The following is a 121,896-nucleotide window of genomic DNA, read 5'->3' as shown; positions in this document are numbered from 1 at the left end:
AGAGGACTTGAGTTTGGTTCTTGGCACCCACATGACAGTTCACAATCATCTGTAACTCTAGTTTCAGGGAACCTGATACTCCTTCAGGCACCAGGCATGCACAGTACAGCACATATACATGAGGCAACCACTCATATACACTAAAAATAAATACATTTTAAAAATTCATTATCAGGGCTGGAGAGAACGGCTTGGCGATTAAGAGCACTGACTGCTCTTCCCAAGGTCCTGAATTTAATTCCCAGCAACCACATGGTGGCTTACAACCATCTGTAATGGAATCTGATGCCCTCTTCTGGTGTCTCCAAAGACAGCTACAGTGTATTCATATACATTAAATAAAGTAAAGTACAATTCATTCTCAACAGTGAAAGTGTGAGGCTCAGAACTAGTTTATAGCTGTGAAGACTATCTGTATGCAAACTGCCACTAAATTCGAATTTGGGGAGGAGGGTCTGTTTGCAATATTAGAGTGCTATCATCTGGATGCATTACAGAAATCTTCAGAAATATTATTTAGAAAAGATAGAGTTGGCCTTTCAGTAAACTGTTTTAAGTAAAGAGTCTAGATTGTGTCTGCATACTGCTGAGACCTAGATATATCACTTGGGTAAGCAATCTGGTTTCCTGCAGATGGAAAGGTTGATGAAATCATTAGAAACCTCTTTCATACTGAGAACCTGCACCGGGAACCAACGCAGTCAGGCCGAAGCGCCCAGTTCTTTCAAACTTCAGTCTCAGGTAAAGTTTCTATTGTGACAAAACATCATGACCAAAAGCAAGATGGGGAGAAAAGGATTTATTTCAGCTTACATTTCCACAGTCCACCATGCAGGGGAGTCAGGGCAAGAACTGAAGCAGAGGCCTTGGAGGATGGCAGCTTGCAAGCTCACTTGAGTTCCTGACTGTTCAGACTGTCCATTCTGCTGTTTGGTTTTACCTGGTTTTTCAATAGTAAGAATGCTGCCCAAAGTATTCCCTGGGTGCATATGCACTCTGTGCACAAAAGGTTTCTTCTTGTTGATCAGAGATTGGTTTATTTTGCTAAACTCAGTATCTGTGGCAGATGCCATTAACTTCCAATACACTAGGTTCTATGATGACATCTGGGTATAACAGACTTGTTTACCTACAAACACATCTGTGAAATGGTCCAAACAAAAAGTCAAGAAATGTTTAAATGAAGAGGGCCTGATGCAAATACCCTCCGGTCATGTTTTGAGAATATAGAGCTGGCTCAGTTTTAAAAGTTATCATATCTAGTGAAGAGACTCTGCCTCACCCTAAGCTCACAATGGTGGTGACTGAAAGCAGCATTATAGCTTCAACTGACACACAGAATACCCACTGGACTAGATTATGTTTTTCTGGCTGTGTGATGGTTTATCTTAACTTGACTGGATTTAAAATTACCTAGCAGACTGTTGAGATACACCTCTGGGCAAGTCTTTGAGGGAGTTTACTGAAAGGTTTAACTGAAAAGGGTTAAATGAACCATGAATGTAGATGGCACCATCCCATGGGCAGAGGCCAGGGCTGAATAAAAGGGGAAAGAAGAAAAGAAACAGAAGTCTGGCTATACACTAGCAGGACAATGATTTTTGTCATTAAATTCTAGTCCAATAACTTACCATATATTGCCCATTTTTACCAAGAAAGTAATCAGAGGGGTTTATCACCTTCCCACGGATCTTTTTACTTTCTGATTAACAACAGCTGCAAAATTCATTTAAATTTTACATATAAGAAAACTTGGGGCTGGAAAGATGGCTCAGTGAAATTCCCAGCATCCACATGGTGGCTCAAAACTGTTTTAACTCTAGTTCCATATGATCCGATGGCCTTTCCTGGCCTCCATGGGCACCAGGCACACATGTGATGCACAGACCCTTAGGCAAAACAGGCAAGCACATAAAATAAAAATAAATCTTTAAAAAAAAAAAAAAACCTTCTTAATCAGACACTAAATTAGCACCTTTCTATAAGGACTTATTTCAAAATATACAAGCTAAATGCGGTTCTGAGTATTTACACAGTACATAAAGACAAATGTACAGACTGAACCACTATACAACTATATTTTGCATATAAAGTGGTAATTTTGATTATTTTTTTTTTCTGAGATAAGATTTCTGTGGTAGCCCTGGCTGTCCTAGAATTTAGAGATCTACCTGCCTTTGCCTCCTGATTAAAGGTGTGCCCATCTTCAAAGTGGTAATTTCATATAGCTAAATGTTAAGTCACCAAGAGATTAAAACTTCCTACAAGTCTAGATGATGTAAAATTAAGACCAATGCTTTAAATCTACAGGATACTATGGAAATTTCTAGATTTGCTCACTTGGCCAGCATCTATATACAATTACATTAATGGTTTTAGCAGCCAATTGGCAGAAATGAGAAAGCAAGCAGCTCAGTAACTCATCTAGGTGGTTTTGATCTGAAGCAAGGGCATCTGAGTTCATTATAAAAGAGAGACATGCCAGGCAGTGGTGGCACACGCCTTTGATCCCAGCACTTGGGAGGCAGAGGCAGGCGGATTTCTGAGTTCGAGGCCAGCCTGGTCTACAGAGTGAGTTCCAGGACAGCAGGGTTACACAGAGAAAAAAGAGACACACACACATGCAATGCTGTGGACTCAAACACTTGGCTGCAATCTCCAAGCCATGTATATCTATATACATTGTAATGATAACTGGCCATAATCATGTGACAATTTTAGACACTCAAATATAAGCCTCATAATTTTTATAGTGTACATCATATATGGCAATAAGACTGCGTGACTTTTGCCTAAGCTGCAACGATAAAAATAAATTAGAATTTACTGGGTAGAGTTGATGTGACTGCAAGTGTGCCTGTTTTTAATGCTAATTTAGAACCTTACAATCACAATGTCTCCTAGACTCAAAATTCCACTTTAAGCACTCAGGAGATATAGGACAAACCTACAAGTAGTTTAACACCGAGATAACATGTTTCTTATAACATGTTATGAGAGTCCAGCCAAAAAAGCATAGGAAGAAAGTTAACATAACATGCAACATAAACCACGATGTTGAAGAAAACAAATAACCTCATAATGCCCATCTCTTCTTCCTTTGTGAAATAATTTCCTTTGTACTTACCTCCCTCTCAATAGAAAGAGTTAATGGACAATAAAAATGTAGTATTATATCAAACTAGTAAATGTAACGTCCCACTGACTACATGAAAGTTCTGGCTTCAATGGTAGCAGACAAACACATGAGCACACAAAGGCAAAGCATGGAAACTACACCAAGCAGCTTCTCCTTAGAAGAGCACTCACTGCACATCACACAGGCAGGCAGGAGCTGTGTTAAACACTGCACTCTCACCCAGATTCTGACCCGCTTTATGACTGCGTGAAGTTGGAATTAAGAGAGTAGTATCTTTTTTGTCTAAAGTAACACTCCGATACTTGGCATTTCAAACATTTTAATAGTTTTATTTGGCAAAGAGAAGCCTAAGAATTTTTTAAAAAAAACATTTCCAGAGGGAACACCTTTTACCATAAAATAAACTGTGTGGTCTGGGAGGGCAAATCTCCAATGTATATATTTTGACTCTGCCAATCTCAGAATTAGTACAAAAAAGATAATTCATTGAAATTCTTTAAAAATGTAAAAACCAGTCCAGGCAACATAGCTATACAATCTTGCTGTAAAAGTACTTATATCAAATTCTGCCCAAAATATTTTTCACAATATTCTAAATTTGGTTTCTCAAGTCACTCTTCACTGGCGGCTGGCTTTCCCATTTTCTGTTGTCTCCATCCTGAAAAATTTAGAAGAAGGAAAGTGAGACGGTGATAAAATATTTAGTAGCAATTTAGTAGTAGTTTTATCTACTTTTACCCATTGGAACTAAAATCTAACCTATTCACAACAGGAGAACGTGGGCACTTTAAGAAAGGGATTGCAGTTCGGGGTCCTCCAGTCAGTCCAACCTCCTCACTGTGCACACGAGAGAAAGGTGAGCCTGTAAACATCAGGGCGCTTCCCTAAGGTCCCCTCCCTATCCCTCACCCTTCTCCAAGCGAAGAAAAGGGAAGTCTCCTCCATTTAGTCAAAGATTTCTACAAAAGGAATGCCTTTAACAATGTACTATAGGAATATATCTTCTTAAAATAACCGATTAAAATAATCATGTCTGAAATTTATTCTAATACTTTAACATTACATAGATTCAGTGTGTGGTTTTTATCCCCCTGAAAATATAATGCACACAGCTTCATAATTACAATCAATAAACTGGGCCTTTGTGAGCCAAAGGGTCTAACAGGTTAATATCTTTCTCCTTAGAGGCAATGTAAGTATTAAATCATAAGAGTAGAACAAAACTGCTGACCAAAAGCAAGCAGTTTCATTACAGGACTACACAATCAACAAAGCAGTTTCCACAGGAAATTACACAAACCCATTTTCCTCCTTAAGGTGTTGATACAGCTCTGCTCTGTTATTGACAGAGTTCAAACGCCCAGCAAACTCCTGGTGCTTTCTGGAATTGGCAGTGTTTATTCTGTTACTCCACAAGGATAATAAGGACACTGGCCCTAGTGTTAGAGCAGAAAGAAGAGAAAAAAAGCAGAAAAATTACTACTTCAAGTTTTAGAAATGTAATAAATTTAACCCTCACTTCTGTTGTTCATTTTATACTCTTCAGGCACTGTACCATGCCAAGAAAGTTGAACAGATTTCCACCAGATCCACAGGGCACACTTAGGAAAAACAGCCTTAAAGGCAGTGTAGGTAGACATCAGGTACACAACTGGCTTTGGGGGGACAGAAGGTGGGAAGTCTTTTCCAAAGTAGATGAAATGGGTTAAAGAATGCTGTTGATCAGAAAACACACAAAGAGTTAGCTTGTAAAACAGAATGAAAGACATGAAGGTGAAAGGGTCACCTAAGGGAAGAGGGAAGCAAGAATTGGGGATGGGTATGATTCAAATGCACGTATGAAATTGCAAAGAGTAAAAAAATAAATAAAATTTTTGAAGTATAACTAAATTTCTCATTCTAATCCACAGTGGTATATTCAGCATGTGAGATATGTAATTATCTCAGTAAACAACAATTTAAACCCTATTATTTCTAACTCTAGCAAAGACCTGAGAGGCAGGCACCAAACTACCTCAAGGTGAACCCTGCTTCCCCAAATGCAAGGACATTAGTGGCTTGAAGAATGAGTTATGTCCCAGTGCACTGACTAAGGAGTGACTAGCCTGCATGCTCAGAGGATGACCTGCCAATAACACTGGGCTGCCCTGTTCTTGATGGCTAGGAGACACAGGCATCAGATAGTCTGATGATTTTCCATATACCCTAAGAGGACTGAACCCAGGATATCTTCACAGACACTAAGGCCCAGAATGACATCAGGAACTCGAGTCTAAGTCTCATCATTTAGACCTAGAATTACACAAAGAAATTTAATTTTCTTAGCCTATAAATAACATTAAAGGTTTCATGGTGAAAATATGGTTTTAAACAGTATCTTCACTTAAGCTTGGTCATACGTTACTACTAAATGAGTAGATATGATTACATTCTTCCCTGGGTACCAAGAGTTGGGTGGAGAGAAGAACAAGTATTCCTCTCTTTTTTCACACATAGGATCTAAATGTTATGTGTATGCACATGCACATGTGAAAGTGGGAGAGAGGTTTTCATGTGTATGCACATGTGAGAGTGGGAGGGGTATGAAGGGACTGTTGAAGGAGAGCAGGGCAGAAGAGCATCTCATGTGGAGGGGAACTATGAGCAACAAACCATGATGTACTGAATAAATATATCACAAGAAAACCAATTATTTTGTTCATTAATCGAAATGAATAATGATAAAGGGGCTTAGGGGACAGTCTGTCCTCCATAAGCCAGCACTTGGCAGTTCCAGGAACATAAGCAGATTTAAGCTTCTAATTTACAAATTCTTAAAGTATAGATTTTATATAAAGTATTTTATTTTTCAAAGCTTTTATTGATAGAAGTATACTGCTACTTTTTTTTTTTTAAATGTTAAAAACATCTTCACTTCTAAGGATGTAAACAGCATCTCCGGGCATCCAGGCATCAGTAGCTCTTTCTCACAGATACAATGTGAAGTAACACTGCCCAGAAACAAGTGCTTAGCTAAACTGCCCAGGCCACTCCCAAGGTTGTCCTCACCTTTAGACTTTTCCATGTGTGGTGTCTCATCCGTTTCAACAAGGGGCTTTTTGTTTGGAGGTTCTGGAGAATCAGGTGAGTCCTTTATGACCTCTGCTTCAGCCAACTCTTCTTTCCCTCGTTCTAAAATCCCTTTCAGTCTGGAAGAGGGACAAATAATGAAGCAGAGTTTAGTTTACAAGTCTATAAGTGGCCCAGTAACTACAGTACTGTGTGTATCAGTTTTTATAAAACATACTTGACCTCACAAAAGAATCTAAAAATCATATAAATTAGTTGAATGAGTTCTTCACAATTTTATTTCCCTTTATAGTAGTAACAGTTCAGGAATTAGTCCAATGTAAAAGTTAAAACCAAACCAAGGAAACTTAAGTTAGTAGTTAAAAGGTTAGAAACAATGTAATTATGAACAAGACATTTCACAAGACCCACATTTTAAAAATGAAGGAAAAAAATCTATGACAAATTACAAATAAGATTAGTCCTTACTGTTGAGTGTGGTGCGGTCTGTGTGACAAGGTATGCTCTCAGGTGTTCTTACTCATCACTCTCAAGCTGTTTCTTGAGACAGTCTCAGTGTGTAGCTCTGGCTAGCCTGAAACTCTCTATGTAGACTAGGCTGACCTAGAACTCAGATCAACCAAAGTGCTTCTACCTAAGCGCTAAGATGAAAAGCCCTACTCTAAGCTTTTATTAGGCTTCCTTAGTAAGAGGAATACTTCTCATATATGCACAAGGCCATACACTGGAGGTCAGTGGGAGCTGAAGTAAAGTGTACTACTGTTTAAACTGCTGAGAAGTAAAGTGCTCTACCTGTCTAGATATGATGAGGACTTCAAGAACTACTGTCAACACATTCCTACAGACCTACAGTGAAGATGGTAGACATGGAAACGTATGTGTGAGCAGAGATCTTCCATGAATTAGTAACTGTGAAGGCAGAGGCTATTTGCCACTACAATAAATGTAGCTGTCTTGACTAATCTGTGGCAAGGACATAGGAGTTGATATATTAAGGTACTTGTTAAATAAGGGGACAGGCAATTCATGTACAGTGGCATGTGTGTGAAGGTCAGAGGACACCATGCAGGAGTCAGTTCTCTCCTAGACCATGTTGGTCCCAGGAATCCAACTCAGATAGTCAAGTGTGGCTTCAAGGGGAAACAGTGTGCTGATTAGGAGATGTCAAAATTAGGATTGCATGCTAGTCCGTTCCAAAGGGCAACCTGAACCTAATTCATGTAAGATAGCGTTTTCCACACTGTGCTGTGATCACTGAAGTATGACCTATCTCTAAAATAAGGCAGGGTGTTCTTTCAGGATAAGATCTTGTGATGAATGCCTGGCCAGTGACTCACTAAACATAAAATTATGTTTGTGAATTTTACAATATTCAAAGTATATACTGGTATCAAACATCATAATGATAACCAGAAGCTAGTTAGCAAAAAATTAACACAATTTTGTCATAACAATAAAAGTTCATACCTTTTTAAGGCACAGAAAGATGGGGTGACTAAGAGTACAATTAGCGTGGACAAGCACATACTGAATGAAGTGAATGTGTGACAGGCCAAGGTGGGTGCTAGGGGACAAGTCACCTGTCTGCATCCGGCCGGGGCTTTTCCGTGCCGTGCTCCTTCCCTGCTTGTTCCGACTTGTCTTCCCTGTCCTCCCTCTTCCTCCCTCGCTTCTTCCGCTCTTCTTCTTCTGGGGGTTTGCTCCTACACGCCATTAGACACTCCAATACTCTCTGATGCTTCTCAGAGTTGCTGATATGGGCTCTGACAAGAGTCTCTAGTTCATTCCACATGATCCGGTACTGTTCATCTCTGGAGTAAACATCAAAAGCACACTCAGAAATGGTCCTGGTTATAATAAATATTAGGCACTTGCTATGGTAAAGGAAACAGAAATGGAGATGTATTTTTTTTCTTTTTACTCCATAGTTAATAGTGGAACTCCAAGCTACACTGTAGCAATGCCTATGTCTCCAACATATGGTACATACACCTCCTCAGATAATTTACGCACAGAGGAATTATCTTACAGAGTAATGCCTGTTAAGTAGACAGGATGTGTGAAGGTGTAAAGAAAGCAGCACTCACTACCTTTTAGGTCCCTTTCCTCTGGTACCGACTGTCGAGACAGGAAGAGGGTCATTCTTCCTTTCCATATCAACTAAGTTGTAGATAGTCTTCTGACAGTTCAACACATCCTCTTCTGTCAAAGACTCTTTCACAATGACACCAGCTAATGGAACTACCTGTTAGGTTAAAAACAAAAGAGAGAGAGAGAGAGAAAGAAAAAGAAAAAAGAAAAGGAAGAACTTGGTTTAAAGCTGATATTAAAGATGGCCACATAGAGGGGAACACCATAACTGCTGCTTCTGTTCTTAGTCACTAATTCTTCAGCCACAACAACCTCATGCTTCCTATCTTGCTTGAGAAATGGCACCAATTACAAATTTAAAAATTTACTTTCTAAAAATGTATTTGCAAGTACATACTAATGCAGAAAATAAAAAGAGACTCACCGCTTGCATGTTGAAAATGGTGGTTTGTGAGATAATCATGGGCCAGTAACGGGTGTGCTTTTCTAACTGATCCTTTGCACGCTCCAACGGGATCTCTAGACTTGCATCGATTTTATATCTGGGGTCTAGAAAAGGAGTTAACCTGTTTTCCCTCATAAATTCACCAAAATCCTAATGATAACCAGATAAGACACAATTAGAAACTAGTCTAGTGTTCCATCACAGTCCGTTTCCCTCATGTCCTCTGTCCTGTGACTGCCAGCAAAGCCCTTTCTCTAACAGTGACCCACCTCACTGCTTGCCCCACCCCCCTTTGAAGCTGAAAGCTACCAACATTTACACAGTGGAAATGAAGCATGTCCCCACTTCACTCCTATGATGTAACTGCTTTCTTTCAGATGTGTGTGAGTTTATCACATGGCAAGGCCAGTTTGCTTATAAAAAGCTGCTTTGATAGAATATCAAAATGATGAGTGTTATTCTTTCAATAATGAAATTATAGGTAAGTTAGGGTTTTTGTTTGGTTGGCTTTCAGATGCCTTTAGGTTCTCAGTTTTCCATAATGAATACTTATTGGCTTTCAAGCCCTTATTAAAATAACTACCCAAAAAAGCCCAATAAAATAATTAAATTACATAATATTTGGAAGTTTATAGAGTAGTTATACATATAAATCCACATATAAGCTCCACAACCATCTCCAAAAAGTAGCCCTGAAATGTCAATATATGCAAGAGAAAGCACTAATTTAATCATATTCTCTCTACAACGTCAGTGTTTCAGGACCTAGACACTTCCCAGTCACTAAATCTGTCACGTGGCAGAGTATTCAGTGATGATGATTACCGAAACAACAATCAGCTTTTTTGAGAACGCTTTTCTGAGATCGCTTTTCTCCATAACCTTAACATGTAACAAGAACTCTTGCTAACTGACTCAAAACACAATCTACAGAATAGTAAGATCTATGGCAGGGCTAGAGAGATGGCTCAGTGGTTAAGAGCACTGGCTGCTCTTGCAGAGGACCCAGGTTAGATTCTTAGCACCCACATAATGGCTAACAACAGTAACTCCAGTTCCAGAGGTTCCAACACCCTCTGCTGGCCTCCAAGGGTCCCAGGTACATACATGCACAAGGCGCACAGACATACACAGAGGCAAAACACTCATACACATACAATAAGCATTTTTTAAAAAGTCTCACTGTAATCCGGTAGTCTGTAACTCTTCCTCCACAGCCCTCACTAATTGAAGGAGGATCTTCTAGAATGGATCGAGAACTGCTAAGGACATGCAGAAAGATCTCTCCTCCATGGCTGCTAAGCATGTGACTGATGACTTTGGAGCCTGACTTTCGTGGCTGCTCCAGCAACACAGACCGACCTGTCAGAAGCAAGATGGAGCTGTCAGTAAGAAAACTCAAACAGCTATATTTTAAACAGTACTAAGCTAGTGCATCTATACTTCTCTCCTAATACTTAGCTTCTCTCAGACTCTTTAAGGTTTACACAGGTATATGGCTATGTTCCCAAACAATTATAATGGTATGTTTGCTTTACGGAAATTCAAGATCACATAAAAATTCCCTCCTAGACACTCAAAAATCAAAATTAAACTACTGAGGAATCCTCAGGTTATTAATGCTACAAAGAATTTGAGGAAAAGGCACAGTCTCAATCCCTATCCACAATGCCTGCCGCCTTTTTGGCATAATTGTTTCTATTTCACATGCCGAATACTGTTGAATATTACATATTACGATAATCAAACTGAACATTATAATGAAAGTAACCTTGGAAAAAAGACAGACTTTTAATCAATAGTTCTAAAACTTAAGATTACCCTAAGCTTCCAAAAAAGTGTTAAGTCGAACCCTAAAGATCAAATTTCTAATAAACATTCTTAAAACTATGTTGGATAAAACTCACTTAGATATAAAGCCTGGAAGTCAGAAAGAAAGTAAATTTCTGCCCCCAGCAAAACTGTTACAGGCTATTTCCACTAACATGAATTTAAAGCAATCTTGGCAAATAGACTATCATGACTTGAATGACCCCACATAGCAATAACTGAAGGTAAGCCATTAAATGATGGTTACCATTGAGGAGGAAATTAGTAAGGCAGGAAGAAGGTCTACTATTTACATCCACAGGTGAAATCCGGTAAGCTCCAGTGCAATAGTGCAATTCTGAAATAGGAAAACACACTGCCTTAAAGAATATAATAAAATACCCTACACCTAAGAGAAAGAAAATCTGCTGTACTGAGTCCCTTAAGGCAATGAAAAACAAAAATTCAAAAAGAAACTTGAGATTTAACATCACACTTACAGACCGTTGTGTGCTCTAGCTCCCTGCTACCCCCCTGGCCCATCTCCTTACCAATGCTGTTGGTCCTGGGTGTGCACCACTTCAGGGTTACTGTCTCTTTAAATGGCCCTTCTCTGCTGCTGCCCCCAGAGTGGCTGTCACCTTTAGAGAGGTCATAGAAACACTAACTTTACTAAGGAGGTCACCAACTTCAAAGTGGTGGTTATTTAAGTTTTGAAAATAAGTTTAAACTCTGGAAGAGAGAAGAGCTCTATGAGAACACGCTTTTTACAAAGTCTCAGTGGAAAAGGCCAAATAGAAAATGGGATATAAACTACGGTTAGCATCATTAAGTAATTTCCCTTCATATTTTTCATTTTAGTTTTCATTTACTGGTTTAACTAATTTGGGTCACTGTCGTAATAGCCAGTAATAAAATTTTATAGACCTCTGATATAATGCTCTCTCCCTGCCCATGCAAATAAATGATAAAGTAACATAGCCAATTTTCAGAAGGTTTAAGAGTCTAAAATGCACAACTAAACCCAAGTGTGTTTCTTTAGAGGAAGCATAAAGGTTCTGGAAGTGAATACATAAGGAAGCAGAGCAGTCAGTACCCATGCCTTCATGAAACCTGCAGCGTGGCAGAGCAGATCTGTCAATCCAATAGCTTAGCAGGCAAATTTGAAATCACAAAGTTGACAAAGATACTTTGTTGAAAAAGATACTAAATATATATATATGGTATGAGAGCACAGAGGTCTGACCTATTCTAAGACACTGAAAAAAGCCTCCTTTAGATATAAAGATTGGCTTAAGTTCTCAGAGAATGGTGTAGGAATTAAAAGAAAAGAGGAGAAAGCATTCTGTGCAGAGAGAACAGCAAATGTCAAGATCTTTGCAGCAGGGAGCAGTGAGACAACAGAGGGAGGATCTGGGATGTTAGGTGAGAAAATAATAGGTTTTATTCAGGAAGCACCTAGTGGTAGCAGAGATGCAGAAACGGTTGTATCAGAAAAACACAAGATGAAATTAAGAAAATGAGATGATAAAGTTGATATAGAAAGTGTCAGAGAGGCATCTCAAGATGATCTTAAGGTTTCTGTCTAATAGAAATGCAAAAACAACTGGACTATCCGCCGAAAGTGCTAAGTCCCTGTCATAAAGCTTACCAACTGTTCGGGGAGTATTGAGTCTTAGATGAAGTACTGACATGAAGCAGCAGAATACATAGATATGGAGCTTAGGGGAGATGCTTGGGCTAAAGTACAAGCCTACTAATTGAGATCCTGCTCTGGTGTCCCTCCTCAGTACGGCTTGCCAAAAGTTCAGAGTTATAACCACATGCAGCCTTCACAGGCTCTGCTCCTATTGCCACAGGAGCACTTTACAAAAAGTTTTTATTTGTGCATAGGTGTAATGTAAAGGCATGGCATGGGTGTGGCTAATGCCTCCTGGGACCTCCCAGTCTCTGCTCCAAACTGTGGCTTTACAGGCTTGCAATGCAAGTGTTCCTACCCACTAAGCCATCTCCACAGACATAATTATCTCCATAGCCAAGAGAATGTTATACAACCTTCTAAGTTAAAACAAAAGTCTTAAAAGCTGACATCATCTCATAGGTTCTTAGAATCTCCACAAGTTACATTTTCTACATTCCCTTGCTAACGTCAGTAGATACATATATCATAGTCATTTTTCTCCTGCTAGTAATTCAGTCAGTGAATCTCAATATTCCATAGACACATAACCCCAGCTGGCTCACAATTACACTTCAGAATGACTGCACACCACATGCTCAACATCAGTCCTGTAACTCTGTCAGCACCAATCTACAAAGAAAAGCCTCAGGAATTTAAAGACTTCACACCTTAAAAGTGTCATTCAATATTAGGAGTGAATGAAATATTAAGGTTCATCCTGCTATAGTGTCTGCAGTTTTTAAACAAAAAAAAGTGAAATATAGAAACACAGGGCTGCTGTCCTGACAAAACCCTTGCTAAAGGCTCTTCCCTCCTACCCTAAAGACGAGGGTGCAGTGATGGAAATCACAGCCTGAAGGAGAAAGCAAACTCCACAGAGTACCAGTTCCACGGACACTGTCCCAGTTGCTCTTTGTTGGTGTGATAAAAACCATGACCAGAAGCAACTTGGGGAGGCCAGGGTTTACTTCATCGTAAGTCAGAGTCCTTCATCGTGGGAAGCCAAAGCAGATGCTCCAGTCAGGAACCTGAAGACAGGAACTGAAGAGGCCACGGGGGAATGCTGCTTACCAGCTTGCTTAGCCTGGCTTGCTCAGCTACCTTTCTCAGAGTAGACCCCAGATCCACCTGCCCAGGGATGGCAGTACTCACAGTGGGTATATCAATTAGCAATTAAGAAAATGCCCCACAAACAGCCACAAGCCAAACTGATGAAACCAATTCTCCAATTGAGATGGCCTTTTCCCAGGTGAATGTAATTTGTGTCAAGTTGACAAGACACTATGATGGTGACACTGCACAGGAGTTTGGACAAAGATGAGCTCAGTCTGTGTGCTTGGTGAGAATCCTGGGTAACGCCTCTTACCACTTCTCAGGAAATCTACATGTGCATCTTTGTGATGAAGTAGCTCCACGTCATAGTTGGCAGATGTGTTGGCATGCTGCTCTTCCTTTAAGCAAAGTTTAAGACATTTTAAATAACTTGGGTCTGCTTTCAAAATAATGAAATAAATTACTTTGCTTTTTGCTGAAAGTGAGGTCAAATATATTCTACAACATTAGCTAAATAAGAGGATGGCTTGCTCTCGTTTATTTAAAGATGCAATACTTTCCAACAGTGTAACAAACTCTATTGTAGAACTATTAATGGAACACAGGCAAGTAATAACTTTCTCATGTCAGAATTAACACAAATGACTCTTCTAGAATTTTTGAATTTTACTACTAATGTATTTTCTTGCCAATAGTTTTAATACCCAAATATACTATCATTGGAAGAATTTATGTAAGTTGAACTTAAAATAACTCTTAAAAATAGGCAATAGCATCTTTAAATACCTGCGATGAATTAATGAACACCACTTATTTAAAATAGCAAATACTAACTAATAAACAAGCTTAAGTAACTTGTTTTTGATATTATCTATTAACAGAAAGAACACAGACTACAGAGGCACACAGTATCAAGTCCAACAAGCAAGCCACCTGCTGCCTTCTTGGCAATTCTGTTTCAACTCAGACATAAGCTGGAGTTTATTACAAAGTTTTATTTGTTTACTGCCTCATCAAATGCCTGCTCCTAGAACTAGCAAAGAACCAGCCAACCATGTTGGGAGGATGAAAAATGAAAATCTAAGACTTCTCATGCAATTTAGTATCCATGAGATAATAGCAAAAGAACTGAAAACACAACTGGGTACTGTGATTCACAACTGTGAGTCTAGCTTTAGGGAAGCTGAGGCAGGAGGATCACACATTTCAAGCCAGCATGGACTATAAAGTGAAACCCTGTCTCAATAATAAGCAAAAAAGAAAAAGTTGAAACTGGACTCCAAGAAAGTCACCATGAATTTCTAGGCAAAAGTTGTTACAGGATGGGCCCAATTTAGTAAAACTCACTTGAAGCTTGATGTGGACCAGGAATTTTGCTTAGTCTCGACAACTTAATGACAGCATGAATAGAGTGACAGTCTCCTAAGAAGTGCCCACTGGTGTAACCATACCCATGGCTATCTATCTGAAGAGTTAAACCAACAGGAAGCCATGGGCTGTTTTTTACTAGTCAGACCTTTATCAACATCTTTACACTTGGGTGGGTAAGAACGAAAGTACAGGAAATAAAAAGATCCACTCAAATATACAACGTTAAATCTAATTATACAGCTCTCAGGAAAAGAATCACAGAGAAATAATTTAAAATATAGATCTTGATAAAAAATAAGAACATAGTTCTTAAGAATCTCATATGGTATGTTCTTATTAGAAACAGTAATAATATATTTTGGTCTGTGATCCTTTCTTTTTGATTTTCAGTATTTACTGACCTGTTCAAAGACACTGAATGTGGGCTAGCAAAACAAAATATGATATGGGGAGAAAAAGTAAAGGTTCAATTAAAGTGAATAAGGCATATCAAGCAAACAATTAAAAAGCACAGAAAGCTCTCAGAACTGCCTACCTTCATAGGAATGTTTGTGATAGTCGTTGAAGCCAAGTCAAAATGTTGCTGTACTAGAACATTCAACTTGGTAGCAAGATGCCGCCCAGCTCGGACACTGTGGACTTCACTGGTCAAAACTGGGGACAACTGTAAGAAAGTACCAAAAAAGATAATCCACAAAGCATTATTTCATGGTAGCCCTGTGCTGAGTATTTTCCTATAAAGTATCCAGCAGTGGCTTTTAAAGATGGGCCAGGAGGGTATAAAAGCAAGCAAGGATAATTATTTCATCAATGAAGTTTCATCTGTAACATATGTAATCCATTTACTATACTATAGTCAGGAACTATGTGAGCCATTACCACGTAGTCACAATACAGACAGTCATTGTCCTCTTAAAACCTAGATTAGAACCAATCACTAAAATTCTGCTTATCGATATGAAAATAGCCTTGAAGTCATATAGAGATAATGTAAGAAAAATAACTCACTTTATAAAGGACAAAACTGCAAATAAAAATTAAGAAGGAACATGGAAATCACAAACATCTGACTTCATTACCAGTATGAGAGGTAAGGGAGCAAAAAAAAAAATAAGTAAACGAACAAAATTTTATTAATTCCAGGGCAATAATAGTATATTTAATTGTTTTAGTTACTAAAAGGTAAAACCAACATATTGGATCATGAAAGAGGCATAAAGTAATCAAAAAAGCACCTAAAAATGATAGTCAACAACCTGAAAATATTAACAACCTGAAAATATAACTTAAATACAAAAATTCATATTCTAAAGTACCAGTGGTGTACTGGCTGGTTTTGTGTCAACTGGACACAGCTGGAGTTATCACAGAGAAAGGAGCTTCAGGTGAGGAAATGCCTCCATGAGATCCAACTGTAAGGCATTTTCTCAATTAGTGATCAAGGGGGAAGGGCCCATTGTGGATGGTGCCAACCCTAAGCTGGTAGTCTTGGGTTCTATAAGAGAGCAAGCCAGTAAGTAACGTCCCTCCATGGCTTCTGCCTCAGTTCCTGCTTCCTCCCTGTGTGAGTTCCAGTAGTGCCTTCCTTTGGTGATAAACAGCAATGTGGAAGTTTAAGCTGAATAAACCTTTTCCTCCCCAATTTGCTTCTTGGTCATGATGTTTGTGCAGGAATAAATAGAAACCCTGACTAAGTGGATAAGGTTAAATTTAAAAAAATAAAATAAAAATTAGCACACTACTATATGTTTACTGTAACTATATAAATGGATAGATTTGTATTTCTGAATATAAACTATCAATGAAGATGTGATATGAATATACCTACCAACCAACAAAATTATCTTTTCATTTAAAGTTTTTCTACTTTTTAAATTGGTTTCTTTGTCCTCTGAGATTAGAATACACTCCTTTTCTCAAAATGAGGAAAAATTAAAGTTACTGAAGTAACTAAAATTCACAATAAAGAATGGTAAGAATAAAAATTATATGGATTTGCAACACATTTTATTAAAATAAATGTCAGTAATGAAGGAAAAACATGAAACATGTAACATCTGTAATTACAACAGTCTATTCTGACTAGTCAGATGTTTGACATATAGGTTTGTTCTCAGACATTCACATAGTTTCTTGGCAGAAAAAAACAGCAATGTGATCAGTTTAATGCTATCATTCTCAGCATTGCTTAATTTGAACTCAACCATCTCTTCCTGCAGTACTTCCATACTTACTTCTTTTTTAGGACGGTCAGACACAAGGCTATCTTCACCAACTGGGTAGGTGTGAATCAAGACCAACTCACATTTTTGAATCTGCATGAGACTTAAAAAAAAACTTTCACTTAAAATGTTAGAATAGATATTATAAAGAATTCAGGCAAGCAAACTATTTTAACCTTATCATAATAAATAGTATTAGGTACACAATAAATAAAACTGTAATTAGATATCACTGTTATCACTCTAAGCTAAACAGTTACACAGTACATAATGAATAACTGCATTTGTTTAAAATAAATGCAAAACCTTTCTCTGTGTATTTAAGTTATAAAAACACTGACGGTGGGTGCCAGGTTACAGACATGCACCAGGGCTCTGCTTTTATGTGAGTCACTGAGGCAATCCCACTCCTGCTGCCACTGGGAGATGAGATGCTCAGAAGAAGTTACTGTGAAGAGTAAGAGACAGTACAAAGCAGAATGTATCCAATTATACGACAATCTTTGCATAATAAAAGTCTGTTCAAAGTTAAAAAATAACAATGTAGAGAAAGGTCTCACAATTTTCTATAATTATCACAAAGAAAATGAATACCTGTATATTGAATTTCTTAAATTTTTCTTAAGGACAAAGGTCAGGCAATACTAATTGCAAATGTACTAATGTACTAATGGTAAATGATTATTTCTAAGAATACTAGAGTAAAAAATGTCCCAGTTTCTCAAATATACATTTTTATGGGAGGGAGTGTACCAGTGCACATGTGGAGAGCAGAGGATGGTAACGTTGGAGTTCTCCTTCCACCACACAGTTTCTCAATTCATGTTATCAGATATGGAGCCATTTCACGAGCCCTTCCCTAACCTTGTATTCTGAAGAAAAGCTGACAGTAGTATATTCAATGAAAAGCCATATATTCTACATTGTATATCACACACATTCACTGTTAGCTACATTTGTGTTCTTTCTGACTCTGAATAGAGGTGCGACTGTTTCTTACTGAGCCATTCTCAAGTGAACTGTACAAGACATTCCCAAACACTTCAGGACCCTTCTATTAAGGACTAATAGAAATGTCCCTAATTCCACATAAGAAAATTAGTAACTGCTTGATCTAAACTGCAGTCCAGTATAACTGCAGTAAACACACTCTTACTGGCTGTGAGGCAACATTTGATCTATGGACTGGGCAGATGGGACAGAGCCCTTACTTATTAGGTACTAAAAGTTTCAGCTCTCTACTATGTGGCCTTGAATCTAAGTTCTTGACAGCTGGTTCCCGAATCTCTGGGAATGTCCTGGGTACTAGGTTCCTCTGTTTTAATAGCCTGACTTGGGATTCTTCAGCTCCTGGATGGAGAAGATATTACCAGAAAGATAATGCTTTGATTAGAAGCTTGGAACCTTTGAGCCTTACTCTGCCATCCTTTAGGAAGGAAAGAGGGGGGGCCGGAGAATAACCAGTCATGCCTGGGTGACATCTCCATGAAAGCCCCAGAAATAAAGGACTCAGGATCTTGACGTGAACACATCCACACACCGTGAAGGCACACATTCACCTCCAAGGGATAAAAACTCCTACACCTGGGACTTCCTCTGCTTTGGGCTATGTCACCTGCTTTACCTCTATCCTTTCAAACACTTTAGCATACTAGTTTACAACAAACTGTTAGACAGGATCGGGCTGTGGGAACAACTGATGGAGCAAGTCAGGCTGACACTGGTGTCGGAAAGGGTAAGGAAGGCATCCTGAAAACTGAGCTCCTAATCTCGAGGGGCTGCACTAACTCCAGAGAGCTGCTATCATAAATGAACTGCAAGTGACCCACATGTAGCCCACAGAGTGACAAAATTATTTGGTATAAAAGAACAAACAAACAAAACACTTTTGATCATCCCTAAATATTGCTATGAGTATTAAAAAAAAAAAAGTTCTTTTCAACTCCTATTAGCTGTTACATTTTGAACTAATAAATAATGAGTAATGACATCAACAATTTATATGTTTTTTAAGTTCCTAGAAGGGTATGATAATGACCTACTGAAACAAGTATGCATTATAAATTTAGGTATTTTTTTAGCATTCTGAACCCCTTTCCTGTGAAAAGAAAGTAATACTCTAAAATGCAAGGAAAATGATCAAACTTACAGTATTATGTTAATTTATTAAGTAAGAAAAATCAAGGAAATGCTACCAAACATACTAAAAAATTGTTGCAAAGAAGTATGAAATTATATCATGTGAAGTTAAAGAGTTATTTCATCTATGATTATACTCACTGATCTGAATTTGCAGCAAGCTTGTTATGCTCATGAATTGTTTCCTGGACACAGTCTTCAAGCATTCGGACATGACTATCACTATGTTTTTTAAAAAAAAAAAAAAGAATTTATAGGAACAAGTAGTAAGAAAACAGCTAAAGCCACTATTCACCTGTAGCATGCTGACACTGGCACATAAAATTACTTCAGCAGGGGCTGGAGGGAGTGCTCAGAGGTGAGGAGCAAGTACTGCTCTTGCAGAGGACCTCAGTTCGCAACACCTAAGCCCAAGAGCTCACAACTGCCTGTAGCTCTAGCAGCAGGGATCTGGAGTCATCTTCTAGCCTTTGCAGCACCTGGACTCATAGGCCCACTCACAGACACGTATGCACATATAATTTAGAAAATAAAAATAAATACTTAAAAAAAATTACTTCAGCAAAGACTGACCTGAACATATCTTATTTGTATTATCAAATTATTAGCTTAAAAAAAGTCAGTGGGAAAAAAAAAAGTCTTATCAATTTACATGAAAATTTAAGATGATTTTGTTGAGACAGTTTTGCTCTGTAGCCCCGGCTAACTTGGAGCTCACTACATAGGTTGGCTGGCCTCAAACTCAGGGCAATCTTCCTGCCCCACTTCCCAAGTGCTAAGACTACAGATATCCATAAGCATATATACATCTTATCAAGATGGATTTTTATTTAGAATAAGCCCAGTCTCAATATTAAAGACAAATGCTAGAAATAAAATAAATCAGAGAAGCCATTTACATATCCATACATATAGAGGCCATCCATACTTTGTAAAATAAAAACATAATAATTAAAATTCTCTCAAGGAAAGGATCACTGTGATTAGCAGCCCACCTTTTTGCATTTGTGATGCAGATTATCCGTCCTCTATTCCCAACTCGTTCTGCATTCTCCATGAGTAAAGTGCGAGCCTCATGCTGGTATTCGGTAATCTTGCAAAGGGTTTCCACTGCTGCAACAAGACCATGCAGGATGCTACAGCACTCTGGATCTGCCCGAGGGTTAGGAGGCCCCACTGTAGCTAGTGCTGCCATTAGCTAAGGAAAAGGAAAAACAACTATGTTGACAAAAAAAAATGACAAGTTAGCCAAAAACATCCTGAGGAAACTAAAAACCAATACTTCTTCAAATATGGACAAGGAACTGGATAACTGGTTCAGCGATTATGAGCTGAACCCAGGTTCAATTCCCAGCACCCACATGGCAGCTCACAACCTTCTGTAACTCCACTCCCAGGGGACCTAACACCCTCACCAGATATATATGCAGGCAAAGCACCAATGAACATAAAGTAAAAATAAATCATATATATGGATACAAACTCCCTGAACAAAATACTAGCAAGCCAAATCTAACAACACATACCATAACCATGGAGGATTTCTGTCAAGAATGAAAGTGAACTTAGTATCAGATTGAAGGAGAAGAGAGAAGGGCTTGTAGGAAGGAATATGAGGAGAGACAGCTAAAATTAAGGCATATTTGAAGGGTAATATGGAAATCTAATACAGTAGAAACTTTGTAAAATATATACATACATACATACATATGAAAGTAATCTAAGTGAAATCTCTAAATAATGGAGAAGACAGTCCCAAATGGCCACTTCTTGTAACCAAATGAAGTTTCCAGTGCCAGGATTGAGTTATTGGCCAAAGGGGCCTCACAGGAATCTCCAAACAACTCAGGCTGTTGCCAAGACTATAGGTTGCTCTCCACAACTGACAGTAAGGCCCCATTGCTGCAGACAACACCCATACAACTCACTGAATATGGGTATGTCAAGATGGTGCCTAGAGAGCCTTTGATCCTACATTCCAATATTTTTGGTATAGGAAGGTATTCTGCATGCTTTCAAAACACTAAAACCCTTTATCTACAGTAGTGTACTACCTGCAAGATAGGACAAGGTAATGGTGGTTCAAAGCTTGCAGGAATAACTAATCAATAACTGATCTGACTTAAGGCCCACTCCCTGAAATGGAACTCATACCCAACACTGCTTGTGTGACCACAAACTTGAGACTAGAAAGCCCAGAGACCCAGAGTAAAATCAAATAATAATGGTCTAAAAAAAATGTAGTGACAAAATGACTTATAATGATATTCTGTTATTCTCATGGATCACTGCCTTGTTCAGCCGTTACCAAAGAAGCTTACTCTGTAAGAAGATGGGAACAAATACAGAGGCCCACAGCCAAACGTTATGCAGAGAGTGAGAGACCTTGGAACACTCTGCGGTGGTTTGAAAAACAAAAATGGCTCCCAATGGCCCATAGGGAGTAGCACTACTAGGAGATGTAGCCTTGTTGGAAGAAGTGTGTCACTAGGGGTGGGTTTTGAGGTTTCAGAAGCTCAAGCCAGGCCTAGTAGCTGTCTCTTCCTGCTGCCTGCAGTCCCAGACGTAGAACTCTCAGCTACCTCTCCAGCACCATGTCTGCCTGCATGGCACCATCAGTCCCACCATGAGGATAAGTAAGCCTCTGAACTGTATGTCAGGGCCAGTTCAATGTTTTCCTTTATGAGAGTTGCCATGGCTACAGTGTCTCTTAACAGCAATGAAACCCTAAGACAAACATTCAGCACTAAATGTGCTGTCTCCATAAAAATCTTTCCCCTCAAAGCTCAGAAAACCCCTTGGAAGAAGAGGTGGAAGAGCTGAAAGGCCAGAGGGGAGATGTATAACACCAAGAAAAGGAAGCTCTCTTAGTCAACATGAGCAAAGCTCATATGAACTCACAGAGACTGGGGCGCATGCACAGGACCTGCAGAGGTCCAGGTCCTCTGTGCTTATTATATTCTGGCTTCCAATTTAGTGTCTTTATGGGATTCCTGAGTGTGTAAATGAATGGGTCTGATTCTTGTGCCTTTTCTTCAAGTCTTTTAAACTTTTGTTTTGTCTAAGTTTGATGTGATAAGTTTTATTTTATCTTGTATTTCATGTTATTACATTTTGAAAAGTGAATGAATGAATGAATACCTAGTCACTAGAGTAAAGGTTAAAGACTGACCTGTCATTTTTACCTGCTCGAAGAGGGATAGTCAGGTTTTTTCCAGTGGAGTGACACCAGGTGTACCAACCACTCTAAGACATACCTTAAGATAGGGAGTAACTAGTTGACCATATAATGAACTCCATAGTTTCTTTGGTTACATTTTGGTGGGGGTTTTGCTGCTGTTTGTTTTGGGTGGTGTATTACTTTATTTTCTTGGTTCTGGGAAGGGAAGGTTGTTGTGTTGGGTTCTGGGTTTTTGAGAAAGAACTAAAAAGTTGGGTGGGAAGGGAAGGGAAAGGGCTTGCAGGAGGGAAAGAATATAATCAATATATATTTAAATTTTAAGAATGTTTCAAATAATAAAAAATATAATAAAAAAGAAAATCAAGTTAATTTAGCATCAAAAAAAGTAAATGTAAGACATATTACCAATAAAAAAAACCCAAACCACACCATCACTTCATCTAAATCCAAGAAAAGGTTTGGACAACATACAAATGAAAAAAACAAATGAACTAGGAACAATTTCCTGGAAAACCCTTTGAGGGCATCATAATTAATGGTTAAAAACTAAAAGTGTTCACCCTAATTGTCTACACAAACCAAGATGTCCCTCGCACCATTGTACTCAACACAGTATAGAAGTTCTAGTCAGGACAACTAGAAAGAAAAGGAAATAACAGTGATCCAGACTGGAAGTTCTACAAGAAGTACAACGATCCCTATGCTGCAGGTGCCATGATTTTGCCTACAGAAAACCTTAAGGAATCCATTTAAAAAGCTACTAGGATTAATAAGCACAAGGCTACAGCTGTAGCTCGGTGGTAGAGCCTTTTGCCTAGCATGTATGAAGCCATGGGTTCAATCTCTAGTACTACCAATTAATTGATTAAGGTCACAGGATATAAGATCAATACACAAAATAAATTATATTTCTACACACTTAGAATGAAGGATCCCAAAAGAAAATTAAGGGGGGAAAACCAACTTAGAATAACTCTTAAAAGAAGAAAATACTTAGGAACACATTTAACAAAATAATGAAAAGGTTATACCTTAAAAACTATAGAACACTGATTAAAGAAATTAAAGAGATCTACCTACAGAGAACAACTTCCTATGCTAATGGAATGAAAGACTATGCTACTAAGATGCAACATCATTAAGATCGATCTACCGTTTCAGCGTGGCTCCTGCCAGTCTCAGTCCAGTGAACACATGAAGAAACTTTCGATGCTATTACTCATTAGAGAAATACAATTTTCAAAGGAAGTAATGTTTTATGTAGAGTCTAGAATCCGAAGTCAGATAATAAAAAGCAAGCATTGACAAGCACCTAGAGAACATACACCCTCATTCACTGCTACAGCTATGAGGCACATGGTACAGCTGTTACTGTCAAAGAGCTTGTCAGTTCTTCCAAGTGTTAAACACAGGTTACTAAATCACCAACCAATTCCACTCTTAAGTATGTATAAAAAACAAAAAACAAAACAAGGGGTCATAATTTTCACATGAAAAGTGTGTATGGGTATTCATAGCAGTATTACTCATAAAAGCCCCAAATGTCCAATGCCTGACAAACAACAAAATGAAGTACAAACTCATACAACAGTCTGTAATAAAAATCGAGCAGAGCTAGAGAGATGGCTTGTCCTCTTGCTACTTAATGATGCAAGCCTGACAACTTGAATTCAGTGCATAACTATGTAAAGATGGAAGGAGAGAAATGACTCCACAAAGCTGCCCTCTGATCCTCCACATGGATGCACATACACATCATGAACACATACACAATTAGAAAAAAAAAATATGACCACACAGTGGTGGCGGGTGCCTTTGATCCCAGTACTCAGGAAGCAGAGGCAGGGAGATCTCTGAGTTTGAGGCCAGCCTGGTCTTACAGAGTGGGTTCCAGAACAGCCAGGGCTATAATATATAGAGGAAACTGTCTTGGGGGTGAGAAGGAAGCAAACATAAACAACATTATGGATGGACCTTGAAAACGACGCAAATGCTAAGCCAAAGAAGCCACATATTATTACATATACATATTACAGGATTCCATTCACATAAAAAGACTAGAACAGAGAAATCTACACAGAAAGATTAGTGATTAATTGTCTGGAAGTAGTAATAACCAGTATGTATGGGGGTGGTTTTGAGGTGAGGGGATGTTCTAAAATTGACAGTGGTAATCACTATAGCTATGGATATATTAAAATTTTAGTAATGTATAGTTCAATAATTCTATACTTTCAACAGGCAAATTTCATGGTATATGAGTTATTTTCAGTATAGCTTTTTAAAAAAAAGCTGTGTCATGTGCTTGTGGTCTTAGCTACTGAAGAGGGTGAGGTAGAAAGACTGCTTGACTGAGTATTCAAGTATGATATTAACTATTAAACACTATAATATCATTGTTTTGGCTCCCTACTTTCTGACTCTACATATTCTGTATAATAAATAAGGACATTTAAAATTCTCATGTAATATTCTATTATAAAAGCTCAGAAATGTATCTGGAATTCTAGATATCTATGGATTCTAATATTATTGTAGAATTAACACCTCAAGACATTCAAAGGATTTATAAAACATTAATATAAGAAATAAGCATATTCTATGCTACCAATAATCTTATTTTATATTAAATGATTTTTAAAAAAGAAAAAAGAAAGAAAATATATTAACACTGCAGTCTTGGCAGCCTGTGACTTTAACTCCAGAACTTGAAAGGCAGATATTACAGGTGGACCTTGGTAAGTTCAAGGCCATCCTGGTCTACACACTCATTTCTAAACCAGCCAAGGACTACATAGTGAAACCTCATCTCAAAAAGAAAAAGAAAAGGAAAAATATAAAAGAAAAAAATAAATCAAACAAAAACAATTGACACATTTTCACTCAAATGAACAACAGATACAAGAGGTAGGAGGATCCTCCAGAAGTCATCTCCAACAGAAGCATCAACTCAAATAGCTTATGATTTAAATGGTTTAATTGGGGGTGGGGTGGTAGCTAAAGGACTGTTGAGCACTGTTTGTCAGATTGTATACATGTGTTGAGCATCACATGTACTGCATTTGCCACACATTATTTCTAGGTCATAGTAGAAACCTTCACAGGATGCAAGGGGACCCGGGAGATCAGTGACTAGATTTATCATAAAAATAGGAAAGGAGGGTGGTGGCGGCACACACCTTTAATCCCAGCACTTGGGAGGCAGAGGCAGGTGAATTTCTGGGTTCGAGGCTAGCCTGGTCTACAGAGTGAGTTCCAGGACAGCCAGGGCTACACAGAGAAACCTTGTCTAGAAAACCAAAAAGAAAAAAAAAAAAAAAAATAGGAAAGGAGGGCTATGAGATGGCTCAGTGAGGATACAAGCTTGCCGTCAAGCCTGACAATCTGAGTTTTAAAGCATTGATTTGCAGTTTCTCTTTACACTGTGATGTGGAATCAGGGTTTTGCTAATGTGAAGCTGTTTAGAATGACACTGGTTCAGCTCTCTTCAGCTGCTACAAACAGGTTTTAGCACCAATACCCAAAGAAATTAAAATTAGGCATTGTTTTAGCAAACAATTTGTACTTGTTATGGTTTAATTCAAATCGGCCTCCAGAGGCTCTCATGTCTGCACATGTGGTCCCCAGCTGGGGGAACTATCCTTGGCATTCAGAAGTCCACAAAGCAGATGTAAGGCAGGTCTGTGAGGGAGACAGCCTGGCCTGGCTTCTAGTCTCCCTCTTGGCCTCCTGATCTGCCAATCTCACATTCCCACAGAAAGGGCTCCAGAAAGGGCTGCAGCCACCATGCCTTCTCTGCCATGATGGGACTGCACTCATCTGAAACTGTGAACCAAAGAAATGCCTTCCTCCCTTAAATTGCTTCTGACAGGCATTATGCCACAGCAACAGGAAAAGTAATGAACATGATTATGAGAAACATACATAGAGGTATACATGTATGGGTAGAGATAGACATTTTGTAAAATTAGATGGACATTGTCTGTTTTTAAAAGTAACTAAAAGAAGAGAAAAATTATAGGAAAAGCTGAACACGCATTGGTTTATGAGAGGGGATAATATATTTCCTTGGGAAAGCAGAAGAAAAAAAAGATTTGGAGTCAGATATAGATTGACATTCTCTTCAGTCTTTTATTAGCTGTGTGACCCTGGCCAATCTCTTCTGGCCCTTTTCCTCATCTAACTGAAAATAAAAATAATAGAACTTGTTCCACATTAGTGACACTCTTGGTCAAGCTTTATTGAACAGACAAATAAGACCTAAACCCCTCAAGTGTGAGAAAAAAAATTAAAAACAAAACAAAACAAAACATGTATACAGTGTAGAGATGGGTGCCACAAGGGAAAGACCATCTCTGGTAGCTGTGGGTCTTGGGCCTTTTGCCTGCATGAGGGAGGAATTACATAGCAAAGGATGTCTAAAGTCCCTTCAGCCTAAATAGTTGCAACCAGCTGACTTCATTCATTATTCATGTGGATTTCTGACAACTGACTGTGTCAAGAATAACCAAAGCACAATGTACTAAATACACTTCAAAAAAACAAACAAAATGCATTAAACATCGGTGACATACTAGAGTTGTCCTCACAGTGGAGTTTCTTCCTGATGTACTCACAACTTCAGAGTATTGAAGGGCTCCTCCCAACACTAGACAGTCATGGAACTTGCTTCATTTGGTATGCTGGGTTTGCTTTTTGCAACAGGGTCTGCTATAGTCCAGGCTACCCTCAAACTATGACACTTGTAGTCAAGATTATCGTGACAAGCCTTGACACTATGTAGTCAAGACTGATCTTAAACTCCTGATCCGGCTGCCTATTCCTCCTTGTAGCAGAATTTTCCCTGTCCAATCCCATTAAATATTAATACAAGAAGCCTGTGATTGGACAGGGAAAAGGGAGGTGGAACGAAGAGTTGCAGAAATGAAAATGGAGGAGACAGGTAGAAGGGAGGAAGAAAGATGAAGCAGGAGGAAGACAATCCAGATTCTGTGTGGCTTTAAATAGCCACAGGTAGCTATGAATATAATAAGAGGACAGAATAATTGGGATAACTTGTCAAATCTAGATGGGCAGCTTGTATCATTATCATTTGGCTCCAAATTTATTGTGTGGGCATCTTATGAATTGAGAATTTATTGTTATATAAATCTGACTGCTTAATTATAAGCTTCAAGAGTTTTGATTTCCTGGGTTCCTGGAATTTGGGACCACAAACCACAGGGGGTTTATGGCTGAGAAAGTACAGGTGGCTAGGAGACAAGTGACCAGGAGAAGGGAAGACTGCCAATTGGGGCTAGTTAGAGGCAGCAAGACCTCCTGGAATACGGGACTGTGCCATCATGCACATCAGAAGTTGTGCCAGCAACTTCTTTTGTAGTCATATACTATGGATATACCTCAGTGATGCAGAAAGGAAGATCTATACAAGTATGTGCTGATTTTTATTTACACACAAGTAGAAAGGCTCCAAGATTTGTTTTCATTGTACTTCCTGAAAGACAGAATCCTTTATAGAATCCTTAAATTGTTTTCAAATAATTAGCAAAATATTAAGAATATTCTGGAGAGGTAAAAGTACAAAGCCAAGCCAATAAAACTCCATTTCTCAGTGACTGTAGTGGCTATTCCTGGTTGTCACCTTGACTATATCTGGAATGAACTACAATCCAGAATTGGAAGGCTCCCCAGTGATCCTAATCTGGAGGCTGGAGATACAAGTTTCTAACCTGGATCTTGGCATCGAGATCTTTAGCATAGTGGCTATGAGTTCCAGAAGATTAAGACGGAGAGAACTCTGAGTTCAAGGTCATCTGTGTGTGGTGGCACACACCTTTAATCTGTGCTACACCTTCTGCTGGAGACCTACATAAGAACATTGGAAGAAGGAAGATTTATTCTCTCTTTTCACCTGCTTGCCTTGTAGGACTGAGCAACTGCTAGATCCTTGGACTTCCATTCACACCTGCTGCTGCCCATTGCTGGGAGTTGGACTTCAGACTGTAAATCATCACAAACTCCCTTACTATATAGAGACTACCCATAAGTTCTATGACTCTAGAGAACCCTGACTAATATAGTGACTTACCTCAAAACAATGAGAGTTAGACATCGTTACAGTTTAAAAGACTAATCACAAATATTGTAGGACCAAGCACTGTGATAAACACGATTTAAAATCTTCTATTAAAACTAACCTTGGAAGCCAGGCGTGGTGGTACACGCCTTTAATCCCAGCACTTGGGAGGCAGAGGCAGGCGGATTTCTGAGTTCGAGGCCAGTCTGGTCTACAAAGTGAGTTCCAGGACAGCCAAGGCTATACAGAGAAACCCTGTCTCGAGAAAAAAAAAAAAAAAAAAAACCCTAACCTTGGAATGATTATTTCCATTGAGGAGTGTTCATTAGCAGAAAAATTTTTAAGTAAATTCATTCAAATAGTGCATTCAAATATTTCATTAATCCCTTTGTCTCATGCTGTTCATAGGCATGAGGGAAGAACCGAGGAGACTGACATCTTCTGCCCAAAATAAACAATAGAAAAAAAACAAAAGCTACCAGAAACTCAATGTTCTTTACTAACAAATAATACAAAGAATAAACATAAAGAATACAGACTAAGTTTCTTTATGCTCACCCAACTAAGACCACAGGAAAGGAAATTTTAAAAAGCATAAACCTACCAGCCTTAATAGGGCAGGCATCTAATACTAACTACATGGAGGTGAGGCAGGGGAATCATAAATTTAAGGTCTGAAAAGTCTATAAAGGAGATGCAGCTCATGTTACATTGCTTGTCTAGAATGCAGGAGGCCATAAATCTAATCCCCAAGAACACTCCCACCACTGCCACAATAAAAAAAAGCACAAAATCCCCATATTAAACGCAGCCAATAAATAAGAAAGAAGAATATGGAAATGTCACTGAGAATTATAAAAATGGAAAGTTGACAATGAACATAACAGTACTGAACAAGCTGAAGTCTAAGTGCATACATGGGAAGAAAGACAAGATGACACACCTTACAGGAAGGGTTCATTTCCAAGTAGGAAGCACCATGCATCACACAGAGCAAAGCTGAAGGAGGTACTGAAAAACCTACAAATAGCTAAGTCAGTAGTTATACAGCACACTCGGACTCAGACCCTAATCTATTACCTTTCCCAGGCAACCACAGACAGACACAGAATCACATTAGCAACATACCATGCATGTACAGCACAGAGTACAGCAGAGTGCAAAAGCAAAGTCCTGGACTAGCACTGCCCAACAGAGCTTTATGAAATGCAGAATTTCCTGTCTGTCCTGGTCCATAGAGGAACCACCATCGACCTGTGGCTTACTAATCACCTAAGCATAGCAAAGGGTACAAAGGAACTATAATTTAAATTTTAAATAACCACACAAAGCTAAAACTTCTCTTACATAACAAAGTACTACATTAAAAACCACAAAATTAAATATAGTCTCAAAATCCTCCTATGAATGGCAGAACCTGCCTTTCTTTCATCCCAGAAAGAAAGCTGACAATGAAGTTCATAGCACACAAGTAAAAACTCTCTGGAGACCCTGCAAGGTCCCAAAGAGATAATCTGTTGACTATGGCATTTTGCAGTTCTCTCTTTTTTCTTCTTCTTTTTTTTCTTTTTCCTTATATTTTTTTTAATTAGGTATTTTCTTCATTTACATTTCAAATGCTATCCCAAAAGTCCCCCAGACCCTCCTCCCTCCCAACTCCCCTACCCACACAATCCCACTTCTTGGCCCTGGTGTTCCCCCGTACTGAGGCATATAAAGTTTCCAAGACCAAGGGGCCTCTCTTCCCTTGCAGTTCTTTAATAAGAACAACTGACTTATAGCACAGTGAAGCCCAGACAGGAATATCTACCTACAACTGAGGATCTTCTAATTGCCTGTTCAGTGCCTTGCTAGTGAATGAGACTAGATAGCCAAAAGTCAGCAGGCATTTAAGTCAAGTCTCAACATGGAAAGAACTCTGGGAACAGAGGGATTAAAACTGATCTTCAAATAAGCCCTAATTAATAACCCTACAATTCTAAAAGGCATATACAACCATAAAATGAAAAAACTCTGACAAAAGGACATAATTAAAATATAAGGACAAGCTCTTGAAAATTAAAACACAGTCAAATAAAACTTCCAAATAAGAGTTTAAAGGTTCAAAATAGTCAAATAACAGAGAGGAGCCCAATGAGAAAAGTGACTTTAAACTGGGAAGTCCAACATCCCACTAGTAAATATTCTAGAAAGACATTGAACAATATCAAAGACACAAGTCAGAATTTCCTTAACTGAAGAAAAGCCCCACATAGGCAGAACACTGCAAATGTTCAGAATATAAATGAGAAAATGAAAGACTCTTAAGAGCTCAGCATTTAAACGGCACGGCACAACACTAGACTTCAACAGCAGCAATGGAAGAGTGAAGTGAGATCCTCACAATTTCCATAAAATTATTCCTTCTATATCCAAATACTGATAAGAAGAATCATGTTACATAGACTGTGGAGGCCATACTCTACCAGACAAATGATCACAAAGAGGAATCAATGCAATGTGAGAAGCAGAAGACACCTGGTGTCATGCAGTCAGTGCAGAGGAAACACTGAATTATCTGATACACTTGTGGTAAGACAAATACTGAGAAGCGTTGAGAGGCATATATACAGATATATATGTATACAGGTATATAACAATAGGTATACAGAGAGGAAAAGGAAATGATAAATTCTACAAATAAATAATCATAAACAATATTTGGCACAGTAGTGAACAATACTTTTATGAATATTATAATGCAAATACAGGATTCTAATAAAAATTCTAACAAAAATTCTGATCAGAAAAACAAAGGAAAAGCATGAGTATGGAAGTTTTAGTAGATCATTACTAATAATCATGATAAAGTTTAAAGATAAAATTTATTAAGAATTCAATAAATAAAATGCTATATAGAAATTATATTTAACATGTAAGTAAAAAAAGACACTAGAGCTGAGATTTTCTTGGGGGGTGCTGAAATGGAAAGAACTGTTTTTCTTGTAATATAAGTTAGGATATTAAAATTCTGCATAAGATACAGGAATTAAAAAAAATTATTCTTAGAAAGTTTTACCACATTCAGATAATTTTCAAAAATTGCACATACCTCCTGTAAATTTTGGTCTTCTTGAGTCCAAGAATTTAAAACATGTGCTCCCGAATCACTAACAATGAAATTCACCTAATAGACGTCAAAGAAACAATTAGTATTCCACTCTACTTACTCAGTCACCATCACACTGTAAAACCACACAAGATTCCTAGCACTGGCAATCATCTGATCCATCTATTGTATAAGCATAAATGCCTAGGACATGCAGCTGCTATTCCAGCACTGAGTATATGGGAAAGAAGTGGTAGATAAAACAGTTCTGTCACAATGTAGAGAATGTCTGGGGTGAAAAATGTGGTAAAGCAGTATAGGAAGAACACAAGCAAATATAATAATGTACAGGGTCATTTCAGGGAATGATAAATGCTATGAAAAGTAACTCAAAACTACTCAGGTGTTGACACATAGGCCCTCTACAGACGTAGCAACTTGAGGGGGCTACAAATTGACTAGTGAATCAGCCACAGAACAAGCCAGGGATAGATAACTCCAAGTACAGCAAACAGCAGATTCAAAGGTCTTAAATTTAAATACACTCCCCAAAAGGCAAAATCCAAAACAAGTAGAAGGTTTAGAGGTAACCCTGAAGAAGCAGGATATTTGAGCACTGATAGCCATGAAAGGCACCAACAGCCACACTGACAGGCAAATAACAGTCATAACTACATTCTTTCTTCACCCTCAGTAAAATACAAAGTTAAAAAATACTGTAAGGGTTGAAAATACAACTCAGTGATATAGTGTTTGCCTATCATGCAGTGTTAGCATCAATCCTAGCACCACAACAAAACAAAACCCTATCAGGTAAAATGATAAGGACCTTGGCCAAGCAAAAAAATCTCATCTGCTAGGTTCCAGCTTAGGCTTCTGCAAGTAAGATAGAACACATGCCATCTACTTGCAAATAATCCTGAAACATCTAAGATATTCAAACCTAAAGGTAACTTTAATATTTGGAATTTCTATCAAATGTCAATGTTTCTTCTTACTGATGAAAACAAAAGAACAACAACAACTTAGCTTTTTGGAGTTGGGGAAATGGTTCACATCTTTAATCCCAGCACGTGAGAGAAAAGGTGGACTTCTGTGAGTCCAAGGCCAGCGTGGCCTACAAAGTGAGATCCAGGACAGCCAGGGCTACACAATAACCTCAACATTCCCAATTGTTCTCAAAGTTCAGTGCCTGTTCCATGCTTACAACATACTTTATATATGGCCTAACATGTATAGATAGTACTTACTTCACTGGACTGTTGGGAAGCCAGTAGGTACAGAGCACTTTGGGAAACGCCTGGAACTTGTAAGTGCTCAGCACCATCATTACTGCTATCTGCAACTAAATACCAACACTGCACTAATCATAAAGGGCAGCTCTACATAAATTTGAACTATACAGTTATCAATCTACAGTAAATCCACATAATAATTATAGACACAGTTAAGTACATGGTCCCATCACAATTGTGTTCATAACACTCACCAGCTTTTTGAAAGGAAATATGTCATACATTATTCTACAATATTCCATGGAAGATTCTACTGAGCAAGTCCACAAGGATTTGGAGATGGGAGCCAAAGGGATGATGCCTTGGGTCCTGTTCTTCACCAGCATATCAAACTCCACATGCTGCCTACAGGATTCTGCCATGTATGGGCAGTGATCCACAACAAACACTGTTTTATGAGATTCAGAAAAAATCTTCATTTTGTTTTAACCTGTAAAAGGATAAACAAACTAGTCAAAACGATGACACATAACATTTATCATAAATGATTTCTCACTTAAGTGTGTTTTCAAGATTTGATAAGGATCCTAAGTTCTGAGAATTTTGTGCAAAAAAGGCCAAAGTAATGGTGCCAGTTCAAAGTATATGCCACGGGCTGGTGAGATGGCTCAGTGGGTAAGAGCACCCGACTGCTCTTCCAAAGGTCCAGAGTTCAAATCCCAGCAACCACATGGTGGCTCACAACCATCTGTAACGAGATCTGGCGCCCTCTTCTGGAGTGTCTGAAGACAGCTACAGTGTACTTACATATAATAAATAAATAAATCTTTAAAAAAAAAAAAAAAAAGTATATGCCACATCATACCATGCAGTCTATTTACCAAATGAAGTTAGTTCATACTTCTTTTTTTCTTTTACAAAGCACTTAAAATAGAAGAAAACATCTGTACACATTGTATTTGATTCTTATGCCTACAAATCACAGATCTAATTCCTCAAATGTATTTATGTTGATCCTTGTTAGGGGCTAAGGGAAATCAAGAGGAAAAGACTAACAGCAAAAGTACAACCCAAAATAGACACACATCTCCTAGGGTAACTGCATATTGCGTCTTTCTATGGCTTCAAACTCATCCTCTCCCTCCACTTGCAATACACTACAGTAATTCACCACGTAGACCAGAACAAGCAGATGCTATCCCATGCTGGCGAGGAGGAAACACTTCTAAAACTTTTTCTTATAAACACAGAACATGTGGTGCACTGCCCTGCTTCGCTCCTAAAATTTTACAGACCAAAAAAAAAAATTTTTTTTTAAATCTACATTCTAAAGCACATGGGAAACAGCAAGTGTTCAAGGTAACAAACCACCTTAGGGTCCCGCTATTACCTTCTGCTGCTCTGGAACGCACAGCCCCTCCCCGCCAAAGTCCCTGTCTGCAAACCTTCTGCACACACCTGACTGCAAGGGGGGTGGGGGGCGGCGAACGGGGTGAGTGGACAGGGAAGCCCTCGGCATCGAGGTTCGCTTACTTTCGTGCCTGGTCCTGCAGTGAACGAACGGAGGCTGAGGGAGAAGGCGGACGAGGGTGGGTGGGGAGTCGGCGCACAGTCGGTCTGGTACAATCTGCAGAAGACTGACTGCCCGGCTCATCTCCCAACACTCCGGCTGCTTAAACGCAGGGGCGCGCGCATGCGCGTGCAAGCACAAGCGCGCACTCGGACTCGCGCGTGCGCACGGCGCTCTCGCACAGCCCCGCCATCTTCCCTTCCCCTTAGAAGCCACCAGAGGCCGAACCGGAAGAGGGCGGAGCAAGTGAGGGAAAAAAAAAAAAAAAAGCCTTTAACGTTTGTTCCTAATCAACCGTAGGGAAGAACGGTCAGGACGACCCGAGAGATCCCCCAAAGTACTAAGCCACGGTCGGGACAAACCAGCCTCAGCTCTGGATAGGCAGAGCCTACCCACCCAACCTCCCCTCTCCGCCTTCAGTCCGGGCCAGTAGCCCCTCGGAAAACACGCGAGAGTGTGCGAGCGGCAGAGCAAAACCTTGAGAGGTGGGGCGAGGAAAGAAGCCCCGCCCCCTCCCCGTTCTCCAATCAACGGCCAGCCGTTTGCCAGGGGTGGGGCCTTCGGTAACCAGCGGTGGGAAGTCTCGCGAGGCTTGTCGCTCCGCGGCTGCGGGTCGCGGAGGTTCTGGTCCGCCCGGGATGGGGCCGAGACGAGTGGGTTGCCGGTCCGTCCCGCCGCTGTGTGAGCAGGGCTGTGCGTCCGCTTGCTGAGCAGGCGCAGCGAGGGCGCGGAGACCACTCCGTGGGCACTCCACCTCGCGGGTGGTCGTCGCCCCAGGGGGACTGAAGCGCAGTGGAATAACTAACACGCGTGGGCGAGCCTCTGAGCCGGGCTCCCTCTCTCCGTGCTCTCCCTGAGGTCCTGCTGGGAACTGAGGTACGGAAAGTTCCCTGAAAACCCTGGGCCTGCACGCCGCGGGACACCCCTTCCGGGTTTCCCTTCCTGCCACTCGGGAGCTCCGTGGGCGGTGGCCTGAGGGACTTGTCACTGTTGAGTTTACCTCAGCACACTTGACCGCGTTTGCGCCTGGGACTTAGCCACGGTCCTGAGGGAGCTGCTGGGATCGTTTGAGTCCCTCAGCGGCCTTCCAAATTCGGTTCCAAGTTGAAAAACTGGTTTTCTCCAGACAGATGTTTCAGAAGCTCCAAGTATGTGCATTCCACCATTTTCAAGAACAGTGCAGTTCTCTGCTTTCAGAGTGATGTGTGTGGACAGGATGCTTATTGGTGTGTGTGGTCTGCACGCATTCTTTCTTAATGCCATTCTAAGGTTTTCTTTGAAAGACACATGCTTTTTATATTGCTACCAGCATCTGTGTCTGCTCCTCAAAAGTGAGGACTCTCTTTTCTTCCCGTCCTCCTTTCCAGACACGGACCTCAGAACTGCCTACGGTTCTGTATTCCACTCACACTGCACCAGGTTTTTTGCTTCTTTCACTGTGGCTGTTACAGTTGCCCTTCCTCCACCCCAAACCGGTGTCCTCAGCTTTCCATACTTACTATGACATGCTTTCGCCTGAAACTTTTTCAAGTTCTAATTTAAGCATATCGATTCATCAGGGCTTTTTACCATCCTATCTCAAATCATATTTTACCTTTTCAGTGTCATCTTATTGCCACCCCTAGATCCTTTCTAAACACCACTGTGCCATGTGAGTCCATATAGTCTGCTAGAATGCTTGCTTTTCCTTATGTCTTATCATCAAAACCCAATTCATAGATTATTCTTTTTAGACTCCCTCGGGTGACATTGACAGTACAATGAACTCGGATAGCTCTTGACATAGTTTTGCAGTATTCATTAGGATGTATTATTTGTTCAATTACCTGTCTCTCCTGCCAGCTTGAACTTGAGTCTGGAATCATGTCTTATTCATATTTAAAATAAATGCTATCTCAGTGTTGGCACAGAGCAAGCTATATATATATACATACATACATACATACACACACACATACATACATACACGCACATATATATATTTATTTATTTATAATGTCATTCTAAAGAATTTGATATAAAAATTCTGTCTCTTAGAAGTCAGAATATTAGAACCTAAAGGAACTTTTTTATTTTAGGGTAAAGGCCCTTACTTACCTGCTTTGAAAATGAACAGCCATGTACTCCTAACACTTATGTAATTGTACTTTTGTTGTTAGTGATTGGAGATTGTATATAAAATCAAAAGCACATGCATGCACACACCCTATGCATTCAAATGACTCTATGTTAGTATCATGTTTGACAACTAGGATTTTATGTGATGCAAATGTTTTTGATAGTGCTCAGCATAAGAAAAATTTTACCGACTCTTGGCCATATGTTAGAAATAACTGGTTTGGGTTAGGTTAGTTCTTTTTTGGATTGTTAATTTGAACACACACACACACACAGCATAGCCACAATTTTAGGGAGCATATAAATTGGTCTTCATTCAATGTGCTCTTTCTCTCAAATTGTATTCCTTTCAACTTTAAGATCAGCCAGGCGGTGGTGGCACATGCCTTTAATCCCTGCACTTGTGAGACAGAGGCAGGTAGATTTCTGGGTTCGAGGCCAGCCTGGTCTACAGAGTGAGTTCCAGGACAGCCAGGGCTACACAGAGAAACCCTGTCTCGAAAAACAAAAACAAAACAAAACACAAACAAAAAAAGAACTGCTTTTCTTCATCAAGCTCCAAGTACATTAATTTTCAAGAAGAGTAGAAACTTTCTGTACTTTCAAATAGTGTATATGTCTGCACAAGATACTCATTTTTATGTGTTCTTTATATACATTCTTTATGTTTGTTTATGGGTTGTTGTTGTTGGAATCTGTACACAGTCCTGACTGTCCTAGAACTCACTTGATAGACCAGGCTGGCCTTAAGTTCACAGATAATCAATCACCTGGCTCTGCCTCCCTAGTGCTGAGAGTAAAAGTATGTACCACCATATTTGACTATATACATTCTTGATCTCTTAAAGTATTTCTCTGAATGACTTGAAACACATTTTTATTTTGCTATTTTCATGTGCCAGTTAATATATTACCTTTGTATTTACTAACACTAGAGGTACCCACCCGAGCAGTAACAATTTAAACTCCTGACATTTAAAAATACATCTGTCATATGTCACCATTTTTTTTAATCTCCAGAAATTCGGTAATTAGTAGATTTTGTTTATGAAAGGAACAAGAGTTACTTGAATTTTTTCGGATTTTTCCTTAACTAAAGCTAAAAAGTAACCAGCTGGCAGTTGCTGCTGTGGGTGGGTGGTGGTTTCTCTAAGGAGCAGCAGAACGTTCTGGACCATCTGTAAGAGTCTGACTGCAGATGTCTTAGTGGTCGAGTGGGTGAAAATGTGGCTAAAGCAGGAAGCAAAAGAAGAAAGGAAACTTGTTTCTTAAAGGTGTACCTTTGTAATTTGAGCCTACTTGTTTAAAATAATTTAAGTGTATTATGGCTAGTTAAGACAAGCACTGAGAAAATAAGCAAATACATTGAAAATATTCCTTTTTTTTTTTTTTTTTTTTTTTTTTTTTTGGTTTGGTTTTTCGAGACAGGGTTTTTCTGTATAGCCCTGGCTGTCCTGGAACTCACTTTGTAGACCAGGCTGGCCTCGAACTCAGAAATCCGCCTGCCTCTGCCTCCCGAGTGCTGGGATTAAAGGCGTGTGCCACCACGCCCGGCTAAATATTCCTTTTTTAAATTGGAGTCATTTTTCTAGTGTGTAACAGAATGTGTTAAACAGTATCTCTCCCACTTTATTTACTGGTCAAAAGGGAAGAGAAGCATCTTTCAAGAAGGATGGCAAAACAGATTCATATTATAAAACATTTTAAGCTTTTCTGAGGTTTACAAACAGGAAATGAGTATATAGATTTTCAGAAGCTGTGTCACTGTTTTTTTGAAATGTTAATTAGGTGTTGAGTTTTCTGTTTATAATTCCTTCTGTGTAGATGAGAGTTTTTAAATCTAAAACATAAAGTTGTAGTTTATTTAGTTTTTGTGCAGCCTAGAGAACATTTTTTTAAAAGCTCACCATAACTCACTGCTAGTTAAGACTAGTTAATTTTTATGTATACTTAAAACAATTGCTAAATTTTTATAGTTATGAAAATTATTTAAAAAGTTTGTTGTTTAAAATTGTTTATATACATTTCCATATGACTTAAAATAAAAAAAAATAAATCTTTTAGAAATTCCACTTTGTAGAATCAGGGAATTTGTTCTTTCTATGAGACAGTTTTTACGTAGGAAGAAGCAAATAAGGTCCTTGGATCCAGCTTGGCTGAAGAGTTCCAGTCCTTGCACGAGCTGGCTGTCATTCAGCTACTTTATTTGGAATTTTTGAGTATATTTTTTTCAATGGAAAAAAGGAGTTAACACTTGTTCTTTGTCTAAATGGCAAAATAAGGTGGTGTTCTTCAGGTCCAGAGAGCTACCATTTTGAATTAACTAAAATTATTGGGTCTGCACTTTCCACCAACCCTCACAGCCTGAGTTTGATCCCAAGCTCACGTGTTGGGTGGAGAGAGCCTGTTCCAGTTGTCCTCCACACATGTGCCATGGCAACCCAACTAGAATAGAAAAGTAAATATATTATTATTATTACCTAGCAGTTTGAGTATGGTTGTGATGGATATTATCACTGTTGTAGTTGTTTCTTTAATGATAGTAAACATCTTTCTATGTGCTTTTTATTTTATTTATTTGCCATTTATCTTTTAGGATAAATATTAAAGCCTTCTGGCCATTTTTAAAAATTAGACTTATTTTTGCTCCTCTGATATTTTTTTTCCTAAACAAGTACTTCATCAGATGTGGATTAGGAATGGCTCCCCCCAGCAAGTGTGTCTTCTCCCACTGTCTTAACTGTCTGACAGTCTGTTTATTATCTTGATGAAACCTTGTTTATCAGTAGTTTATAGAGTTCTTATGTTTCATGCTTTTGGTATCATGCCTAAAAAAGATCTTTAATATCTTCAGATTATAGAGTTTTCTTTACCATCTCCAGACTATAGAGATTTTCTTTACCATCTCCAGATTATAAGGATTTCCTTTGCATTTTTTTTCTTAAAACATTACCATTTCTCATTTTATACTCATTTGTGTTCCATTTTAAGAAAAACTTTATAAATAGAATTGTATTGAGATTAGTTTCCAGCATATACATGTCTAGTTCTTCCAGTGCCACTTGTTGAAAAGATGCTAACCTTTCTCACAAAAAAAAAAAAAAAATGGGTATGTGGATATGTGTATGGGTGTGTGGTGTGTACATTTGGCCTTGAAGGCTGGAAGAGGGCTTTATTTTGCAGCTGGGGTTGGTGACATTTGTGGGTTCCCTGCCAAGGGTCTTGGTGTCTAAACACTAGTCCTCACAGTTGAGCACAGCACTGTTAACCACTAAGCCATGGTCTAGTCCTGAGACCCTCTGATTTGCCTTTTTACCTTTTTTTTTAAACTTTGTATAGCCCAAGATGGCCTTGAACTCACTATGTGGTAGTTCATGCTAACCCCAAACTTGGAGTGATCCTCCTGTCTTAGCCTTCTCAGTGCTTGAGTTACAGGAGTATGAGCACCACATTCCTTTTGCACATTCAGAAATAAATCAGTCAGTCTTCTGTGGCCTGTGATTCTGATTTCCTTGCTTTCTGTAGTAATTGCAAAATCAGCTTGTCAGTTTCTAGCTGCATTAGATTAATGACTGAAAACCTGTTGTCTTTATGAGTCTTTAAACCCTTGAGCATTGTTGGCATATTTTTTAGCTATTTTAGTTGGTTCTTATACCTCTACCTCCCTTCCAACCCCACAACACTAGGTAGAAGAGAAGAAAGGTTAAAGGGGGCATAGACCTCTTTAGACTACTTCTGCTGATTAAAGGCATCCAGTTGTTAGGGGCAAGTGCAATCCTCATCAGAATATCCAGCAAACACAATAGCAGCAGCAAGAGGAACATCCGCTGCCACAGACCCTCTTGGGGCTTTCCCATTTATACCCTCTCCAGAGTCCCCAGAATTAAATTATCTGCTGCTGGCAAAAATCACAGCCCTGCTAAGTGCATAGGGCAAATCATCATCACCTTCTGTGAGACAGACAGCCTCTTATCCACACCTCACATAGCGTAACTGGGTGTTGGTTTAAACTGGAAGCCAAATTCTCACTGCAGAGCACAGTCCTTTCTCCACATATTTTATGTATGTGAACCTTTTGCCTGTATGTATGTATGTATGTATGTATGTGCTCCAAGTACATGCTTGCTGTCTGCAGAGTTCATGGGATTGTGTCAAATCCCCTGGAATTAGTGTTAGGGAGCTACCCATAGGTGCTCAGAAGCAAACCTAGGTCTTTTGCAGGAACAGCAGTGTTCTTAACTGTGAGCCACATCTCAAGCCCTTGATGTGTTTTAGAATCTGTCACTGAAGCTCTCTGGGTATGGAGCTTTTTTTTGTAAGATATTTTTAACTCAGTTTCTTTCCTAGTTAAACTTGTCAGAAAATAGCTGTGGGCTTGTGGTTATGTAACTCCAGTGACTATAATAGTTATAGGACTATTACTAGTTATTTATTTCTTCTTGTATGACTTTATGTCACTTGTGGGTTTTGAGGAATTAATCTGTTTAATCTCAATTTCTTTTTTTTTTTTTAAAGATTTATTTATTTATTATATGTAAGTACACTGTAGCTGTCTTCAGACACTCCAGAAGAGGGTGCCAGATCTCGTTACGGATGGTTGTGAGCCACCATGTGGTTGCTGGGAGTTGAACTCTGGACCTTCGGAAGAGCAGTCGGGTGCTCTTACCCACTGAGCCATCTCACCAGCCCCCTAATCTCAATTTCTTAATTCATGTATATGAGATGTGTTATTCTGTTCACTTGTGTTTAAAGTGTATTATGGCTCTGCAGTGATTTCCTTGCTCTTTAAGCGAGTGAGAGTTGAGACAGACTGTGTAACCCACACTAGACTCCTTCTCTTGATCCACCTGCTGCAAACTCTTGGGTAGTGGGATTGCAATTATGGGTCACCACCCCCATCTCTTCATTTGTTCTTGGTTTGGTTACTTAAATCTCTCTCAATACCTCTCTCTACATGCCCCACTCCCCATCTCCATACATACACATACATCACCCTCTTTGTTTTATGGGTCTTTTTAAAGAACCGGCTTTTAGTTTTACTGAGTTTAATTCTTTATCTTCTATTAACTTTGGGTTTATTCTGCTCTTTTTCTGGTTTCTCAAGGTTAGGGCCTATATAATTGATTTCAGATCTTAGATTCTAATAGGAATATTTTATGTTATGCTATAAATTTATCTTAAAGAACCATTTTATTGAATTCATTTCTGGGATTTCTCTTTAGTTCTTTTTCGTGTTTTTTACTCATGTCTTGCTCTGTAATTGTAATTTCATTCAATATTGTAATTTTTTTTAAATCTATTGAGCTGTCTGACCTTAAGTTTTACATATGTGTGTGTGTCTTTCTGTCTGTCTGTTTGTCTGTGTGGGTATGCACGCATGCATTGGGGTGTGCTGAAGCCAGGTAGAGTATTGAATCCCTGGACCTGAGGTTATAGACAGTTCTGAGCCACCTGGTGTGGGTGCTGGGACTTAAACTGCAGTCCTCTGCAGGAGCAGCAAGCATGATTGCCCCTGAACCATGACTCCAGCCCCTAGCTGAGCATCTTAAGAATTATTCTCTTAAATTGTTTCTTTATTTGTTTGCTTGTCTATTTGTTTATTTGAAATGGGGTCTCACTATATTCACTGTCCTGTAACTCACCATGTAGACCAGGCTGGACTTGAACTCACAGAGATCTGCCCAGCTTTGCTGAATTCTTTATCCAGCATTTCACCTATTTGTCATTTTTGGAATCTGTTACAGAAGGAATCTCTTGTTTTTTCAGATTTCTGTTTTGCTTTGGAGGCTATCATGGCCTGTCAGTCAGCCTCCTGTGAGGCCACCATGTGGGTTTCAGTTTATGCTTCCCAGCAGCATTGTTGCTGGGCTTGTGGCCTGGATCCCCACACCATAGATTGCTGGAACTCTTGTTCACCCACCTTGCAGAGGAAAGACTTGCCCTGCCTGAGCCATGGCACCTTTGCAGCAGATGTCTGTCCTACTGTTGTGTCCCTGCTGCTACTGCAGCCCAGGCCTGGGCTCTTCAAGACTCCTCTTGCTCTTGCTGATATTTAGGGGTTGCCTTTGGTGACTCCTTCAAAGTGCAGCTGAACACCTGCTGTTTCTGGTCCATGCGCTTGAGAAAAGAAGTGAATATTAGGTTCAGCCATCTCAAAATCCCTTTAGTGTCTGTTAAAACATAGTGAAAGTTGCCTGTAGTGGCTAATGATATTCTCTGTGGAAACTTCCCACCCCAAGGAAAGATTCAAGAATTGGGATCTTAATGTCACTTTACATAAGAAGCAAAAACTCCTCCAAGAGGGGGTTGAGACTTTGACATAGATAGCAAAGCACACGGGCGCCCCGACACACACACACACACACACACACACACAGGGGCAGGGGAGGGTGCAGGAAGAGGGGACAGACAAAGGAGAGTTCTTACAGTAAGATTTGCATTTAAGCTTATGGTATCCTACCAGGTAGTATAGGATATTCCTAACTGCTTTTCCTCACTAAATAATGAAGTCTCAGAAAGTGAAGCTTAAGAAGGAAATCTATGATGATATGATATGTTAACTTTAAGTCCTGATTTTAATTTATTTATTGGTTCTCCTTTAGAAATGAGCTGCACCATTGAGAAGGCACTTGCTGACGCTAAAGCCCTTGTTGAAAGGTTGAGAGATCATGATGATGCAGCAGAGTCTCTCATCGAGCAGACCACTGCCCTCAGCAAGCGAGTGGAAGCGATGAAGCAGGTCTGACTTTCCCTTGCGGACTTTACTTACCAAAGTTTTATTAATACTTGGCTAAGTAATACATAAATTATAAATATCTCAGTTAGTGTTCTGTTGCTGTGAAGTTTAATGCATTATCATGGCAAGTAGCTTGGCGGCATACAGGCAGACATGCTGGAGTAGGTGCCGAGAGTTCCTCATCTGAATCCACAGGGCAACAGGGAGACTCTGGGAATGGGCTTTTTTGAAATGCCAAAGGCCACCTCTTTGAGTGACACACTTCCTCTAACAAAGCCACACCTCCTAATCCTTTCAAATAGTGCCACTTGCTGGTGACCTAGTGTTCAACTCCTTAAGCCAGTGGGAACTATTTTCATTCAGTCACTACAATAAACTACTACTTAAGCAAATAATTTCTAATTAATTAAAATTTTCAAGTAGCCTCACTTATATGTTTGTTTCATTTTGGACTAGGGTATTATGTTTTAGTGACATGTATTTTGGTAGGTATATTGGCTAGTTTTGTGTGTCAACTTAACACAAGTTAGAGTCATCAGAGAGGACAGAGCCTCAGTTAAGAAAATGCCTCTATGAGATTCGGCTGTAAGGCATTTTGTCAGTTAGTGATGGGGGTGGGAGGCAGCCTGTTGTTTGTGGTGCTATCCCTGGGTTCCATAAGATTAGGAGGCTTAGCAAACCATAGGAAACAAGCCAGTAAACAGCACCCCTCCATGGCCTCTGCATCAGCTCCTGCCTCCAGGTTCCTGCCCTGTGAAGTTCTTGTCCTGACTTCCTTTGATGATGAACATAGTTATGGAAGTATAAACCAGATAAACCCTTTCCTCCCCAACTTGCTTCTTGGTCGTGGTGTTTTGTCACAGCAGTAGAAACCCTAAGACATATATGTATTTTAAAACCTATAAATTTCATCCCTCTTTTGACTAAAATGCACATTTGATTAAGTAATAAGTGAAATTGTTAAGTCTAAATACATTTCTTAAGGACCAGATAACACATTTCACTAATGTTGGCATGCATTGGACATTTTGCTGTGTTATATGTCAAGATGTTTATAATTTTCCTTATAAAAGTGCTTGGATATTATCGAGCAACCAAATAGTTTTTGGAAATAATGCAAGAAAATACCTATTTTTTCACCCTATGTAGTTATTTCAAGTTAATTTTTTTCTAGCATGTTTTAAATCTATTATTTACAGAAAGAAATTAAGTAGGTTTTGCTTCTTAGTAATAGAATGTGGGTGAATCTTCCAGTAGACAATCAAATTCAGCTACTGTGTAAGCCATCCCTTCATAAAGATTTCCAGCTTTAAAAAAAGCAGCCCTAGCTGGGCGGTGGTGACACATGCCTTTAGTCTCAGCACTTGGGAGGAAGGCAGATCTCTGAGTTATCCAGTTTGGGCTACAGAGAAAGTTCCATGACAACCAGGGGTACAAAGAGGAAAACTGTTTTTCTCTGTCTCTTTTAAAAAAAAAAAAAAAAGGAAAGGAAGGAAGAAGGGAAAAAAGCAAGCAAGCAGCCCTGAACTAAGGCTCTTTAAAAGTCACCAGAAATAGTGTAGCAAGGTCACTTACTCTACTTTGCATCTATGTCTCCCTAAAACCATATGCTCCCTGACCATCCAGCCTGACTCCTGCACTCCAGTAAGCATAGACCTGGTATGATATGTTTTTAAAGATTTATTTATTTATTGTATATGAGTACACTATTGCTGTCTTGCTGTCTTCAGACACACCAGAAGAGGGAATCGGATCTCATTACAGATGGTTGTGAGCCACCATGTGGTTGCTGGGACTTGAACTCAGGACCACTGGAAGAGCAGCCACTGTTCTTAACCTTTGAGCCATCTCTCTAGCAGCCAAAGGAGTTTGACTCCTGAAGTTAGGAACGAGGAGTGTGTTAGTTAGGGTTTTAGTGCTGTGAAGAGACACTATGACCACTGCAACCTTTTTAAAGGAAAACATTTAATTGGGGCTGGCTTACACTTGAAAGGTTTAGTCCATTATCATCATGGCAAGCATGCAGGCAGACGTGGTGTAGAGGAGCTGAGAATTCTACATCTTGATCCACAGGCAGCAGGAAGAGAACAGGCTTGACCCTCTGAGACCTTAAGACTAACCCCTAGTCATGCACCTACTCCAAGGCCCGCCTCCTACAGCACTGCTCCCTGTGAGCCTGCGGGGCCGTTCTCTTTTAAACACCAGTTACGATGAATTTCTTGATACCTATTCAGTAAGAATGCCTCAAGAAAAATGAATTCTAAAGTTGCATTCCCACTTAAAAAAAAAAAATCAAAATCCAGACAGGTATGGTGGTACATGCCTCTATCCCAGCACTTAAGAGGCAGAAGTAGGTGGATCTCTTTGAGTTTGAGGCCTGCCTGGTCTACATAGTGACTTCGAGGACAGCCAAAGCTACATAATAAGCAGTCTTTGACCATTCCCCAAGAAAAATCTGCTTCCTCCATTTTGTATACATCCATCAGTCTTTCTGGCTTCCTGCCCTCAACCTTGGAAACCACTGAGCTTCTCTCCCAGTGGATGGCCTGCTCTAGACACTGCATGTGAGTACGATGTGAGATACCTGCCTTTTGTGATTGGTCTCTTACCATGTTTAAAAATTCATCTGGGTTGTAATATGTATCTACTCATTGTCCCATAATATTCCACTGCAAGGGGACTCAGTGTATCCTGTTTCTCCTTTCTTCCGTGGCTAGATCCTTGGACTCTTCTCTTTTTTTCTTATTATGAGTAAGAGCATTGTGAACATTTTCTCTTCCTTAGGAATAGAATGTTGGGTCATATAATGCCTGTTTAATACTAGGAGGTTCTGCTCGTTTATACTCATATTTCAGATAAAAATTTGCAAGTAATGCCTTCCTCTATTTGTTCTTTAACCTTTTCGTTAGTATCAGGAAGAAATCCAAGAACTTAATGAAGTAGCAAGACATCGGCCACGATCCACACTAGTTATGGGAATCCAGCAAGAAAACAGACAAATCAGAGAATTACAACAAGAGAACAAAGGCAAGATAAATGTCACTAAAGAGAACTTTAATCTTTCATCATGATATTGGTTTGGGACTAATTCGTATACTCATAAGTGGGAGAGGGGCTGGAGAGATGGCTCAGTAGTTATGAGCACTTGCAGCGGACTCAGGTTCATTTCCCAGCACCCACATCAGGCAGAGCTTATAGTCTCTATAACTGCCCTCCAGAGGACCTGCCAATCTTCTGGTTTGTCTGCTGTTACTTTTTTTTACATTTAACCTCATTTTCTGGTCTGTATCCCTAGATATACTTATTGCTGCTTTATCCAGTCCTCTGTGTGAATGTTTGCCCAGCTTGGCATCATCTTAGATGCCTCTCTTCGACATCCCGTTTGCACTGTTTTTGTCACCTGTAAAGGAACTCCACTCCATCCTCTACCGTCCCAGCCAGGGTACTCATGATCCCTGCCATCCTGTCTCTCTCTCCTCCAACACACACATTAGACTGAGCTTTCCAGAATAAGTATTTTATTTTCTTGAACAAGGCCCTTCAGTCAGTTCCTGGTCTGTCCTCCAGACATACATTCTGCCATTGCAAACCAGTTCTTAAGACATCCTTCACTGCCACACCCCTTGTGTAGGTTTTTCATTCCTTCAGTCTTCAATCAACATAAGAGCTCAAGTTCATCGCAACACTCCACTTCTGTGGAACTTTCCCCAGTCTGAAGTTATTTCTAAGAAATGAGTTTTAAATGAACCCTTTGAAAAGCTGAGAGAGGGCTCAGCAGATCAGGGCACTTGCCACCAAGCCTGACAGCCTGAGTTCTATCCCTGGAACCCATGGGGTCAAAGGTAAAGGTCAATTGCAGGTTGTCTTCTGTGCATGTACCATGGTAGACCTATAAGATGCCAGTGTTTCAGTAAATATTATATGGAAGAGCATAGTTTACATAATCTTAGCTCATCTGAATAAAAGCACATTGTTCTTGATAGAACTGCGGACATCCCTGGAAGAGCACCAGTCTGCCCTGGAACTGATAATGAGCAAGTACCGAGAGCAGATGTTCAGACTGCTCATGGCCAGCAAGAAAGATGACCCAGGTATAATAATGAAGTTAAAAGAGCAACACTCAAAGGTAATCCTTTCTACGAAATTGACTTGGAATGAAAATGGCGTGGGGGAGGCATTGGTTAACCTACATTCAGATTTTAAACAATGAAAATCTAGTAATAATTGTTTCAATGCATATAAAATACCTCACATTTTTAATTATTTTCAGTCATCATTCCCTCCCCCCCCGCCCCATATCTTGTTGCATACTGTTTTTTTACTTGGCTTATTCTTCTAACTCCCTTTGCTCCTTAGTAACAGGGTCTCACTATATAGCCTGTGGTTGTCCAGGAACTCACTCTGTAGACCAGGCTAGCCTTCAGAGATCCACCTGCCTCTGCCTCCTGATTGGTTTCTTTAGTAACTTTAAGATGGGGCGCACACGTGTGTGCGTGTGCGTGTGCGTGTGTGTGTGTGGTATGTGTTTACAGAAAACATTTTAAAAATAAAAGATTCTCTGCTTCTAAGTAATTTTTTTCTAGTAAGTTTGTGCAATGCTACATGTTAGACAGATAGACACTGAAATGCTTTTAAGGTCAGGCAGCTGCTGGGTGTAGATTGCTTTCTTGAAGAGTCTAGTCTGGATAAGGCCAACTCATTTTCAGGAAACACTGGGGTTAGGGAAGGAATTGAACCAATACTATGTATAGTTGATACCATTTTAGAAGATAATATTCATTACAGAGCATTTCAGTGTATCCTAAGCCTGGTGACACTCACCCCTTTAACTCCAGTACTAGTGAGATAGAGGCAAAAAGGTCAGGATTTAGGTATAGCCTGGACTACATGAGATGGTTAGAGCTGAGGTGGTTAGGGTGAGCATTCTTTTTTGTTGTTGTTGTTGTTTTGTTTGGTTGGGTTTTTTTTTTTGTTTTTTTTTTCGAGACAGGATTTCTCTGTATAGCCCTGACTGTCCTGGAACTCACTTTGTAGACCAGGCTGGCCTCAAACTCAGAAATCCACCTGCCTCTGCCTCCCAAGTGCTGGGATTAAAGGCATGTGCCACCACCGCCCGGCTAGGGTGAGCATTCTTGCAGTCAGTTTACTTAGGGTCACTTGGGGGTCAGTTGTCAAGACAAGCAGGATAACTGTTGCTGTTTACATTAAACTGAATTTTAACTGCCAGTGTGAAATAAAAATACTAAACTAGATTGGATAACGATAAAGTAACCTACTTACAACTAATATTATTTAAGAAATAGTGGTAGTTATGTTTTATATATATATATATTTCTCAATTATTGATACATATTCTTGAATTTTTTAAATATTTTTTTCCATGATGATGTCTAGATTTTTAAATTATTCCATCAAAATTAAGTAATTATTAGTATTCTTTGGTTGACAGATCTACATATTAAGAATTAACAGCTACCTCTTGTGTTAGTAGGAAAATAAAGAATTAAAATTGGATTTAATATTATCTAGTTGTAATATTCATGCCCTAACAAAATGGAAGTTCTTGGGTATTAACTGGTCTTCTGAATGTAAAGTCTATATTGTTAATGATAATATTCGTTACAGAGCATTTCAGTGTATACGTAAGTCTGGTAGCACTCACCCCTTTAACCCCAGTACTTGTGAGATAGAGGCAAAAAGGTCAAGATTTAAGGATAGCCTGGACTACATGAGATGCTATCTTAACTCTACCCTCCTACAAAGAAATAAGTAAATGCGTAACTAAGAGGATTTTTTTTAAGTATAAAGAATTGAAATGCAGTTTTAATTTTCAAAGGCCCTCATGTTCTACAATTCTAAAAATGAAATTTTGAAAGAAGAGTAAACACTATGGTGGGCAGGAGCTAGGGGTGTAGAGTAAAATCCAGCAGATCGTTAGTCCCATGTAGTAGCCACTGTGGCAGCATCTGTTTTCTAAAGCACATGAGGAGATGGGGCAAGCTCCATGGTAGAGCATGTGCTGAGCATGCCTGAGGCTCTGGGTTGAATTCCCATACCAAAAATAAAACCCACTGGTGTACCATTCATCTATGCTCTCCTGTCATTTAAAAGTTAAACACTTCCTAAGTAGCCACTAAGGCTTCCATTCTTATTATGTAGATTGAGGTCATCTGAGTGCTGATCATTGCCTTCCGTAAAGTGACTGTTCAGTTATTTGCTATTAATTCTAACTAATGCATACTAATGTTTGTGGTTTTGATTTTTCCCAAAAAGGAGACACTCTGGCTCAGTAAATTAAACATTGATTAGTACCCTGTATTTAGTTGTTAGTAGGCAAGAACAAGGTAAATGAAGGAATTCATTATATTACTGTTAAGCTTACAGTGTAATGGAAGATAGAGGGAAAAAAGTAACTATGATATAAGGTAGTATGATAAAAATTAGTAGTTATTATAGTAGAAGGAGCAAAGTCTAAAAGGCAAATTATTTAATCTAGCCTTGAATTAACTACAGGAGTGGGGGATGCAAAAGCAGAGAAATGAGACAAAGGCACAAAGGTGCAGGATTCTAGAATTGTTTAGGCACCAGTGGTCTAATATGCCTAAACACAAACAGTTCTGGAGCACGCTTGGGGGAACAGACGAATGTAGCTGCACTTTGGAGCATGAGTCCCACTTGAAGCTACAGTAATATAATTTTACACTCACCTAGAGCTTTTTGAGTCCATATTTAAAAATCACTAGAAAACATAACTTAGTTTCGTCCAAATACATATTTTTACATTATTTTTTAACAGATGCCTTTTTGGAAATCTTAAAAAAGCAAACATTCCACAGTTGGCTAACACGCATGAACTAACACTCACTCAGTTTATTATGACGGATAAAATCCGTATTAACACTATAATGACTCTGTACTACAGATTGACATGGTACATCGTAACAGCTGCGAAGGATTCTTCCTGGATGCATCTCGGCACATCCTTGAAGCACCTCAGCACGGACTGGAGAGGAGGCACTTGGAGGCAAATCAGAATGTACACTAAATCAAACAGCCAACTTTGGGGATGGACGGAAGTGGGGTCCATTTAAAAACTTGTTTTACTTTGACTTGCCCTTCAGATTAGATCAGCAAATAAATGGAATCAATGAAAGAACGGTGTGCTTTTCATGGCCATGCTGCTGAGTCTAAGACGCTTCAGTTTGTCCCAAGTTCTCTGTGTTTCATGCACAGGATATAAGTAATTATACATATACATACATAAAATTTACATACATAAAACTATAAATAATGTCTTTGTGTGTATGTGTATATATGTATATGTATATATGTGTGTGTATATACATACACACAGTGTGACAGAAACTTTCGAGATGTTTACCTACCATCTTTTTTTTGCTCTTGCTAGACGCTGCTGAAGTTTTTGTTATAAAACTGTGTATTTCTAAATGTTTTCTTACTCAGAAGGCAGAGGCAGGGAGGTCATTGTGAGTCTGAGGCCAGATTGGTCTACATAGTGCGTTCCAGGCTAGCCAGAGTTATGCAGTAAGACCCTGTCTAAAAAAAGAAAACTGTATTTTCTTTATAATAACTTTAAGCCTATTAGAATAAAAGGGCTGGTCCATCAAACTTGAAACTTTTAATTTAGATCTTTAATTATTTGCAGTCCTTTTGTTTGATTTCACAAATAGGAAAGCCTTTTGTGCAGACATAGCTGTACATAGTGATGCTCTCTGCTTGTGTCTTAAGTTTTGTTGCTGCAGAGTAGGAATAAACAGACATAGAAGTGAGCAGTGTGTCAAGACAGCTCTGTTGGTGCCTGAGCTTCAGAGCGTATAGCTCTTGCTTTGTGTCCCTTAAAAGCAGTGGGACCCTCACAGTTAGTAAGTCATTCACGGGGCCTCTAATTCATGCAAAGTATGCTTTGTTTCTTCCGGATGGTCTTGTTAAAACAGACTGTACTAAAAAATCAACACCACTCTTCATTTTAAAGGCAAGAAATTATTGGCTTCCTATGTTCCTTTTAAGCCTATGCTAGTGCCACAGTTGTGACTACATTATAAACTGAGAAAGCCATTGGTATTCAAAATTTCTTACCGTCATTCAGCTATTCAGTTTTCTGTACTGTGTCCTCTGTAACAGGCATCTTAGTGACCTTGCAGTATGGCAGACAATGGTAACTCCTTGCTTTGGTAACAGCTTTGCTACCACAGGCTAATCCAGGGCTGTCCAGTAGACCATAGAGGGTATCTGTGTATCATGTGGAAGGTACTTATCCACATATCACCATTGACCACTTAAAAGTGTTGTACAAGTGAGAGACAGGATTACTAATTTTTAACGTACTTAGTTTTTATTTTAATTGCACTGTACTAGACAAAACAGATTAATTCTTTATTGTGTCTTCTGAGTGCTATGTTACAAAGATTTCTCCATTAAGACAAAGGTATAACCTCCACTAAGGGTGTAGCCCTGGATTCATTCTCCAGAACCAAAAACATGCAAGATTATTAAATGGGGCTGGGGCGTAGCTCAGTGATAGGATGCTCTTGCAGTTTAATAGTTATGTGGGTTCTTTAAGGTCTTGATCAAATCCTTCCTATAACCATCCAACTATCTAAAAGACTTGATGTTCATTTGGGAATTTTTTTTCATTGACTCTTCGTTTTTTTGTATTAACAAGGTGATTATTCTCGGGCCTCTGTTCAATTTTTAAACCCCTTTGTCTCCTTTACTGAACAAAGCTCATAAGGTTAGGGGAGGTATATTGAGAGGAACTGCACTTTTGTTGCCTGGCTTACTGCTTGACACATCATAGATATGTAAAAAGCAAGGAATGAGATTGAAAGAAATTGTAAAACTGATAAATATGGGTATCTAATATAATGAAATTAATTCTATTTTCATCAAGTGGGAAAAAAATGCCAGTTTGTGTTTTAATACTCCATAGCACTTTGTTCATTTTACGTAATAATTCTTACACAACAAACACTAGATAAGTAACAGACGGATGTAAACAATATTCTTCTTACTCTCAAGGAGGATTGGTTGAGTTGAATCAGCTTATATGCATTAATACTACAGAGGAGACTGAGTCACACAGGCTTCAGGGAAGAAGAAATAGCATGTGTGCCAACAGTTTTTAATCTTTCCCCTTTTACCACAGTACATGTAGATGTGAAAAAGAAATCTTCCTGGTCATGATAAATGTGAATAAGTATTTTGCTCTGGGGTTGAGTTATATTGTGATGCATATCCTTAATACTAATCTTGACACCTGATGTCCACCAGTGTGTTATGATTCATGTTAAGAGGCCACACAAGGACATCACACTTGTGTTAGGTGGCAGTGTGGTTCTATCAAAAGAGACAACTCAAACCTAGTAAAGTCTTCCTCTCATCTCCACGTCCACCCTTTCTTCCAGGAGTTGCAAGCACATGTTGACCAAATCACCGAGATGGCAGCAGTAATGAGAAAAGCTATTGAAATTGACGAGCAGCAGGGTTGCAAGGAACAGGAGCGGATATTTCAACTTGAAGTGAGTTTTAAACTTTAAATTAAATATGAGTTGAAAGTATCACTGAAAACATTCAACCAGAGAACATTCCCAGTCTTAACACCCACACTCTTTAAGTTGGTTGTAATGATTCCTGAATCTGAATGCTGGTAACAGCCAGTGGAATAGACCACTGGGTAGTAATGTCAGAGTCTGGGGTCTGCAGGGATGCATAAGTATACCAGTAGCTGACAAAGTTGACTGTTAAAATAGGCATAGTGGCACTTACCTTTAATCCCAGCATGTGAGAGAGAGAAGCAGGTGGATTTCTGAGTTCAAGGCCAGCCTGGTCCACAGAGCGAGTTCCCGGACAGTCAGAGCTGCACAGAGAAACCCTGTCTTGAAAAGAAAAGGTTGAGTTTTGATTCTGCATTGTGTTCATATATATCTGAGTTTTTAAAATTATGAAATTGAAGAAGTATATGTATATGAATTCATTCACATATATATGAATTTCTTCAATTTCATAATTTTAAAAATTCAGTTCTTTGTGCTAGAGATCATAATGATATAAAAAAAATTATAATGCACAAATAATACCAGGTGTGGTGCTCCTTTAATTGTAGCACTTGGGAAGGAGAGGCAGGAGGATCAGGAAGGTTAGCCTCAGCTCTCCAGCGGGTGGACAGCTGGACTGTGAAGCAGGAGGACCTGACTCTGGATCTAACACCATTGTAAACGTCAGGTACAATGGCTAGCTGGGACAATAAGTTCCGGGTTCAACAAGAAACCCCATCTCAGCCGGGCGTGGTGGTGCACGCCTTTAATCCCAGCACTTGGGAGGCAGAGGCAGGAGGATTTCTGAGTTCGAGGCCAGCCACTACAGAGTGAGTTCCAAGACAGCCAGGGCTACACAGAGAAACCCTGTCTCAAAAAACCAAAAAAAAAAGAAACCCTATCTCAAAAAAGAAAGTAGATTGCAACAGAGGAAGACTCCTGGCTTCAGCTTTTTGTCTTCAAATGTACATAAACACATAGAACAGATACACCCAGAAAATAAAATTTAAATCAATTTGTTTGGAATCACGATCAGGAAATTTCTTATGGATGGCCATAAAACCTATCTGTCTTGGAGCAGATAGTACTCTCCCATTATATAATACGGGTAGGTCGGCTTTCTCAGCAAAGGACCAGAAAGCATTTTGGACTTTGCAAACTAGTCAGTTTATATCTGCTCAGCTTCGTTGTGGTAATGCAAAAGGAGAAGTCAGAACTATGCTCAGAAACAACCCTTGGGCCAGACCATTGAGACTTGGAAAGTAAGCCCACAACTGCTGTAGAGAATAGGTTATAAAATGACAAAATTGCTTACAATATTAAATAACCATTTACATTTCTTTCTGAAAAATAATTACCTCAGCTGGTCTTGACTGAACTTAAATTTTGCTGGGGAAACATACCTACTAACTTCTATTGAGTGATGAAATCTACGTCAAAGTCTTATTCATATAAACGTATCCCTAGCGTGAGTGTTGATGGGTGTTTTATATACACATATATCACCTCCAGTCTGTGTGCAGAACAAGCTGACTTCTGCCTAGTCCCCTGCTGCATCTGCACCCCTAGGGCTTCCAGCCGTGAGGAGGCTGAGTACTGATGCTGCATCTTAACACCATTTGAAATCTGCCTTTGTCTAGCCCTGGCTGGCCTAGAACCCTTATGCAAACTAGAAAGCCCTCAAATTCACAGAGATCCCCCTGCCTTTGCCTAACAACTGCTGGGATTAAAGGCAGGTGTCACCACACCAGGCTTTGAAATCTGTTTAGATTGAGGTTGTGACTGCCTGTAACTCATAGTATATCTATCCATTTATGTGTTATAGAGTGCTTTCTGTGCCACACTTCATAAAATTAACTTTTAAAATATGTATCCCTCTTGGAGCTGTCTTAAGGGAGTCAGCCAAATCAGCAGTTTCTGTTTCTGCATGTTTCTCATCTTGGGTTTTCCTTGTTTTCTTACAGCAAGAAAATAAAGGCTTGAGAGAGATCCTTCAGATAACTCGAGAATCCTTTTTGAACCTTCGGAAGGATGATGCATCAGAGAGTACATCTCTATCTGCCTTAGTGACTAACAGTGACCTGAGTCTGAGGAAGAGCTGAGTGGCTTTCTGTGTGGTCACTAGAATGGGCCCAGAAGTGAGTGGATGTGTGAACATAAAACCCAACTTCAGTCAGCCTTTTCCCTCTGGTATGTACAGGGACACTGGCAGAGAGACAGCAGCAGAAAGTATAACCAGTGGTCATAAACCAGATCCCAATCACAGTCAGAAAGGAGAAGCTGAGCCACAGTGAACAGCGAGTCTTCAAGGTCCTGCTGAGCACTGCAGTTTCAGAAGTGCTGTTGGCTTCTTAGATGCTACATAGATCACCCTGAATACTCCTAATAAATGTTGGAAAGCCTAAATTATCACAATTTTTAAAGTAAGGTTGGTGTGGTTTTCTGAATGGAAGACTTTGTTCTAAGTCTTACCTTCCTGTTCAGTGTCAGAGTTGGCATAGCTTGTGTACATAAAGCTGCTGCGTTGGTGCTCACCTGCCCATTTGCTCGGCCCTCATCAAAGGCAGTTCATGCTTAAAGGCTATAGGAATATGTCACTTGCATCACAAACAGAAGGAACATACTTACACCTAATTCCCATAACTCTTAGCTAGCAGTTATTCATGACTTGCTTAAGTGTATGCATCTCAGGAAGGAAAGACAAAGAATATACTTTCTAAGAAAGGCAGCCATAGATAGACACATTTAGTAGGTTAAACTACTTTGAAAGATTATGTTTTGGTTCTCTGTTAACAATGAACCTGATTCTTCCTCCTCTTTTCATGATGTTTAAGGATACAAGACAGTTCACCAATAGACAAGAGTTGACAATTTAATGTAATGAGATAGGTATGGTCATTTCCAGTTAATTTGGAATTCCTTTATTGTTATTTAAGAAATTACTCTTCATACACTTACAAAGTAGATACAGGTTCCAAAAATCAAAGTTCTGAGTCTAAGCCCCATCTAGTTCTTGTAACCTGTGAGGTTTCCTACAACCTGTGACTCAGAAACTGGCAGTGAAGTGTGGACACGAAGGGATTGTGCTTTGCACTTCAAAAAAAAAAGCTTAAGGCCACAGGATACAGAAGTGTGCTTTCATACCAACTGCAACCTAAACTTTTCTGCAGTGATAAGAATAAAAGATTGTGAGATATGGCTAAAAATACACTATACTTGTATCTGAAGTCCATACTGAAATTAGCACAGACAGAAAGTTAGACTTTTCAATATATCATTTGTTAAGTACATATTACTTTGCAGTGTAATTTTATGTGTAATTTCATGTATTGGCAAAATTAAAAGGACTTTTCACTTGAGAACCTTTCATTCTGAAGTTTGAGGTGAGTGGGGTCATAGGTCAACTAGGAAAGGGCCAGTACCCCAGATGTTAAACCGTTCTCATGCAGAGGCCTTAATATTTTATATATAAGTGATTTATTTTTAAGATTTTTCTATTGTTTTTTGGAAAGTAACCCTTAATTTAATGGTACTTTCTTTCATGTAGTTTTGTCCCAGGCCAGAATTTTAAAAAGAAAGGCGGCACAGTTGAGATGAGTCAGATCAATGTATTGAGCAGGTCTATTGTGAAATGTTATTTGAGAAGTAATTATTTTTATAAAAAATTATTTATCCTTTGTTTTCTCGGATATAATTTTAAGGTTGTGAATATTGAAAGACATTTGCTTTGTTTTTAGCAAGTTTTCCACCCCACCCCCACCCCCAAAATAAACAGCTTTAAGCTTACATATGAGAGTGTGCTGAAGAGGAGCCTATTTTGTCAATAAAGATGAGTGTTTAAAACTGGTCTGGTCTCAGGGTTAATTTAAAAACAAAGCTCACATTTCTTAAATATACTTTGTGTCTTTGCTGAGGGGATAGGTGGTGCTAGGGTTTAAACCCAGAACTTTATATACAAGAGCTCTTCTAAGCTGCATACTCAGCTCTTCGGCCTTTTTTTTTTTTTTTTGGTGGGAGGGGGAGGGGCTGTTTGTGCCAGTGCATTTGTGGGTATGTGGGAGTGTGTGTGTTTGTGCACATACATGCCTTATTCCTATATAGTGCTGTGACTCCCCTCAATTTTTCCAAGGTCTCACCCAGTCTATAACCCGCATAAAAAATTTTTTAATGCCCTGGGACTCTCAGACTTACAGCTCCTGCTTAGAGTTCTCATAACCTCCACACTAATCTGTGTGTAACTACCATAGAGACATTTCAGGCGGAAATTGCCCAAAGCCAAACTCTTCATCCCCAAACTTCTAAAGTGTCCCCATCCTTGCAGGGCACCTTAGACTTTAGTTTCTTTTATATCTTGCATTGCATTGAATTTGTTAGCAAGTCCTGCTGGCTGTTTATGCAGGAGCATACCTGCTAGCCCTAGTCCAAGCCACAGCAGAGTAGATAATAACATTCACCCTTAGGCTGGGCAGTGGTGGCACATATCTTTGATCCCAGCACTTGTGTGGCTGAAGCAGGTGGATCTCTGGGAGTTTGAGGCTAGCTTAGTAGATGTACTGGCTAATTTTGTGTCAACTTGACACAGCTGGAGTTATCACAGAGAAAGGAGCTTCAGTTGAGGAAATCCCTCCATGAGATCCAACTGTAAGGCATTTTCTCAATTAGTGATCAAAGGGGAAAGGCCCCTTGTGGGTGGGACCATCCCTGGGCTAGTAGTCTTGGGTTCTATAAGAGAGTAGGCTGAGCAAGCCAGGGGAGGCAAGCCAGTAAAGAACATCCCTCCATGGCCTCTGCATCAGCTCCTGCTCCCTGACCTGTTTGAGTTCCAGTCCTGACTTCCTTTGGTGATGAACAGCAGCATGGAAGTGTAAGCTGAATAAACCCTTTCCTCCCCAACTTGCTTCTTGGTCATCATGTTTGTGCAGGAATAGAAACCCTGACTAACAGTAGACAAAATGAGTTCTAGGACACCCAGGGCTAAACCATGTCTCAAAAAAAAAAAAAAAAAAAAAAACCTAAGAAATCATTGTCAGGACACTTGGTGTGGTAAAAAGCAACGGAAAAGCCAAAGGCCACATTAATAAAAGTGTTAAGTTACACACCTACAGGGCTTGGGAGGTGGCTCAGTTGGGACAGTGCTTGCTCTACAAGTATGAGGGCCTGCTCATGTATTCCTCAAACTAATACAAAAAGCACTGTGACAAAGCCTAGAATTAGGGCCTAAACAGTTCTCAGGATCCTGGGGAAATTCAGGTGGAGGTTGGCTTGGATCAGCAGGCTTGGCCACTTTGACTCCAGCATTCTGGTGACTAGGCTCCATTCATTTCTTCAACAAGCCCATGTGCTTAACCTGGTTTCCCCAGTGCTTGCTTTAAGCTGAGCCTCCTTTGCTTCCCATCTGTGTGGATACTCAAATTGAAGATTTAAAAAACAAAACAGTGCACTGTAGGCATTCCATATATGCCTCTTTATGTACTGTGAGTCTTGTTTAAATCTCTAGATATTTAATAGCTCTTATTCTTACCTGGAGAAGGCCCTTGAGCTAGAACCTGGTAGGGCCTTGCACAGTCTCCACCACGGAGCACATCCTCAGGCCAGGCCACATTCATCTTTACCCTTTATCTTTAAAGGAGAGTGAAGGTGTAACCACAAATAGAACTAGCCAGTCAGTCTCTTCCCACAACCTCATTCCCGACCCAGAACTTACTGTACATTTCCTCTGGGTCAGAAACCTGCCTAGTTATTTTTTAAGGTGTATGTACAAACAGCTGAAATTGTACAGGAATTGTTTAAATATAAATACTTGTCTGCATGTGGGACACATACCACAGTGCACACATGCTGTGGCACATGCTCTGGAGACCAGAAGATGATTCTGTGGCGACAGTCCTTTCCTTCCACCTTTATGAGCTGCAGGGACTGACTTCAGGTCTCCAGATTTCAGGTCAAGTGCCTTTACTCCCTGGGCCATTTGTGAACGAACCACATTTTCTTTATCCATTCCCCAGTTGAGGGACATCTAGGTTTCCAGTTTCTGGCTATTACAAATAAGGCTGCTATGAACATAGTTGAGCAAGTGTCCTTGGGGTATGGTGGAGCATCTTTTGGGGTATGTGCCCAAGAGCGGTATAGCTGGGTATAGCGGTCTTCTGGTAGAACTATTTCCAATTTTCTGAGAAACCACCAAACTGATTTCCAGAGTGGTTGTAAAAGTTTGCACTCCAGCCAGCAATGGAGGAGTGTTGCTCCACATCCTCGTCAGCATGGTCTGTCACTCGAGTTTTTGATCCTAGCCATTCTGATGAGTAAAAATTTCAGAGTCATTTTGATTTGCATTTCCCTGATGACTAAGGATGTTGAATGTTCCTCTAAGTGCTACTGAGCCATTCAAGGTTCCTCTGTTGAGAATTCTGTTTAGTTTTAGGGAAGATTAGATATTGGAGGTGGATGGAGGGAGGGAACTGAGTGGGTAAGGGGATGGGGGAAGCAACGGGGTGGGAGGGGGTAGGAATCAGGTGTAGGGAGAGCAAACAAGAGAACAGAAATTGGTAGTGAGCAGGGGCAGGGCATCTCCAGGACCTGCTAGAGAGTCTATTGGGTTAACTAGCTGAGAATCATAGTGGTGGGGGGATATGGAGCCTGAATTGGCTGCCTCCTATAGCCAGTCAGGACTACCAACAACCCACACACAAAACTTTAGCCCAAAACTTGTCCTGCCTACAAGATGTATACAAAGATGGAGCAGAGACTAAGGGAATGGCCCAACAATGACTGGCCCAACTTGAGACCCATCCCATGGGCAAGAACCAGTCCCTGACACTATTAATGATGCTCTGTTTATGCTTGCAGACAGGAGCCTAGCATAACTGTCCTCTGAGAGGTCCCACCCAGAAGCCAATGGAAAGAGATGCAGAGACCCACAGCCAAATATTAGATGGTTACATGAAGCACAGGGAGTCTTGTGGAAGTGTTGAGGGACTGAGGGGCTCAAAGGGGATAGGAACTCGACAGGAAGACCAACAGAGTCAACACACCTGGACTCTGGGGGCTCCCAGAGACTGATTCACCACCAAAAGAGCAAGCATGGGCTGGACCTAGGCCCTCCACGCAGATGTGCAGCTTGGTCTCCAACAAGTGGAGCAGAGTGGAGCGGGGAAGGCTTACCCTGACTCTATTGCCTGTCTGTGGATTCTATTCCCCCAACTGGGCTACCTTGTCTGGCCTCAATGAGATGCGCCTAGTCCTGCAATGACTTGATGTTCCAGGGTGGGGTGATAGCCAAAGGACCTCCTCCTCTGAGGAGAAGAATAGGGGGATGGGGGAAGGAGCTGTGGGAGGGGGATGGGAGGGAGGGGGGCTGATATTGGGATGTAAAGTCAATAAATAATGAAAAAAGAAAAAAAAATGAGTAAATACATTTAAATCTACATAAACCATAACATAATCACCCTGGATTCCCTTCACTTCCTGTTATCCTTAAGTGAAGTTTTTAAAACAACTGTATTTTCCAGATTAAATTTATATAAGTACATACAAGACTGGTATAAACTCCTGGAGACATCCTAATAAGGAGGACATTAAGCATTTTTTCAAAGTAGGTATTTATTACAAAAATTATACAAATGGTATTAAAAATTATGAAAATTTACAAATATTTTGTATTTCCCTCCAAGAAAGCATATTCTGCCTTTTTTAGCTCTGACTAGCAGTGTGTTCCGACAGTACAGAGAATAGTTCTCCAACAATCTGCACAACTAAAATACAAGCATGTGACAGAAGCCAGAAACCCTATAGCAATTAAAATATACATATATATATATATTGCTGAAGCTAGATAATAACAGAATAGGATTTTCAGAAATAAACCAAAAGGGGTTCATTTTATAATTTTTCATTATGTTTTAACTTCAGAACCTTTTTTCAAAGCCACAAATGAAGACTCCACCCACTCCCTGAAATGTCAAGGCTATAGTCATTGCTGTGAAGAGACTAAGAAGCACACCACTGACTGACACACCAGTGCACTGACACACCAGCGCACTGACACACCAGCGCACTGACACACCAGCGCACTGACACACCAGCGCACTGTAGGCCACACACATCAGGGAAGCCAGTTCTCAGCCCTACCGTTGAGAGGAGTCAAGAGCATGTCCTTCCTTACAGAACCCATGGTGGTGGCTAAGGGATCAATCCCTCTGAGCTTCAGAGCACAGGGGCTTTGATTATACAGAGCAATCATTAGCACAACTTCACAGGTGCTAGGAAGGTCTCATTGACTTCTCTCTGACAAAATACACCATCTAATGCAACCTAAGAAAGAAGGGTCAGCAGCCAACACTGCTCTAAATGGCCCCAACACAAAATGGGCTATAAATAACTTATTCATATAAAAGTTATATTATCTTTAATAAACTGAGCTATTTTAGATTACAGAAAAATTTAGTTATTTAATTTACCACTTAAAGCACTAACTGGCAAAACAACAGGAAATCTACATTGTTACATGTTAGGATAATTTGCCAGTTTTTAAAATAAATCGTTTGAATATTGAAAATAAATGAAAAGGGTTCCTGATTTTATTATAAGATGCAGCCAAATATAATCAGACTGCTTTTAAGGAAAAGTGGGTTACTTTTCCCTTAGTCTTGACATTCAAGGGCCCAAATCAAATCCCTAAACTTCTACACACAAAGCGAATAAATACCCACTGCCTGCCTCCCCCTCCACAGGTTCAGACTGAGTCATAACTGTCCAAGAAGCTACAAGAACAAAACACCAGGGCTTCAAGGAGACATTTTTATTTTTTGGTGTATTTTATAAAAGACATCAATCATCTATTTATAAACCAAAAGATAACTTCTCAAGACTGGAAAATGAGGAAAAACATCTACAGCCAACTTTTTGGAGACTTTTCTCACCATATCACTTAGAATCCTCTAACTCCACTGCTGTACATCCACAGGGGCGTCACCCTGTCACCCATCCTGGCTGACCCTGCATGGACCTGGGACAACTGGGCAGTCTAGACGAGAACTCCAGGGCAAGCACACTGACCCTCAGCCTTCTACAGAAGCAGCGGTGTCCTCTCTCCAGCCGGCTGTTCCTTCTGGAAGAGCTCTTTGATCCGAGCGACCCGACCATAAAGCCTCTCCCTCAGGGGAGGGATGTGATGGCTGGGGTCCAGAATGTTGGTCACTCTGCGTTCTCTCTCTTGCTTCCATACCTTGTAGGGATGGGGAGGGAAAGGCGGCTGTCCCCTTTCTCTTCGAATCTGAAGTGTAATTCCACTGACAGCCAGCATCCCCCACATGGCCAGGATGATGTAGTCTAAAGGAGAGAAGTATCCTTTGTACTCAGGGGATTCTGTGTTGTGGGTTGGTTTTGCTTTTCAGTATATGTTTCAAGATATAGCCCAGATTAGCCCTAAACTTATGGCAATCCTCCTGCCTTCTCCTCTTGAATACCAAGATTATAGACATGCACCATCAAGTCAACAATTTTTGTGTGGTGTGTGCAGATGCATGTGTGTGGAGGCCAGTGTGGGCGGCAGGTGTCTTCTCCTATTGCTCCTCTGTTGTTCTTCATCTTACTGTTTGGACAGGTGCCTATCCCATTGAACCTGACGAGCCAGAGCAGCTGGCCAGCAAGCCCTGCTAACTGTAGTTGGTTACTGGCCTCAAACTCAGAAATCCACCTGCCTCTGCCTCCCAAGTGCTGGGATTAAAGGCGTGCGCCACCACTCCCGGCTCACGCCCGGCTTTTTACAGAGGGATCTGAACCTGGGTCCTCACAACGCAGAGCAAGCACCTTACCCACTGAGCCACCCACCCCAGCCCCAACTTCTCTTTTTCTTTCTTTTTCCTTGTTCCTTTTCTCTCTTTCCTCCCTCACACCCTTTTATTCTTTTATTTTTTTTTAATTTTTCAAGATGGTGGTCTTAATTCCATAGTCAGTCCTGACCTGGAACTATGAGCCCTTGCTGGCCTCAAATCTGTGGCCGTCCTCCTGCTTCAGTTTCCTGAGTGCCAGAAGTAAAGCTGTGTAGGAACACACCTGGTTCTGAACTGTTTAACATTTAGTGTGCACCAGCGCTTCCCCTTCACGTGCTAAATGCATGTCTTCCTTTCAATTTTGCACATATGTCCAAATGTATCTCCTCACTTACAAGCCAAGGCACGAGGAGACACGACAGTAGCTTCTTCTACTACAGGCATCCAGAAAGTTGAAGTAGGGAGTGAAAGCTGGCTCTGGAGCTTCCATGTGCAATACCTGCAGACATGGCTGCCCTAGCTACTCTCTACATACTCCCAGGGGGCCTGGCTGCTTACATGGATGGGACTCAACACAATGTGAGATGACACCCCAGATTCCACCAAACATCCAACAAAGACATGGCTCTGGGAATGCCATTGCCTGGACTGTGTGCAGACTTTCCAGTGTGGCTGCCTTGGGCTCACCCAAGCTCTTAAAGACAACCTCTTCCCTAGACTCTAATTAAGCCCAGTAAACTCACTGCTCTCACAGGGAACTCTGGTAGAACCAACCTTAGGTTGAGACCTTATAAGGTCAGGGGTAGACACTGCCTAGACCCCACACCCCCAGGGAGAAAAATCTCTGAACGCAAGGTCTCCACGTCTGACCTCTCATCCCAAGAGGAAGATCTTGATTATTGTCTCTAAGTAGAGGCAAAGATTTGCCTTAAAAAAAATCTTAAAGTCACAGTTGTACTGTTGCTACGTCCCAATTCTGAGACATGCTTCTCTACCCTATGTCTTTAAACTTGTCTGAAATCAACACAGTTTGAAAACTCTGTAAATATGTAGTGTGGGGCTGGTGAGATGGCTCAGCGGTTAAGAGCGCCGACTGCTCTTCCAAAGGTCCTGAGTTCAAATCCCAGCAACCACATGGTGGCTCACAACCATCCGTAATGAAATCTGATGCCCTCTTCTGGTGTGTCTGAAGACAGCTACAGTGTACTTACATATAATAAATAAATAAATATTTAAAAAAAATATGTAGTGTGTTCTTTGTTTCCTTTAAAGAGTTAACACAAGCCACATGTTGGGGTCCACACTCAACATCTCAGGGAAGGTAGAGACAGGAGGATCAGTGTTAATTTGAGGCTAGCCTAGGCTACAGAGAACCTGTCTCCAAGACAAATTAAAATAGAAACTCAATAATGAGCAGAATCTTCTAATTAAGGTAATGATTTGATCACTAATTGAAAACAAACCACATCTTGTTCATTGAAGTGAAGAAACAAAGGGACGCCCGATAGATGCCAAACAGGGTCCCTATCTGAGAATGGACAGGTAAGCAAGCCCAGCTAGCAAAGTTCACTCAGATGTTTGGAAGGATGAGTAGCCACTACCTTAGACATTTCAGCCCCAGGTGATGCTTATGTGCTCCTGTTAGGGTGGGTGGGTTAGTCAGCACGCCTATTTAGCCATCAGTCCAGTGTCTTACCGTTGGTCTGGAAAGGCACTCTAATGAAAGCCCCTCGGAAATCTGTGTTGAGAGCTCTCCTGAGGACGTTCAGGGTGATGTAGGAGAGGCTTGTGAACATGTAACTGTTAACAGCCAACACCACGGAGTAGGAGCCCACGACTCCACAAGCCAGGATGTTCAGCTGCGGGAGAGCAGAGGAGACAGGTGTCACCCATGGAATGAGAGCAGCCTCCAGCTCTCTCGGTGGCTTCGTGCTGTCTTAGCACTGACAAGGGCTATGGTAAAAAACAACCTTCCTTGCCCACAGTGGGTCTGCTTTTTTATTCTGTGAGTTTCATACAGTGTGTTTTTATCATATTCGTTCCTGTCCTCCCCTCCCCCATAGTAGGTTCTTAGCACACTGTTTAAATTAGGCTATCAAATAGGGTTGCTCAGTGGTTGAGACTACCTGCTGCTCTTGCAGGGGAGCCAGCACTCACATGGAAGTTCACATCCATCCTTAACCATAGTTCATAAGGGATGGGACACCCTCTTCTGGCCTCTATGGGTACCAGGCATGCACCAGGCACACATATTTACATGCAGGCAAAACACTCAAACTACTGTGCAACAATATGGCCAGTGACACCATCCCATAAGATCCTCTGTGGTGACTGTGGCCCTGCAGGTCCCTAGAGTTCATTCTGATGCCTGAACCATGGGAAAACTGCCTAAGGGTGTGTGTCTTCTTAGAATGCAGCCCTGTTAATGAGTGACGCACAACTAAACTGTAGAAAATAATCTTCCCAGAAGAAGAAAGGGGAAGGAGACGAAAACTTGCACCGTAAAATCTAATCAAAGGAGCCATTCTGCAGCGGCAGCTAAAACTAAATGCCCTTTGAGTTGCTGCAGTAGACGGAGGTAGTTTGCTCTGCTCTCACAGGTACTGACTCTGAGGGACTGGGGGCTCTTCAGATCCCTGGGCAGAGCAATCGGGAAAGGGGCCACAGACAGATAATAAAGATAGCATACTTCCTGATTCTTCATCCTCTTGACAGGAGACAAAGGCCATAGGTTTTTTCTCCCTGACAGGACCTCTTTCTGGGTGACCAGTCCAGGATGATCAGATATGTTAAAGGCTGGCTCAGAACATGCTTACCTGAAGCTACAGGCCTGCCAGCTCCCCTTTCTTTGTTTAAGTTGATCAGTCTAAGTTAATCAGGTCCAAAATCAGGGGAGGAGAGCTCACCCCAGGCCACCAGAAACAGTGCTGCGTGTGCTGTGTGTGTGTGCTCTGTGTGTGTGCACTTTCACAGTACAACTTGCTTGCTTTCATCTGTGGGGAAAGATGGCCTGCCCTGAGACAGACACTTGGTAATCAAAGAACTTCCTCAGCACAGATAACCACAGAGCCCTCCCTAATGAAGGAAACACACAGCACTCCATGGGGACCCCTGAAGGTTGGCAGGATGGGTCATCGGACTGCGCTGGCACACTTACGATTCTTAGGCAGCTCATGAAGATGACTGGAACAAGCAGCGCTATGCAGGAGAACGTCACCCAGAACACTCCATCATCATGAAAAACATTTAGGTTTCCTGGAAAAGCAGAGCAATCAAAAATATACAAGACGCTCACAGGTTAAATTTCACTGTCTTGAGTATGGACGAAGACACTCACAAGGCTTAAAATGACAGCCAGGCAATATGCTGGCAGCCAGACCCACACTCTGGTTTGCATTTAATGGTCAGTATAATCCATACCACCCTGCGTGTGTTTATCTGAGACAGGGTTTCTCTGTGTAGCTTTGGCTGTCCTGTAGATAGATCAAGCTGGCCTCTGTCTTTACATCAGGAAGCCCTGCCTCTGCTAGGATTAAAAGTGTGTGCAACCATGCCCAGCTAACATAATCCCTTTTTTGTTTGGTTGGTTGTCTTCTTTAACCATTGCAGATGGTTGCAAGGCACCATGTGGTTGCTGGGAATTGAACTCAGGGCCTCTAGAAGAACAGTCAGTGCTCTTAAACACTGAGCCATCTCTCCAGCCCAACATTATCCCTTTTAAGGGCATGTCCTAGAAGGTGTGAGGGGTCTAGAGGGTGACCTGAAGAGGCTGCCTTGCTCTCCTGTTCATCCACTGTGAGACTCTGGTCTGATTCCTATCTCTAGTGTGGCAAGACTTATTATTATACTGTTATATAATTATACTGTGTGGAGGCTCACGGCCCCTCTAACTCTAAGCTTTCGTAATCTTCTGTAATGAGGAGATTCCCACAGACGATATTCCAAGTTAAGCAGTGAACTCAGTATGAATAGATTTGAACCATTAGCCCACTTCCTCTCATGAAGAACTAACTCCAGGACAGACCAGCGTAGGACACTTATGCTCTTCAGACGCTTTCTGCTACTACACACCTGGGTGACCCAGAGCTGCATGCGGTCATGACACCTGCACTCCCAGACCCTTGGGCGTCTGAAGAGGTACAGACACCTGCACTCCCAGACACATGGGCGTCTCAAGAGGAATGCTTCTGCACTGAGGAGGTAGACTCAGGAGAATCTCTGAATTTGAGGCCAGCTTGGTCTACACAAAAGTTCCAAGCTAGCCAGAACCACATAATGAGACCCTGTCTCCAAAGAAAAAAAAAAAAGAAGCAAAAGTTAGTAAATAAAAGTTAGAAATGAAAAAGGGAGCTGTGGTGTTGAGAAGCCTCAGCATGCGAAGCCTAACGACTTGTTAACCTCAAACAGGCTAATGAGCTGTTTTTACTTCTCATAGATTCATTTAATTTATGTGTATGAGTGTTCGGATAAATGTATCCACCAAGTGCAAACCTGATACCCACTGAGGTCTCAAGAAGGTGCCAGATCCCTGGAACTGGACTTACAGTTGTGAGCCACCACATGGGTGCTGGAAAACAAACCTGGATCCTCTGCAAAAGCAGCCAGTGCTATTAACGGCCGAGCCATCTCTCCAGATTTTTGTGACTGACGGAAATAAATACCTTAACACAAAAACTTCACCTTAGAACCCTGCAGAACCAGCCTCAGAGTCCACAGGCTGCTTGAGACCCCCCCCCCCCCCCCCGGAGTGGGTGATGGCAAAGGATGGGACAGAGGCAGGTCAAGAGAAGGCCAGAAACAGCACCAGGTTCCCAAGCATGGTGCCCACCAGAACGGCCCCTGGTTCATCCACGAGACATACTGGGAGTGAGGTTTAAAATGTTTACAAAGTAACTAGGCACAGTGGCTCACAGCTGTAATCCCAGTACTCAGAAAATTGAAACAAAAGGATTACTGTGTGTTGAAACCAGCCTGGACTGAGACCTTGTGTCAAAATACACAAAATTTAAAGTAAAATTTAAAAATAAAAATAAAGCCTCCGTCCTTCCCTATGAGCCTCAACACCTACCTTAGCTGTAAGGGACGCCCACAGAGAGCTGTCCCTGAGGACACTCTAAGGTCCCCAAGGAGGGGGCTCTCAGCTGGCCCTTCCCTTGGTGTCAAGCCAGATATCTCTGCAAGTGCCTTGACTCTTCAGAAGACAGAGATAAGCAACACACTCCAGGATCCAGATTCCTGACAGTTCCAAAGCCCCAGTAAAACCCCACACAGCCTGAGAGTCAGCATCTCCTACCCAGAGGCATGAAGAAAGTCCCAGAAGACACGAGGAAGCCCAGCACGAGTCCCACGCACAGCATGCAGAGTGTGAGGATCCCAAATCGCCACCATGAGGCCACCAGGAGGAGGCCACCGAAGCTGCCAGCTACAGCGGTGAGAGCCAGGCGAACTGCACAAGGGAGAAAACACAGAGATGAATCGGCAGGCTTCAACCTGAGCTTCGGCATAAGGCAGTCTTAAGGTAGTCACCCTAGGGCTGGGGACAGGACAACTTTGTCAGTAAGGCAGGACCACGAAAGCAAAGGTGACAGCTGATCTGTTAAATGTGTCGGGGCTGAGGTGTGTCTCAGCTGGTAGAGTGTCCACCTAACATAGGCTCTGGGTTCCATCTACATTCATCAGGAAGGACAAAAGGTTCAAGGTCTCCCTGTCCACAGAGCAAGTTCCTGGCCAGCCTGAGTTATATGAACCCCTGCCTCAAGAAATAAATGAAGCTGGGAAAAGGAGAATGTTTGAGGTTCCTTCCCTCCTGGGGACACTGTGTGCTATTTTGAGGCATTGTCTTACTCTGTAGCCCATGCTGGCCTTAAACTCAGGATGCCCCTCCTTCTGCCTCTGCCTCTCTCTCTGCCTCTGCCTCTCTGCCTCTCTGCCTCTGCCCCTCTGCCTCTCTCTCTGCCTCTCTGCCTCTCTCTCTGCCTCTCTGCCTCTCTGCCTCTGCCCCTCTGCCCCTCCTTCTGCCTCTACCTCTCTGCCTCTCTGCCTCTGCCTCTCTGCCTCTCTGCCTCTCTCTCTGCCTCTCTGCCTCTGCCCCTCTGCCTCTGCCTCTCTCTCTACCTCTCTGCCTCTCTCTCTGCCTCTGCCTCTCTGCCTCTCTGCCTCTGCCTCTCTGCCTCTCTGCCTCTCTGCCTCTCTCTCTACCTCTCTGCCTCTCTCTCTGCCTCTCTCTCTGCCTCTCTGCCTCTCTGCCTCTCTCTCTACCTCTCTGCCTCTCTCTCTGCCTCTCTGCCTCTCTGCCCCTCTGCCTCTCTGCCTCTCTCTCTGCCTCTCTGCCTCTCTGCCTGTGCCTCTCTGCCTCCTCTGCCCCTCTGCCCCTGCCCCTCTGCCCCTGCCCCTCTGCCTCTGCCCCTCTGCCTCTGCCCCTCTGCCTCTCTCTCTGCCTCTCTGCCTCTCTCTCTGCCTCTCTCTCTGCCTCTCTCTCTGCCTCTCTGCCTCTCTGCCTCTGCCTCCTCTGCCTCCTCTGCCTCCTCTGCCTCTGCCTCACCCATACTGGAGTAGCAGATATTCACTTACCCAGGGCTATCTGTCTCTATGTCTAACTGCGGAGCCACTCTGGGCTCCTGCCTCTGGTTTTGTTTCTTGAGACAAGGTTTGACAATGTAGCACAGGCTGCTCTCAAACATATAATCCTCCTGCCTCAACTTCCTGAGAGCTGGTTTTACAGGCATGTGCCCTGGCCTGACCTCTGTTGTACTCAGAAGAGAAAGCCGAGATGAGGAGGTGGAGCAGGTTGCAGGCACGGGTTGCCCATCTCTGCACACTTGATGCGTGATGACCCCCAGCACAGGCTAAACAGCGGAAGGCATGATGGGTGGGGACCCAGCAGCTTCCTGTCTGAACCCCAGCTAAGCTGTCATCTATACTCACCATCGTACTGAAGGGGTGTCAGTCTGGTGATCAGGATGTAGAAGAAGAACCCCAGGAAGATGAAGCCAATGAAGAATAAATCTAGGAGGAAATGAACCATCAGAAAATGAGCAGCGAATGAAAACCTCTGTCAGGGAGCCAATGGAGGCATCTAATTTACAAGTGTGTGCTGGAGCATCTACTCCTCAATCGCCACGCCCAGTCACAGATGGAGTGGTTATCTAAAGGGCAGGGAAACTTAGAAGTCAGAGGATAATGAATGTACTAGGCTGCAGCATTAGATACTGGCTGTGTGTGCCTGTATTGAGCCTATTGCATAATTAAACGGTTATTTGCTCGCCTCAGTTCATTTACTACATGTCTCTCCTCTTCTCTTCTTCCTCCTCCTCCTTCTTTTTCTTCTCCCCTCTCCCCCTCTTCTCCCTCCTCTTCTTTGGGGGCTCCTTTATGTAGCCCAGGCTAGCCTCAGACTCATGGACTCATGGACTTCTGCCTCAGCTTTCCAAAATCTGGAATTACAGGCATGTGCTACCACAACATGCCACTGTTTTTTTTTCAATGTGTTTGTGTGTGCGTGTGTTTGTGAAGCCAGAAACAATCCCAGCCATCACCTTTCACACCCGAGACACCCTTGAGGTGGATCTCTTGTCCTGCTGCTCCTTTGCCTACCCATTTGCTGGCTCCAGAGCCTCTGGGGCTCTCCTTTCTCTACATCCCACCTTGCCTCACTGACACGCACTACCACGCCCAGATCTCAATGGGTCCTGCGGTTTGAACTTGGGCCCTCCACTCAGCCATCTCCCCAGCCCTCCTTTTGCACACATTCACCAAATACTCTAGCCTTAGCTATATCCTGGAGCCTGGGTTTTCTACTGAAAACACTTGTGTCTAATCTGAAAGGACACACTAAATATTACATAAACAAAAGCAAACAAAAAATAAGGAGAAAGTAAAATGTGACTTTCATATATTATCTTCATCCACTGACGTCCATATAGTCTGGGCATACAGATAACTCGTTTCCCACAAGTAAATCTAATCTTCTCTTTTCGGGGGAGTTGAGGTGGGATGGGATTCGAGACGGGTTTTCCTTGTGATAGTCCTAGCTGTCCTGGAACTCACTCTGTAGACCAAGCTGGCCTCAAACTCAGAAATCCGCCTGCCTCTGCCTCCTGAGTGCTGGGATTAAACCTGTGCACCACCACTGCCCAAGATTAATCAAGACTATCTAGATTAATCAGGATAAATCTGACTGTGATGAGAAGGACACAGCTCTGTGGGTCTTCTCAAATTCTCTCCAGCTGTTACTGAACACTGTATCTCAACACAGCAGGTTTGGGGACTTTCCCCAGGATGGCAATGATATTCTCAGTCTGTAGTCACTGCGCCCTGGGCATGGACTTCCCTGTGATTTTTTTCTTATCACCTAATCAAGAAAACAGATCATGTCAAAATGAAAGGAAGAAGACTGTGATATCAACTCTGTCAGAACAGGCTCTCAGGCAGCGCTGCCAGGGATTACAGTTGCTGGCCTCAGAGCTCAGCCTCACAACCTCTGACTCAATGTGCATGTTCTGTCTATGAAAACATTACCTAAAGGGCAGTGCGGGTGTCACTGAAGTCCCACTTGCTGCCCTGTGGCACCTGCTCCATCCTGAAGTTGAAATGCTCAGCACTGAACAGATCCCGGGTCACTCTTCACCACGGCCATAGCCTGATTTCTTAAAATTCAAACCTACTGCTGCCTCCAAACTCAGGGGGTTTTCCAGTCTCTTTCATCCCTAATCTCAGCCAGCCCCAGTTTGCAAGCCGTCAGGGCGATACAACCCAACTTACATCCCCTCGAAAGAGGAAGCTGCACCACACTGTTGAAATTGGGAAAATTAAAAACGTACAGCAGCTACACAGACTTGCCCACAGAAATCTGTGAACAGTGGAGACACCCTCACAAGCCCAGGGAGCAGGGGACACATTCACAAGGTGCAGAATGAGGGCTGGGTGGGAAAAGGTACCTGTTTTCCAGAATCTGTGTCCAAAGAAACAAATGAAGAGCCCAAGCAGGGCAAACAAAGTGGAGAACACTTTCGTAGATACTCTTCCTTAAAACAAACAAACAAACAAATAAATAAATATTAGTGGACAAGTGCATCTGTGTTAATTAATAAGCAACGCAGGGAAGACTGGAAGGTATAGTGGCTTAAGAATCACATGATCATGGCTCCTAAAAATATCCTTGTTCCCTGATGAATGAATCTATGCAGGCAGCTACCGCAACGGCTGCTTTTATAACAAGGAGAACCAGACAACGCACGCTCCTGACAAAGGCACTCCAGGCTACTTATGATGTTCCTTTAGGAACGATATAACAGAGCACGTTACCTAAAACTACTCATCGTTTCTTCAGCAAATAAAGTGCAAAGAGAAAAAGTGGGCGCCCCGGTTAACAGAAACTCATGAGCCCTCATCTGCAACCCGACTCAGCACACAGGGGTGATGCATGCCTTCAAGCCTAGCCCAGGAAGGCTGAGGTAGGAAAAGCACTTCACAGGCAAGGCCAACTGGGCTACATGGTCACTTCCAAGTCAGCCTAAGATAAAGAGTGAGCCCTGTCTCCCTAAAACTGAACAATGGGGGCTGGAGATACAGCTCAGTGGATAAGAGCACTGTTGCTTTTATAGAGGACAAAGATCCGAGTCCCAGCACCCAACCATCTGTAACTCCAGCTCCATAGGATACAACGCCCTCTTCTGGCCTCTGCCTGCACTGCACTCACAGACTACACAGGGCACACAGAGACAAAACATCCATGTGCACAAAATAAACGTAAATTAATCAGTCATTGTTTCCAAAAAAAAAAAAAAAAATACCCCTTATCAAGAGGAAACCCTGCTCACAAAATTCACCTTCCTTGGAAACCCTCAAAAAATGAACCTAAGGAAATTATCCTTGAGTGAGAACAGACCTGACTCTGAAAACTTACAAGATGGAGCAGGTGCACCAGGCGCTTACGTGAAAGCACGGGACATGCACTTAAACAACAAATGAGAAGTGCAGACCAGGGTCTGTGAAGCACGGTCGGTCCACAGATCTAACTCTTCTGATCTCACAGAACTACGGAGCAAAAGATAAAAGTGTACATTCTGCTTCCGATGGTGGGTGACCGTCACCCAAAACACAGGGCTGGTGAACTGTTCCACCTTGCTTGCTTTCAAATACGAAACCTGGGGTCTGGGAAGATAGCTTAGTTGTAAAATGCCTTCCAAGCCTGAGATCCACATCCTCGTGAAAAGTTGGGTGTGACAGTGAACGCCTCCCAGTGCTGGGGCAGCGGTATGGAAGGGAGAGCCCTGAGGCGTGCTGGCCAGCTGGTCCAGCCAAACTAGAGACCTCCAGGTACAGTGAGAGACTGCCTCAAAAAAGGATGTGAAGGACAAAGATGTCCAACATCAACCTCTGGCCTCTGCATGCACACACATGTATGCACACATGAACACCGTCTTAGAACACTTTTCTATTCCCATGAGAAGGCATCATGACCAAGCAATGTATAAAATAAAGCATTTAACTGGGGGCTTTCTTACAGTTTCAGAGGTAATTTCATGACCATCATATCATGGTGGGAAGCAGGACAGACTTGACTTGGCTTGGCATGACTTGAGCATGGGTAGCTGTGTTTGAGTCAGGTGGGAGTATTTGTGTGAACACACACTACTCGGGTTCTGGAACCTTCTCTTGGACCCTGTGTCATATCCTTGCTAAGTTTAGTTTCAAAAAAATCTGATGACTCCAATAAACTAGAATTGCCTTCCCTCCCTCCGCTGGCCACCACTATCTGATGGCACCAAATATCTGACAGGGTCCCTCATCCTCTGCCCACCCTCAAAGTGACATCTCATCAAACTGGTCTCTCTTCAGCAAGAATCCTGACACTGCAATCGTTACAAACGCCACACCCCAGACGCTGACTTTTGGTGACTTGCCTCCCAGCTGCCTATACTTGTTGGAGATTGGTTCAATCAGGAATCTGTGTACGTGTCCAGATGCTGAAGGCCCTTGTCCCCAATTGGTTTTTGATCGATCAATAAAGATGCCAATGGCCAATGACTGGGCACCGGGCAAGACACTTAAGAGTTGTGCGGGCAGGACGAATTGCCATGACTTGGGGTGGAAGGACGGGACACAGGAGTGGCAGGGAAATAAAGCCAACCAACCATGTGAGATTTCAGGTGAGTGCCCCTGGCTACTTCTTCAATTGGGCCTGGGGTAGCAGGGGAAATTTAGGAGTGCCCAGCCTTTGAGGTAGCCAAGGAATTTTAAAATAAGCTTGTGTGTGTGTGTGTGTGTGTGTATGTGTGTGTGTGTATGTGTGTGTGTGTGTGTGTGTCTTTCATTCGAGGATCCACGGGTGGGCGCACCTGTATGATCTGTGGGAGCACAAAGCAGGGTAAGCAAAGCCTCCTGGCTACATGGACTGTCTTTAGAGCTGAGCCCTCTCTTCCCCACTGCAAATTCTCACTATGGCGGCATCCTGACGTCCTAACTGTAAGAGCCCTGTCTTTTCACAGCGCTCCTCATGACTTTACCATGAGTCACAGGAGACAGGATGTACCTCTCATCGGCACAGCTGTCGTGTGGTGCTTTCCCAGCATGCACAGGGCCTTACCTTAACCCTCAGCACTACAGAATAAATTACTGAGGAAGGAAAGTGTTGAGACATGGTCTCATGTAGCCCAGGCTGGCCCCAAACTTTCTATGTAGCCGCTGGCTCCCCCACAACCAACGGATGCTTCTTTAGAAGGTAGCTCCTTGTAAGAGCTCCTGAACTTTCTCCACATCCTGTCCTGTGTGCCCTCACTGGCACCCATGAGCTCCGTGCTTCGAAGCCGGTGGTCACTTTTCAACAGAGCTTACTCTTCCTCGGCTTTATCCAGATGACACGTTCCCTTTGAAATGCTTTCTTACACTACCTTCATGAGACATGTCTTTCTCCCTCCTCTCCCATCAATCCTGCTCTCTCAGCCACGGTAGCAGGATCTTTCAGGGCTTGTTCTTAGAACTAATTCCCTTTTTCATGTTCTCATGCCAAGCGGGAAGCCATCTCCGCTGTGGATGTGCATCTTGGGTGACATTCTCCGGTCCTAGTCCTCCCCTACATTAGCTGACACATCCAATCAACTACGGACTGAAATCTCAATGAGAACGCTCCATGGGGCTCTCAGACTGCCATGGCCCTTCCCGCTAGTGAACAGCAGCTCTCCTATAGTGGCTTAAGCTAACAACTTGTCTTGGTTTCTTTTCCTGTTGCTGGGACAAAAGCAACTTAACCCTGAAAAATGCAACTTAAGAGAAAAAGCATTTATTCTGACTCACAGTTCAAAGGTGAACTCCACCATTGTGGGGAAATCCCAGTAGCAAGGAGAACTGGTCCACACTACATGCATAGTGAAGAAGCAAAGGCTTCACAAATACTTAGCTAGCTCAGCTCACTCTCTCTGCTTTACAGAGTCCAGGTTCCCTGTCCAGGGAATGGTCCCACCCATGTATGTGTGTGTGTAACTTACCCTCAGGTGACAGAAACAGAGAGGAGTGTGTGCAGACACAGCAAAGAAGGAGAAAAGTAAACAGCACTGCACAGCAACTAACACTGAGAGACTAAGGCACAGTGTGTGCAACTTCTTCATTTTAGTTTTGCATCTTTTCTGTAAAATTATTTCAAAATAAGTATGAATCAGGGTGTACGTGTGAGCATGTGGACACGCGTGTGCACACATTCACACACACACAGGTCTCATGACCTCTCCACTGACATCCTTCTACATCACAGCATCTCTCACCTATATCACTTCAAGAAGTCTCGTGATCCCGTCAGAATCTAAGATGGATCAGGGTGCCCTTTGGTCAAAACCTTCCAGTGCTTTCTATGTCCTCCAGAAGAGAAGCTAGAGCTAGAGCCTACTCTGACCTACAAAGCTGGCCTGGAGCCACGAGGCTGCGCCCCTGTTCTCACGCCTTCTGTTCTCTTTTCTGTAAAATTCTAACAGAATAACTGTTCCTGTTCTCACTGCTCTGCCTCAGACCTCAAGGCAGTCGCCCAGAAACAGGATGGCTTAGAATGGCTGTCCCTTCTGCCTGGCACGTACCCAGATGTGCACATGGCTCCTGCCTGCAAGGCCTTCACCAACTCTCTCACCTCAGACTTTTCTCAGACTGGCCCCCCTTCCTGCTCTGTCTTTCTCCTTGGTACTCATTAGTTTCTCAAATGTTATGTTTTATAAATACACCAGCCCCATCCTAGCTCCCTCACTACACATATATGTGTATCATATGTGGTGGGGAAATGGGCAGCAAACAGTCACATGCCCAGTGCTCAGCTCTGAGTTTTGTGCACTCATATATTCTATTGCCTTGCATGGAGGATATGATACAGCGTCTTCTTTTAGATGTATTTATTTTATTTTATGTATATGGGTGTTTTGCTTGCATGCATGTTTATGAACCATGTGCATTCCTGGTGTGATGGTTTGGATATGCTTGGCCCGGGGAGTGGCAATATTAGAAGCTATGGTCTTGTTGGAGTGGGTGTGTCACTGTGAGCATGGGCCTTAAGACCCTCGTTCTAGCTGCCTGGAAGTCAGTCTTCCACTAGCAGCCTTCAGATGAAGATTTAGAATTCTCAGCTCCTCCTGTCTGGACACTGCCCCTGCCTTGATGATAATGGACTGAACCTCTGAGCTTGTAAGCCAGCCCCAATTAGATGTTGCCCTTATAAGAGTTGCCTTGGTCATGGTGTCTCTTCACAGCAGTAAAACCCTAAGACACCTGGTATTCTTGGAGGTCAGCAGAGGGCATCAGATACCAAGAACTGGAGTTATACATGGTTGTGAGCTGCCACGTGAGTGCTGGAACTGAACCTTGGTCCTTTACAAAAGTGCTCTTAACTAGTGAGCCATTCCCTCCGCCCTAACGTGGGGTCTTACCAAAGGCAACTAGTGACTGAGTGAATGAAAGCTCGACAAAACGTTTTTAACAACCTTAAGCTCTTCACTTGTGGAAATCAAGTGGCAAAGCCAAGGACAAATCTGTCCAGGTTGAAGTCTACATACTCACCAGGAGAAACACAGTTACCATCCACTGACTCAAAGCTGCAGGCGTATGTGTGCACAGGCACATAAGCAGCAGAAGTATTGAGGGACGGATCCCAAACGATGACATTATAGATGACTCCTTGTCCCAGGAGGGAAGAGAAGGACACGGCCGTTTTATCGTCAGCTGTTAGGGTGGCCACCTAAAGCCAAACATAACAAGTGGTGTTGACGTGGCTTTTAAAGCTGTGATCACCTGCATGAGACCCACACAAAACCATGCAAGTCAGCAGTGCAGTATAGAATCCACAGGAGCCATTGGCAGCTGATGCCTTCTGGGGAAGGAGTCAGTTTCCCTTTTTAAAAGATTGTGTGAATGTGGGTACCGATCAGTCCAGAAGAGGGAGTCACATCCCCGAGAGCTGAAGTTACAGGCAGTTGTGAGCCACCTGAAATGGGAGCTGGCAACTGAATCCAAGTCCTCTGCAAGAGCAGCAAACGCTCTCAACACCTGAGACATCTTTCCAGCCCTGAGAGTCGGTTTTCTTTAAGAATGTGGCCCCTGGCAGGTCAGCCGCGCCCCACTGGACACTCTTATTCATGAGTATATGAGTAGCATGAACTAGACTCAGTGAAATATTTGAAACAAATAAAAAACAAAAGGTAGAAGACAGGAAATTGGAGGGAGGAGTCAGGAGGGGTGGATGTGGGAGGAGTTACAGGGAGGAGTTTAGAGGGGTGGATGTGGGAAGAGTTAGAGGGAAGAGTTTGGAGTGACTATGATCAGAATACGTTCATTCATGTATGAACGTCTCAAAAAAAAAAGCAATAAAACACATGACAAATACTAATACCAGTGTGTATACCCTTCAGCAGTTTCTCCGTTTTTACTTCCCATTACATTTACCAGAAGTTCTTATCTAAATTGCTGAAGTATTCAAAAAATTATTATCTACTTCTTTTCCTGCCTCAGGATGATGAGGTCACAGATATGGCAGGAATCAAAACAAAACTGACTTGCCTCTCCCCAAAGGTTAAATCATTTCTGAGCACCCAAACTAGCCTCATGAGCTGTAAGAACCAGACTCACCTTGATGGCACTGGCCTTCACCTGAGCCACCTCGGCCATCCTCTGAAGATGATGGAGCAGAGAGGCCTCGGTGAGGTCGCCCTCGGGCAGGAAGTACTGGTACACGTCATAGCGCAGCCTCCACCTGGACTCCGGGCCGGTGCTCACATCACACGGTGGGGGCTCTGCAGCCCTAAAGATAACCACAGCTCAGCATCAGCGTCCACCTCTCCTGGCTCAAGCCCTGTCCATGAAAAGGAGCCAGAGCTATCTTCAAACTTCTCCAGGCGCAATCCCAACTATGCAGCTGTGAGTCTAAGTGTCACTCTAGAGAGAGTAGCACACAGAGATAGTCTGGGCTCCATTTCCTATCCCTGCTTCCAATGTGACGGGATGGTAAATTGGCTGTGGGAGATAATCAGTCAGGTCCTGAGGGGGAACTCTCCTGAGTGGGACCAGCGCCCTTATATGGCCTCAGACAGCTCACAGGCAATCTTCTCTTCTCCTAAGGACACAGTAAGAGGTCTGCAGCCTGCAGGAGGCCCCTCACCAAAGCCCAAAGGCACTGCTCCTGAAAGCAATAGGAGGAGCCTTCAGGGCATGGTGCATGGCTGTGGTCCTAGAACTTGGGAGCCAGAAGGAGAATGAATGCAAGTTCAAGGCCAGCCTGGTCTACATAGAAACTCCCAAGCAAACCAGTGACACGTGGACATAAGTAAATAAATACCTATAAATAAATTAATTACTGTTATTCAAGTAGATTTTGGTACAGATTAACCATTCTTTTTTTTTTTTTTTTTTTTTTTTGGTTTTTCGAGACAGGGTTTCTCTGTATAGCCCTGGCTGTCCTGGAACTCACTTTGTAGACCAGGCTGACCTCGAACTCAGAAATCCGCCTGCCTCTGCCTCCCGAGTGCTGAGATTAAAGGCGTGCGCCACCACGCCCGGCCAGATTAACCATTCTTAATCTAGACATCTAAAACCTGAGGGGCTGGAGAGATGGCTCAGCAGTTAAGGGCACTGACTATTCTTCCAGAGGACCTGGGTAAAAATCCCAGCACCCACATGGCAGCTCACAACGGTCTGTAACTCCAAGATCTAACACCCTCACACAGATATACATGCAGGCAAAACACTAACACATATAAAATAAAAATAGATTTAAAAAATCTGAACCCTGAAACTAATCAGGCTCCACTCTGATTTTTGACGTTTCGGATTTGTTAGATTTGGGGTTTCCAGATCAGGGATGTTCAACCGTTAAGGTCTCCGCCAGTGTCAAACACTTCTGGCCCCAGATGATTCAGATAAGGGATATTTAGCCTATTCTTTACAAGGGCAGCACTGGCTGACTGTTATACACAGAAGCCAATGTGGTTAAAAGAAAAAACAGATTCTGATGTGAGTCAGGCCCACAGCAATGACACCTTTCCTATCTGACACTGTGTCATGTGGTTAAAAAGATTTGATTTTATTTGTGTGTGTGTGTGTGTGTGTGTGTGTGTATACTTGTGAGTGTGGGTCCCCATGGAATCCAGAAGAGAATGTTTAACCTCAAAGTTTGCAGAAAGCCTCTCTGTAAAATAAAAGCAACTGCTTCTTCCTAAAAGTATTAAGATTAAATAACAAAGAGCACGCAGCATCCAATGCTGAGATAGGTGGCAGGCAGAGAGTTTTCAAATGATCGTTGCTATTCAAGTAGAAACTGAGGCAGTTTGGCAAAATTAAATCCTCATAAGGTGTAAGAAATTAGGGCTATGAATGCCTTCTGTGTTTGAACGCTTTGAGGAAACTAAGGCAAGGCTGGAGAGGCGGCTCGGTGGTTAAGTGCACACGCTTGTCTTACAGAAGACCAAGCTCACCCCCACACCGGGCGGCTGGCGGCCACCTGTCACCTCAGCTCCGAGGCATGCGCACCTCTAGCCTTTACAGGTACTCACACAGACATAAATATACACTTAAAAATAATAATAAATCTTGAAAGCAGAAAACTAAGATGCACTTCTAAGCTCACAGCAGGCTTACACCACACTTGTCTCTTCAAATGATGAATCCGTAGGCACTAAGGAGATTATTCAGTATAAAGAATATTGGCACCGAGGTTTAAATTATACTCACCCCCAAATAAGAAACAATTCCACATTGCTATAGAAGTGACGGCTGTGAGCCAGTTAGCTGGTCCGGCTCTACAGTCACCTAAGAGCAGCTTTAGCAGGATGGGGTCGCCAGCCTACCTTGCATAGCCTATGTTTGCTGGTGCAAACTTGATAGTTGTCTCAAAAAAATTATAGTCCAAATAGAGGCTGGGGTCAATATCTAAATCAAACTCCAAATTGCAGCCTCCAGGAATGGGATCTGCATGGAAAATGGTGAGATTAGTAACGCAAGAGTCCTTTTCATGTTCCAGGAAACAGTCCCACACAGCCGTGTCAGCACAGAATGCCAGCAATGTCTGCTGTCCGGTGACTGAGGTCTCATGCCCTTTCCCCTCAAACCGTCTCTTTCACACCACCGTATGCACTTCACCACTGAGCTATTCACCACCCAGCCCCACTCCCAAGCTCCAGCAGCCTCACTTCCCTCACACACCTTCGCTTAGCCATCACTGTGAGCTGACTATCTCCCAGTGCTGCCTGGACCAGATGCTAATGGACACCCCTGGCTCACCACTGCTCTTTCATTCAGACACCACTGGTCATGTCTTTGGACTTTTCTGGAATTCACTATTCCCTACTGCTGGCTCAGGCGGGTGTTCCAGGCATTCCTCTTACCTCCAGGTATCTCCTCAGCCCTGCGCCTGATCCTCAGCCGTCACCATCGCCCAGGTACCGTGCTTGACATGTGCTCAACACTAGGAAATGGTCGTGTTCCCCCAGGTACCTCTCCACTCTCATGCATGGCCTTGGCTTTGACACCAGCTGTCTATCTAATCTTGTTCCTTTAATCCAGGCCAGGATTCTACAACATGCTTCCGATGAGACGTCCTATGAGCATCTCAGACTCACTGTGCCCTCACAGGAGTCACCACTGACTCCATCCTACCCCATGAAAGGGCCATCCCCACATCTAAACCTACTGTGCAGTACAATCTCTGATCTGTCCAAACAGGAGGCCCAGGTTCCTCCCTGGTAGCATGTAGCCGAGGCCCCTCCCCCCTGGTAGCATGTAGCCACTGTGCCTTGTCGGTTGCCCTCCCCAGTCCTAGCTCAGCACCTGCTTTCAGACCCCACTTTTTACTTCCCTTATAGCCGTCAGGCTCCATCCTGACTCAGCTCTTTCTTCTTCATGTAGCTCAGGATAGGCTTCAACGTGCCATAGAGCTGGCTCTGACCTGTTAGTCCTCTTGCTAGATTATTGGCACATGCCACAACGGCCAATTTTACATGGTACTGGAGATGGAACCCGGGGTGTGACTCATACTGGGCAAGCACTGACCAACCAAGCTGCACCACCAGCTCCTCTGTCCTCAGCTTTCTAAAGATGAAATGGACTATGTTGCTCCCCTCTCAAACTCTATGCTTTCTTTGAGCCCACCTTAGCAATGCTGCGTGCAAACTGTGTTCAAGGCTCTTTGCTTTCTGGCTCAAAACATACCCACTGCCCACCACTCCAAACCCTGTACCTTTCTTCGGATAAGCCTACTGCCTCCTCTGCCCACAATGACAAGAAATGAACTCTCCAAGTCACAACATGAGCTTCCCGTCCCACTAGCTCTCTGCCCCTTTCACAGTAAAACACTCTGATTAAATAAACTACACCCATAATAAACAATTTTACCAGGATAGTGTTCCTTAGGATTCCACAAACAGATGACGCTCACGTCCACGGAGTACCTTGGAGAGGGAATTACCTCTTTCTGAATAGGAGAGCGTAAGGGCCACACTTTGGACAGGCTTGGTATCTTCCGTCTCCAAGTACCAAGTACACACTGTCTGCTCCGGTCGAAGAATGAAGACCAGCCCTCTGTCGTTGCCTGTTCCTGACGTGCTGGGAAGGAGAGTCTGCATTTGAGAAGCAAAGCCGTCATGGAAACGGACTTGAGAAATCACATCCACTGCAGAGCTGCCCAGTGTGCACTGCTCTCTCCAAACCCTCTCAGAACAAAAAGGGGGAAATTCCTCAGGGGGGTTTCACCTCTGTGTTCTAGCACCCACACCTTCACACCGGAGAACTCTAAACATATCACTGGGGGCTGGAGTGATGGCTTTAGCAGTTAGGAGTGTCAGTTGCTCTTCCAAAGGACCTGGGTTCAGTTCCCAACATCCACATGATGGCTTACAACAGCCTGTAATTCCAGTTCCAGGGGACCTGATACCCTCTTTTAGTCTACACAGGTACTGGGCACATGTGTGATACGCACGCATACATACTGGTAAAACACCCATACAAAAGAAATACGGTATTGCCCTTTATCCCTCTCCAACTTCTTACCTAATTTACATGTTTAGATTTATGACTTGTTTCATTTTATGTATACGAGTGGTTTGCCTGCATCTGTGACCACATGCATGCTGGGTGGTGGCTCAGAGGTCAGATCTCCTGGAAATGGAGTTATAGATGGTTATGAGCTGCTCTGTGAGTACTGGGAACTGAACCCAGGTCCTCTCCAAGAACAAGCCCTCTTAACTGCTGAGCCACCTCTCCATCCCCTGCAGATGACTTTTTAAGACATGTCTCTCACTGAACCTGGAGCTCAATGCTCAGTGATTGGCTAAGCTGATTAGCCAGTTGAGCCTTGTTTCTACCTCCCCAGACCTAATGTAACAAACCCACACCAGGCCTGGCTAGTTTTTGGCGCATGTGCGTGTGTGGTTGGTTGGTTGGTTGGTTTGTTTGTTTGTTTGTTTGTTTTGGTGTGTTTTGAGGATCAAACTCGGGTCCTATAGACTGGGCCTTCTCCTCAGTTTCCATTCCTTAATACCAGGATACCAGGGGTCAGGGTGTAGACCAGTGAGTGGTAAAGCACTTGCCTGTGGAGTCTGATGGCCTGGATTTCATTCCCAGTTTAATATGGGAAGAAAATAAAACAAAACAGACAAAAGCAAAGAAACAAACAAAACCTCTATGACTTGCACATTGAATTTTCCAAGCACTGCAGTTCAACTGAGTTAAGACTTATTCTGTCTGGCCCTGAGGCTAACAAGACAAAACCAGACAGAGCTCTGGCCCCAAAGAGTTCAGTTTACAAAAAGCATTTGTTTTAAAGACGTGTTTAATTATTTACTTTTAATTTATGAGTATCAATGTTTTTGCCTGTATGCATTTCTGCACACCATACACATGCCTGGTACCTGTGGAGGCCAGAGGAGGATTCAGAGCCTCTGGCACCAGAGCTAGGAATAGTTGTGACTTGCTATGTGGGCGCTGGGGACCGAACCCAGGACCACTGCGAGAGCTGCAAGTGCTCCTTAACCACTGAGCCATCCTGCTGGAAATCTTTTCCCCTTTAAGGCAAGTGTTCACCTAGGTCAGGTCATCTCTGTCTCACTGTGCGGAGGAAGCTGGCCTAATGCTCTTGCCTCCAAACCAGAATGGTCTCTTAAAGCTAAGAGAATAAGAAGGAAAAATGGCCGAAACCTTGCTGCATGGAGACCAGGCCCACTCACACACAGACATCAAATTCTCTAACACACAAGACTCAACATTATAGAGATGCTCTTTTTACTGGAGCAACGCTTTGCACTTACCTTAGTAAATGAAACCGTGGTGTTCTGATACTGTGAGTGTATTTGGAAAAGAAGAAAGGTCACATTGCTTGAAATATGGCGCAGGACGGCCTCCTGCGGAAAGGACTTGCTGAGCGCAAAGTATGTAAATTTTCCCACAGAAAACTCAAGGAAACCTACAATGAAAAAAGTTTCTCATTACAGCATTGTACCTCTAGCATCAATTTGTAGAAATCTCATTCACAAGCAAATGCATGGTGCTAATTTAACCCTCAAAAAACCCCTGGAGAGTCGGGTATGGTGGTGCAAACCAGATATCTCAGCACTTGGAGGCTAAAGCAGAGAGATCTATGTGAGGACCTGGCCAGCCTGGAGTTCAAAGATCAAGAAGACCCTGTTGGTGTCTGGGTGGTGCATGTCACAACAAGGATAATGAAACGTCAAAGCTGAAGCCTAGTCAGACGAAGGCACTGCGGTCCTGATTCACAACAGCCATGGTCCCCTGCACCAGGCCTGCACAAGGCCAGCTCTGTGGAATCCATCACAGGTAGCAGAGGGGCTCTCGGTCGAAATCCTTCCTGCTGAGCTGTGACCACTGACAGATCCTAGGGATGTCACTGCCTTCAGTTAAAAGTGACCTTGTCGCCGGGCAGTGGTGGCGCACGCCTTTAATCCCAGCCCTTGGGAGGCAGAGGCAGGCATCCACAGGGTACAAGTCCCAAACCCTCCAACTGCCAACCCCTGCCCACGCCTCACATAAAATGATAGATACCGTAGGAGATGAAGAGATGGCTCCATGGGTAAGACCACTAACGAAGCAAGCATGAGGGACCTGAGTTTGAATCCCAGAACCCACATGAAAAGCCAGGCACTGCCACATACACTATAACTTCTATACTATGGAGGGCAGGCATAGTAAGGTCACTGGGACTTTCTGGCCACCAGTGTAGTTCCAGGTTTAGTGAGAGGTTCTTTTCAAGGAAATAAGGCACAAACACACATAAACACGCACACACACGCACACACACGCACACACACACGGGGAGGGGGTTAGAATTAGCATTTCTTCTAGACTCTGCCCCACAGTTGCCTGGCAACAGTCAGGTATGCCTGACTCACTATAAAAGGGGCTGCTCTCCCCTCCTCTTTCTCTTGTTCTCACTCTCCACATGCTCATGGCCTGCCTCTACTCCTCTACACTCTCACTTTCCTTCTTTCTCTCTCTCTCTCTCTCTCTCTCTCTCTCTCTCTCTCTCCCCTACCGTCTCTATCCCCCTCCCCATGCCCTAAATAAACTCTATTCTATACTGTACTCATGTGGCTGGTCCTTCAGGAGGAAGGGATGCCTCAGCATGGGCCTGCAGAGTCACCCTCTTAACCTGAACTATACTGCGCCTCTAAAAAACATATCCCTGGCTTCTCTTTCTTTTTTATAAAACACAACACATGCGCACATGCACACACACTGTATGTATTTTTAAAAATGCCATTATGACGAACATATACCCACATACTTTATCTGTGGATTCTTTACATACCTGACACAGTGCTACATCATTATACTGTTAGAGAACAATAACATGAAGGGTCTGTACACATTTGGTACAGGTACACTTTTTTAAGAAGTATTTTAAAGCTGGGCGTGGTGGCGCATGCCTTTAATCCCAGCACTCAGGAGGCAGAGGCAGGCGGATTTCTGAGTTCGAGGCCAGCCTGGTCTACAGAGTGAGTTCCAGGACAGCCAGGGCTATACAGAGAAACCCTGTCTCAATAATAATAATAATAATATTTTAACTCTGCAGCTCATTGAATCTGCAGTATATAAAGCTCTGGGTTATGCAGACCAACTCTGTGTTGAAGATTCAGTCTCTGAGCTCATACTGCCTATTTCTACACATGTGCAAGAAGAAAGATGTTTAAATGTGAGGCACAAACCATCCACTAGGTCTTAGGCATCTGTATGCGTCAATATTGATAATTCAGGGCTGGAGCCTGGTGAGAGAGTGTTTGCTTAGCATGCATGAGGCTGAGCTCCATGCCAGTGCTACTAGGGCATGGCGGGTGGGGATTCCAGCTGGCCCCTGTTAAAGCTGCTGAGTATCCCACTGTGCACGCATATCCTAACTGCATATATTGATGAGCATAACCACTGATACTCTAGTGTGAAAAACAAATTAAGAAAAATGCTGTGCATGGCACGTACACTTTTAATCTCCACACTCAGAGGTTTTTTGAGTTAGGGTTCCTATTGCTGTGAAGAGACACCATGACCAAGGCAACTCTTACAAAGAGAACATTTAATTGGGGCTGGCTTACAGTTTCTGAGGTTTATTCCATGGTCATCCTGGTGGCATGCAGGCAGACAAAGTGCTGGAGAAGGAGCAGAGAGTTCTACATCTTGGTCCACAGGCAGCAAGAAAAAAACTGGCTTGAACTTCTGAGACATCAAAGCCCACCCTCCAGTGACACACTTCCTCTAGTAAAGCCACACCCACTCCAACAAGGTCCCACCTCCTAATAGTCCCACCCCTTAGGGATCAAGTATTCAAACACATAGTCTATCAGGGACATGGAGCAGGGACCAGAAGACCAGGGTTTAAGGTCATCCTAGGCTAGATAGTGAGCTTGAAGCCAAATTGGACTATAGGAGACTCTGTCTCAAAAATTCCCCCAAATAAAATAAAATAGTTCTGTTTTGCAGGAAAGTGTTCTAGAAAGCATACAGGTCAGGTGATTAACTTAATATGAGATTGTTGATGTCATGGTGTAACAGGTGACCTTTGCCCTTATGGTGAAACTTATGTACCTAAGTTGTCTTCCTGTCTAAAAAGTCACAACTGGAAACAAAGAGCCTGAGACACGACCTGGGTAGCAGGACTGAAATTCCAAGCTGAAGCCTGTGCTTCTGACTTCAGGAAGTTCACCCAGGCTCCTAGGAACCACAAGGAAGAGCGCCTGTGCTTTTTAGACATGATGCCTCACGGAGGCCCCACCCCCACGTGCCTGCAGCAGGAACCTGCTGAAGACAGATAGTGAAGGCGGATGGAGAGACAGTCTACGGTATCTAAAAACTGGCCCTGTTGTAGTAACATCGGAAACATTAAGACAGCCAGAGCTATAAAGAGAAACCCTGTCTCGAAAAACCAAAAAAAAAAAAAAAAAAAAAAAAGAACAGCTACCTAAAAGTGTTTCTCTTTTCCAAATACAGTTCCTTACTTATCACCTTTTCTATAGTTTTTATTAAGTGCCCCTATCATAAGGAAACTACAATATTCCCTGGTTCTTTGTGGACGTGATCTCTTGCCACGAACCACCCATACCACTCAGATGAAAATGCCTAGCAGTAGCTGCAGACCGGAACTTGAAAACAAACATTCATTCCAACATCATGAGGAAGGGCTGGGACGGTGGCTCAGTTGGGAGGTCTGACCAGCTCAACCAACATGCTCAGAGCCCTGGGCTTGAACACCAACCATGTATAAGCAAGTGATGGGTGCTGTCATCCAACACGGGGGAGAGGGGTGGAGACAGGAGGGCCAGATGTTTAAGTTATCCCCAGTTATGTATAGTTCAAGAATAGCCCAGCCTCAGAAAACAAAGCAGAAAGTTCTCCACGTACCTGAGAACATCAAGTCTGGTGAATAAGAGACTCTCACGTCTCCATGTCTCCATTCTTTTTCTGTTGTTGTTGTTTGTTTGTTTGTTTTTCTTTTTTTGTTTTTTGTTTTTTTTTTTTTGTTTTTCGAGACAGGGTTTCTCTGTGTAGCCCTGGCTGTCCTGGCACTCACTTTGTAGACCAGGCTGGCCTCGAACTCAGAAATCCGCCTGCCTCTGCCTCCCGAGTGCTGGGATTAAAGGCGTGCGCCACCACGCCCAGCTGTTTTTGTTTTTCACAGGGTTTCTCTGTGCAGTCCTGGCTTTCCTGGAACTCACTCTGTAGACCAGAATGGCCTTAAACTCAGAAATCCACCTGCCTCTGCTTCCCCAGTGCTGGGATTAAAGGCGTGCGCCACCACTGCCTGGCTCACGTCTCCATTCTTAACCGAGCTGCTTTGTGCGAGGCCATGATTTGCTGGACCAGAACCATTGCGCAATTTGTACAGAAGGCTGCATTTTAACCCCAGTGCCTGTGGTTTCCCTCCTGGCTATGAAGGTCTCTGGCATATCTGATGATCCAGTGTCTGGCACTGTATCAGTGGCCTGGCAGTGAAAGCCGGTTCAACACTGACTGAACTCTGTGACTTAAGGCAAGGTATTTATTTCCTCTGGGCCTTTGTTCTCTTGCAGTTAAAGGGAAGCAGCTATGCTACAGAAACCACCCAACAAATGGGAGGATGATTTTATAACCTAGAGGCGCCCTGCCTATCATAAGCTGCATTGAGGGGACTTCCACAGAGATACTCAAGGTGGGGCCTGGGGTACAGCTTATGGTAGATGTTTGAACAGGGTTCTAAGTTCAATTCCCAGTCCCACCAAAAATAACCCAGAAATGAAAGAGAAGAACAGGGGTGGGGAATAACTCTCTCTCTCTCTCTCTCTGTCACACACACACACACACACACACACACACACACTCACAGAGAGACAGAGAGCAAGAACTGAAAGACTAAACTGCTTTTGCCACATACGTGATAGAAATTTCATTTAATTTCCTTTTGTTTGCTTTTATTATTATTTAGTTGTTTTCTAGTACTGGAGATTGAACCCAGGGCCTCTCAAGCTCTGAGCAGGCCATCCAGCACTAAACCACACCCTAGCTCTTTTAACATTTGCATTTCAAGACAAGAGTCTAAGGTGCCCGCACTGCCTTGGACCTTACTCTATACCCCAAATGGGCCTTGAAGTTGTGATCCTTCTGCCTCAACTTCCCAAACAGCTAGCTGGGTCATGACAAGCTTGAGACACCCAACCTGGCTGGAAATGACATTTAATTCCTACTCATAAGAGACTTGGCAATAGAAGACATACCCAAAATACATCCTTCAGAAGTTAATAGGACCCTACCCTGGCCTCCAAGCCATCAGGAGAAGGAGTCACCAGAAACATTTGACTGGCGTAATTAGATCTTATGACTGGGGTGTGGGGAGCAGACAACACATCAAAGGTTGTTACAGAGCAGGCGGCCCAGTCAAGATGGCGTGGTTACTCGAACTGAACTTGAAAGAACCATGGCTCTGCTTTATCTGACATTTTTAAAAGCAACCCAAACTGCCATCAGCATGGGAGGGTCGGGTTTTCTATTTTCATACGTACTTTCCATCTTTAACCAGCCAGAGAGTCTCTTTTTCCTTCCACTAACTCCATTCTAGAACACCTTCCACTCCTAATCTTTTCCTCTTTCCCAATCAGATCTGTACCTTAAAACCACCCAACTAACTCCCTCTTCGACTGCTTTACTGAAAGGCACCTTAGACTTCCCTCCATTGTCTGACACAGCAGCCAACTTTAGGAGCAGCGACAAAGTGCATCCCTCCTAAATGGACTAATTCTCAGTCCAAACACTCAAGGCAAGAGGTACAGCTGCTGTCACCTGTACCATAACCTCAGCTCCGCCATCCACGGGAGGCTCACCCTTCGACTGTCTGTAATGTCCATGCTGCGTCTCACCAGCCAGATGGGGAATATCAGCTTTTAATCACACAGCTGTTGGAGTGTCTCAGTTCTATCCCTCTCCTGCACACAATAACACTAACCTAAAACAGAAAGAACAGCACACAGAAAGGCAGCAGTGCCATGCCGTATTCAGAGGTGAGACAAGGTAAGGAAAACCCCAATCCTCAACTAAGTGCTTCTCTTTCTGTGAAAAGTTTCCGGATATTAAGTACTGAAACTCCAAACTGGAAATAAAAGCTCTGGCTCCCAGCCCTCCAGACACAGCTTTCCTAGATCAACCCCAAGCTCAACCCTTCCTCTCTCCCACCTTCAGAAGGATGCTCCGACGGTAAGCACTGACAGATTAAATAATATAACACAGCCTTATGCTGTGAAAGGTTTGGGGGTTTTTTGTTTGTTTGATTTTTGTTTTTGTTTTTTTGAGATAGGGTCTCACATAGTCCAGGCTGGCCTCAGAATCCCTATATAGTTGAATCTGATTCTGCACTCTGGATTCTCCAAGTTCTAAATGCTGGGGTCTAGGCTTGTACCACCACACCCAGTCCATGCCATGCTCAGGAAGGGTACCAGGCCTGCTTAAATGCTAGGCGAACACTCTACCAACTCAGCTACATCCCCAGCCCAGGGCCAAGATATTCCTCTCAGAAAGTGGCTTTGCTGAAGTGCAGGGGTCGTGCAACTTGCAGGGCAACACACCAGGTGTTGCTACGTTTCTGCAAAGAGCATCTGGTGCCTCCAGAGGCTGGATTGATTGCTATCTCCTGGGGCGTTGAGGATTAGAGTACTCAGGCTGTGAAACGGACCTAGCATTCAGCCAGGGCCAGAAGCCAATGCTTCCTCTCTGCTGTAAGTCAGAGTTCTCTTCAAGAAAATAGAAGGGTGTGTGTGTGTGTGTGTGGTGTACACTCAACACACAAATATCTGTACTTTTCAGTACTGGCCTTAGTTATACTCAAAGATCGTAAAGTGTGGCTTTTCACAGATAAGCAATTAGGAGAAATGATCCCATCACTCAGAAGACTGTTGTATTTGCTACTTGTCTAGAGCTCAAAACAAGGAATGTAGTTAACGCATCCAGAAACAGCACGTGACCACCAGCATGGCACAATTAGTGCTTTTCATGCTTCCCATTAACGCCCCCGCCCCCTCCCAACAGTCGCTAAACCCCTCTCACTCAGCACACGACCTAGGATTTCACGTCCCATCATCACTGGCTCATTTTTCCTCTCAAACTGCTAATCGTCACCCAGTTAAAAAAGCATCTAGATTTCGGAGTGTCAAAGTCAGCTACTGCGTGGAACGCCTTAGTTCCTCGATGGACTTTGCTACCGGTAGCCGACGGGTTGGGTTTGGTTTTAGTTTGGGCCTGACGCTCACTCTCCAGGCGGGTCTCGGAACACATAATCCTCCTGTCGCAGCCTCAGGGGTGCTGCGCTTACAGGAGTGCTGCACTTACAGGCGTCCTCCCCGAAATTCAGTTTAAAAGGCCGTTTCAATGCGTCCAATTAAAACCACAAACATGGCTGCTCCCTGCCGGGAAGAATGCCTCAAAGGGGGCTACTTATCTCTTCCCGGTTCCCAGCCCAAACCAGACGATGACAGGATGGACGCGGTCCCGAACCCGCGGCCTGACGCGCATCTGCAACCGGGGAGGGCTGCACAGAGCCGGGCAGCCTGCGGCCTTGCTGCAGGAGCGGAGGCAAGTTCGGGAAGCTCACCGTCGCTGGAGTTCGCCTGGGCCTCGGCGCTGCCGGCCGCCAGCACCGCCAGGACCAGCAGGCGCAGCCGCCACATCGCTGCGGGCCGGGGCGCGCGGGCCAGGAGCGCGCAGGCCGGGTCGCGTGCTACCCCGGAGCTCCCGCGCGCATCGCTCTAGCGCGCCGGCCCCGCGCGTGCACCTGCCGCCCCAGCCCCGCCGGGCGCGCGCTTCCGGCACGACGGCCGCGCGCGTCCCCGGCCGGCCCCTGCGGGCGCGCGCCTCCTGCTGGGGCTCCTGGGCTCCCCGGGCTCCCAGGGCAAGCCGGGCCGAGTTCTTGCTTTTGTGTCTTTCCTTTCTCTCTTCTTCCTTCCTTCCTTCCTTCCTTTCTTTTTTCTTCTTTCTCTTTTCTCCTTCCTCTTTCTGTCTTTCTTTTTTCTTTTCCTTTTATTCCTTGTTTTTTTTTTTTTCAAGATAGGGTTTTTCTGTGTAGCCCCAGCTGTTCTGGAATTCACTCTGTAGACTAGGCTGCCCTTGAATTCAGAAATCCGCCTGTCTCTGCTGGTACTAAAGACACGCACCACCACCACCCAGCTACTTTTTGTCATTCTAATCGTGCAAAATAACTTACTTTCTCTCTCTCTCTGGCTCTCTCTCTGGCTCTCTGTCTCTGTCTCTGTCTCTGTCTCTCTCTCTCTCTCTCTCTTTTTCTAAGACTAGGTCTCTCAACCCAGAGTGACCTCCAGCTGCTATGTAGTAGAGATGACTTTGAACTTCTGACCTCTTGCTACTTCCTCCCAAGGGCTGGGAAGATAAACTTGTGCCACCACTAATGAATTTCATATTTTATTGAGATATTGAGGCACAGTGAAGTGCCCCAAGCCACAAATAGGATTCTTAGTATCTTAAAAGGCACTTATGAAAAGGGGACTGGGAAAAACTTAAAAAAAAAATCAAGCACAACACAAACTTGAGTTAATAATGAAAGGAAATAAAACTTGAGACCTGTGATTCATGTCAAATAGCCCAAAGAGGAGTTTGTGAGCTTTTTTTTTTTTTTTTTTGGTTTTTGGTTTTTTGAGACAGGGTTTCTCTGTGTAGCCCTGGCTGTCCTGGCACTCACTTTGTAGACCAGGCTGGCCTAGAACTCAGAAATCCGCCTGCCTCTGCCTCCCGAGTGCTGGGATTAAAGGCGTGCGCCACCACGCCCGGCAGTTTGTGAGCTTTAAAACCTGGGGCTGAGAACATAGCAGAACAGGTCAGGACATGCCTGGGCAGGCCCGTGATTACATGTCCTGACTGGCCTGGTGCCTCCCTATCTCCCGCCCTTCTGACAGTCTGATGTTTAAATGGACCATTCATGTGAAACCGCGCCAATTCCTCCCTGACCCCACCCCTTTTCTATAAAAGTCCCTAGCTTCCAAGCCTCCGGGTCGAAACCACTGTCTCCTGCGTGAGATATGTTTCAACCAGGAGCTCCGCCATTATGACTCCACCATGTGGTCAACACCTCTGTCTCCTGCGGGAGATATGTGTCGGCCCGGAGCTCCATCATTAAACTACCTCATGTTCTTACATCAAGTTGGCTGTCTGTTCGTGATTCTTGAGTGCTCGCCGAATTGAGAATTGAGTGGGGGTTTCCCCACTAGGTTCTTTCAAATAATATAACCTGTCGCACTCTTTTCACTGAGATGTGTCTCAATGTAGGATACCAATGACAGCCATGATAGGAACGAATGTAAAATGTATGAGAAATTTTGCAATTTTTCCTGTAACCTAAACCTATTTTAAAATAAATTGATAACATTTTAAATGGAAAAGGCAGGATGTCTGGTGCTTGTTTTTCCAGCACTTCGGAGGCTAAGGTAGGAAGCTTGCTAAGAGCAGGAGAACATAGACTCCATACATAGTGAGACTGTTGAAAAATAGTAATGATAAAATCAGTAAACAAATTAATGTAATGGACTGTGCTGGAGTCATTCCTATGCAACACCACTTACAGCAGTGGTTCTCAACCTTCCTAATACTGCAGCCCTTTAATACAGCTCATGTTATGGTGACCCCCAACCATAAAATTATTTTTGTTGCTACTTTATAACTATAATTTTGTTATTGCTATGTCATAAATATCTGTGTTTTCCAATGGACTTAGGTGACCCCTGTGAAATGATTTTTGCCCACCCCCAGGGGTCGAGACCCATAGGTTGAGAACAGCTGACTTAAAGTATCCTTGTGTCTGCAGCATGGGTGTGCTCTGAAAGTCAGCATGAAGGTATCCATCACTTCCAGGTAAGGGTAACAGAGAAATACAAACATCCCACGTCATCATATCACACACATTAAACCAAACATCCCACATCGTAATATCACACACATTAAACACATGCCTGCTTCTCTCAAGTATCAGCTACTCTCCTTGTGCTTCCTTATTGTTTTAATTATTATTAATTATTTTGGTTTTGTGAGACACGGTCTTGGGCCTTTCATTGGTAGCCTAGGATAGCCTAGAATTCACTATGTAGCCCAGGCTCGACTCAACCTCCTGCTGCAAAGAACCCCTGTTTGTGCTTAAGAGCCCTTTGCAAATAAAATAAAATAAAATAAAATAAAATAAAATAAAATAAAAAATAAAGGAATTCAGTGCTTGGGTTTTGTTTGTTTGTTTGTTTGTTTGTTTAGAACAACATTGGAAGAGATTGCTGCCTCCTGCAGCAACTGTCTAAGCTACTACAGCTGACCTTAGGGCTGCTTTTGAAGTGTTTGCTGAGACCCATGGGGGAAAAAATTTTCTCTCTTCTAAGCAAAAATATCCTTGAAAACTCACAACCTCAGTCTGAACTTCTCAAATCTCCTATCTGTGTGCTGTTGAAGAGCTGCCAGCCCATGCAACAGAAGAACGTTCAGGGATCACGGGGTTCCATTATGGACTTGTCTGGGACGGCTGCCTTGCTGCTTTTTTTTTGTTGTTCTGTATTTGATTTTTAGGTTCATGTATGAAGGTGTTTTTCTGAATAAGTATTAGTGCACCAGGTGCATACAATGCCTGAGGAGGCCAGAAAGGGGACTTTGAACCCCTTGGAATTGGAGTTACAGGTGGTGGTGAGCTGCCCTGTGAGTCCTCTGCAAGAGCTACCAGTGCTCTTAATAGCTGAGCCACTCATGTGTGTGTGCTCCACCCCCACAGACACACACACTATATATATATATAATTAAAATAACAAAAACAAGTTTTTTTATAACAGAAATTCAGGAAGTGCCAGGCGTGGTGGCGCACGCCTTTAATCCCAGCACTCGGGAGGCAGAGGCAGGCGGATTTCTGAGTTCGAGGCCAGCCTGGTCTACAAAGTGAGTTCCAGGACAGCCAGAGCTACACAGAGAAACCCTGTCTCGAAAAAACCACAAAAAAAAAAAAAAAAAAAAAAAAAAAAAAAAAAAAAGAAATTCAGGAAGAATTTGCTAGGCAAAAAGGAAAGGAAGAGCCCATAGAGAAAAGGACAGGCAGAACCGGCTGCATAGACGACTCTGTCAACATTAGAAAGCAAACAACCCACAGCCGACAACCAGAAACAGTGAATCCAAAGGCAGACATCCGCAAAGCACAGGAGGGGGCTTACCACAAGTGAGAAGATTCTTATTAATAAACAAACAAACAAAAAAAATACACACATCAGGCTTGGGGGCTCATGCCTCTAATTCTAGCAATGAGAAGGTAGATACAGGAGGATTGCCATGAGGTCAAAGCCAGGCTGGGTTAAATAGTCAGACCGTATCTCAGGCAAGCAAACAAACAAGGCAGTGTTCTAACGTAAGTAAACTGTATAATTCTTTTAAGCATATTGTATAAAAAATCTTTTCCTCAATCACTGCCCCTTGACCAAAACAACCCTTTATTTATATAATTTTGGTGTAATAATTCCATTTTAAGTATATAACTAGATAGTTAGCAAAATTAGCATAAGCTGGACCATGGTGGTACATGTCTTTACCAGCACTTAGGAGGCAGAAGCAGGAGGATCTCTGTGAATTCCAGGACAGCCTGGTCTACAGAGTGATTTATAGGACAGCCAAGGCTACACAGAGAAACCCTATCTTGAAAACAACAAATTAGCTTCAAAAACTGGGTGGGTAAAATGGCTCAGTGGTAAAGGCACACATTGCCACACCTGATGATGTCTGCTTCATTCCTGGGGCCCATGTGGTAGAAGTCAGGTTGCCTTCTGACTTCATCTGTGGTGTGTACCCTCAACACACACACACACACACACACACATAAAATAAGTAAGTAAATAAAATGAAATTTTAAATCAGTGTCAAGAAATGTTCAAGCTGTTGTCTGTAACAAAAGACACGTGCCTGACTTTAGGTCCTGACCTGATAACAGTAGAGTCCTGTGCTGCCCTTGGTAATGTTTCAGAAAGTAACTGACTCATTTGAAAGGTTTAGGAAAGGGCAATTGTGAAGCAATGTACACATCATTTAAAAATATGCACTTATGGTTAAATTCACAGAAAGATAGGATTCAAGTATATCATATGTATAGCTATCATATGTAACCAGTATTTAAAATAATAACAAGTGATTGAATTGATGGTTTTTCTCTGCACATTTCTATACTAAAATGCTATATGTAGGATCTGTGTCTATTGAATAAGAAAATACGATTTTAAGAGATACACATGGTTTTTAATGCTTGATTATAAAGATGCATTGTCTGTCTAAACCCAGAGGTTCTCAAAAGACTGCTATTTCTTTGTGAAGAGCAGAGCATAGTCACAGAAACAGAACTCTGCATGAGCTGTGCTAAACTAAGAGCTTAATCCAAAAGGCAGCTGAGGCAAGGGGAAGTTATTAGAGACAAAATTAGGAAAGTTACATCAGACATTTTGAAACAGTAGTCCGTGGTCAAAACGGTTAATAAAAAGGGGTGACTGAAGTGTCACTCTGAGGAGAACAGTGTATGGGCTCCCATCCTTGTAGAAGAATGTTTGTTTTTAAAACTGTGAGTGCCCGTGTGCGTAGGTGCACATGTGCCTGAGTATGTAGGTGCACATGTGCATTAAAGCCGGTGGTGAATCTTGGTGTTGTTCCTCGGGAATCCCTGTTGGTTTTTTATTTGTTTTTTGTATTTTCTGCCTCCCAAGCGCTGGTATTAAAGGCATGTGCCATCACCCATCCAGCATTTTTTTTTGTTTTGTTTTGTTTTTATTTTTTAAGATGTAGTCCCTCACGGATCTGGGGCTCATCCATTTGGCTAGGTTGTCTGTTCAGCCTCAGAGATCTCCACAGCTTCAGGAAGCTAATTATTTCCATTTAAAAATGTATTCAAACATTTAGCCAGGCAGTGGTGGTACATGCCTTTAATCCCAACACTTGGGAGGCAGAGGCAGGAGGATCTCTGGGGTCTAGGATATAGCTTGGTCTACAGAGCGAGTTCCAGGACAGCCAGGGCTACAACAGAGAAACCCTGTTTCAGAAGACAAACAAGCAAACAAAAATGTATGCAAACATTTGAGACTTGTCTGGAGGAAAGGCTCTGACTACACTTTGTTTGGTTTTGTTTTTTGTTTTTTGAGACAAGGTTTCTCTGTGTAGCCCTGGCTGTCCTGGAACTCACTTTGTTTACCAGGCTGGCCTTGAACTCAGAAATCCACCTGCCTCTGCCTCCCAAGTGCTGGGATTAAAGGCATGCGCCAACACTGCCCAGCCTGACTACACTTTGGATATTAGGCCCACACTAGGTCTACAGACTTGTTCCTCAGAATGTTGAAGGGATAATGGAGTTCTGGCCTCTCGTCTCTCTCCTTTTTTGCCCTGGCCATAAACTGAGTTCCACCATATGATCTGCTGGTGCTGGCCTAATGTAACAAGGCTAATCAATAACAGGCGACAGCCTCCAAAGGCACTAGTAAGATATCTTTTGTTGACTGGTTGATTATCTCAAGTCATACTACACTATCAAAAAGCTAACACAGACCCATTGCCTTAACAGGACTCTTCAAACAGTCCACAGATAAGCTGTGAAAGCCAGTGGTTGGGGGCTTTGGCTGAAGTAGGTGGACCTGGCAGAAGGCTCAGGGACATGAGTAAATTTTGGCTAAGAATCTTGGGATTGCAGCATGGGTTGTCTTGAGGTGACCCCATTGCAGCATGGGATGTCTTGAGGTGGCCCCATTGCAGCATGGGATGTCTTGAGGTGGCTCCTGTACTGCCGGCAGCTCTCTTCTATGGGGCTGGCAACCTCAGACTCTTTACCAAGTGGGATAAGTTGCAGCCTATCAGTAACCACCTTTTTAAGTGTTCTTTCAGAAATGTTTAACCAAGATGGCACGGGTGCTCAGCATGTAAAGGTGTTTGCAGAACAAGCCTGACAACCTGAGTCCAATCTTTAAGACTCAACTATAATAGAGAATGATTCTACAATGTTCTACAACCTTCACATGCACGTTGTGGCATATACACACAACATATCACACACACAAACATAATGCACACACACAATAAATAATTTTAAAATGTTTTCATTCTTTTCTGTCTGCTCTTTTATTTTTTTGCTTTTGTGTAGAGAAATTTTTAAAATTTATTTTATATAGTTTTTTTCTGCGTATATGTCTGTGTGCAAGATGTGTACTAACCCACCCAGTTTTTTGGGTTTTTTTTTTTAGACATGGTCTCACCATGTAGCTCTGGCTGCCCTGGAACGTGATGTATAGAACAGGCTAGTCTCAAACTCAGAGATACAAGTACCGGGATTAAAGGCAAGTGCTACCAAACCTAACTGTCAATTTCATTTGTAAGAGGAAGTGCAAGACCTGTGGAGGTTCCCAGTTTGACCACAGTGGTAAAGTACACTGTTGGTGGAAATGAAGACAGATGTGAAACACAAGTAGAACTTCCTATAGGCAAGTGGGAAAAAAAATCCCAGAAGCTGAGATCCTCAAAATTATTTCCTCGATTTCAAAATGCCATTCCATCTACTAGAATTTTAAATCCCAAAGTCATGTGTTAATAGGATTTGAGACCTTTGGAAAGTGACTGGGATCCTCAGAGCCCCTTAAGGGCCCATTCATGTTGATGGGCTATAATGTGATTGAAGTGTGCTCTCTTGCCCTGCCTTGTAACAGGCCCGGATCTTAGCACAACTTACTCTACGATGAAGTATCATTCAGGGCATAAAACTGAGGATGTAGGCAGCACCACCTGCCAAAACAAAAGTAAAGACCTAATCTATCAAAGTCCATAGTTCTGGGAAAATCTGCAAATGCTTTTTGGCTTGCTTTTTGGCTTCTGTAGTTACACTTCTACCCAACTATTTTTGTTAACTGAGTCATGTCAACTCAAGATACGAATTTTGTGTTAAAAAGTTCACCCTGAGGAAGGCTGGGATCCTGAATACCCAGTATAGTTGATGGCTGGCTAATCACGACTATCTGTTGGCTTAAACCACATCTGAGGAATCTTCTCTGGTGGATACCTCCCAACCTCCTCATCTGTTATGACTTCCTCCGTTAGGATTCACCAAGAAGGCTCTCTCACGATGACAGTCCACCTTGATAGTGGACTTCCCAGCCTCCAGAATACTGTAGGGAGTAAACGTTCTTTGTAATTGCTTGTGTGTGCTATTCAGTTGTAGCAACAAAAAACAGGCTCACATACCCACCCACCTCCAACTCCAGAAATGATCATCTTGGAAACTATGATAAACAGTTTGTCTGAGTTCCACAAACCAGGTATTTGCAGATTCAGGACTCACTTCCCATCAGAATATCCCCAGGCTAACAAAAATAACCTTTCTGCTATCACCCTTCACATGGCAAACTGTCAGGAAGCCCCAGTTCTAAATTTACATTCTGAAGCTGATCTTTCTTAAAAAACGAACCTGCCTAAGCCGGGCGTGGTGGCGCACACCTTTAATCCCAGCATTCGGAAGGCAGAGGCAGGCGGATTTCTGAGTTTGAGGCCAGCCTGGTCTACAGAGTTTGCACCTCCTACCTTCAAATGCTCTTCTTCCTCCTTTTCACTTTACGGATCACCGGTTCCTCAGCAGAGAGCTGTTTAATGCTTTCCATTTCCCCCAGGCACTCCCACTCAGAATTAAAGCACTAATCTAGTCTCCAGTTGGGTAAGCACCTCCTGCCCCAAACTAATTAGCCACCCTTTTCTAGCCATTTTGATTTCCTGGAGAATGTTAATTTCTCGAATTTAAATGTTGTGAATGGCGGGCTGCGAGCATGCTTTGTGGTATACCCGCAAAGTAAAAGCAAAGGAAAACAAGTGTTCCAGATAAACAAAACAAAGAAACGAACGAACAAAAACAACACCCCTCACAAACAAAACACATTCCAGGCCAGCCAGGACTACACAGTGAGGCATAGCCTCGTCAGAGCTAACAGACAGAATGGAGGAAGCACCTTCCCTTCACAGGCTCGGTCCAGCGTAGACGCGAACCCGTAGCGGCTCAGCCTGCACGCGCCCCTCCTCCCCCACACCAGCCCTGGATCCCACCCGCCTGACGTCAGCAGGCCCGCAGGCTGGCCCCGCCCCTCCCCGGCAGCGTGCTTCCTTAACCACGCCCCTCAAGGAGGAAGGCCTGTGATTGGCCCGGAGGCGTCATAAATTGGCCAATCGCTCGCGCTCTAGGAGCTTTTGCGCACCCTTGCGTGCGTGGTGAACATGGCGGATAGACTCACTCAGCTGCAGGACGCTGTGAACTCGGTGAGGGCTTTCCTCTGCTCGCCAACCTTGCTTTCCTGACGGGGAGAGAGGAGGAAGGGGCGAGGCGAGGCCCCGGGGAGCGCGCAGATTGAGGTCGCCGCGGGCGGCGCTCCCCGTGAGGCCTGGGTTTCACGTAGTCCACAGGGCGGGGTCTGAGGAGACGGGCCTGTCCTGAGGGGAGACCCGGCCGGGCGGCCTGGCCTGAGGGGAGGTCGGAGCCGCCAGTCTCTCTTAAGGGCGGTGGGACCCGGGGGTCTCTCCTGAGAGGATGTGGGACCCGGGGGTCTCTCCTGAGAGCCATGGGACCCGGAGCCTCTGCTGAGGTGCGAACTCGAGGGAGGGAACGAGTGGCCTCTGATAAGGAGGAGACCCGACGACGGCCTCTCCTGAGGAGACTCAAGGTCTGCGGCCAGGTAGCCAGGAAGCGAGTACTCAAGTTCCAGGGATGCTTCTGGAACTTCCTTTGTGGGGCAGCACACGCCTAAGCACTTTGGTGTGTAGTCCTCCCTCGCGTTTCATTTTCAACCTGCCAAACGGATCTCTCCTGTGATTCCACCTCTGAGGCTGAGACAGGAGGATTGCAGCGAGCTCCGGGCCAGCCTGAGCTCCAGTTTGATATCCCATCTCAGAAAACAAAACACAAAAGACCACAACCAAGTGTTGAGTGTTTGTAGGTTGGTGTATGAGTGACCAGGGCGTGAGCTTGCCTTGCTTTCTGTCAGCGGAGGCCGCCACTCCTCCCTCCGCTCTTGGCGACTCCAGCACCAATGGTTGGAGAGTAGCATCTAGAAGAGGCCAGATCCTGGCCTCTCCGTTTCTTTGCATTTGTTTAAGTCCGCTTTACGGTCGTCCCTAAGAGGCTTTTACAGGTGAAGTGAAGCTCTTGCAGCACGGTACCACGGAACAGTGAATGTACACACAAGAGGGATTTTTGTTTTGTTTTGAGATGGTCTCACTGTAGCTCTGGCTGACCTGCACACTGTGGAGGCCAGGTTGGCAGTTAAAAACAAAAAACAGCCCAGGAATCAAAATCTACAACAAAAGCTCCTGAAAACTGCTAGCTTTTCTAACTTTGTCCCCTCTGGCTGTTATTCTGGCTTAATTGTACATGAATGGAAAACTAAATACTGAGCCTGGAATGATGACCCACATCTTTAATTCCTGTAATCCCAGTACTTGGCAGGCAGAGGCAGGCGCATTTCTGAATTCAAGGCCACCTGGTCTACAGAGTGAGTTCCAGGACAGCCAGGGCTACACAGAGAAACCCTGTCTCAAAAAAAAAAAAAAAAAAAAAAAAATTGAGGGGCTATCTCTTAAATGTTGATGAATTTACCAAGGTACATTCTGTTTTGCAAAGATTCCCTGGGCTGCCAGCCAACCTCTCCCCAAAAAAATTTTTTTGTGATTTTACAAGTCTTTCTTGTTTTAATTTAAATTTTTTTTGGTTTTACAAATCTTAATAATGCTGTGTAGGAGCTCATCTCCTAAGTATGCATATTCATGTAGGTCCTATAGTTAGGATGTTAAGGATACGATATAGTCTTGACTCATCTTAGGAGTACTGATAATTGAGTTAATATGTATGCCTACTGTGTCTACAGGGAATGTGTTACAAAGATCTATTCTAAGAGCTTAGAAAGATGTCATAAACTCAAGAGACTTTTAGATGATGCAAACAAACCCCATACGTGGCTAGGGAGTTACAGTGGATTGTTTTCAGCTCTTAAGAGCTAAAGTAGATTGGAACACAGAGCAGTATTAACATTTGTTCTGCCATCTGGAAACTCCATGAGTACATAAGTTATGTCATGTTCATTTCTATAATATTTATATACAGTACTTGTCATGGAGTTGGTTTTTCAATAAATATTTTTGAACAGATTAATAATGGGTCTTGAATGAATTTACAAGACAGAACACATAGCTGCTGTATTGAGTAAGTTTCATTTATATTTTTCTTTCTTATGACAGTGCTGCTAAATAGAACACTGCAACTTAGAAAACTGCAACTTAGAAAGCCAACCAGGTTAGCTTTTCAATGACAATTCAGAATTTTACATTGAAATAATGACAGCAAAACAATAGAAATGTTTATTGATTGGAATACTAAATGAGGCTTCAGGGGTTAGGACTAGTGAGAACATGTGTTTAGTTTGTGAATGGTGTAAACATATATTCTCAAATTACTTAAATGCAATGCTTTTTAGTTTTGCTTCTTTTGAGGCAGAATCTTTTTTTTTTTTTTTAAAGATTTATTTATTTATTACATGTAAGTACACTGTAGCTGTCTTCAGACACTCCAGAAGAGGGCGCCAGATCTCGTTACGGATGGTTGTGAGCCACCATGTGGTTGCTGGGATTAGAACTCTGGACCTTCGGAAGAGCAGTCGGGTGCTCTTACCCACTGAGCCATCTCACCAGCCCTTGAGGCAGAATCTTATATAACTCTGGCTGGCCTAGAACTGTCCACATACTCCAGGATGGCCTCAAACTGACAGATCTGACTGCCTCTGTCTCTGCCTCTCTTATGCTGACATCCATCATGCCCCCAAAACAAATTTAAGCAACGAGGTTACAACTTGCATCTTGAAGAATACATTTCTGATAACTTACACTTAAAAAAAATTTGTTTTTCATGTAGTACAAACTGGCCTCAAACTCCCTTATATAGTTGAGGATGGCGACCTTGAACTGTTCTTCCTTGCCTCCATCTGATCATTGGATTACATATATATGCTGTTACTCCTAGATTTTTGTTCAGTACTGGGGATCTAATTCAAGAATCATGCTGGGCAGTGGTGGCGCACGCCTTTAATCCCAGCATTTGGGATTAAAGCGCTGTGTGTGGTTTTAAGCATCTGTGTGTGTCTGTGGTATATGCAGGTGCACTTAACCTGTGTACATTTATGTAGAGACCAGAGTTGTCTAAGATTACCTTCCTTATTTATTTATTTACTTATTTATTTATGAATGACAAGGTCTCTCAATGAGCCAAAAGCTCATGTTTTCAACTAGATTAGCTGACCAGAGAGAATTTAGGGTCTCTGTTGTGGGTGCAGGGGAACCAAATTTGTGTTCTTGTGCTTACATAACACCTACCTAACCCTTATTTTATTTGTTTGGTGGTATTGGTTTTTAAAATTAGCATATGGGGCTGGAGAAATGGCTCAGCAGTTAAGAGCTTGGCTGTTCTTTCAGAGGATCTGGGTTTAGCTCCCAGCATCCACATAGTGATTCACAACCATCTAAAATCTCGTCCCAGATGATCTGATGACCTCTGTGGGCACTGAATACTCATGGTCCACATGTATACACACAGGCAAAACACCCATACACATAAATAAATAAAATTAAGATATAAAATGGTTTAGGAGGCTGGCAAAGTGGCTCAGCTCAGTTAAGTAAAGACACTTGCCACCAGATCTAACTTAGAACCCACACTGAAGAAGAAAAGAACAGACTCTTGTAACAGTCATTTCTCTTTGGTATCTTAGGATCTGTTGAGTTATGATTTGCAGGAGTCTTTTTCTTCTTTTTAATGTGTATGAGGGGTTTTTGCTACATGTAAGCATATGTACCATGTGGATGCCTGGTGCCTGAAGAGGACATCAGGTCTCCTGAGGTTAGAGTTATAGTTGTGAGCTGCCATGTGGGTTCTGGGGGTTGAGTCCAGGTCTCTTCAAAAGCAGCCAGTGCTCTTAACCATTCAGCACCTGTGTCTCTATTGCAGTTTGTATATCTGCTGGGATGGAGATCTGGTTTTGTGAGCAGCCTTTTTTTGAGAACTCAGTCTCTAGAGCCACTTAGAACAAATCATTTGGCCAAGTCTTTGGTTTTATTGTGTAGTACACCCTGGCTGGCCTTGAGCTCAGAGATCAGCTAGCCTCTGCCTCTCAGGTGCTAGCATTAAAGGCATTTGACACCGTAGCCTGGCTTTCATGTATTGATTCTTTTTTTTGTTTTTGTTTTTTTTTTTTTTTTCGAGACAGGGTTTCTCTGTATAGCCCTGGCTGTCCTGGAACTCACTTTGTAGACCAGGCTGGCCTCGAACTCAGAAATCCACCTGCCTCTGCCTCCCGAGTGCTGGGATCAAAGGCGTGCGCCACCACGCCCGGCTTCATGTATTGATTCTTTAAGCTAGATTGATACCAAATTTAATTTTACCTAGACTGATAACCAAACTTAAGTTTCTTTGTATGATTAAACCATTTAATCCAAACTAGATGTAAATAGATCCCTGGAAGAGTGAGAGTTTTAGCTGCACAATCTGTTATTGTTAGTAATAATGGGCTCATTTTCCTTTGTCTGAGGAGTTTGCATAGAGATCATTATTATGAGAAGATTGTTGCCATTTTTAATAAAATCCTTTCATTGAAAACTCTTTGTAACCTTGACTTTTTTCCTTTTGCTCAAGCTTGCAGATCAGTTTTGTAATGCCATTGGTGTATTACAGCAGTGTGGTCCTCCTGCCTCTTTTAGTAACATTCAAACAGCAATTAATAAAGATCAACCAGCCAATCCTACAGAAGGTGAGGTCTGCTTAGTTTAACATTTTCTTCTACAATTTATAGCTTCTTTGTAAAAATGTGACTATAGTTAGAGTATATTACTGTAAGTTTTGCCATAAATGATTTTTTGGATTTCTTTATTTATTTGGTGTATATGTGGGTGTGCCTGCCATAGCATACATGCAAGAAGTCAAAGGATCTGGGGTAATTCCCTCCTTCCATTATTTGGGTTCTGGGGATGAAGCTTAGGTCTTTAGACTTGGTGGCAAGTGCCTTTGTCTACAAAGATAATTCATTGGCCCAGGAATGAAGCCTCATAATTTTGTTTATGTCTAATAAAGAGTGTTACTTCCTTAGATGAAACTTGTATGAGTTAAGTTGAATTTTGCTTTTAGAACCTTAAGAAGGAAAACATCTCATTTATGGATTCCTTTCTTTAATGTACCAAAATATTGTCCTAATAAATAAAATGGCATGTTATGCTAATTCCCAATTTGAAGTAATAGTAAATGTATAAATAGTATTGACATGCTAAAGTTATATTTTCATAATTGGAATTATATAGAAAACTTAGCTGAGCTTTTCTCTATTAATCTTATAATTTCTATTTATGAAAATGTAAGATTCTGATAACTTGATGATTTTGGATTTTTTTCAGAGTATGCTCAGCTTTTTGCAGCACTGATTGCACGAACAGCAAAAGATATTGATGTTTTGATAGATTCCTTACCCAGTGAAGAGTCTACAGCTGCTTTACAGGTAAAACTCTTCTGATAAAATTACTAGTAGTAGAGAACTTTGAAGTAAAGGAGGTTATGATATTCAGTTTAATATTAAATTTTAAATGGGAGGTATTTGAGGCTTTATTTGATTTTGTGAGTTTTTTCTTTTCATTCCATTTTATTTTTATTTTTTATTTTTTTGTGGTCAAATCTAAGATCTCACATACTAGGCCAATACTCTGTCTCTGAGCTATAACTTCAGGCTTACTTGGGAGTTTTGTTAATTGTGAGCTAGCACAGCCTCTGGAAGATTGTGCTGTAAGGTTGTCCAATTTTGACTTAAAAGATAATTGTTTCGATTTTAACAATTAGAGCAGCCGGGCGGTGGTGGCGCACACCTTTAGTCCCAGCACTCGGGAGGCAGAGGCAGGCGGATTTCTGAGTTCGAGGCCAGCCTGGTCTACAAAGTGAGTTCCAGGACAGCCAGAGCTACACAGAGAAACCCTGTCTCGAAAAACTAAAAAAACAAAACAAACAAACAAAAAAAAAACAAAAGCCAGTTAGAGCAAATAGGAAATTATTAAGGTGAGTTCCAGGTGGTGTTGACATTGAACAGTTTCCCCTTTGGCAGAAGCCTCCTACCTAACTGTGTTTAGCAGAGTGAGTGGAGGATGGTATTCTGAATGTGGAATAATACAATGTCTTCAAGCAGTGCAAGCAGAGCATACATGTACACCTATATATTCTCATTGAGAGTTAGTCTTCTAATAAGTCATACAGAAAAAATTAAGTTGATAGAATACCTGCTACTAAAGATAAAACACAATGGTTGGAAAGGCATTCTGATTTAAAAATGAATGCTTGTATTTAGTGTCCATTTTATCTCTGAATATATTAACATTCATGTCTTACAAAGGCTGCTAGCTTATATAAGCTAGAAGAAGAAAATCACGAAGCTGCTACATGTCTGGAGGATGTTGTTTATCGAGGAGACATGCTTCTGGAGAAGATCCAAAGTGCACTTGCTGACATTGCACAGTCACAGCTGAAGACCAGAAGTGTTACCCATAGTCACTCTCTCCCAGAATCATAGCATCAACTGCTAAGATGTGACAGAGAAAAGAACTGTTTGAATGGCATTAAGAATGCTGCATCAGATGTAAGCCCTACCAACAGCTACAGAACATCATATGCTATGACTGTGTTGCCTTTTTTTTTTAGCTAGTTCTCATTGTGCTCTGTTTTCACTCTTGATAAGTAAAAAGCTTTGAAATTGCCACTGAATCATCTTCCAACATCATTACGCCATTTTTTATCTGACTAGAATTTTCAGGATAGATACTGTACTAATAAGGTTCATGATATAATTAAACAGATATACAATAAAGCTCTTTGTTGTTTTGTGTATGTGGTTTTTGTTTGTCCTTTTTTGTGCAGTGCAGAGATGGAACCCAGATCTTGTGCATCTTGTGTATGCTAGGTAAGCACATTGCCACTGGGCCATACTTCCCCCAGTTCTGACTTATATCGTATCACTGTAGCCCTTCCACAGATCAAAATAACCTTAAAGACGGAGATATGGTATATTTCAATTTAGATAGGTGTCCTGCCTCTTTAGAGGTGGCACCATGTAAATTTGTACTTTGAGCAAAAGTTTCTGAAAGTCTTTTAAAGAAACAATTAGAGCAGATAGGAAATAGTCATCTGTTCATCTGTGGAAAGTTTTCTTCTTCTAGTTTATCTCTACCTTTGTCTTGACAAAGATGATTTTTACTGTCCATGGAATTCTTATGTTATTGTGAGAGTTTTTCCATCCTAAACCATGTTTTAATAGTTTTTACCTACATTCTCCATATTCTTAATTTATATGTATTCATAGTGAGTTACATTTCTTGAACTGTTAATTTTTTTCTCTCTGTACCTGAAAGTACTTCTGACATTTAAAAGGTTTTATTAGGTTTATTCATTGTATATGTTTGCCTGCATTTGTAAATGTGCACCGTCCTTCAGAGGTTGGAAGAAAGGTATCTGATCCCCTGGAACTGGAGTTGCGGTGGTTTGTACCAGGCTGTGGGTGCTGGAAATCGAAGCCTGGTCCTTTGCAGGACCAACAAGTGCTCTCACTCTAAACCGCTGTGTGTCCAGCCCTCTTTCTGATCTTACTAACAAGTAAGCCTTTACTGTTGTAATTTAATCAGCGAACTTCTACTATACATCAGTATGTGTGTGTATACATACACATAAGCTACCTGACGTATATACAGCAGTAATAGTAATGTTTTTTTCCATCTTACTTGAGTTTGTTTTTACTGATATTTGTATCAGCAACTGTGATTACCCATCTTCCTCTTGGATCTCACTGTCTGTTGTTGTCCAGAGTCTTATGTTTCTGAAGAACCCTTGAGAAAAATATCCAGAGCATTCTGACCCATCATTTCCTTTGGAATCAAGCTCCTGATGGTTCTTGAAAAATACTGTTTCAAAGTTCAGGAGCATTAGCCCTAGTTATAAAAGTTATAACAACTTACTGGCTAAGCATAGATAATTTTTAACTTTTGATTTTTTTTGTTATAACACTTTCTATGACAGTCATTTTTTTATTAAATCTTTATAAGTCCTGTCAACAAAATATTGCCCTTATTAAGCGGGAGGGGCATTGGTCCTTATCTCCTACTGCTCTTGAATTTAAGGAGCCATTTCATAGTGAACATCTTTTACTATTATTCCTGACAACAACCATTAGGGTCTTTTAAAGATAATATTGTTCACTCAACAATGATTTTTAAATTTGTAAGTATTTGCCTGTATATATTATGTGTGTACCTGGTATCCCCAGAGGCTAGAAATGGGTATTACATCTGTACAGATAGTTGGAAGCCACCATAATAGGCACTGGAAACTGAACCCAGGTCCTTTGCAAGAGCAGCCAGTGCTCCTAACTGCTGAGGCATTTCTCCCATCCCAGTGATGATCTTTGTTTTTCAAAAACCTTTAAAGAGAGTGTGTCCTCTGGATCCTTCCAGAGGATATATGATAAGTTGTACATAAGTAACTAATGTCTCTATCTCCTGGAGTCTTGGCCTGCCTTTCTCTGAATACTGAGAATATTCTGGCATCTTGTTTCCCTTAACGCATCCTTCTGACTAGATACTTTTTTGGTTTTTCGAGACAGGGTTTCTCTGTGTAGTCCTGGCTGTCCTGGAACTCACTCTGTAGACCAGGCTGGCCTTGAACTCAGAAATCCGCCTGCCTCTGCCTCCCAAGTGCTGGGATTAAAGGCGTGCGCCACCACGCCCGGCGACTAGATACTTTTTAAGAAGCCAAGTGACAGCCGGGCGTGGTGGTGCATGCCTTTAATCCCCGCACTCCGGAGGCAGAGGCAGGTGGATTTCTGATTTCGAGGCCAGCCTGGTCTACAAAGTGAGTTCCAGGACAGCCAAGGCTACACAGAGAAACCTTGTCTCTAAAAACCAAAAAAAAAAAAAAAAAAAAAGAGAGAAAAAGAAAAGAAGCCAAGTGACTACATGTGAGAAGTGAACTTTCTCCATGGGCTATCATTCATTCACTATAAGACATTAAGCAGGGCGTGGTGGCGCACGCCTTTAATCCCAGCACTCGGGAGGCAGAGGCAGGCAGATTTCTGAGTTCGAGGCCAGCCTGGTCTACAGAGTGAGTTCCAGGACAGGCAAGGCTACACAGAGAAACCCTGTCTCAAAAAAAAAACAAAAACATTAAGGCCTTTCATTTAGGGGCTGGAGAAATGGCTCAGCAATTAGTGCTGGCTACTCTTCCAGAGTCCTGAGTTCAATTCCCAGTAACCACATGGTGCTCACAAACATCTGTAATGGTATCGGATGGCTTCTTCTGGTGTTCATGAAGAGAGCTGTATGTACTCACATACATAAAATATTAAAAAAAAAAAAAAAAACTTTCATTTAGTGGTATCAGAGAACAAATCCAGATTTCTGTCCCTAAGGGTCTGTCTCTCCTATTTTAATTGTACCAAGATTACTAGTAAGGTAGGTTCAAAGGAATATAGCCATGAAATGAGACCTACAGGTATTACAGTAGTGAATGATTTGGTCAGAGGATTGGCACACTCACAAAACTCAAAAAGAGCTGGGGGAGGTGGGGGAGTAAAGGATCAAAAGGAAAAAGACAAGCAATACCATCCTAAAGATGTGTACAGGCATTTAGAAGACTGTGAGAAATGTGGCATTAAACAGAACATAAAGGAAAACTTGGGGAAGAGTCTTGTGAAAACTGCCGCTGCTTAGACTTTGCTGCCGTGTAGAAACTGCTACCTTATCATTGGCATGGAGCCAAGTCTCTGATGCTGTCTTAGGGTTTCTATTCCTGCACAAACATGAACAAGAAGCAAGTTGGAGAGAAAAGGGTTTATTCAGCTTACTCATCTACATTGCTGTTCATCACCAAAAGAAGTCAGGACTGGAACTCAAGCAGGTCAGGAGCTGATGCAGAGGCCATGGAGAGATGTTACTTACTGGCTTGCTTCCCCTGGCTTGCTCAGCTTGCTTTCTTATAGAACCCAGGACCACCAGCCCAGGATGGCACCACCTACGATGGATCCTCCCACCCTTGATCACTAACTGAGAAAATGCCTTACAGCTGGATCTCATGGAGGCATTTCCTCAAGGGAGACTCCTTTCTCTGTGATAACTCCAGCTTGTGTCAAGTTGACACAAAACCAGCCAGTACACTGTCTGCTCACTGAATAACTTGTGCTTCAACAATTGGAACCTATAACATCTTGCAGCACTTGCCACTACCTTGTCACAGAATTCCTATCATCAGCCAACTCTAACCACAGTAACATTTAATATATGTAATATGCAGGGCTTGGTGACCCCCAACCCCCCTCCCACACACACACACACACACACACACACACACCTTTAATCCCAGCACTTAGCAAGCAGAGACAAGCAATCTCTGAGTTTGAGGCAAGCCTGGTCTACAAAGTTCCAGGACAGCCAGAGCTACACAGAAACCATGCCTTAAAAAAAAAAAAAAAAAAAAGAAAGAAAAGAAAAGAAAAGAAAAGAAAAGAAAAAGAAAAAAGAAGTATGTGTATGCAGTATGTAATGCCAGGAAAAAAAATGTCAGCATGGACACTTCATGAAGTTAGAGGTTATTATTTGTATTTTTGGTGGTGGTGGTGTGAGACTAAAAATTGAATCCAGAGCCTTGTGCTTCCCAAAGACTCTACCTCTGATTTATATCCACAGAACTTTTGTGACTGTTAATTTTGAGATCATGTCTCACCAAGTTGCCCTAATCTCACTGAGCCCAAGCAGGCCTTGAATTTGCCATTTTATGTATCTCTTGAGTAGCTAGGAATACAGGTCTATACTGGTAGGGCCAGCTGAAGTTACTGATTTCTTACTCAAGTTTTTTGTTTGTTTTTGTTTTGTTTTATGTTTTGAGATAGGGTCTCTCTACATAGTCTTGGTTATCCTGAAACTATGTGAGTTCTCTTGCAAGAGTAGTTAGCGCTCCCAAATATTGAGCCATCTCTCCAGTCTCAATGATTTTTGCTTTTAAAAGCCTTTGAAGTGAGCATCCTCTAGATCCTTCCAGAGAATATAGGACTGCCTGTCCATCAATATATATATTTTACAGATCACAGAATGGAAGCCTTAGGACTTGAGAGTGTGATATGATTCTCTGTTGAAAAATAAGTGGCATGTAATTGAGGAAAATATGTAATAAAAAATATTAAAAATTAAAAACAAAACAAAAAAAGAAAAATAAGTGGCAGCTGACCCTTAAACTAAATCTAATCCCAGGACTGGGAGGCAGAGTCAAGAGGATTGCCATGAGTTAAAGGCCGGCCTGGCCTACATAGTTTCAGGACAGCTAAGGCTAACTAGGGATATTAGCCACCTCAAAAGAAACAAGCAAAAATACCCCACCCCTCAAAAAAAGGGGGAGGGACCTAAATATTCTGCTCCCTCAGAGGGACAATCAGAGCTCTTTAAACTGTCTCCCAATGTCATGCTAACCTGACAGATTGTCACTTTGTTCTCTCTTAGTTAACTGTAGATATTTAATCAAACACAGTCCATCACTTACAAGGCTTCTTCTGTCTTTAATGCTCTTTCCTCAGGCAACCACTGTACCTGGCCATGCCCGGGGTCAGCTTTCTTCTTACCTGTATAAAAGGAACCTCAGAGACCATTCCTTACTGGAGGAGGCAACTCATCCATGCTGCCCATCTCCTTCAACCCTTGCTGTGTGTGTAATCCTGTGCCTGGGCTTCCTCCACTGCTACTGCTGTGCTCTTAGTAACCAGAAAAGAACCTGACCGAGCAGCAGCCAAACCTCAGTTTCTGTGGTCAAACCCTAAAAGGAGGTCAAAGACTATCCAGGGTCTACTAACTACAGTAGGTTTTATTGGTAGGGCATAGCTAACCATCAAGGCACAAATAATTATTCCTATTGCTTAAAGCTCTTTGAGATCAGAGGAAAGGGTACTCTGTTCATTCAGGGCCCTAAGTATTGCACAAAAAGCAGCATACTTTGAATATAAATAAAAACATAAAGGAAATATTAGCGGATTAAATCATGAGTTCTATGAAATGGGGGTGGAGAGATGGCTCACTGGTTAATAGTCCTTGTTGATAAATCATGAGAACCCAAGTTCAGATTCAAGCACCCATGTAGCAAGCTGGGGCACCTGCAAACAATACATCTAGCTCTGAGGGATGGGATGCCCTCTTCTGGCCTGCACATGCACACATGGGCATACATTTGCAGACAGGGGAATAAAATTAAAATAATTTTCTCTCTGACAGGATCTCACTGTATAACCCTGGCTGATCTCGAACAATGTGTAGATTCGACTGACCTCAAACTCAGAGATCTGTCTCTGCTTCCCAATAGCTCACATTAAAGGCACGTGCCGCCACACCTGATTATAATCATGTGGGGTGTGCTCTCTGCTTCCTGACTGCACGCAGTGTGACGAGCTGCCTCCATGTGACTAGAAGCTCTTGCCACCGTGACGACTCTGCTATGACTGTGCCCTTGAACAGTGAGACAAAATAAACCTGTAGATTTTTTGTTTTTTTCGTTTTGTTTTGTTTTGTTTTGATTTTTTGAGACAGCATCTTATTCTGTAGCCCAGGCTGGCCTGTAATTCACTGTGTAGCACTCCAATTCCTATCAATCCTGCCTTAGCTTCCCAAGCGCTGGAATGAAAGCTCTGTTTTTCGTTTACTTGAGACAGGCAGTTTGCTCTGCCGTGTTGTATGTAGGTTGTCCTTGAGCTCACTGTGTATATGGAGCCCAGGGTAGCTTCAAATTCTTGATCTTCCTGTCTCTGCCAATAGAATTCTGGAATTACAAGCCTGCACTACCACATCCAATTATCAGTACTCCAATAAGTAACAAAGAAACTGGGTGTCATAGCATGTGCCTTTAACTCAGGAGGAGCTCTGATCAAGGCCAACCACCGCGAGAGCTTGTCTCAAAATAAGAATTAGAACAGCACAAAGCAACCTTTATGATAAAGATCTAAATAGGAAAAAGGAGTGGTCAACCCTCTACCGCTGGAAAACTCCCTGGCTCCTCCTGTTGAAAACTGCTCTAGTAACAGTTCAGGTAGGAAATGCAGCATGTAAGAGTGAATCCTGAAAAAGGTGTTGTCATGGTGCCAAGTAGGTCCAAGAGACCCAGGGTGCACCCCTTGTCTCTGCTCTCAGAACTGTAGACACAGGTGGACTAGGCTCTCAGTACAGAAGCAGGGTGGCAGACAGTGGGAGTCAGTGTCCTGTTCCCCTTGGCACTTCTCTTTCACTCATTCCAAAATAGGCTCACCAGCTCTGTTCCTAAAGGACCGAAAACTCTAAGCCTCTGTTGGGATTGTATGCAGACCTGGGGAGAGGAGGGAAGCCTTTGTCTACTTGTTGGATCAGCTCAACCTGCTGAATTCAAGTGGGTCTGGGTCAAGTAGCAGCTAGGGAGACAAATACAACCTTGTGTTTGGATGCTAGGCATTAGGCTATTCCTCTTCCCACCATGATTCCTTGGTGGAACTCCAACTCCTTGGAGACCATTGTTTGCATAGTCTGATAACTATAGGGAGGAACACAGTGTCTCCCTGTACAATATCTTCACTCCTGTCAGCATGATAACAGTACCAGACGAGCAATGGTCTCCCAGGAAGAGATTTTATGGCCCTGACCGCATGTCAGAAGCTTGCAGGAGAAAATGGAGGAACCTAGACAGTGCTGGGTCAGTGATGGTCAGGAAAATGGAGCTAAGGGGTGTGGGTCACTGGTCCTCATTATTCCTCAACTCGATGAGGGCCTGTGCTCTGACTCTGAGAACTCTGGTAGCCCTAGGAAGCATACGCACTCAAGCCAATGAGAATGTAATAAAAACTGGAATTGAGAACTTAATGAGGGAAGATAAATGTGTCCAGGTGAGACAGCATTAATGCTAAAACAGCAGAGGCTGAAAACAAGCATATTACAGAAAAAGAAGCATTAGAATTTAAAGGTATGCCGGGCGTGGTGGCGCACGCCTTTAATCCCAGAACTTGGGAGGCAGAGGCAGGTGGATTTCTGAGTTCGAGGCCAGCCTGGTCTACAAAGTGAGTGCCAGGACAGCCAGGGCTACACAGAGAAACCCTGTCTCGAAAAACCAAAAAAAAAAAAAAAAAAAAGAATTTAAAGGTATAAAATCAGCAGGCAAGTTTGATCAAGGAGACGTAATATTAAATAATATTAAACAAAAGGTCAAAGTGTAGTATTGATGATAGAACATTGGAAGTTAAGCTAATAAATCTGAAAATGCTGACAAGAGGGCGTTCTTAGAAAAACTTAGTAAGTGGGCCCAAGCAGACACAGCATAACGCCTTGTTAGGCATTACAGTTATTTAAACAATAACTAAAACTTACCTACAAATAAAGCACCAAGTTAGAGTAAGTTTTACCATGCAGTCAAAATTGGTCTTTGGGGCTGGAGAGATAATGCCCTTCTCTGGACTCTTTGGAAACTCACACATGTTCACAAGTGCACACACACATATACACACACACAAACACACACACACACACACACACACACACGCATGCATGCACACATAACACATACAGAGTTACATATAAAATGAATCTAGCTGTGTGTAGTGGTGCACACTTTTAATTCCATCACTTAGGAGGCAGAGGCAGGGCCAGCCTGGTCTACATTTTAAATTTCAAGCCAGCCAGGGCTACATATTGAGACTCTGTCTCAAATAAAAATTAATATTGATATTTTTTAAAAATTTTGTCTCTGTATTCGAGTTTTGCACAAAATATAGGAAAAGCCAATTGCCAAGATTTCATAGTGGTAATCCAAAAATAAAAATTACAGCCTATTTCACTGCTAAATTTGAAAAGTATCAGCAAATCAGATTCACTGGCAATTCGGGAATTGAATGCCTCACTTTGAATCAGTGTTTAATCTCAGAAATGAATGCATGACAATTTTACCTTTAGAAAATAAGTAACTTCATATCTGCCAATTTAGATGTTCATTTTTTAAACAAATATTCATTGATCACTTCAAAATGTAATAATGTATTTTTCAATTAATTAAATATGATAATATAATTTAAAACACTAGTAGATTAAAGTGAGAGTCAATAATCCATCTTGGTACGGGACAAGTATTTTTTTAAGAATTATTTATTATTATATGTAAGTACACTGTAGCTGTCTTCAGACACACCAGAAGAGGGTGTCAGATCTCATTACAGATAGTTGTGAGCCACCATGTGGTTGTGGGGATTTGAACTCAGGACTTTCAGAAGAACAGTCAATGCTCTTAACCGCTGAGCCATCTCAGCAGCCCGACAAGTATTTTTTTTTTTTTTTTTGGTTTTTTGAGACAGGGTTTTTCTGTATAGCCCTGGCTGTCCTGGAACTCACTTTGTAGACCAGGCTGGCCTCGAACTCAGAAATCCGCCTGCCTCTGCCTCCCGAGTGCTGGGATTAAAGGCGTGCGCCACCACGCCCGGCTCCGACAAGTATTTTTTAAAAACTATATATTAAAAAAAGCTTTTAGTAAAGGAGAAACAAAGCTTTTTCATATATAAAGTATAGGGGTGATGAGATGGCTCAATGGCTGCTCTTCAGAGGTCCTGAGTTCCATTCCCAGCACCCACATGGTGGCCCACAGCCATCTATAACTGTGGTCCCATGGGATCCAGTACCCTCTTCTGGGGTGCAGATGTACATGCAGACAAAACACCTATATACATAGATCAAATAAATAAGTAGATATTGAGGTATAAAGTGTGTGTGTAGACCATAGCACACATCATACTGTGAAGTCAGACGCATTCCTCCGAAAACCTGAGCTCTAGGTACAGTAATAACCACATCCATTTTTTTGTGCCTGTGCCTGTCACCAAGACTTTAAAGCACAAAACAAGTTAAAATTGTAATATTTTTGAAAGTGAAGCAAAGCGAAACTTATTTAAAGCCAACAGAAGGAGCCTGATGTAAAGTGACTGTACCTGGGAGGCTGAGGCAGGAGGATTTCAAATGTGAGGCAAACTTGAGTTACATAGAGAATTTTGGGCAACCATGAGTAAGCAAACTTGCATAGTTTGGATAAGTTTGACACTCATAAATATAACAGACTAGCAACAACAGGTAGGAACAAGTCTTCCGTAGCATTAACCACAGAATTCAAGGAAAGGCTGGGCAGTGGTGGCACACGCTGTGAATCCCAGAACTCAGGAGGCAGGGGCAGGCTAGTCTCTGAAAGTTTGAGGCCAGTCCGGTCTACAGAGTGAGTTCCAAGATAGCCAGCGCTACACAGAGAAACCCTGTCTTGAAAAACAAAACAAAATACAAACAAACAAAAAAATCAAGGAATAAATACAGTGGAAATGTAAGAGCAGAGTAAATATGACAAAATGAAAAAAATGACAAATCACTAAAAGATTTTAAATCTAAATGAGAGTTGGTGTTGTGATGTTGTTCACCCAATTTTCTTCAAGAAGTCCAAATTTAACACAATTTTTGTTAAATTTCCAGCATGGATTTCTGTGGAATTTAACATGCTATTTCTGAAATGCACACAGAAATCTGAAGGTCCAACGATACTGCAGATCCCCACGAGAAAGGGCAACAGAGTGGTGGAGCTTGTTTTAATCCTTATACAGGAGCCTCAGATATGGCTCAGTGGTAAAGATCATTGACTGCATTCAAAGCTCTGTATTCAACCCCCAGCCACACCCCCTCCAATTATACAGAGTTAGAGCAATAAATTAGCACAAGAGAGCAGAGGGATAAAACATCTGCATCATCTGCATAGATTCTTGAACTTCGCTTGTCACAGATGTTACAAGTCACTGAAGAACACCTGTTTGCACTATGTGTATATATATATGTATATATATATACACATACACACACATATATATGTATGTGTGTATGCATACATACAACATATGTGTTATATATAGTATTATATATTAACCATACATGTATGCGCTGTATATAGTATATACATTTGTATATATATTATACACACCACATATGTGTACACACACATGCATGCTGTACTTTGAAGTCAGTGCTTATGGGGAACAGGGAAGTTAAAATGCTCAGAGGTTAAACAGTGATGATAGCCACACAAGTCTGGGAATATACTAAGGAATACTTCACTGAGTTGTTTTGAAGTATGAATTTTACATTATGTGAGATAAATGGAAGGACATTTAAAATTCAGACTTGATAGTAGGTCACTGGTACAGTAATTGCTTAGAATGTGCAGGCCTTGGGCTTGGGCTCAGTTTTAGAAATCAATCTGTCTATCCACTTATAAATAATATTCATGCCAAATGCACTAAAAATCTTCCACGTAGCCTGGCACGCCTTTAATCCCAGCACTTGGGAGGCAGAGGCAAGAGGATCTCCAAGTTTGAGGCCAGCTTGGTCTACAGAGCAAGTTTCAGAACAGCCAGGGCTACACAGAGAAAAACCAAAACAACAAAAACTTTCCGTATCAAGAAGACCACAAGAGGGCAGTTTGACCTTGAGTTTGAGCCCTCCATGGGGCCCTGGGAGTGCTGTCTCCTGACACTTAGGGATCTGGATTAGCTAGACTGGTAGCAGTATGAGAAAACTGATTTCTCAATCTTATGATTCTATTAGAACTAGCATCTTCCTGGAAGCAGAAACTCACATAAAACCATCAAATATCCTTTTTTTTTTCTTTTAACGTGAAAACCAAAGTGTGTAGCTACATACTCATGGTAGGGAATTTTAAGCCTGCCACAGAAAGGTTTAGCCCTAGGACTGAATGCAGTGTCACGTATAACACTTGACATGAGATGTTATTTAAGTGCACATACAGCATGGATGCTTCAATGCAAAGGGACAGCTAATGTTGAATCTGCACCTCTCTGCCAGACTCCGCTCTCTCTGGTGGAACACCTCTCTGCCGGTACGCCTCTCTGAAGCTTTTTGGCAACAGATGTTTAGAAATATTTTCATTATTTTGGTGTGGTTTTGTCAAAAATGATGTATCCCATCCAAAAAAAAAAAAAAAAAAAAGTCTGTGTGACTACTTAAGATAGCTCTATACCCATTCGTCTGATCTACTTTAAATCTTTCAAAGTTAGTTTTTAAACCTTTTTATTTAAACTACGAACATACAAACACTTTGCTTTTGAAATCTAAGATTCCAGTTATAGTCGTGTGTGTGTGTGTGTGTGTGTGTGTGTGTGTGTGTGTGTGTATACATGTGCTGGTGTGCTCACTGATGCTTGTGTGTGTGTACACCAGAGACTGACAACAGGATATCTTCCTCACTGACTTCTCTACCTTACTTTATTTAACTGACGGCAGAGGTAGACATCTGTGTCAATTCAAGACCAGTCTTAGCTATATAGCAAGCTCCAGGACAACATGGGTTATATACAGTAAACCCTGTCTCAAATTTTTAAAAAAATTTTATGTGTATGAGTGTTTTGCCTGTATGCATGTCCACCATGTGAGTGGTGGACTCAGAGGAGGGCATTGAATCCCCTTGAACCAGAGGTACCGACAGTTTTGAGCCTCCATCTGGGTGCTGTGAACTAAATCGGGGTCCTCTGGAAAAGTAGCCAGCACTCTTTAGCACTGAGACATCTCTCCAGCCTCCAACTATTTTTTGAGGCCCAGCCTCTCACTAAACCTGAAGCTCAGTATTTACCTAGACTGGTTGACCAGTAAGCCCTGGGGTTTACATGTCTCTGCCTTCTACATAGGGTTACAGGTGCAGGAGCCAGGCCTGCTGCCTTCTCCACCTTGGTCCTGGGATTGGAGCTCAGACCCTCTGCTTATGCATCAAGCACCTTACTACTGAGCTGTCTCCCAGCCCCAATTTCAGTGGACTGAGAAATTAATACTCTGATTAAGCACATTCTCTTTTTTTCTTTTTTTCTTTTGGTTTTTCGAGACAGGGTTTCTCTGTGTAGCCCTGGCTATCCTGGAACTCACTTTGTAGACCAGGCTGGCCTCAAACTCAGAAATCCACCTGCCTCTGCCTCCCAAGTTCTGGGATTAAAGGTGTGCGCCACCACGCCCGGCGAGGTAAATTCTGAATGTAAATGAATAACTCTTTGCCAGACTCTAGGACATGAGAGTCATTAACAATAAAATTAAACTAAACCTATCCGTGAATTTAATATCACTTTGTTCCATGGCATAACCACCCCCCCAATTTCATAATAACGAAGTGTATTAGGTTTCTTTTACTAAAATTCTTTTGGGGAAAGGCAAAGGGGTATTTTACGGACATGAGGCTGGAAAGAGGACTCCGCATTTAAGATCACTCCTGTTCTTCTTGCAAGGGACCCAGGTTTGGTTCTCAGCACCCACCCAATAGAGGTTTACAACAGTACACAGCTACAGTTTTGATGAATTCAGCCCCTCTCTAGCCTCTGTGGACACCAGGCAAGCATGCTGTGCACTTACATACATGTAGACAAAACACTCATTCATATAAAATAAAAATACCCTTTTAAAACACACACAAATAAGAATTAAGTTTAGTGTTGGAGATATAGTTCAGTAGCTAGGTGAGGACTTAGCAGGTTTGAGGCTCTGGTTTCAATTCCTAGTGACAGAGAAAAGAAAAATAGTGCTCATTATTTCTTTTTTTTATTTTGGAGTTTGGCCTTATAGCTCATAAAATGTGCTAATAGACCACTACATATACTTTATTTTAAAATCAAATATGCATATATAAGAAAATTCAGCCCTACATTTGTTCTGCTACAGTGCCCAGTAAAAATTCTTGTGGGTCATAGGTCTATCTTCTGGCAAAGCAAATCATGTATTTAATGAAATATCATATTATTTCATTAACTAATAAATAAAATAGTCCAAATACTATTTTAATTTATTTTTATTTTACATTTATGAGTATTTTGCTTACAGACTATAACACATGCATGCAATGCCTTCAAAGTCCAAAGAGGAGATCAGATCCCCTGGAACCGGAGTTACAGTCATGAGCTGCCATGTGGGTGCTAGGAATTGAACCCATGTCCCTCTGGAAGAGCAGCCAGTGCTCTGATCTGTGGAGCCATCTTCTCAGCACCCTCCCAAAACTACTTATTTAGAGTATGCCTCTCTCCACAAAGAGGGTTTTTTTTTTAATTAATTAAAATTTTTTTTTCTCAAGACAGAGTTTCTCTGTATAGCCCTGGCTGTTCTGAAACTCATTCTGTAGACCAGGTTGGCCTCAAACTCAGACATTTGCCTGCCTCTGCCTTCCAAGTGCTGGAATTAAAGGTGTGTGCCTCCACACCCAGCCATCTCTAGATCTTAATGTATAGTACTAAAGAGGATAATGCTTAAAAAAAAAAAGACTTATTTTGCCAGGCAGTGGTGGTGCACTCCTTTAATCCCAGCACATGGGAGGCAGAGGCAGGCAGATTTCTGAGTTTGAGGCCAGCCTGGTCTACAAAGTGAGTTCCAGGCTATACAGAGAAACCCTGTCTTGAAAAAAGAAAGAAAAAGAAAAAGACTTATTTTGTTTTTAATTATGCATATCTGTGTGTGTGAGTGAGTGTGTGTGTGTTTGTGTGTGTGTGTGTGTGTGTGTGTGTGTGAGAGAGAGAGAGAGAGAGAGAGAGAGAGAGAGAGAGAGAGAGAGAGAGAGGAAGAGAGAGAGAGAGAGCGCATGAATGCAGGTTTCCTCTGAGGCCAAAGCAGGACCTCAGATTCCTCAGAGTTGGGCTAGAAGCAGTTATAAACCATCTGATATTGGATGAGAACCGAGCCCCTGGTCCTCTAACTACTGACCCATCACTCACAGCCCTGGCTGTCCTGGAACTCACTATGTAGATCAGGCTGGCCTCGAACTCACAGAGATCCAACTGCCCCTGCGTCCAGAAAGCTGGGGTTAAAAGCATGTGCCACCACACCCAGCTCCAAGAGAATAATTCCTAAAGTCTGGTTCATAACAACACTCAGACTTCGTCTGCCCTGCTCACCACCCTGGTGTTCACACTAAAGGTAGTGGTCGCTCTTTCCTGTCAGGTGCCAGGATGGTTGACACCAAGCCTACCATTGTCATTGTGTAAACAGTATAGCTGCGAGGTGCTCAGTGTGACCCCCAAGGACCTGTGTAAGAAATGTGGCAGGCATCCCCATAAGGTGACCCAGCATAAGAAGGGTGCGGGTTCCCTGTGGGCTTAAGGGTGGTGCGGTGATGAGAAGCAGAACAGCTATGGTGTGGAGACAAGTCAGTTCTCCAGCGGGCTGAAACCACAAAGAAGACTGACTAGAAGTGCTGTGAACCAAGGAGGCACTAGCCATGGAGGGATGTAAATATCTAAGCTGAGAGGAGGGGAAAATAGAAAGGGAACCAAACTTTGTTCTTCCCATTTTGAGAAGGAAATACTGGAGCTGTAGAAAAAGTCAGAAGAAATAGTGTTAGTATTTAAAGATTTGTTTAGGGGCTGGAGAGATGGCTCAGCAGTTAAGAGCACTGACTGTTCTTCTGAAGGTTCTGAGTTCAAATCCCAGCAACCACATGTTGGCTCACAACCATCCATAATGAGATCTGATACCCTATTCTGGTATGTCTGAAGACAGCTACAGTGTACTTACATATAATAATAAATAAATCTTTTTTTAAAAAAGATTTGTTTATTCTTATTTTATGTATATGGTGTTTTGCCTCCATGTATGTCCATGTACAGGTGCATTCAGTACCCACGGAGGTCAGAAGAGAGCATCAGATCCCTAGAACTGGAGATGATTGTGAGCCTCAGGGTGGATGTTGCAGATTGAAACCCGGTCTTCCGCAAAAGCAACAAATATTCTTAACTGCTGAACCATCTCTCCACCCCCAGTGTTAGAATTTTTTTAAAGCAGTGGTTACAAAAATTGTCCAAGTCTTAGTGTTAAATACCCAAACCAAATTCGTCATTGTATTCTTTCCTTTTGGAATACATACTTTATTCTAAATTATGTATATGTATGTGCAACTGTGTTGGGTGTTGTACCTGCGGGTGCAGTGCTCTTGGAAGCCTGAAGAGGGCATCAGACCCCTTGGAGCCAGAGTTACAGATGCTTGTGAGCCACTAGTGTGAGTTCCAGAACTGAACTTGCTTCCTCTGCAAGGCCGTTAGGCGTTCTCATCGGAGGAGCCAGCTTCCCAGCCCTATCATATTTCCTTTACAGGCATACATTCTCAGAAAAGAGAAAAGAAAAACAGTTATTTCGATTAAGAGCCCATTTGATGAAGCAGTAAGAACTCTGCAGTCTGGACTCGTGACTACATTCCCTTGGTTCTCCTTGGTTCTCAGTTGTGACGTATGCATCCGTAAAGTACTTCTGCGTGTCCTAGTCACGGCTCCCTTCCTGCACTGCTGTGCATTAATGACTGGCACAGGCTGGTCAGATAAGTAACTTCACACTAATCCTGTCCCTTTGAGGGAGTGTATCCGTTGCCAATAATAAAACTTTAGCTTTCAGGTAAATAATTAAAGTTTTAGAAGACATGCGTTCTCTCTGTGAATGTGACAGTTTCCTTACACCTGGAGATGTTTCTGATATGTATCAGCAATAACACAAGTGCAGATATGGAAACATTGTTTAAACTACAAGTGCAGAGTATGGAAACATTGTTTAAACTCTAGGCACTGCGGTGCCTGCGTGCCATCCTAGAGGCAGAAGCAGCTGTGCTCTGTAGTGAGATCCAGAGCAGACTGGCCTGTACAGCAAGACTCTGTCTCAAAGAAGGACATGGACAACCATCTAAAAACAGCATTAAAATCTCCCTCCTGGCCAAGCCTGGGGCACACACCTCCCTGCACGAAGAGGGTAGGGGTAGGAGAACTGTTGCAAATTTGAGGCCAGCCTGGTCTAACATAGCACAAATCAGTCCAGCCTGGGCTATAAACAATCCCTGACTTTAAAAAAAATATATATTTCTCTCTAAAATATTTATTCACATCTTCTTCACGTACTTCAACCAAAGCAATATGTTATAACTGACACAAAGCAGGAAAAGATATCACAACCCAACACTG

The 121,896-nt window shown here is 42.3% G+C and overlaps 4 protein-coding genes across 6 annotated transcripts; 2 read left to right on the top strand and 2 right to left on the bottom strand.

Annotated features, from left to right (window-relative positions):
* Positions 1 to 3,441: 3,441 nt before the first annotated feature.
* On the bottom strand, positions 3,442 to 34,612 carry Ints13 (integrator complex subunit 13). Of its 2 annotated transcripts, XM_021164375.3 has the most exons (18): positions 34,133 to 34,612; positions 32,854 to 33,089; positions 31,368 to 31,442; positions 20,015 to 20,217; positions 19,161 to 19,241; positions 16,893 to 16,983; positions 15,194 to 15,322; positions 13,601 to 13,685; positions 11,105 to 11,194; positions 10,822 to 10,911; positions 9,928 to 10,106; positions 8,724 to 8,894; positions 8,299 to 8,453; positions 7,789 to 8,019; positions 6,188 to 6,327; positions 4,440 to 4,575; positions 3,899 to 3,976; positions 3,442 to 3,797 (listed from the first exon to the last, which is right to left on the bottom strand). In XM_021164375.3, the coding sequence occupies exons 2-18, from the start codon at positions 33,076 to 33,078 to the stop codon at positions 3,758 to 3,760; spliced, it is 2,199 nt and encodes a 732-aa protein (XP_021020034.1). In that variant the 5' UTR covers positions 33,079 to 33,089; positions 34,133 to 34,612; the 3' UTR covers positions 3,442 to 3,757. The 2 variants fall into 2 exon arrangements, with proteins under 2 accessions (XP_021020034.1, XP_029334268.1); XM_029478408.2 differs by lacking the exon at positions 3,899 to 3,976 and having other exon boundaries at positions 34,133 to 34,610.
* A 141-nt stretch (positions 34,613 to 34,753) lies between these two features.
* Fgfr1op2 (FGFR1 oncogene partner 2) lies at positions 34,754 to 56,424 on the top strand. 2 transcript variants are annotated; one of them, XM_021164376.3, is made up of 7 exons: positions 34,755 to 35,045; positions 42,890 to 43,026; positions 45,933 to 46,050; positions 47,007 to 47,149; positions 49,946 to 50,059; positions 52,449 to 52,562; positions 54,542 to 56,424. In XM_021164376.3, exons 2-7 carry the CDS (start codon positions 42,892 to 42,894, stop codon positions 54,677 to 54,679), a joined length of 762 nt encoding a protein of 253 aa, XP_021020035.1. In that variant the 5' UTR covers positions 34,755 to 35,045; positions 42,890 to 42,891; the 3' UTR covers positions 54,680 to 56,424. The 2 variants fall into 2 exon arrangements, with proteins under 2 accessions (XP_085695903.1, XP_021020035.1); XM_085839777.1 differs by lacking the exon at positions 49,946 to 50,059 and having other exon boundaries at positions 34,754 to 35,045.
* A 4,935-nt stretch (positions 56,425 to 61,359) lies between these two features.
* On the bottom strand, positions 61,360 to 90,613 carry Tm7sf3 (transmembrane 7 superfamily member 3). Its single transcript, XM_021165447.2, has 12 exons — positions 90,420 to 90,613; positions 83,110 to 83,264; positions 81,273 to 81,423; positions 79,657 to 79,777; positions 77,444 to 77,615; positions 76,379 to 76,556; positions 71,284 to 71,370; positions 69,272 to 69,352; positions 67,641 to 67,793; positions 65,505 to 65,602; positions 64,044 to 64,206; positions 61,360 to 61,904 (listed from the first exon to the last, which is right to left on the bottom strand). Exons 1-12 carry the CDS (start codon positions 90,493 to 90,495, stop codon positions 61,642 to 61,644), a joined length of 1,698 nt encoding a protein of 565 aa, XP_021021106.1. The 5' UTR covers positions 90,496 to 90,613; the 3' UTR covers positions 61,360 to 61,641.
* Positions 90,614 to 99,013: 8,400 nt separating this feature from the next.
* Med21 (mediator complex subunit 21) lies at positions 99,014 to 105,746 on the top strand. The gene is made up of 4 exons (XM_021165277.3): positions 99,014 to 99,109; positions 103,524 to 103,638; positions 104,276 to 104,376; positions 105,256 to 105,746. The coding sequence occupies exons 1-4, from the start codon at positions 99,068 to 99,070 to the stop codon at positions 105,430 to 105,432; spliced, it is 435 nt and encodes a 144-aa protein (XP_021020936.1). The 5' UTR covers positions 99,014 to 99,067; the 3' UTR covers positions 105,433 to 105,746.
* Positions 105,747 to 121,896: the final 16,150 nt, after the last annotated feature.

Source organism: Mus caroli, unplaced genomic scaffold (assembly GCF_978045245.1).
Source record: "Mus caroli unplaced genomic scaffold, Mus_caroli_1 scaffold_7, whole genome shotgun sequence".
Taxonomy (NCBI): Eukaryota; Metazoa; Chordata; class Mammalia; order Rodentia; family Muridae; genus Mus; species Mus caroli.
The sequence above is the reverse complement of the archived record's forward strand: the minus strand, read 5'-3'. Positions and strand labels throughout refer to the sequence as shown.

Bases quoted from the DNA above. Each gene is read 5' to 3' on its own strand.
- Ints13 (XM_021164375.3), bottom strand. From the start codon at position 33,078: ATGAAGATTTTTTCTGAATCTCATAAAACAGTGTTTGTTGTGGATCAC. The intron at 16,984-19,160 runs GTGAGTATAATC...TTTTTTTTTAAG, and splicing joins CTTGCTGCAAATTCAGATCA to TCTCATGCAGATTCAAAAAT. The intron at 15,323-16,892 runs GTAAGTATGGAA...ACTTTCTTACAG, and splicing joins CTGACCGTCCTAAAAAAGAA to TTGTCCCCAGTTTTGACCAG.
- Fgfr1op2 (XM_021164376.3), top strand. From the start codon at position 42,892: ATGAGCTGCACCATTGAGAAGGCACTTGCTGACGCTAAAGCCCTTGTT. The intron at 47,150-49,945 runs GTAATCCTTTCT...TCTGTACTACAG, and splicing joins TAAAAGAGCAACACTCAAAG to ATTGACATGGTACATCGTAA. The intron at 50,060-52,448 runs GTACACTAAATC...CCTTTCTTCCAG, and splicing joins ACTTGGAGGCAAATCAGAAT to GAGTTGCAAGCACATGTTGA.
- Tm7sf3 (XM_021165447.2), bottom strand. From the start codon at position 90,495: ATGTGGCGGCTGCGCCTGCTGGTCCTGGCGGTGCTGGCGGCCGGCAGC. The intron at 76,557-77,443 runs GTGAGTCTGGTT...GTTTGGCTTTAG, and splicing joins TGAAGGCCAGTGCCATCAAG to GTGGCCACCCTAACAGCTGA. The intron at 65,603-67,640 runs GTAGGAGATGCT...CTGCTTTTCCAG, and splicing joins GACTTTCTTCATGCCTCTGG to GAAACCTAAATGTTTTTCAT.
- Med21 (XM_021165277.3), top strand. From the start codon at position 99,068: ATGGCGGATAGACTCACTCAGCTGCAGGACGCTGTGAACTCG. The intron at 99,110-103,523 runs GTGAGGGCTTTC...CTTTTGCTCAAG, and splicing joins TGCAGGACGCTGTGAACTCG to CTTGCAGATCAGTTTTGTAA. The intron at 104,377-105,255 runs GTAAAACTCTTC...TGTCTTACAAAG, and splicing joins AGTCTACAGCTGCTTTACAG to GCTGCTAGCTTATATAAGCT.